General features: G+C 42.0%; 1 protein-coding gene across 5 annotated transcripts; it reads right to left on the bottom strand.

Annotated features, from left to right (window-relative positions):
- Positions 1 to 28673: 28673 nt before the first annotated feature.
- meis2a (Meis homeobox 2a) lies at positions 28674 to 110594 on the bottom strand. 5 transcript variants are annotated; one of them, XM_056392898.1, is made up of 13 exons: positions 109745 to 110594; positions 109015 to 109241; positions 107244 to 107385; positions 106845 to 106895; positions 106299 to 106349; positions 105568 to 105717; positions 96943 to 97057; positions 75767 to 75912; positions 54193 to 54269; positions 36367 to 36425; positions 34400 to 34510; positions 33777 to 33875; positions 30405 to 30544 (listed from the first exon to the last, which is right to left on the bottom strand). In XM_056392898.1, exons 1-12 carry the CDS (start codon positions 109754 to 109756, stop codon positions 33817 to 33819), a joined length of 1200 nt encoding a protein of 399 aa, XP_056248873.1. In that variant the 5' UTR covers positions 109757 to 110594; the 3' UTR covers positions 30405 to 30544; positions 33777 to 33816. The 5 variants fall into 5 exon arrangements, with proteins under 5 accessions (XP_056248876.1, XP_056248877.1, XP_056248873.1 ...); XM_056392899.1 differs by having other exon boundaries at positions 75767 to 75909; positions 109745 to 110589; XM_056392900.1 differs by having other exon boundaries at positions 34400 to 34489; positions 109745 to 110587.
- Between the last annotated feature and the right edge of the window lie 707 nt (positions 110595 to 111301).

Genomic DNA, 111301 nt, shown 5'->3' on the forward strand with positions numbered 1-111301 from the left:
TTTTGTTTCCTAATATTACACAGACTTCATAGCTGACCATCAGCTTTCACCTACTGTCCTGCAGAGAGATGAATCACAGCAGGCTTTAGGTGGAAAATACAGTAAGATATGAATATAGTGATGTTCTCTCCTCATCTTCGCTGCAGTGTAATCACTCCCAAACCCAACCCACTCCTCTTCTATTGCTGAAGAGAAAGAGAAACTCCCCCATACAGAATAAAAATAAGCTTTTCTATGTTTGTTCTGCACAGTCATGCACCGCTCACGCAGTTAGAAAGATATGGTATGCAGGGGTTAAATACCTCTAAAGTGTTGCTTGATTTGTTACCCTTAAAACTCTAACCCTCAGTCGGCTCCCATCTAGGCCTTGATCCCTCCATGAGGAGGCCAGTGGGTCACGACGGGGTCGCCAGGCGGCCATGGCTTCCTCTGTCAGGCCCCCCTGCTCCATGTGGTACAAAACAACTGTCCCCATGTGTCCAGTTAAACTCGGCCCTATTGCCTGGCCATGGAATGCTTAGACATCAGTTTATGGCTCCTGTTGGACACAAAAACAGAGCTATTTTACTCAGGGAGGGAAAATTCTCTGTTGAATAAGAACAGAAAAATGGAAAACAGCAGATTCAGTTCCTCTCAAGTTTCAAGCCTTCCTGCCATTGTTTTCTAAGATGGCTGTCGCACAAAAGAGGAGCCAGGGTCAACTCCTATAAATTAGGTTCTGCACACAATGCAAACTAAATACAGCTTTTTTTAAACCTACTTCAAAGGCGCGGGCCGACATCGCCGTCAGCTGACAAGATTTCCATGATGTGAGTGCAAATATAGAAAAAAAAGCTTCCATCTGATGATTTTTAAGAGCCAGATGTCTTTATTTTGTGTTTTCCTTGCCTTGTCTCCCACCTCTTTTTAGATTAATTGTTCTTGTCACAACAATGGGGCACTCGAGTGCTCTCCAAATAAGGCCTGCTTGGAGAGGCTGCTTCCTGGGGCCAGGAACAACAGGGTTCTGGAGAAATTTGATCCTCGAGAGGCATCCTGGACAAACACGACTCAATATACAGTAGTTTTTCATTGAAGAAATTTTATGACTTGTAGTAATATATTAGAATTATTGATAATCAATTTAATGTGAATGAGAAAAAAATCGAAAGCATATTATTAATGTTTTTTCCTGTGACAATATCGCAGAGAAACAGCATGCAAAACAATTTAGTTACATATTTTATTCTTTATTGTAATATTGGTTACAATCCTTAAATCTGTGACTCCCATGTGTCAGATTTGTTTGATGCAGTTCACAGCATCCACTCTGTCTGGCCTGGGCCCGCAGGCTATTGGAAGTCCACTATCCACTCAGATGTACATCTTGGCCCAATCTCTTCCAGATCCTGCTGTTTTATGTCTCTTCAGCCAAGCTGCTAGATAGACCACTGAGACCCAGAGAATGAGAATGAAGGACAGAACCAGAGTGAGACTGAAGGGTAGGTTCTATCCCTCCAGAAGACCACCAAACGGACTTCCTCCACGCTCCTGTGTTATTTATGTGGAGAGAGCTCTGGCCTGTTTCTGCCCCAGGCAGCTCAGTGCTTTTAGTAGGGATCCTCTCAGCCTCCGTCAGCCAGCAAGATATCACAGGGTGGAAATAAATAAAAGTTCTCCTGGAAGAGTCAGAGCAGCCACTTTTGAAATTAAAACAGGATTTTTTTTTTTTTTTTGTGGGCTTGAATAACAGCACTGGAAAAAGGAAAAAGGCGGCCTCTCTGCACTGAGCTGAAGCAGCTACGAAGAGATTTCATTTTTATTTTTAGGAGGCTGTGCCTGCTAATCAGAGGCTGTTATTTAAAAACAACAATGGATCATGAGAAAAACGGTCTTGGGGATTTTAAAATGGCAAAGCAGTGGATGTTTGATTGACAGGATAGAAGACAGATGGTATGTTTGAGGGAAACTATGACAAGAATCTACTCGGATGGGGGGAGATGTGGGGCTAGTTTAGCTGATGATGATGATGGTATAGTGCTAAATGGAAAGGAAGATGGAAAGGTGTTGACTGGGCTTCTTGCTAATTGAGGTATTCCATTTAGAGCCAAGCTCTCAATTGTAAAAACAGTGGCACTCGCTGTGTAACTAACACCTTCAAATAAATCCAGGAGGCATATTTGGAGTTCCTTCCAGGGAGACTTGATACACCATGTGTCTGTGGCCATCTTTGGGGCCGTTGACGGTCCTGAGTTTGGCCAAGATAACATACATCAGCCATATTTTACAGTGACTATTTTGCTTGTCAGATTCAATTTGTCCCAATTCTTTTAACATGTATTGTCACGGATAGAAAGGAGGTGGGAAATACCACAGAGGAGCATGGGGAGTTTGGTGGGAAAAAAAAGGTCTTTCAGTGAAATGGAGGGAGCGTGCGTCTGTGGTTGGAACCACAGGGGTGACAGCCTGCATGGAGGTTGCCTGCTCTACCATCGGCCACCAGAAAGGTCAGCCCCCCTGAGTGGCATTTGGACTATGACAGAAGTGACCCAGAAACTGTCTCATCTCCTGTTCACAGCGAGGGTCCAGAGGAGGCCTGGTAACATCCATGGTACAGGTACAGGCCAGCATGAAGATGGGCGGGGGTGAGGAGAACTGCAGGGTGGAATAGCGGTAGAGGAGGAAGAGACAGCAGAGACGTATGAGCACCATTGACATTCTAAAAGATTAGAAAAATACAGCTGCAGAGGTAGTCGGGGGGGAAAAAGGTTAGTTGCAAGAGGCTGGAGACAAAATCTGTTTCAGTCAAAACAAACCCTGGCTCACCCTTTCCCTTGTCCTTTATTAGTGAGCACGATGGCCTGATGAGAGCAGTCGCAAGCTTGTTATTATGAAATAAGTGCACTTAGGAGGAGGTGGAGCTACTGTACATGGGTGGCGGTGGCCATGGAGACAAATTTAGCTATTATGGGATGCATGCAAGGGCATAGGTTTGGTCTCAACATCAGTAGAGACGCAACAACTCACCACCCCTCCAAAACAAAGAGATTGGCTTTTTAATGCCGTCAACCAAACAGTTCATTGACATATAAGATCTGAATTTACATTCGGAAATGCCCATATGCAAATGTATATATGTACTTGTGTTGAATTTCTATATATGAAATATATGTACATATGAAGTAAAATCATATATGTATTTGAAGTATAGCCATATATGTATAAAAAAAAAAAAACATGAAACCTGATAGAAATTGGAACAAAATCATATACTGACATATACGTCTAGCTAATAGAATCATGTATTTTACTAATTAACTAATGAAAAGTCATAGTATATATACAGTTGTCATTTCAGCACCGTGAAGAATCTGCGATCCCCCTTCTCCACCTCAACCATGGACGCCAGACAATCTCCAAACAAATCATCCCATCAAAACTTTCATTCATGGAGATGTCCCATCCTCGAGTTCCATTCCTCATCACCACCACCAGTGTCTGGGCTACGGGGGAACTTCGAGGGAACTTCAACGAATGGATCATTTCCATAATGATCCACTTCCTACCGGAATGCCAATCTCTATTCCTTTCATTCACAATAAATTTGACTTTTCTCAAAAATCTCATACTCTCTTGTTGCTTTTATTAGTCTCTCCTGATTGAAATGTCATAGTATAGTAAGGCATCCTATACTAAGGTATAAAAAGTCATACTATAGTAAAGCATGAAAAGTCATACTATGGTAATGTAAGATATGTAAAAGTATAACGCATAAAAAACCATAGTATAGTAAATCATAAAGAAATCACAGTATACTAAGGTAAAACTGTCATAGTATAGTAGATAAATAGGTCTTAGTATTTTAAGGCAAAAAAAGTCATAAAATGTCGTACTGTGAGTGACAGATTGTGAGTCATACTAGTGAGGCATAAAATGTCAAAGTAACAACATAATGAAGCAACACTTAAAAAGTCACAGTATAATAAGACATTAAAAGGCATAAAATTGTCATAATATAGTGAGACATGAAACGTCCTACAAATGTCATAGTATAGTGAAGCATGAAAAGTCTTGAAAACATCTTGGTGTGGTAAGGCATACAAAAGTCATAAAAACATCATAATGTAATAAGGCATAAAACCAACATGGTATAATAGTTGTAAAAGGTCATAAAAATGCTATAGTATAGACAGGCATAAAAATTCATAGTATAATAAGGCATAAGACCATCATAATATGTTAAGGCTAAAAGGGCATAAAAAGGTCATAGTATAGTAGGGCATAAAAAGCAAGAATAATTCTTAGTACACCAAGGCAAAAAAAATCATAAGAATGTTATAGTATGATAAGGCATAAAGACATCATAGTATAGTATGGCGTAAAAACGTCATAGTATAATAAGGCATAAAAAGTCAGAAAAACATGATAGTATAGTGAGATATAAAAATTCATAGTATAGTAAAGCATAAGAACGTCAAAGTTTGGTAAGGAATAAAAATGTCATAGTATAGTCAGGTATAAAAGTGATAAAACGTCATAATATAGTAAGGAATGAAAATTTCATAGTATAATAAGACATAAAACCATCATGGAATAGTGTGTTATAAAATTTCAAAAAAACATCATAGTATAGCAAGGCATAAAAAATCATAAAAAAAACATAGTATAGTAAGGAAAAAAGTAATGAAAACGTCATAGTATAGTAAGGCATAAATAGTGATAAAAATGTCATAGTATAATAAGGCATAAAAAGTCATAGTATAGTAAGGCAAAAGAAATCATAATAAAACATAGTATAGTAAGGAAAAAAGTAATGAAAACGTCATAGTATAGTAAGGCATAAATAGTGATAAAAATGTCATAGTATAATAAGGCATAAAAAGTCATAGTATAGTAAGGCAAAAAAAGTCATGAAAACGTCACAGTATAGTCAGGCATAAATAGTAATAAAAAAATCTCATAGTATAATAAGGCATAAAAAGTTATAAAAATGTCATAGCATAGTGAGGCAAAAAGTCATCAAAATGTCATTGTATAATAAGGTTCAAAAAGTCATAAAAACGTCATAGTACAGTAAGGCATAAAAAGTAAAAAAAAAACGTCATGGTACAGTAAGGCATGAAAAGTCATAAAAATGTCATAGTATATTAAGGCATAGAAAGTCATATTATAGTAAGACATGAAAAGTCATGAAAATGTCATAGTATACTAAAGCATAAAAAGTCTTAAAAACGTTATAGTATAGTAAGGCATAAACAGTCATAAAAACGTAATAGTATAATAAGGCAGGAAAAGTCATAAAAACTTCATAGTATAGTAAGGGATAAAAAGTCATAGTAAATTAAGGCTAAAAAAGTAATGAAAATGTAATAGTATAGTAAGGCATAAATAGTAATAAAAATGTCATAGTATATTAATGCATAGAAAGTCATATTATAGTAAGACATGAAAAGTCATGAAAACGTCAAAGTACATCAAGGCATAAAAAGTTTAAAAAAACCTCATAGTATAGTAAGGCATAAAAAGTCATAAAAATGTCATAGTATAACAAGACATGTATAGTCATGAAAATGTCAGTATAGTATGGCATAAAAAGTCAAAAAAACGTCATAGTATACTAAGGCATAAAAAGTCTTAAAAACGCCATAGTATAGTAAGGAATAAAAAGTTATAGTATATTAAGGATAAAAAAGTAATGAAAACGTCATAGTATAGTAAGGCATTAAAAGTCATAAAAAGTCAATAAAACGTAATAGTATAGTAAGGCATAAAAACGTCATAAAAATGTCATAGTATAGTAAGGCATAGAAAGTCATAGTATAGTAAGGCAAAAATAGTCATGAAAATGTCATAGTATAATAAGGCATAAAAAGTCATAGTAAAGTAAGGCAAATAAGTCACGAAAACATCACAGTAAGGCATTAAAAGTCATAAAAACGTGATAGTATAATAAGGCATAAAACGTAATAAAAACGTCATAGTACAATAAGGCATAAAAAGTAATAAAACTATCATAGTATAGTAAGGGATAAAAAGTCACAAAAATGTCATAGTATAATAAGGCATAGAAAGTCATAGTATAGAAAGGCAAAAAAAGTCATGAAAATGTAAGGCATTAAAAGTCATAAAAAGTCATAAAAACGTAATAGTACAGTAAGGCATTAAAAGTCATAAAAACTTGATAGTATAAAAAGGCATTAAATGTCATAAAAACGTTATAGGACAATAAGGCATAAAAAGTAATAAAAATGTCATAGTATAGTAAGGCTTAAAAAGTAATAAAAAAAGTGATAGTATAATAAGTCATAAAAAGTCATAAAAACGTAATAGTATAGTAAGGCATAAAAAGTCATAAAAATGTCATAGTATAATAAGGCATAGAAAGTCATAGTATAGTAAGGCAAAAATAGTCATGAAAATGTCATAGTATAATAAGGCATAAAAAGTCATAGTAAAGTAAGGCAAATAAGTCACGAAAACGACACAGTATAGTAAGGCATTAAAAGTCATAAAAACGTGATAGTATAATAAGGCATAAAACAAAATAAAAACGTCACAGTACAATAAGGCATAAAAAGTCACAAAAATGTCATAGTATAATAAGGCATAGAAAGTCATAGTATAGAAAGGCAAAAAAAGTCATGAAAATGTAAGGCATTAAAAGTCATGAAAAGTCATAAAAACGTAATAGTACAGTAGGGCATAAAAAGTCACAAAAATGTCATAGTATAATAAGGCATAGAAAGTCATAGTATAATAAGGCATAAAAAGTCATAGTAAAGTAAGGCAAAAAAGTCACGAAAACGTCACAGTATAGTAAGGCATTAAAAGTCATAAAAACTTGATAGTATGAAAAAGGCATTAATTGTCATAAAAACGTTATAATACAATAAGGCATAAAAAGTAATAAAAATGTCATAGTATAGTAAGGCTTAAAAAGTAATAAAAAAAGTGATAGTATAATAAGTCATAAAAAGTCATAAAAACGTAATAGTATAGTAAGGCATAAAAAGTCACAAAAATGTCATAGTATAATAAGGCATAGAAATTCATAGTATAGTAAGGCAAAAAAGTCATGAAAATGTCATAGTATAATAAGGCATGAAAAGTCATAGTAAAGTAAGGCAAAAAAGTCACGAAAACGTCACAGTATAGTAAGGCATTAAAAGTCATAAAAACGTGATAGTATAATAAGGCATAAAACGTCATAAAAACGTCATAGTACAACAAGGCATAAAAAGTAATAGCAATGTCATAGTATAGTAAGGCTTAAAAAGTAATAAAAAAGTGATAGTATAATAAGGCATAAAAAGTCTTAAAAACGTCATAGTATAGTAAGGCATTAAAAGTCATAAAAAGTCAATAAAACGTAATAGTATAGTAAGGCATAAAAACGTCATAAAAATGTCATAGTATAGTAAGGCATAGAAAGTCATAGTATAGTAAGGCAAAAATAGTCATGAAAATGTCATAGTATAATAAGGCATAAAAAGTCATAGTAAAGTAAGGCAAATAAGTCACGAAAACGTCACAGTATAGTAAGGCATTAAAAGTCATAAAAACGTGATAGTATAATAAGGCATAAAACGTAATAAAAACGTCATAGTACAATAAGGCATAAAAAGTAATAAAAATATCATAGTATAGTAAGGCATAAAAAGTCATAGTATAGAAAGGCAAAAAAGTCATGAAAATGTAAGGCATTAAAAGTCATGAAAAGTCATAAAAACGTAATAGTACAGTAGGGCATAAAAAGTCACAAAAATGTCATAGTATAATAAGGCATAGAAAGTCATAGTATAATAAGGCATAAAAAGTCATAGTAAAGTAAGGCAAAAAAGTCACGAAAACGTCACAGTATAGTAAGGCATTAAAAGTCATAAAAACTTGATAGTATGAAAAAGGCATTAATTGTCATAAAAACGTTATAATACAATAAGGCATAAAAAGTAATAAAAATGTCATAGTATAGTAAGGCTTAAAAAGTAATAAAAAAGTGATAGTATAATAAGTCATAAAAAGTCATAAAAACGTAATAGTATAGTAAGGCATAAAAAGTCACAAAAATGTCATAGTATAATAAGGCATAGAAATTCATAGTATAGTAAGGCAAAAAAGTCATGAAAATGTCATAGTATAATAAGGCATGAAAAGTCATAGTAAAGTAAGGCAAAAAAGTCACGAAAACGTCACAGTATAGTAAGGCATTAAAAGTCATAAAAACGTGATAGTATAATAAGGCATAAAACGTCATAAAAACGTCATAGTACAACAAGGCATAAAAAGTAATAGCAATGTCATAGTATAGTAAGGCTTAAAAAGTAATAAAAAAGTGATAGTATAATAAGGCATAAAAAGTCTTAAAAACGTCATAGTATAGTAAGGCATTAAAAGTCATAAAAAGTCAATAAAACGTAATAGTATAGTAAGGCATAAAAACGTCATAAAAATGTCATAGTATAGTAAGGCATAGAAAGTCATAGTATAGTAAGGCAAAAATAGTCATGAAAATGTCATAGTATAATAAGGCATAAAAAGTCATAGTAAAGTAAGGCAAATAAGTCACGAAAACGTCACAGTATAGTAAGGCATTAAAAGTCATAAAAACGTGATAGTATAATAAGGCATAAAACGTAATAAAAACGTCATAGTACAATAAGGCATAAAAAGTAATAAAAATATCATAGTATAGTAAGGCATAAAAAGTCACAAAAATGTCATAGTATAATAAGGCATAGAAAGTCATAGTATAGAAAGGCAAAAAAAGTCATGAAAATGTAAGGCATTAAAAGTCATAAAAAGTCATAAAAACGTGATAGTATAATAAGGCATAAAACGTCATAAAAACGTCATAGTACAACAAGGCATAAAAAGTAATAACAATGTCATAGTATAGTAAGGCTTAAAAAGTAATAAAAAAGTGATAGTATAATAAGGCATAAAAAGTCTTAAAAACGTCATAGTATAGTAAGGCATTAAAAATCATAAAAACGTCATAGTATAGTAAGGCATTAAAAATCATAAAAACGCCATAGTATAGTAAGGAATAAAAAGTTATAGTATATTAAGGATAAAAAAGTAATGAAAACGTCATAGTATAGTAAGGCATTAAAAGTCATAAAAAGTCAATAAAACGTAATAGTATAGTAAGGCATAAAAACGTCATAAAAATGTCATAGTATAGTAAGGCATAGAAAGTCATAGTATAGTAAGGCAAAAATAGTCATGAAAATGTCATAGTATAATAAGGCATAAAAAGTCATAGTAAAGTAAGGCAAATAAGTCACGAAAACGTCACAGTATAGTAAGGCATTAAAAGTCATAAAAACGTGATAGTATAATAAGGCATAAAACGTAATAAAAACGTCATAGTACAATAAGGCATAAAAAGTAATAAAAATATCATAGTATAGTAAGGCATAAAAAGTCACAAAAATGTCATAGTATAATAAGGCATAGAAAGTCATAGTATAGAAAGGCAAAAAAAGTCATGAAAATGTAAGGCATTAAAAGTCATAAAAAGTCATAAAAACGTAATAGTACAGTAAGGCATAAAAAGTCACAAAAATGTCATAGTATAATAAGGCATAGAAAGTCATAGTATAATAAGGCAAAAATAGTCATGAAAATGTCATAGTATAATAAGGCATAAAAAGTCATAGTAAAGTAAGGCAAATAAGTCACGAAAACGACACAGTATAGTAAGGCATTAAAAGTCATAAAAACGTGATAGTATAATAAGGCATAAAACAAAATAAAAACGTCACAGTACAATAAGGCATAAAAAGTCACAAAAATGTCATAGTATAATAAGGCATAGAAAGTCATAGTATAGAAAGGCAAAAAAAGTCATGAAAATGTAAGGCATTAAAAGTCATGAAAAGTCATAAAAACGTAATAGTACAGTAGGGCATAAAAAGTCACAAAAATGTCATTGTATAATAAGGCATAGAAAGTCATAGTATAGAAAGGCAAAAAAAGTCATGAAAATGTAAGGCATTAAAAGTCATAAAAAGTCATAAAAACGTGATAGTATAATAAGGCATAAAACGTCATAAAAACGTCATAGTACAACAAGGCATAAAAAGTAATAACAATGTCATAGTATAATAAGGTATAGAAAGTCATAGTATAGAAAGGCAAAAAAAGTCATGAAAATGTAAGGCATTAAAAGTCATAAAAAGTCATAAAAACGTGATAGTATAATAAGGCATAAAACGTCATAAAAACGTCATAGTACAACAAGGCATAAAAAGTAATAACAATGTCATAGTATAGTAAGGCATAAAAAGTCACAAAAATGTCATAGTATAATAAGGTATAGAAAGTCATAGTATAGAAAGGCAAAAAAAGTCATGAAAATGTAAGGCATTAAAAGTCATAAAAAGTCATAAAAACGTGATAGTATAATAAGGCATAAAACGTCATAAAAACGTCATAGTACAACAAGGCATAAAAAGTAATAACAATGTCATAGTATAGTAAGGCTTAAAAAGTAATAAAAAAGTGATAGTATAATAAGGCATAAAAAGTCTTAAAAACGTCATAGTATAGTAAGGCATTAAAAATCATAAAAACGTCATAGTATAGTAAGGCATTAAAAATCATAAAAACGCCATAGTATAGTAAGGAATAAAAAGTTATAGTATATTAAGGATAAAAAAGTAATGAAAACGTCATAGTATAGTAAGGCATTAAAAGTCATAAAAAGTCAATAAAACGTAATAGTATAGTAAGGCATAAAAACGTCATAAAAATGTCATAGTATAGTAAGGCATAGAAAGTCATAGTATAGTAAGGCAAAAATAGTCATGAAAATGTCATAGTATAATAAGGCATAAAAAGTCATAGTAAAGTAAGGCAAATAAGTCACGAAAACGTCACAGTATAGTAAGGCATTAAAAGTCATAAAAACGTGATAGTATAATAAGGCATAAAACGTAATAAAAACGTCATAGTACAATAAGGCATAAAAAGTAATAAAAATATCATAGTATAGTAAGGCATAAAAAGTCACAAAAATGTCATTGTATAATAAGGCATAGAAAGTCATAGTATAGAAAGGCAAAAAAAGTCATGAAAATGTAAGGTATTAAAAGTCATAAAAAGTCATAAAAACGTGATAGTATAATAAGGCATAAAACGTCATAAAAACGTCATAGTACAACAAGGCATAAAAAGTAATAACAATGTCATAGTATAGTAAGGCTTAAAAAGTAATAAAAAAGTGATAGTATAATAAGGCATAAAAAGTCTTAAAAACGTCATAGTATAGTAAGGCATTAAAAATCATAAAAACGTCATAGTATAGTAAGGCATTAAAAATCATAAAAACGCCATAGTATAGTAAGGAATAAAAAGTTATAGTATATTAAGGATAAAAAAGTAATGAAAACGTCATAGTATAGTAAGGCATTAAAAGTCATAAAAAGTCAATAAAACGTAATAGTATAGTAAGGCAAAAATAGTCATGAAAATGTCATAGTATAATAAGGCATAAAAAGTCATAGTAAAGTAAGGCAAATAAGTCACGAAAACGTCACAGTATAGTAAGGCATTAAAAGTCATAAAAACGTGATAGTATAATAAGGCATAAAACGTAATAAAAACGTCATAGTACAATAAGGCATAAAAAGTAATAAAAATATCATAGTATAGTAAGGCATAAAAAGTCACAAAAATGTCATAGTATAATAAGGCATAAAAAGTCATAAAAAGTCATAGTATAGAAAGGCAAAAAAAGTCATGAAAATGTAAGGCATTAAAAGTCATAAAAAGTCATAAAAACGTAACAGTACAGTAAGGCATAAAAAGTCACAAAAATGTCATAGTATAATAAGGCATAGAAAGTCATAGTATAGTAAGGCAAAAATAGTCATGAAAATGTCATAGTATAATAAGGCATAAAAAGTCATAGTAAAGTAAGGCAAATAAGTCACGAAAACGACACAGTATAGTAAGGCATTAAAAGTCATAAAAACGTGATAGTATAATAAGGCATAAAACAAAATAAAAACGTCACAGTACAATAAGGCATAAAAAGTCACAAAAATGTCATAGTATAATAAGGCATAGAAAGTCATAGTATAGAAAGGCAAAAAAAGTCATGAAAATGTAAGGCATTAAAAGTCATGAAAAGTCATAAAAACGTAATAGTACAGTAGGGCATAAAAAGTCACAAAAATGTCATTGTATAATAAGGCATAGAAAGTCATAGTATAATAAGGCATAAAAAGTCACACTAAAGTAAGGCAAAAAAGTCACGAAAACGTCACAGTATAGTAAGGCATTAAAAGTCATAAAAACTTGATAGTATGAAAAAGGCATTAATTGTCATAAAAACGTTATAATACAATAAGGCATAAAAAGTAATAAAAATGTCATAGTATAGTAAGGCTTAAAAAGTAATAAAAAAGTGATATTATAATAAGTCATAAAAAGTCATAAAAACGTAATAGTATAGTAAGGCATAAAAAGTCACAAAAATGTCATAGTATAATAAGGCATAGAAAAATTCATAGTATAGTAAGGCAAAAAAGTCATGAAAATGTCATAGTATAATAAGGCATGAAAAGTCATAGTAAAGTAAGGCAAAAAAGTCACGAAAACGTCACAGTATAGTAAGGCATTAAAAGTCATAAAAACGTGATAGTATAATAAGGCATAAAACGTCATAAAAACGTCATAGTACAACAAGGCATAAAAAGTAATAAAAATGTCATAGTATAGTAAGGCTTAAAAAGTAATAAAAAAGTGATAGTATAATAAGGCATAAAAAGTCTTAAAAACGTCATAGTATAGTAAGGCATTAAAAATCATAAAAACGTCATAGTACAAAAAGGCATAAAAAGTAATAAAAATGTCATAGTATAATAAGGCATGAAAGTCATAGTATACTATGGCAAAAAAAGTCATAAAAAGTCATATTATAGAAAGTTAAAAAAGTAATAAAAAACCATAGTAAAGAAAAGCAAAAAAAAGTCACGAAAACATCACAGTAGAGTCAGTCATAAAAGTCATAAAAATGTGATAGTATAATAAGGCATAAAACATCATAAAAATGTGATAGTACAATAAGGCATAAAACGTAATAAAAATGTCATACTAGTAAGACATAAAAAGTTATAAAAACGTCATAGTATAATAAGGCATAAATAGTCATAAAAATATCATAGTATAGTAAGGGAAAAATTTAAAGGGCATAGTATAATAAGGCAAAAAAAAGTCATGAAAACATCACAGCATAGTCAGGCATAAATAGTCATAAAAACGTCATAATATTATTATAAGATACAAAAAGTCATCGTATACTAAGGCAAAAAAAGTCAAAAAAACGTCATCGTATAGTAAAGCATGAAAATGTTATAGTATAATAAGGCATAAAATGTCACAAAAAGGTCATAGTATAGTTTAGCAAAAAAAGTCATAAAAAGTCATAGTATAGTAAGGTAAAAAAAAGTAATGAAGGCTTAAAAAGTAATAAAAATGTCATAGTATAGTAAGGCATAGAAAGTCGTAGTATAGTAAGGCATAAAAAGTCATAAAAATGTCATAGTATAATAAGGCAAAAAAAAGTAATGAAAATGTCATAGTATAGTAAGGCTTAAAAAGTCATAAAAATGTCATAGTATATTAAGGCATAGAAAGTCGTAGTATAGTAAGGTATAAAAAGTCATAAAAACGTCATAGTATAATAGGGCAAAAAAAAGTAATGAAAATGTCATAGTATAGTGAGGCTTAAAAAGTCATAAAAATGTCATAGTATATTAAGGCATAGAAAGTCGTAGTATAGTAAGGCATAAAAAGTCATAAAAACGTCATAGTATAATAAGGCAAAAAAAAAGTAATGAAAATGTCATAGTATATTAAGGCTTAAAAAGTCATAAAAATGTCATAGTATATTAAGGCATAGAAAGTTGTAGTATAGTAAGGCATAAAAACGTCATAAAAATGTCATAGTATAATAAGGCAAAAAAAAAGTAATGAAAATGTCATATTATAATAAGGCATTAATAGTCATTAAAATGTCATAGTATAATAAGGCATAAAAAGTTATAAAAACATCATAGTACAATAAGGAACAAAAAGTCATAAAAATGTCATCGTGTTGTATAATATAAAACTGTCATAGTTTAGTAAGGCTTAAAAAGTCATAAAAATGTCGTAGTATATTAAGGCATAGAAAGTCATAGTATAGTAAAGCATAAAAAGTCATAAAAACGTCATGTATAATAAGGCAAAAAAAGTAATGAAAATGTCATAGTATAGTAAGGCTTAAAAAGTCATATAAATGTCATAGTATGTTAAGGCATAGAAAGTCATAGTATAGTAAGGCATAAAAAGTCATAAAAATGTCATAGTATAGTGAGGCATAAAAAGTCATAAAAACGTCATAGTATAATAAGGCAAAAAAAGTAATGAAAATGTCATAGTATAGTAAGGCTTAAAAAGTCATATAAATGTCATAGTATAGTGAGGCATAAAAAGTCATAAAAATGTCATAGTATAATAAGGCAAAAAAAAGTCATGAAAATGTCATAGTATAATAAGGCATTAAAAGTCATGAAAATGTTATAGTATAATAGGGCATAAAATGTCATAAAAAGGTCATAGTATAGTTTAGCAAAAAAAAGTCATAAAAAGTCATAGTATAGTAAGGTAAAAAAAAGTAATGAAGGCTTAAAAAGTAATAAAAATGTCATAGTATAGTAAGGCATAGAAAGTCGTAGTATAGTAAGGCATAAAAAGTCATAAAAACGTCATAGTATAATAAGGCAAAAAAAAGTAATGAAAATGTCATAGTATAGTAAGGCTTAAAAAGTCATAAAATGTCATAGTATATTAAGGCATAGAAAGTTGTAGTACAGTAAGGCATAAAAAGTCATAAAAACGTTATAGTATGATAAGGCAAAAAAAAGTAATGAAAATGACATAGTATATTAAGGCATAGAAAGTCATAGTATAGTAAGGCATAGAAAGTCGTAGTATGGTAAGGCATAAAAAGTCATTAAGACGTCATAGTATAATAAGGCAAAAAAAAGTAATGAAAATGTCATAGCATAGTAAAGCATAAAAAGTCACAAAAATGTCATAGTATAATAAGGCATAGAAATTCATAGTATAGTAAGGCAAAAAAAAGTCATGAAAATGTCATAGTATAATAAGGCATTAAAAGTCATGAAAATGTTATAGTATAATAAGGCATAAAATGTCATAAAAAGGTCATAGTATAGTTTAGCAAAAAAAAGTCATAAAAAGTCATAGTATAGTAAGGTAAAAAAAAGTAATGAAGGCTTAAAAAGTAATAAAAATGTCATAGTATAGTAAGGCATAGAAAGTCGTAGTATAGTAAGGCATAAAAAGTCATAAAAACGTCATAGTATAATAAGGCAAAAAAAAGTAATGAAAATGTCATAGTATAGTAAGGCTTAAAAAGTCATAAAATGTCATAGTATATTAAGGCATAGAAAGTTGTAGTATAGTAAGGCATAAAAAGTCATAAAAACGTTATAGTATGATAAGGCAAAAAAAAGTAATGAAAATGACATAGTATATTAAGGCATAGAAAGTCATAGTATAGTAAGGCATAGAAAGTCGTAGTATAGTAAGGCATAAAAAGTCATAAAAACGTCATAGTATAATAAGGCAAAAAAAGTAATGAAAATGTCATAGTATAGTAAAGCATAAAAAGTCACAAAAATGTCATAGTATAATAAGGCATAGAAATTCATAGTATAGTAAGGCAAAAAAAAGTCATGAAAATGTCATAGTATAATAAGGCATTAAAAGTCATGAAAATGTTATAGTATAATAAGGCATAAAATGTCATAAAAAGGTCATAGTATAGTTTAGCAAAAAAAAGTCATAAAAAGTCATAGTATAGTAAGGTAAAAAAAAGTAATGAAGGCTTAAAAAGTAATAAAAATGTCATAGTATAGTAAGGCATAGAAAGTCGTAGTATAGTAAGGCATAAAAAGTCATAAAAACGTCATAGTATAATAAGGCAAAAAAAAGTAATGAAAATGTCATAGTATAGTAAGGCTTAAAAAGTCATAAAATGTCATAGTATATTAAGGCATAGAAAGTTGTAGTATAGTAAGGCATAAAAAGTCATAAAAACGTTATAGTATGATAAGGCAAAAAAAAGTAATGAAAATGACATAGTATATTAAGGCATAGAAAGTCATAGTATAGTAAGGCATAGAAAGTCGTAGTATAGTAAGGCATAAAAAGTCATAAAAACGTCATAGTATAATAAGGCAAAAAAAGTAATGAAAATGTCATAGTATAGTAAAGCATAAAAAGTCACAAAAATGTCATAGTATAATAAGGCATAGAAATTCATAGTATAGTAAGGCAAAAAAAAGTCATGAAAATGTCATAGTATAATAAGGCATTAAAAGTCATGAAAATGTTATAGTATAATAAGGCATAAAATGTCATAAAAAGGTCATAGTATAGTTTAGGAAAAAAAGTCATAAAAAGTCATAGTATAATAAGGTAAAAAAAAGTAATGAAGGCTTAAAAAGTAATAAAAATGTCATAGTATAGTAAGGCATAGAAAGTTGTAGTATAGCAAGGCATAAAAAGTCATAAAAATGTCATAGTATAATAAGGCAAAAAAAAGTAATGAAAATGTCATAGTATAGTAAGGCTTAAAAAGTCATAAAAATGTCATAGTATATTAAGGCATAGAAATTTGTAGTATAGTGAGGCAAAAAAAAGTAATGAAAATGTCATAGTATATTAAGGCATAGAAAGTCATAGTATAGTAAGGCATAAAAAGTCATAAAAATGTCATAGTATAATAAGGTAAAAAAAAGTAATGAAAATATCATAGTATAATAAGGCATTAATAGTCATTTAAATGTCATAATATAATAAGGCATAAAAAGTTATAAAAACGTCATAGTACAATAAGGTACAAAAAGTCATAAAAATTTCATCGTGTTGTATTATATAAAACTGTCATAGTTTAGTAAGGCTTAAAAAGTCATAAAAATGTCATAGTATATTAAGGCATAGAAAGTCATAGTATAGTAAAGCATAAAAAGTCATAAAAACGTCATAGTATAGTTAGGCATAAAAAGTCACAAAAATGTCATAGATTAATAAGGCATAGAAATTCATAGTATAGTAAGGCAAAAAAAAGTCATGAAAATGTCATAGTATAATAAGGCATAAAAAGTTATAGTAAAGTAAGGCAAAAAAGTCACGAAAACGCCACAATATAGTAAGGCATTAAAAGTCATAAAAACGTGATAGTATAATAAGGCATAAAAAGTAATAAAAATGTCATAGTATATTAAGGCTTAAAAAGTAATAAAAAAGTGATAGTATAATACGGCATAAAAAGTCTTAAAAACATCATAGTATAGTAAGGCATTAAAAATCATAAAAACATCATAGTACAAAAAGGCATAAAAAGTAATAAAAATGTCATAGTATAATAAGGCATAAAATTCATATTATAGAAAGGTAAAAAAAAGTCATGAACATGTCATAGTACAATAAGGCAAAAAAAGTCATAAAAAGTCATAAAAAATCATAGTATAGAAAGGCAAAAAAAAAGTCAGGAAAACATCAAAGTATAGTCAGGCATAAAAGTCATAAAAATATGATAGTATAATAAGGCATAAAACATCATAAAAACGTCACAGTACAATAAGCCATTAAACGTAATAAATATGTCATACTAGTAAGACATAAAAAGTTATAAAAACGTCATAGTATAATAAGGCATAAATAGTCATAAAAATGTCATAGTAAAGTAAGGGAAAAATTTAAAAGGCATAGTATAATAAGGCAAAAAAAGTCATGAAAACATCACAGCATAGTCAGGCATAAATAGTCATAAAAACGTCATAATATTATTATAAGATACAAAAAGTCATCGTATACTAAGGTGAAAAAAATAAAAAAAACCTCATTGTATAGCAAAGTCATGAAAATGTCATAGTATAAGAAGGCATAAAATGTCACAAAAAGGTCATAGTATAGTTTAGCAAAAAAATTCATAAAAAGTCATAGTATAGTAAGGTAAAAAAAAGTAATGAAGGCTTAAAAAGTCATAAAAATGTCATAGTATAGTAAGGCATAGAAAGTTGTAGTATAGTAAGGCAGAAAAAATCATAAAAACCTCATAGTATAATAAGGCAAAAAAAGTAATGAAAATGTCATAGTATAGTAAGGCATTAATAGTCATAAAAATATCATAGTATAATAAGGCATAAAAAGTTATAAAAACGTCATAGTACAATAAGGAACAAAAAGTCATAAAAATGTCATTGTGTTGTATTATATAAAAATGTCATAGTTTAGTAAGGCATAAAAAGTCATAAAAACATCTTAGTATAGTAATGCATAAAAAGTCATAAAAACTTCATAGTATAGTAAGACTTAAAAAGTCATAAAAATGTCATAGTATATTAAGGCATAGAAAGTCATAAAAACGTCATAGTATAATAAGGCAAAAAAAAGTAATGAAAATGTCATAGTATAATAAGGTATAAAAAGTTATAAAAACGTCATAGTACAATAAGGAACAAAAAGTCATAGAAAATGTCATCGTATTGTATTATATAAAAATATCATAGTTTAGTAAGGCATAAAAAATCATAAAAATGTCATAGTATAATTAGGCAAAAAAAAGTAATGAAAATGTCATAGTATAATAAGGCATAAAAAGTTATAAAAACGTCATAGTACAATAAGGAACAAAAAGTCATAAAAATGTCATCGTATTGTATTATATAAAAATGTCATAGTTTAGTAAGGCATAAAAAGTGATAAAAACGTCATAGTATAGTAAGGCATAAAAAGTCATAAAAATGTCATAGTATATTAAGACATAGAAAGTCATAGTATAGTAAGGCACAAAAAGTTATACAAACATCATAGTTTAGTAAGACATAAAAAATCATAAAAACATCAGAGTATACTAAGGCATAAAAAGTCATGAAAACATCATAGTTTTTAAGGGCATAAAACCATCATAGTATAGTAATGCATAAAAACGTCTTAGTATAGTTAGGCATAAAAAGTGATAGTATTGTAAGTCATAAAAACATCATAGTATAGTAAGGCATTAAAAGTCATAATATAGTAAGACATAAAAAAGTCACAGTAATGTAATGCATCAAAACGTTTTTTTCACGATATAAAAGGTCATAGTATAGTAATGTATAAAAGATGTCATAGTATTCATAGTCATATTTTCATATGATTTTTCAACAGAAATAAAACTCATACTTTGATCCACCGTTTTATGTTTACTCCAACTAGCAACCTGACTGCTAGCCTACAGAAAACAGAAGCCAGGGTTAGCTCGCTAGTTAACGCTAGCTAACATAATTATATAACATCAGTTGACATTTTCCTGATGATGTTAGGTACCATTGTGATATTCTCACATGACGTGAGTCTTCAGATCACCTCCACCCTTCCAATCAATCAAATGCTAGCCTGCCTAAATTGTAGCCTCTTGGAAGGCACATTCGAATGATCTGATATGACATTTTCTAACATAATGAGTTCACTTAAATATTGGTAGGGACAACTCTGTCCTCCCAAAATATTGGTAGAGACATGTCCCCACCGTCCATTTGCAAATCTATGCCTTTGGATGCATGGACCACAGGCTTTGATTGGTGCTGAGAGCCAAGCTCAAATCAGGGACATAATCAGAGCCACTAATCCAGCTGATAACAGTGTGTCTGGCCCTGCACACTGTGTCGGCCCCAAGCTCATTCAGAAGTACCCTTGCTTTTGTCAAAACAAGCCCTATGATCATTTATCACACCACAATAAATCCTGGCTTGAAATCCTAAGGCACAGTTGAGCTGACTCCTCCATTATGTACAGACTCAGCTTAATTTTGGAAATCTTTGAAGGAGCAGATGTGATTAGTTATTTTATTGAATTGTTGCCACTGGCAACATAATATTTTTGTGCTGGGAAATTGTGAAGGGCAGGGATGGAAGCAGCCGTTTAGGCGGAGAAGTCAAGAAGGGAAGACGCAGGGAGGGAGAAGAGAGGAAGAGGTTGACTTGACTTAACTACTTAACTTCTTTGTGTGTGTGTGTGTGTGTGTGTGTGTGTGTGTGTGTGTGAGTGTGTGAGTGTGTGTGTGTGTGATGCTTTACGAGTATTTTGTTGGGCCTTCCCTGTGCTGAGCAATTAACTGTTTGGCTGAAAGCATGGTGCCAGCTCCAGTGCTCGTCAGCTAGAGCAATGTGGGCCATTTATCACTTTTACAACTCATTTTCACTCCAAAACACTCCACTCTGGGGCTGGATGCAACCTCGCTGCTGCCATGTCCTTGAGTTCTTGGTGACAGGTAAATATACACTTCCATCCAAACACATGTCCCACATCGTCTTTATTTGACTTATGGGAGGTCAGTCTGCAAGGGATCGATGTTGCAGTTCATTTTTAGAGGCCTGATGATGTCATGTCGCAGTGTACTGTGGGTTATGGGTCCATGAACCTGTTGCTGCACGAAAGCAACAATCACCACAACTGTCTCAATGACGAGTGGAGGAGGCAGCACGTGTGCTGGTGTGATTTTTTACATACACTTTGAGGAAAACTTGAATGAACCGAATCTTGCGCACACTCTCTACTGTAACTTCAGCACATCGCTCCTCTGACAACATCCCAGTCCCGCAGGGATCATCATCAGGTCACACAAGAGAGAAGAATGAATGGAGCGATGTGATGTTGTCATTCAAATGCAATGGATCACTTGAACTCCATTGCCCTGTTGTAATGACCCTGTGTAAGAACCTGTAATGTGGTTTTCCCATTGGGTTTGAGAGAAACCCTATGCCGGGCCATTCAGGTGCGCAATAAAGTGCTTTTCACTTTCTGAGGACTTCCTGTCTCCAGTGGCGTTCTCCATTAACTCCTCACAGGCAGACAAGAGCCTTTCTATTGGCCCAGACGCTCTTTATCGCAGCAGTTATTCCCCCCAGGTACGGCGCTACCTGGCCCACAGATAAGATAGGAAGCCAGCTGCCTGTCATTATTGGCAGATGAAGGCTATCTGAATATTGACAACAGTTTACACTCCTTGTTGAGAAACAAAGTTGGACTTGTGAGACAGTCACACACAGGGCTCTTATTGTTTAGAGGAGATATGAAAAGCCAGGTTCCCTGTGGTCACACACCCGAATAGCCTTATGTCACAGCTTGCACCCTCCTCCTCCTCCTCCTCCTCCTCCTTCCCCTGATCCTCTTCAGTTGGCTACTATTTATTCCCACCAGCTGTAGTGATGTGCTAAAAAAGTTCTTGACACCAGCTATTGCTTTTCATCACTGTAGCTTCCGACTGCTAACAGGGATCATGCTATGCTCTTCCTGACTCTCATATGCTGTGTGCTGCCTGGCGTAAAAATACTCACATGTAAAAGCAGCACACATCAAAGTTTTCACAAATATATCATAAGAGGTTTGTATGCTTCCTATAACATCATCAGCTGTGGAATTATTGGACATAAAACACACAACAATGCAAATGTAAAATGGACAGATTTCTCTTGAAATAACGGCCTGGATATTCTACAGTCTGTGGTAGAGTTTGTTTTGTCTCTTCCAGGTTTCAGTCGTTACTCATCTTGAACGTTTCATCGACACGTATTTTTTCCTTCTGACGTCACCAGGTTGTGTCTGCAAAAGGACACAATATCGATCTCTGCCAAGAAAAAAAACGGATTTAAAAAAATAATTATCGATGATTATCCTTAAAAATAAAAATAAAAATAAAATAGAAGGCGCTTTCTGCTCTCGGGTCAATACGTGTAAATTGATAATTCCCGAAGTTGCTTTGTGTAATGGAGATTATCACAACTTGTCACCCGGAGTTAAAACTGTCGAAAATATTGACCAAGTCGTTTCCACTTTTAGACAAATAGAGGACAGTCATTTTCTGGTTTCTTTTTTTCTTTAAAAAAAAAAAATCGATTTCAAGATGTCAACAGCCTTTTTGTTTGAGCTTGAATGGCAATAAAAACGCGCTGAATTATTTTTTTTAACAAGAAATGAAATTCTTGCCATTCGTTTTTCATTGATATAGAATTATAATAATATAGCACGTAATAAAATTTGGATGATAAATCCAATAACAATAATAACAACATAATACAGTAATAACAAATATAATAAATATCAATGATGCGAAAATATATTATTAAACATTATAATAACAATAATAATCATTATTATTATTATTATTATTATTATTATTATTATTTAAAGCAGTGGTAACTGATTGTTGTTGTTTGTTTTATTGAATTATTAGTCTATTATTGTTATTCTAATCGTTATTAAAGCAGTCTTGTCTATAATGAGGTGGACCACCTCTGTGTCTCCTTGTTATTTCCTTCAGAGGAAACGTTAGTCTGTAACTCCATCCTGGTGACACCAGTCTCCATCTCCTCGTCCTCCCTCCCCTTTTTTTCTGTATAGACCTCTATGCCATTACAGTGTTTTGAAAAATAAGGAGAGGTTTTAACTGCCATCCGAGACGATAATGGTTACCGATTCTGTACTTTCAGTCATAATCTTCAAGTGGGCCGTGATTAATGATGTTAGCCGCCCGGGTCCTTCAGGCCCCTGGTTGGATGATTTCAGCCCTGCTGCCCTGTTCCTCAAACTCTCTCTCTCTCTCTCTCTCTCTCTCTCTCTCTCTCTCTCTCTCTCTCTCTCTCTCTCTCTCTCTCTCTCTCTCATTTAAACATACACTCGGTCGTGCACAGCCCTTGCAGAGATGTTGTGGTCGCATATTATGAATTGCTCATTTCTCTCTCCCTGTCATACACACACACACTCAGGAAGGGGAGCCGGGCAACAAGTCCCCTGGTGCAAAGCATAATATTGACCCTACAATCCATCTTTATTGATTTTACTATCAACGTCGTCGCCTAATACATGCATAAGGAGCTTTCTACCTGTGAGTAAATATGAGATGAGAGTCTTTGGAGGTCACATTTACTGCAGCAGGTCAGGGTCTTATCATCTTAGAGGATGAAATATTGGAGCGCTTTTAGCCTGAGTTTTTGGGTTAAAAAGACGGAGTAGAGGATATGATCGCAGAGCTGATGAGTTCTCTCTATATTTAAAGCAGGAATGTGAATGAAAGCTTCTCCGGAGCTGGTGTCACAACAGAGAGATACACAGGCCGCTTCTTCTTCTTCTCTTTCTATAAACACAATTACTTTGGCCTCCAGAAGGGGTCGCCATCCTGTAATAACAGTGCGCCCAAGGGTGTGGTGGGGAGGGGGCTGCAGCTCTCCCACTCTTTCTCTCTCTCTCTATCTCTCTCTCTCTCTCTCGCTCCCCCCAGAGCCATCGAACATCTATAGTATATCGGAGTTATTAATTAATTGAGTTGAAACGCGCCTATAGAAACACGCACATTGATCAATAACCTGGAGAAATTTTACATTTTAGAAAACACACACACACTCTCTCTCTCCTTGTCTCTCCCTCCCTCCCTCTCTCTGTCTCTCTCTCTCTCTCTCAGTCCTCCTCTGTTATTTACAGTTCTTGTGAAATGTCTCACTTTGCTGCCCTCGGCTACCCGCAAGATATTTCTAACCTTTTTTTAAGCTCTCAAAAATAACCGAAAGGAAATTAAGAATTAAAAAAAAATCAACTTAGGACAGCAGCTCATAAATTAAGACAATCGATGTTTTTGTCCGCTCACTGTGAAGACTTCCGTCTCATAATGGAATAATGCCAGATTTATTTATTTGAGAATCTTATGGCTTCTCAGGCCATAAACCGTGATTATTTCACTAGAAAAAAAAACCGGTCAAATGTTGACAACCTTGGGGCCATTGTAACACAGCGCTACGGAGGGCCTCGGGCTTCCCTAATTAAATCTTAACTGATTGAAATAAAGGTTTCAGTACCTCAAGGCTCGACTAAGCTCCGGCTATTTCCCTTTTTATTGCGCTTTATTTATTCTGCACTCACATGCCCCCGTTTTCTGCCTCCCCAGCAGCTTCACGACTGGACACTGCAATTTTCACTTTCTGCTAATTCCCAAACCCCTGTAGCTATGTTATTTCACTAATTATAATTTTTACATCATTAAGATTTATTTTGGTGGGGGATGAGTGTATGTGTGTGTGTGTGTGTGTGTGTGTGTGTGTGTGTGTGTGTGAGTGAGAGAGAGAGAGAGAGAGAGAGAGAGAGTGTGGAGCAGGAGGAGGGGACTGTCACTCATTTTTAAGAAGACAAGCACCGCTGAAGTGTGAAAACAAATCGCCTCCAATTCAAATATAATCGCAGAAAGTCCTGAATATCATTCAGATTTGTTTTGTTTTTTAATATACATATTTCTACTGAAAGCACACTCTAAAGTGTAAACTAACAATGCACATTTTTCAAGATTATTTTTTTTAAGTCATATTTTAAGAATAAAAATAAACAATATAAATTCGTTGAAGTTAAAGTCTATTTATGCATATTTAGATAATTTTCCAAAATGTCGAGGCTTTATTTCTAAGATGAAACCCATAATTTCCCATTTATCAAAATGCCATCGAATAAATAAGCGCCAGTGTGCGTGTGTGAAAGGGCAGTGAAGAGCCATCGGTGGGACCGTCTGTGGGCGCGCTTCTTGCTCCATTGTCTGAGGAAATCCTATCATAAATGATAAATAGATAATGGAGCTGTCTCCTGCAGACACGTTCATCAGCGGTAAATGGGAGCTGGCGCGGAGCACCACAGAGAATTAAGGCGAAAGAGTTTGCAACATTCCTGCAGGGGATAAGTTGTTGACAATTAAAGAACACACACACACACACACACACAGACGGAGAGAGAGAGCGAGAGCGAGAGAGAGGCGGAGAGAGGGAGGTCAGTAATCCATTTGCTGGCCGTCTTTGTGGACTATTTTGTTTATTTCGGTGACGTTATTTTTGCTACTTGACCAACAACACGAGTCTTTTTTTGTTTACTCTTAATTTGAAATCTTTCTCTTAAAGGCCGAGCTGGTGTTTGGACATCAGGTGTTGCTGCCATTTGAACATGGTTTTTGCCATGAAGATATAGATGTAGACAAATACAAATATCTGAAAGTGGTTGCCAGCCTTTAGTCCCTCTGAGACTTCCTGTTTAACTTTTGATTATTATGAAAAAGATCACACAAGACAAGAGTCTGTGTGACTTGATGTACTTTAAATCTGGGTGGAAAGCTGTAGTCTTTCTAACCCAAGAGGGTGATGAACTATTTCCTCATGCGATAAAAAAAAGTGTATTTGTAGATGGAGAAATGCTTCACTTCAAACAACAAACAGCACAAGAGAAAGAGTAAAGGAAAAAACTGCACAATTCTGGAAAAAAAGCGTTAAAGAGTGAAAATTACAACATGAAATCTGCGACCAGATGAAGTTTTGCCTCTCACTCGATTATCTTTGAGGAGTTTGGTTTGCGCAGATCAGCCCTGGCTTTTATGTAAAAAGAAAAAAAAGCAGCCAGAAAGCCTTTTCGGTGGTGCTATAATAAACCATTTTCCCTGGGCTTTATTGATCAGTCACTCTGAGCTAATGTAATTATCCTCATCAATAGGGGGACTGCAGGGAGAATCATTATGCGGTTGACATTGATAAATGATCAGCCAAATGCGGCCCTTTTCTCCCAGGGACCCCCGCCTCTGACCCGCTCACATAGGCCTACATAACGTAGTCATAGAAACACCTTATGGCAAGAGGAGAGAAAACTGCTGAAATGTTTAAAAAAAAAAAGGAGGGCAGCACACACACATACACACAATCACTCTCTCTCACACACACAGACACACACAGGCCTAAATACACAAAACCTAAAAACTGTCCCCCAGAGCAAGCCATTTTGGGGAGAGCCAGCTGCAAAGCGAAGGACACTCAGCCCCTGCGTGTCCATTTTTATGACCACTATCCAAATCAGCAATGAAGCAAAAACAAAGAGCGAACTAAACTTTTTTTTTTTTTTAAACCGTCTTTCCTCCCTCGCTGCCTGCAGATGCACTCGTGAATCTAAAAATACATATTTGCAGACAGTCCTCTCTCTCAGCCAATAACATAAGCATTATTAACATGTTGCCTCTGTGGCGCGCACGCGCGCGCGTACACACACACACACACACACACACACACACACACACGTTAGTGAGTGTTTCTAGCGGGGTGAACGATGTGTGTGTATGTGTGTGGACTTTTAATATTGTTGCACGGGCGAAGTGGAGTCTCTCTTCCAGAGGAGCGGGCTGCATTGTGCAGCAGTGCAGAGGGAATATATTCCTTATTTTATTCGTGCAGCAGCAGCCCGGACTGGCTTTGACAGGGAGGAGATGAAGGGGAGGAGTTGTTTAGCTCGGCTGGATCATCCATCATCCCTGTCACACCAAATCGGCAAAAGGAAAGCAGCAGAGGCAATCTACCTTCTGTCTCATCGGGGAAGAGGGAGAGGGGGGGGGGGGGGGGGGGGGGGAGGAGCGGGGGAGGGGAAAAGAAAAGAAAAAAAAACTATTAATATTAAAATCCTCTCCATCCACAGTAATCCTCACGTTTTCTCTCTTTTTCATCTGATAATCTCCGCACAAAACGGAGGGCTTCTTCCTTCCGTTTCATCCACAGAATAATGGAGCACCAGAAAAACAACAAGGACTTTTAGGTTTTAAATAGTTAAGAGAAGAAGAGGCATCATTAACTAGACTCCAGTGTAAAACCAATAAAAATATACATTTTTTTCTATCTGTTATGGTCCATACCACCCCCCTGTGTATAAGCAATAAAATGTTACACAAAGATGATCTGTGCAGGTATTATGTCCGGAATTTCAATAAAACAACCTGCGTAACATTCAAAGCAAATAACCGAGGAAGAAATAGTGTTGCAGGCTGACCATCAGAAGGATAAAAATTACCTATTTTGAATAAACATAAAATAAACTGTTTATATTAGTTTTACATTTGGAAAATTGCTTTCTATGCCGGGAAATTGTACCAGAAATATTTGTTGTGTAAACGTGATTCAAATCACAAATAGAAATCAAAGTCATTGTGATTTCCATCACTTTCTGCTTTTTGTTTTTTTTTTTAAAACAAAAACGTGCAAAAGCCAACCGTTAAATAAATGAATCAACAGGCCACAGCTGTACAAAGAACTCTGTGTTTGCAGAAAAATAAATTCTAATAATTAATATTTTACGATAGTTTTGAATAAAAGTTAATAAATAGAAAATAAAGGATCACGTCATATTTAGGCCAAAGTTAGAATAAACAAAATTACAAACAAAAAAAGCCACATAAGAATATTAAGAATACACATCTTATATTATAGCCGAAAATCCTAGCCAGGCCAGTTTGTGGAAGTGCACTAAATACAAATAATAAAATGATTATGATTACTTTTATTATTATATGATTATGCTTATGGTTATTATTATTATTATTATTATTATTATTATTATCATCATCATTACAGTTTGAGATACTTTTTAATTTAAACACAGGATTAAGTCAGTGGTAAGCAGTGTTCCTAATAAAAATGAAAAGCCAAAATAATTGAAGAAAAATAGAAATTCAAGGTCACGAATCCAACAAAGCAGAAGTTTAAACTTCTTGGAGAAGGACAAAAAATATTTCAGCCAAAGTGATGTTGTCATTTCTGCTTTAAGGCCACGAGCTGGATGGCCGCGGGCAAACGCAGGCAAAGAGATGGAGAAAAGAGAGGAGATAGCCTATCAAAGCCCATCTGTGTGCTCCTGCACGGCAGTACCAGGTGGTGCCGACAGGCGGCGCTGCAAAACGGCAGAACAGAGCAGAGAGAGACTCGGAGGGAGAGGGCCAGCTATAGTTCCCACTGTAGGAGCACTGGGGACAAGTCCTTGCTCTATTGTTTGAACGACAGTGATAGAGTGAAGGGTGAATTAATCTAAACTGAGTTAACTTGCTTTATTTGCAAATTAAAGTTATCCTACCTTATTATACAGGCAGAAATCTAAAATATTATTTAGTTTTATTTATTTTATTTGTTTCTGTAAATAGCAAACTGGGTTATTAAAAAAAGAAAATTTATAATAATTTAAAATTTATATATAATAAAACAAATGTTTTTCCGAAAAATTTGATGTATTTTTTCATGTCTCTTCTGTCAATTTCATCCCTGGTGTTTAAGACCTAAAGGCCATAGTTGACCTCCTTTTATTTACCTCCACTTCAGTGCTGATAGTTTATGTTTTGGTCTAAAACTTGGTTGGTGGTAAATTTGCTGTGTAATTTGCACCCTTCATTTGCATTTGACAGTTGTTTATCATTTTGAGGACATGTTTGTGTGTCTAAATAAATTGCCATGGCTTGATATATTTCAAACACAATATGTCATTGTCATTTAAAGAGGTTATTCAATAACCAAATGGGCAGCCTGGTTAAAATAAGCCATTGGTAATAGAGTGCTGGGAAAAATGGGAACCTAATTGGTACATTTTGATGACTATTTGCATAAGTAAAATTAAAAATTACATTGTTGACAGGCAACACCATGCCAAATGCACATTTTATAATAATAATAATAATAATAATAACAATAACAATAATAATAATAATAATACTAATAATGCTGATGAACCAATTACTTGTATTAGTATTAAAATGGGAACATGGATAAGACTGTAACACAGTTAATCACACAAAAATCTAACAAAAATCAAAAATGAAATATTTATTACAGCATTTGTGACTGAACACCTTTTAAACATTACGTCACAGTCCTCATACAAGTATTTAATGTATTTTTGACAAAGCTTAAGGGAGACGGCATCTTATCATCTAGTGAGGAACACGTGCTGAAAAAGGAAGGAATTCATGGACATACAATATCAATGCCACAGCAGATCTGAAACTAGCAAAAACATTCTTTTTCAATTGAGGTAAACACATAGAATATCTAACATGAAACAATTAATAGACTGAACTCTGTACGAAGTTTGTTACAATATTCTCTCAGCTTTTTCCCCCAAAAGCATTGAGTTCATAATTTAAGTTTTTTTTTGTTTTGTTTTGTTTTGTTTTGTTTTTTTTTTTTTTTTTTTTTTTTTTTAGTTTTAGGGTTTTTGGTGCATCAACCATCAAATGCTTCTCCAGTCCCACAGAATCAACGTTTGTGTCAGTATTGTCCTTATGGCAAGAATGTTGATCCGCAGATAAAGAAGCGCCGTAGGATGTTGCTTTTCCACTATTAAGCTTCCTTCAATAGGCTCTTACCAATGAGAGTCCAGGGTACAAAAAATAAAATAATATTAAAATAAAAATGTATAAAACCAACACAATCCAGTGCTTGGGCAATTCAAACAAAGAACTTTTTTTTTCTTTAAAACCTACAGGGCAACATTCATTCATGAACCAAAAAAAAAAAAAAAGAGGGGCATGACAAATGTTCAAACTGAATCTTCTGGAGCGATCCGGTGTCATTTAGCAGCCTTTTCCCATCATGCCCTGTTCTTATGGGGGACAGGACCTGATTGCCCTCTGTGGTTTGGAGCCTTTTTGAGATGTTCCATCTTCTTATTGTTTTTTTTCTTTTTTTCTTTTATAGTGCTGTGCTGCGAGACAGTTTCTCCTCCAGGAAGGAGCACACACAGTGTGAGAGAGAAAAGGTTAACCTTTAATTCTAAAACTAGTTCAGGAAACATAAACCATGTGATCAACAAAAAATGCACAAGTTTTAACTTATTTATCTATACTTTTTATACTACAGTAGTTATAACTCTTGGAGTCTTTCTGTTGTTTCTTTTTTAAATCTTCCAGAGTGATTTTATTTTAGAAGCGTTTGAGCGCGTCACATGAAAGTGTACTGAACATGTTTATGATGGTGTGTAAGTGAGTGTGCGAGAAGTGTGTGTTTTTTCGAATGCGTGCATCTGTCCATTCGTTGCACACGTGTACGTCAGAACATCCTCTGTTGATCTTAACCAAAAGCCCAAGACTTTACAAAGTGTTCTTGTCAGCTTGGTCCTCCGTTTGGATGAAAGTAACAAAATTGACAAGTTTAAAAAAAAAGAAAAAAAAAAAAAAAAAAAAGAATTATCACAGCTCATCTGGAATTCTGTTTCTTTAGTGTCAAATTCTGGTCAAAAGGGTTCGATTTTTATTCTTAAAAATAGTCTCAAAATAGGATTTATTGTGAGCTGCTGCTGCTTTCTTTTTTTTTTTTACTGTTTTCTTGTAGTAGCTGCTGTTGTCGTGGTAGCAAAGTTCCCTTGTACTATTGGGCATGGATGTTCAGGCCTTGTCCTCCAGTACTGGGGTCAATGGGAGTGAGCAAAGGGGGTCTCTGTGCAGACATGGTCATTCCTGGGTGCGACAAGGGTCCTCCGTGCATCAGCATGGCGTGGTGAGGCTGGTGATGAGGGTGGTGGGCGTGGGGGTGATCGGGCAGGTACGCGTGGAGAGGGGGTCCGTGTCGGAGCTGGGAGGGGTGAGAGGTCATCTGATGAGGGTTGGTGTAAGTGGGTGGGGCCATGCTCATGCCCATAGGACCGCTCTGAGGTACGTACTCCCCTGGCATGCCTGGCAGACCTGAGAGGAAGGAGAGGAATGTGTTTACGCAGTCAATAAAATTATTTTCTCAGTGCAGCTTTGACATCCTCCTTCTCCATTAGCAGCCCTTAATTCAATTTCACTTCAACAACAAGGAGCCGAGCAGATTTTATGACACTGCGTCTGTGAATACAGCGCTTTTAGCTTCTGCAAGTTAAGAGAGACATTATTGCACTGGGCTATTTTAAGCTATGGTGAGTGGTTTACAATGCCCAATAGCGTTGTGGTCAGGTCTCAGGTTGGAAAATGATCCTCAGTCATCCACAGACACTGTAGTCCTGGAGGATGTGAGGAAAACCAACCAGCCGTATTGATGTGGAGAAGTGCTAATACTTTTACAAGTGGAACAGTTAATTCCCCAGCTGACTTTAGTGACAAACTGAACAGGCATTCTCTCTCGGGGACGTGCCTCTGTGAACATATTTGATTTGGAATTCCTTAAAGAAGTTATTAAATAATTTAGGACTTGGTTAGCTGCATCGCCAAGGCAGCGAGCATTAAGAGCTTGGTTCCACCCTTCATTGAGAGCATTTTAAGCAAAATGAAGTGCTGCTCTTGATGCACGCAGTGTGGGTTTTAGAGCTAAGGAAGAGTAAAAGAGTAGGAAACAGCAGCAAGACAAAGTAACAAAGATAAAAGAAGAAGAAAGAGAAAAGGAAAGGAAAAGGAGGTGGGGTATGTTGATGTCCCTTAAGATGGATTCCACTTCATATGTGCAGAGGCCTCAGCATGCTGGCATCTCTCACACTGTGACAGGACCCAGGACACAGAGCTGGCTCAGCAGTGCCACTGTTTGACTTTTCACACGACTGTTTGTTGTAATCAGAAAGAAAAAAGTAAGATGTGGGGGGTTGCTCCTGGAGCCTGGGACTGGAGTATGGGAACATGGCTTGTCTAGAGGCCTGGACCTTGGGGAGAGACGAGTAAGAGCAGGGGGTCCCGCTGGAGCCAGGGGGCCTGGGTTCTGGGATTGGGTCTGGGCCGGCCTGCTTTGTAATGTGAACCCCTGGGGGATTAGAAGCTGTAATAGGAGGGGAGAGGTCGCCGCAAGGTCACTAGGCATGCTCACTCTCTGCATTCCTCCACCTTAGTACACTGCAATTAAGAAATTACACTGGAGGGCCCCGGTGAGGGGAAAAGGAAGAGGAGGAGGGCAGAAAGGAGAGAGGAAAGGAGAGACAGCAAAGGCCAAGATTAATGACCAGTCTCATTGGTTGAAAGCTGTGCCATTTTCTAATACTCCCTTTCCATGTCAGTTCATTTGAAATGCACATGTTTGTCAGAGCAGGTCTCTTAAAACCTCACTACTGAGGTCATAAAATAAATAAATCATTCAGGGTGTTGGGGTATGATGGGTGCCCTCACCTCCATATAACCTGGAGCAGCTCCTGTTAAAAGGCCCAGCAGATGTTTTTGACACTGTAAGCTGCTAATCTCCAGTCTTGTAAGCTGCAGTCATTCCGTTAAGTAGATCTGAGACCCCCCCTCCCCTCCCTTTATTAACAAGAGTGGTAAAACCATCTGAAGACAATAAGTGAGGACAGACTGGGCCTCTCTCTCGCTCCATCTCTGCATGCCTGCCTCCCTGGCTGGCTGTGCACTTCTGTTATGGCACAGCAGTCCTGCTCAATGGCTGGCCATAATTAAGTACCAAATATACCATATTGTGTGGCTGTGTAATCAAATCAAGAGAGGATAATATTCCTCTGTATTAAGCTATTAATGTAATTGGTCATGAAGCATAAAGTATGTTACGTAATTAAATAGTCTCAAAATTATATAGCCCTATATTAAGAATTAGCCAACCTGAGCAAATGTTGTCTCTGTGTGGCTGTTTTAGGGAACATTGCTTCCTGATTTTCCTTTTTTTTTTTCCCCTGCTGCCATTAGCAAAGACAGGAGGGGATGAGAGAAAACGAGTGAGAGACAGAGAGAAACAGAGGAAGAGAGAGAGATAAAGCAAGGACTAGAGGGGTGAAATGATCTCTGTCGGCAGAATTGCCGCTGTGACCCTTTGGAAAATCCAGTCTCCATTTACATATAAAGGGTTCTTTTAATCAAGGTAAGTGTTATTATATTGTGCCTCATTGGGCAAGGGAGTTTAGGTGTTAAATAAAATCTCTTCTGCCCTGCCGCCTTTGGGATGTGATATGTCTTGATTTTTCAAATGTCAGCACTGTGGCACTAGCGGGAGGCGGAATGGCCAGCTTAATCAGACTGCCGCCATTTAGCTGTATAGGGATTGTGTGTGTGTGTGTGTGTGTGTGTGTTGTGTGTGTGTGTGTGTGTGTGTGTGTGTGTGTGAGTGAGAGAGAGAGAGAGAGAGAGAGCCAGAGAGACAGTGACACGGAGGGACTGTATCTGTATGTGTGAAACAGTTCCCCTCCTTTTTAGATGCAGCCATGCTTGTGTCTACAACCTTATAAATTTATCTCAATGTCTCCCTGCTCTTGTCTGTGAGTCTCAGGTCAGGCTAGTCACTGGCCCCCGCCCCCCCTTTAAATCGTCTACCTCCAGTAAAAAATAATCAAAAGACCCCCCCCCCCCCCCCCCATCCACCCCCACAAACACGCACACACACACACACACACAAACTCATTCCTCCCTTTACACAGCTCAAACCAAACCCCCAGTGAAGGATCGGCCATGTCACCCATGGCCCGTATATCTCGCTCAGGACCGTAATGTACTGCGGTGTTCCCGTCTTTGCATATAAGATAATTTGGGCATCAATCCTTCCCCAGACAGATTTATGTCACTCGGAGGACAGTTTCACTTCTCCTTCTTTATCGCTTCACTGGAGCCTGCTTAATTTCTCCCCGTCAGCCCCTTCCCCTGGAGATGTTATTTTTTCCCTAAATGTCCAACATTTGCATTGGCTGTCCAGGATGGGGAGAGCGATGGCGCTGTTGTGATAAATAAATTTGTGCATGCCATGCCAGGTTGTTTCGTCCCCTCCTTCTTCTGTTGTTGTTCCTGTTGTCTGGCGCCACAAGTCCGGTCCTCTCTGTCCCAGGACGGTTCCCCCTTTTTCCCAAGTCTTCACCCCCCCCCCCCCCTTAACCGCATAAAGCATCTTGCTCAAACAGTCCTGCATGCTAGCGGGACTGTTTAGTAGTGCTGGAGAAGTGAAAGGGAATTGTGGGTGGAAAATAAAATAAAACCCACAGCCCAAAAGTGTAAAATACAAGCAAAAGAGCCCAGTACTTACTTCCCCCTTTTTCTTTGCGTTTTGCTTTACAAGATGGAGGTTACATGTAGTGCCATTGCCCATCCATGCCCATATTCATCCCCATTCCACTCATAGGCCCTAGAAAGAGGAGATAAACGCCAGGAAAAAGGTCAGCAGGAGTTTGAATCACAGACAGGTCAGAGGATGCCCACTCATAGAGAGGATGAGGTTGGTTAGTGTTAGATGGGAAATGACAAGGGTGGGGGAAGAGGAAGATGTGAAGAAGTGGCATTCGTGTTTTTATTTTGCATTGCATCCCACAAATCCCTTTTTTTTTATTATCATCAATTGTGAAGCATATTCCCAGATGTGTTAGATTATAGGAAAAAAAAAAAAAACAGACAGGCAGCAGACAGTCTGGGGAACGGTGGGTGGGGGGGTGCCTTTAAAGAGAAGTGTTATAGTGTTTGTGTAGCACTTGTTAGCATTAGGTTTATGTGGCTGACTCAGGGACCTGCTCAGTGCCTGTGACTAAATCTCATGCTTCAGACAAGAGGATCAGTGTTGATCAGATCTACGATAACGGAAGGTGAGACTGTTGTCTAGTAAAGCAGGCATGACAAAGGGAAGTGGGACAGGCGGAGAGAGGTGGACGGACTTACCGGCTGGTCGGATCCCCATGTGTTGCTGACCATCCAGCACGAAGCTGCCCATTGGCTGGCCCTCTGGACTGTATGCTGCTCCTTGGCTCACTGAAGGATCAAGAAGAAAACCTGATTGTAGTCAAAACGTGGACATGAAAAAGGGAGGGGGGAAGAAGAAGAGAAAACACACCAGACAATCAGCAATTGTCCCAGCTCCAGCCCAAACATACTGTAAGACATTGTGCTCATGTTTGTGGACCGCATTGACTGACGTGTGGCATGCAAACACGCATACAGTAGGTCCTCATGCAGGCATGCATACATGCAAGCACAATACACACACACACACACACACACACACACACACACACACACACACACACACACACACGCGCGCACACTCAGCCAGTGTCATTCAAAACCACACTCACAGGAGATACATTGTTCTCTAACCGACAGAAGAAAGCATGCAGTTTGACAGGATGAGAAGAATTTCTGCCACGGCAGGCAATTCACCCAGTCAGTTCTCAAATAGATCAGTAGTGATGTACAGTACACAGTTTCAACATGTCTACTCTTAAACATAAGGTAGAATACAATTCCACGTAACATAACATACAATCTAAAGACGTAGATAATCCCAAAGCTGCTTAATCATTCAATATTATGATTTACCTGATTATCAGTCATTTAGAATCAAAAGTAGCTACCAATTAGCTAATTTGTATCTTGTTTTGATTATTATCAGCCCTAATGAACTAATGCTCTTTGGAGACTATAGAAAACTGTGTATTCTGGGGCTATAACAGCATTATCTTGGATAATCTGTAATTCGTAAAGATTAGGGGGAGCTGTTAGTCATGCTATTTTTGTAGAGATTGTTGATTGGCACATATTGGTTGCATATCTGACAAATATGCCACAGAAAAGCGCAGTGACTGCAGAAAGAGTCACCCACATTTGTAAGTGCATCTCATTTTAATCACGGCTCATGTTCGTTTCAACAATCTCCACCCCGGTGTGTAGGGACCTTTTTAAGACGGGGAGCTTGCTAATCAACAAAAACAGCTTTTCCCTCCCTGAGACAAATTACTTGGCTTCTTTTTGGTAATGCCACAGTCAATGAAGCTTAGGGTGACTGAATCATTCCACAGGATCACAGAGTGGGGTGTTTACTACTCACTTTGTGCTTTTTGTAATCTGATCACAATACATATGTGAAATAAATGTGCTACAAATTAACAAAATGTAGCTTTCCATAATCTGTTTTAAAGAAATGGTAATCTTTCCCTGTATAGACGTTAAATCAAAACATCAGATCTGATTTCATCAAAGCATCACAGAAAACTAAATTCTCCCTCCTAAGGCCAGTTTTCATGACTGAAAATACTCTAACCGATGCTATTAACTGAAAATCTGACTGACTAGCTATGCAGTGGTCTTGAAATTTCAAATTTGAAATTTCAAGACCCGCAACCCCCCACCCCTCCCTCTCTTAACCCTGGACTGGAATAAAAAAAAAAAAAAATTAAAAACAAAACAGCTTAAAAAAGGAGATAACTCATAAATTGCTGCTAGCGTTTCTGGCACTCCTCTTGTGTCCAATTAGCAATTCACAGAGAGAGTGCTAATACACCTCTCTCTCCACTTAGACTGGGAAATCTCCAATTAGAGTCAATCAGTAAACGGCCCGCACCACTGCTGAACACATCTCATTGAGAAAATGGAAAAGGGGGATGAAGGGAGGGAGAGTAGGAGGAGGGAGTAGAAGGGATTTTTTTTTTTCGGGGTGGGGTGGGGTGGGGTGGGGGGGATGTAGGGTACCCCTTAAAAAAAAATCTGGGCTCCAGGCATGATGTGCATGCCAGTAAAGGATTTGGAAAGGGTGTCTTCATGCTGAGGAGAGAAAGGGAGAGAAGCAGTACTCTACTGTACGTTGGGTTGGGTTGTACTTTTATTGTAATTTTTTTTTTTTTTTTTTTTACCTGCTCGATTTGACTGGTCAATCATAGGCTGTACTATTCTTCTCCTGGCGTTAATGAACCTGGCAAAGAGAAAAAAAGAGAGAGAGAAGAGAAAAACAAACGTTAAATCACCCTGCATTCACACCGAGGAAGATTCATCACAAGCCACCACAAAGACAAAACAGTTTTGCATGACTTAATGGCAACATTAGCCACCGAGTCCTTGAGAGAGGCGCGCACAACAAAACAGCAACAAACAAAAGGGCAATTGTGTGCTGACTTGGGAACCCAGTGAGGGATACCTTTAATGTTCCTTATGATCTATTCCCCCCTCTTTTAATAAAGCTTTTGATTACGTTTGGTTGCTATGGGCACCAGGGAGACATTCCTCAAGTATTAAGTGTAGCTTGGGCACAGAAGAACCCTCATCGTGGCACATCCCCTCTTCCCTCCGTCTTTTTCAGTCGCTCCTGCTGCCGGTTGCACACATCACACACCGACTTTAAACGCAGTGTACAGTATCCTGTCTACGGTTCCTCCTCCAAAACAATGTTATTCCTCCAGGGTTATCACCCATTGGAATATCAAAGTAAGCTTCAAGTTAGCAAAGTGCAGGATACAAATGGTTCCTTTCATTACTCCCCATCACTCCACCCCCACCTCCACCATTCCCCTCTGTGGGACCCCCACTCTGGCTGCATTGTAGGGGGCTCTGCTCCCCTTCCAGCTGTCTAGAAATGAGGACCAGGCATGGGCCACTCCGTGCTTTCACAAGGTATTGTTATGTCAGCGAGCCCATCAATTAGGCTGTCTGAAGTTTTATCACCACCACAGCAGCGAATAAGTGCAGCTCCACAAAGCCTCCCCAGCCGGCCTTGCTCCTGTGGTTTTTCCAGCGTAGAGCCAGAGGTCATTTGGAGGTGACTACCAGCCAGGGGCAACCTTTTTAACTTGGAATGGGATGCCACGGGCTGTGTCAAACGCAAGCTGGCCACTCAGGTCAAGCAAGCTCTCCACCTTTCTCTCTTTCTTCCTCTATTCTGTCTTTCTTTGACGTTGTGTGGACTTAGCACTACAGGTACCACCATGTGGTTGATATTAAAGAGGGGTTTCAAATCACGTTGGAGCTGTCCGGGATGGAGTCCTTTGCTGGTTCCAAAAAAGCAGAAGAGAGAGAGAGAGAGAGAAAAAAATAAAACGCCCCCATCCGCCCTTTCTGACGTACGAGCCACGGCACCATCAGTACGGCTAAAGAACTGGTCATTAGAAGGAAGGGAGAGCTGGAACCAATTTGGGCTCCTAATCCCCCATGAAGCCCTGATACCTGCCCTTACTTTCTCCAATGAACTTAAACGCCTGTAATCTGCCCGGCTCAAAGTGACATGGTTAAACGTACAAAATGCACGGTTGGGAAAAGAGAGACGCGGTGCTCATTTGCCAGGGGGCATCCAGAGTGCAGCTACGCAGGGGTGCCGCGGGCCCCTGAGAGAAAAAGATGAAACACATCCATATGAACATAAGGGAGAAGGAAAAGAGGAGGATGGGAGGGGAGGTGTGCGAGTGAGAGAGTTGGATGAGACATTATATGATTCTAATGCCCGATTTTTGATTTAAAGGAGGAATAACGATCAAGTTTTACTAAGTGTGAAAGTATTTTAGTAGAACAAAAGGGACAAAGTTTTCTTAGATATCTTTGCTGTCAGAAATGCCTGCAGTACTTATGAGAGAAAGACGCTTCAAGCATCAAAACCAGCTGAGCAAGTAAACAGTAAGACATTCCAGGTATCACACTCCCTCTTTATGCTCGGAGTGCAAGGCCTGCCAAAATATATGTCCTGCTTTCTCCCTTCCTAGACACACAGAGGGGCTCAAAATCACAACCATGTGCATTCTTACCTATTCTGGGACATAACCATAAACACATAATGTTAGGAATGTTCTTCCCAGGTGCCAAATTTGCCCTTATGGTTTCCAGTGACTGCAGAGGAAATACTCTATGTACTGGAGAGTATACTGAATCAAAGTGCCATTTTCACGTTTCTTTTTTTTTTTCTTTCCGAAATGTTCCTTTGAAAAAAAAAAGAAAAAGAAAAAAAAAAGTGTTCTTCCTCTTGTGTTTTTCACACAAACACATGCACACACAAAGGCTCTGTTTTTGTACGCTAAACAAGTTGCCACAGTAACCAGGAGGCAAAGCGGTGCACTGGAGGGAGTGGGGGGTGACCAAGGGCCCCTCTCGTGGTGGCCTCAGAGCACCTTTTATCAGTCTGAGTAAAGCCAATTGAGATTATCAGAGCCAGGCCTGATAACACTGTTTTCCCTCGACCCGTGAGCTGCTAATGGTGTGTGCTTAGAACAACACAACCAGGAATCCTCCGGAGATGAAGGCCAGTCAACTTGGATGGACAGCTAGATGGATGGATCTGAGGACCCAAGGCCCTGAGAGAGACACGGAGGTTGACCACAGGGACTCAGAATTCCCAAGCACTCGCTAAAACATACATGCGCGTTGTAAATCTACACATCGACACCGTGGACATGACCACAACCACAGCCAGTGTGTCCGTAGGCTAACCAGAACACAGGAGGCTCACAGGGGACACTAGCTTAAAAAACCCGTGTTTTATTATCTACATCTGGTGGTCTTGCTTATTATGGCCTGCCTCTGCTGAATGTTAGAGCACAACCAACTCGCACACATGCACACGCAGTACACAGAGTACCTCTCAGCATGGGAACTCCATGCTGTCTTCAAACAAATAATTAAAGGCAAGGTTAGGGGGTCGTGCAGAGGTCATTCCTTGGGATACAGCTCAGAATGTGTGTGTATTACCCCGGCAGAAAGAGGGCTGGTGGGGGCAGTGATCCTCTGCTATTTAATGTGGACGACTGTTTCTCCCAGCCAATAAGTCTGCAAAAACTGCACTTGCGGCGCTAAGCATGCTTTGGAGTGTGCATGTGAACATTTATGCACGTGTCAGTCAATATGTGTGTATGTATATGTCAGCGCATTCTTCACGCGCTACTGCCAATTGGCCTACAGTAGCCCTTCCTGCTGAAATGCCTGCTGAATTGGCGTAAGCAACACGTGTACAAACATGTGTTACGCGCAGATACAATATAGTCTGGAGGACTAAGAAAGCAGTTCCATGATTATATAGAGCGGCAAGTTTACTAGTGTGCGAGTGTTGAGGCTGTGCATGTCGCAGAGCAAAATAACAGGCAGATATGAATGATGGAGCCAGAGCAGCAGGAGTCCACTTGACACAGGGTCTCCGCTAGGCTGGATCAACACGGCATCCCTGGTTACTAATATCTGCTCACACATGGGGGGGCTTCAGAGAGTTCCTGCTTAGGTGTTAAATACCCTGGCTAGCATACAATGTTATGCTATACCCTGTGTGAGTGTGAGTGTGGGGGGACTGAGGGTAAGGGGATGTTAGAAACAGAAGAGGAGCTCTCGGGCTAAGAGTAAACTTACGTAATTCCGAAACAGAACATGTGCCTCTATTTAAAATCCTTCAACTTTATGAAACCTCCCTTTAATACAACAAACTGATTGCATCATCACCGTGAGACAAACAGATGTTGACAAATACTATGGATGTCTACTGGAAGTTTGAAGATGAAATCCCAGCAAACCACTGTGTCTCACTCAGTGCTTCCATTTATTCTGTTTTTTTGGGTTTTTTTTTCTTGCTTCCTCATCTCGATCTGTCATAAAAGACTTGTTTCTGGTTAACTGACTTGCAGCCACACCTGGTAACTCGCTCCTGTTGTCAGCATTCCTTCCCTGAGAAATCGTCATGCCAAACCACCCTACCCTGGAGCACAGCCAAGAGACAGAGAGAGAGAGAGAGAGAGCGAGAGAGCGAGAGAGAGAGCGAGAGAGAGAGAGAGAGAGAGAGAGAGAGAGAGAGAGAGAGAGAGAGCGAGAGAGAGAGAGAGAGAGAGAGCTTCGCTGCTTGGCTGGCCAATTGCTGTGGAGATCGGAGGGAACCCAACCAATCAGGAGTGGGGTCACTCGTTTGACGAGTTTGTGATGAAAGAAAGAAACCGACCCAGAGTCGGAGCGAGACAAGAGAGAGAATCAGAGAAATATTAAACACGTTTTCTGCACGAAACGAGCGCCCGGACTGCTCCAAATGTAGTCCTCTAGAGCGTTCACAGAGAAGCAGGCGGCTTTGATATTGTGACACAGAAATCGTTGGCAGTTTATTGCCTTCATGGCTGACCTGCACATGCCCATTTCGATAACTCGTATGCCAGGGACAGGGGCGGTCAGTTTCCGTTTTGTCAGTCAAATTCTTGGGCCCCTGTCTGTCTTTACAGGAAGATTAGATGCAACACAATCCGAACAAGAACGTGCTGAACTCAATCCCCGATCACTGCTTGCAAACATGACTGTCCTCTGGTTCCTATTAAAGCTCATTGCTTCCATACTTCCGCTTCAGACAGAAATAAAGATTCCAAACCCCCAGCGATTGAGTCACAACTCACTGGTATCAAAGGAGGAAGGCTTTAGTTTGATCCTCTCCCCCCAAAAAGGAAAGACAGGCAGAGGGGAGTAAAAACACTCAATGTCCTTTGACCAGGAAGTGCATGCAAATTAACCCCATGAAGAGGGTGTGTTTAGTATAAGCAAACATTAATTATAGTCCGGTCAGACAGTGGGGCAGTCTGGGACTACTGAACCTCCAACACTGATCTACTGTAGTGTCAACAACACTGATTGAATCAGCTCACATGGTCCTAACAGGCCCCCTGTAACAGTTTATACATAGCTTGCCACCAGACTGAACCTACAGTATCTGTGGATTTATCATAAACTATCACAAAGGGGCTTTTCACGGGTTGCACTCTTCCAGGATGACGATAAAGGACAAAGAGATAGGGTAGGAACAAGGAAGCTTCCTCAAGCTCATCCTATCAGAGACAGAGTTTCCCTTTTTCTATCCCTTCTTCCCTTCTTTAAGTTAAAACAGGAGTCAAGAGACATAAGCCGGGGCGAACATTACCTCACTCCCGTGTTTGATTTAGTGCAGATGTGAAGCGGAGCGAGGCAAGATCGTTTTTTAGGAACGTCAGAGAGGGCCCACGTTTAGGGCAGCCACTGTGTTTACATAGTTTTACCTCTGTCTCTCTCTCCCTCGCTCCCTCTTTCTCTCATCCACCGAGCCTCCATACCCCCCTCCACACGCTTTTGTCTCCCTCTCAAAGGGGGACTGTTTCACCTCTCCTCCATGGACTTTCACTGACCTGTTTTTCTTTCCCTTTTTATTACTCCACTCATTGCCCTTTTGTGGCACCCCCCCACCCCCGCCCCCCTCTCAGCCCTATATGAGTAACATTTGCATTGCTCTGTCAGTCTAGCTGCAGAAGTCATTCCTCTCTGAAACCCGGGGAGTACGAGTCATTAAGACTGGAGTGGAAAATCAGACAAAGAATTATATATTTGTGTTGCAAACTGACACGATTTAACGAGCAGCTAATTAAAATAAATCAATAGCACTGCGGCATGCTCGCTCTCTGTCTGTCTCTCTTCCCTCCATCTGATTTTCTGTCAGCACCAAAGAGGTGGAACACTGCAGTGTGGAGCGCTGTGCTATTCTACTGATGTTTTTACCCTTAAAATCAGGCGTCAACTCCTGGCCATGCATTACGATGAATAAGTGAGAACTCAATGGCTCGTATACAATAGAGGGAGGGATAAAAATATGTAGCAATAATCTCAGGAATAACTCTATGAACTACAACAGCAAGACAAACAACAAAAGAAACAAACATAGACATCTCTCCCTCTATTTACCCTCCCATGTAACACCTTCTCCCCTCTTCCCCCTGTCCAGTCAGGGCATGTCACCCCTGGGCCTTGCAGTCCAGCAGCCTGACCCCTACATGGCGGGCTGTGCGGCCCCAGCTGCTGACTGTCCGTCAAACACCTCCAGAGCAGCGTTGGGCCAGGAAGACCACGCTTGTTGCCCCTTTGATCCGGCAAGCAGCAGCTGCTGCTCCACACAGCAGCACTTTGTTCCTCTGTCTCCTTACCACACTCTGTCCTACGGCACAAAAACACTGACTCCAGTGCAGAAAGTGGAGGGAGAGAAAGGAGAAGAGGAAAAATGTGGAGGGGGGGGGCGTATTAAGAAAAAAAAAAAAAAAAAAAAAAACTCACCCGTTTTCTCTTCCCTACAACATCAACAAGCTCTGACAACGGCAGTGGGGGTTTTTCTTGGCCCCGACACAGCTTTCAGGCATCTCCTCCTTAACGCTTCACCCTCCCTTCTCTTTTAAGAGATATGATAGTTATTGTTCAAATCAGCCAGGGTGAATGGAATGGACCGAGGCCAAGCCTGCCCCAGGCGTCAACACACCTGTATGAAAGAGACCTTATTGTAGCAACCCAGCATGGCTAACCTGCCCTAGCTCTACCAGTTTTGTGAAGTTAGGAGGGAGGGTGGAATCATCTCCTCTTTCTTTTTCTCCCAGACAGTTCCCTAATATTTCCCTTCATTAACCTTCATTTCCTTAGAGACCGGCACCTCTGACCTGGAAAGTTTTTACTAACACTGTTTTTTTTGAATATCACCACTAGACACGGGGATTAAGGAAAGAGTTGATCCACATCTCCCTTGTTCTCTTACTCTTGCACCCCCTCCCCCTTAAGATAACACCTTATTAATGTGCATAGGTGCACAAAAGGTATTCTCTGCCTGCCCAGGAGCTGAGGGACCAACAGCTGTGTTCTCCGCTGTTTGAAGAGCGTCTGAAAACATCCAGCACATGTCAATATGAGCCGCCGTCAAAGGTTCCAGTACATAGCACATGACAGAGGTCGTCAGCGCTGGAAGGTAACGTTCATTCCTCATAAGCCAGCTTCTCACCTTTTGGGTGGGTGAGGACTTCCTGCTTTCATGCAGGGCCAGCAAGAAATAGAACAGAGACATACTGGCAGGCTGGCGCACACACACACACACACACACACACACACACACACACAACACACACACACACACACACACACACACACACACTCAAATGCTCAATGGGGGGGTAGAATAAAATAAAAGAAAGAATGAATCCAGCACTATCAGTACCCAAGCCTACCCATCAGCCCTCCTGAGAGGAGTGGGTGTGCTCACAAAATCACCCCATTTAATCAGTGATGAGTGCCACCCCTGTCGCCCAGATTTCCCGTTTTTCCCACAATGCCAGGCCCATTGGGCTCCTTTGTATGTCTCTGTGGGGAGGGCAGGTATAATCTCCGTTTCCATCCACATCTCACTCCAATCATACAAATGTGTGACTTTTTTAGCCTCTCTGTCTCTTTCCTGCACTATCTCTCCATCTCTATTTCTCTCACCCGCTCTCTTTTTTTTTGTCTCTTGCTCTATCGTCTTCTGCTCCCTTTCATTCTCAACCCTTTTTTCCCTCTCTGCCTGGTAATCGAGTGAGAGATTCCGCGACTCTGTGACTCCCCCTTATTGTCAGATATCAAACAGGGCGGCTTTGTGGATTACCAGGGGAAGCTGATAATGACATGATAGAGGCGTGATATTTCAAACAAAATTGAGTGTCAATTGCCTGCATCGTCTAGGCAACACAAGTGTCTGCGTTGCAGCAGCCAGGCAGGAAATAAGGCCAATCTATTTCCTTTGCTTCATATCAAACGTCTTTCTTCTCCCTACTTTATAAGACTATAATGGGTTCAGCTCAAAGAGAAGAAGAGGGGGCCTGTCAAGAGGGGCTTCAACAGTTACATCCTTACGCAACACACATACATGCTTGGGTACACTCTGAGCATGCAGGTGCTGCACATGTACACACACACACACACACACACACACACACACAACTGCAGATATGAACTTATGCTCCTGAATCTCAAATGCATTAGCAGAAGTCAAAAAGCAGAGCCAATGGGAGGTTGTAGAGGGAGGGTGCCCCCATTTTACCACCCCGCCCCCAAACATATATACCCATGCACATGCTCTCTTTGCTCTTGCCGCTTATTTCCCCCCTCCTCCTCACACTGCTGTACTATTACCCATGAATTTAGGGCAGTGAACTGCACAGCAGTTTGAGCAATTAAAGAGTGACACCTAAACCTGGTGGGTAGACTGTCAAGATTCTCTAATGCCTGAGTTTAGGAGCCGCTGCACTTGGAGCCCGACAAGTGTGGAGTACAGTATTCCATGTATGTGTGTGTCTCTCTGCGTGTGTGTGTGTTTGTGTGTGTGTGTGTTTTTGGAAAGGGATTCTCCCTCCCACTGGGATGTCATCATCTTCTCATCACTGTGTCTCTGGCGTGCGAGTGAGTGTTTCCACCAAACACGTTTCCATGATGTGTCTGAGTGAGTGAGTGTGCTCACATCAATCTACATATTACTGACCACGAGCCATCAGTCGAATGCTATGAGCTTGCCTCTGACTTCCCCTATTGAATAATTAATCTTAAGTTTCAATTGCACATAATTGCTTTGACATACATAAGTCTCGAACGCACAGGCTAACAAACAACCATGTGGTGGCACGGTCAAAAGCAGAGTTTAGGGCTAAAAAGCCCAGCAGCAGGCTGGTGATATAAATAGCTGTTGTTTGTGGAGGGCACTGCTGGCAGATGCAGCAGTGACACTGTGGAGCAGACCACAGGGACTCTGATGTGCCTGGTGGCCTGAAGCGAGCCCTCAGCCTCTCAGATCAGCTCTACCACTGACTGTCTACAGCTTTGACTGGCCTCCTTCATATGTCACAGCCCGAAACAAGTAAAACAATCTCTGTGTCTCACCAAAGCCAAATTCAATTTAGCCGGCACTGCACAATATGCTCCTTGAAATTGAGTCTGTGAACTGTCATGAGTGATTCTTCCCAAGAAGGGTTCAGCAATTACCCCAACATACAGATGACCCCATTCTCGAAAATGTTTTATTTGTATAGGTTAAGATATAAAAGAAAAAAGAACCTAACCAGAAATGAGTTATACATTAATATCTGCGATTATTTCAGTGTAACTTTTTGGCAAATGGCAGATACATTCTGTATGTTTGGAGACTTGCTTTTTCCTTCACCTCATACCTTAGGAGGAAGCTGAAGAAAGTCATGGTAACAAGGAGATGATAAAGCAGATATGTCTTCGGGGGGTTACAGGCAGACACCCTCTACCCCCCACCAGGGGAAAGGCATTCCCACCGCCCTCCCTCGCCACCGCACATGCTCACGCAGACTCCCAATTGAAACATCATCATCAGTAATGGGAGGAATAAATATTCATAAGGCCGGGAAGAGAGAAACCCTAGATTAGGGTAATATACTCCTCATTGTTCTCCCCCTTCCTTTCTCCAGCTTTTCCTCTGTATCTCTGCAGCTTGTTATGCATGTAATAGCGATGCCTAATAGTGGTTAATTCCTCTGATAACTTCATCAAAGTGCGTGCACATGTGTGCTTCTGTGTGCATGGTGAGAATGTGGCAGCAAGCCGCACCGTTTATTTCTCACCTCTCCCAAATTGCAAATTACCGGGTTTGATATCTGCAAGATTTTGGGCAACGTTCCAGTTAAGATTGGATTGTTTTCGTGGAGAGGTCCTGTGACTCCCTTCCTCCGTCCCTCCCACAGTCCCTCCCCTTTTCTGCTTGGCAACGACTCTACTGATATCTCATCCATAACAGGCCTGAACTGGGCCAGAGCATGGCTTAAACAAACAAAGGGCTATATTGATTTATAGGGTCTTCCATGATGGGCTTATTGGCCTGCACCTCAAAGCCACAGAGGGCACCAGGCCATGAATCACAGCTTCACCAAATACACACATACATACACACACACACACACACACACACACACACACACACACACAGGTAAGAATCAAGAAGCATTGTTAAGGATGTGATTACAACTCTTTTCGCCCATTCATATCCAGAAACACTCGCTTTCATTGTGTCTTAAAGGAAGGGGGTCGGGGTGGGGGGGTGGTTGAGTTTGATACCACACAAACAAAAGCAAAGAGAGAAGAGCATGTTTATTTACATGCTGTTACTATATATCCACAGACACACAGGGATAGAGGGAGTGCAAAGTGTGAAAAAAGGGGGGAGGTAAAGAAAAACAGAGAGCAGGAGAGAGAGAGAGTGAGAGAAAGAGCATGCCTGGACAGAGAGAAAATACCTTGTAGAGGTTCACAGAGTTTAAAGAGCTCAGCCAGAGAAGGAGCTCCTGTCCTCTCTTGTTCTTACACACACACACACACACACACACACACACACACACACACACACACACACACACACACACACACACACACACACACACACCCTCGAGGCCATTCTGTTACACCTGGTCACCTTTATCCCTTTTAGTCTAACCATACTTCTCTGACCCACCCACCCCATACTCTCACCCCCTCCCTCCAAAAACATACACCATGCACACAAACATGTACACAACATTCAGTCGTCCTAAACACATCACCACCAAGACACACATAGCAGCAGCCTGTGGCTAACACACAGCTCCTTTGGCTATCTCCCTCAGCAGATAAAAGTAATTATTCCAAATCTACTCTGTCAGGTTGTCTGATCCTCTGGGGCCTCAGTTTAAATCTCTCTCTCTCTCTCTCTGTCTGTCTCATTGCCTCTTTCTGTCTCTCGGTCATAAGCCACAAAAAGAATCCGTGCCAACTGACCTCCAGAGTAAAAACATAAACAGAGCGCCTAGCCATAAAAACACATATAGCACCATAGCAGCTGAAGCACATGGCTTTCTTTGTGAAAACAGACCATTCCAAACAACTACCAGACCTTAAGTTAGATTTCTCTTTAAATGCATGACTTCAACACTAATCAAATCCACTAAAAAAAAAAAAAAAAAAAAGCAGTGATCAAACCTGGTGCTCTAAACAACTTTGAAAAATCACAAAAAATGCATTACATCATCTAGCATACAATCCAAAGGACTTATGCACCTATTCAGACGCCTAGTCCCTCTGTTGGCACTTGCCGTTGGCACCCATGTTAGGCTTTAGAGCTAAATAGCAGGCCAATATCCCAGGCTTTCCAGCTGCACGCCCTGAAAGCCCATGGAGAAACCATTCGTCCCAATGAGCTCTAAAGGCAAATGGAAGCTCATAAACAGAGACTTGACTGTATAGACTTTGCATTTTATCTTTCAGCAGTTTCCCCTTTTATGAGCCAGGGACCCCTATAACAAGGGGGAGGAAGGGAGGGATGAGCAAGATGGGAGGATGGCAGGGAGAGAGCAAGGATGACAGTAAGGATGTTAAGAAAGAAGACGATGGCAGAAAAGAGCAGAAGAATAAGAATGAGGTACAGGTTGGGAGAATGAGACGGAGGAGAACTGGGGTCACAAATCTTGCTGCTATTCTAGAACGTGACATCTTCGCTCGTTTGCGGCTGCTCATTAACAAACAATACTGCTGTGAAATTGGTTTAATGACAAAGTAATAAAATTGCTATTCTGCTCACAGATGGCCTCAGGCACAGGGAGATTCTGGCAGACTTACTGTGGCTGCCCGTATGCATTAAGCTGCTTGTTCATGAAAACAGCATCCTACTACTATCTTTCTCACTATCACCAACCTTTTTTTTTTTTTCCTTCTTTTTAACTTCTTTCTCTTCCTGCAAATGAAATAAATTAACCTACTTTCCTCCCTTCTATTCTCCTTGAATTCTCCCTCTCCCACATTCTCACCCTCTTGCTCTCCCTCTGAGTCTCTCTCTCTCCTCTCTCTCTAGTGTATTCTCTTTCTCGTTCTTCCTCTTTCTCTCTCTCTCTCTCCCTCTCTCTCCAGTTCTCACCCCGAGTACAGAAATTACCATCTTAAAATAAAAAAAAAAGGAGGCTCGCCCACGCAAACGCAGCTCGACTTCATTTCAAACGCAGAGCCCTTGTTATTAAACGACCCACCAATAAAACCAAGCCGTTGAGGAATAAAAGAGCCAAAAGGAGCAGAGAAGTACAAAGACCCCCCTCCTCCCATCTCTCTCTAATGCTTTCTCTGTAATGCCTCTTTCAGCTCTTTGCCTCTCTATCTTGCCTCGTCTGGCTTCGTTCTCCTTGCATGCCGTCTTTGCTGGGAGAATTCCACAGCCTTGGAGAGTCTTGAGCTTGTAATAGGAAAACAAGTAAAAAAAAAAACATTCATTTTGGTGCATGATCGCCCGGCAGTGCCAGTTTTATTAAAGCACCACCTGTTTTTCATAACTCCACACTCACACAGAGGTGGGCACTGGGCTGCTCAATGGCCACGGTGGGTGTCCATGCCATGCTATGACCCAATGTGCCCCCAGTGCCTGGTAAAGTGGGAGTGGGCCCTGTTAATCACTCTGAGCGTTTCCACAGGGCTCATGTACTCACACACTACGCATACACCGTGAGCGCACACATAAACACAGTAGCGCACATTAGCATCAGCTGTTTAAGACTCCCATGGCTTAGCCTGTGAGTACGGCATGTGTGCACCGTGAACGGGGATCTGGATCGGTAACAACTGCTGAACAAAATGAAAAACAAAATCAAACCTGTTACAACAGGGAGTCGTTTACTCTGCCAGTAATGAAAATATGTTTTTCCAAATGTGTTTCTCCCTCCAAAACTGATAAAATTGGATTATTATTACAGCATCAAGAAAGCAGCCAGATCAAATGAACTTAGCGGGCAGGGGGTGTTGGTAGGGGGGCTGGCACTTGGGATCTGACAACAGAGTCAATTCTGCTAATTAACTGCCAATTAGCGGTCCCTAAATGAGAGGGATCATGATGCCTGTGTTGGCAGCGCCCCGATAGTCTCGCTCTCTCATTCAGATGCACATATACACTCACGCTCGCGCACACAGACACACCAGAGAGATACACACACCCACACACACACACATACACAAACACAAACACAAACACACACACACACAGCCGCAACCCTGTCCACACTCCAGCTGTATATTTAGAAAGCCAGGGGCATAAGATGGCCACTGCCGGGAGTCCCTGGTTGCAGCCAAAAAAAGGCCTGACATTTCCATCTGGGTCAAAGTTAGACAGATAATCAGCAACTTCAGTCAACTAGCCCACCAATGTGGCAGAAAGGAAGGGACAGACAAGCAATAGGCAATAGGCAGTGATATGGAGGAGAGCAGGGAGCGGGGGAAAGGACCTCAAAAGCCTCTGTGTGAGATTCATAAGACTTAAATACTTATAAAGAGTGTGGAAAAAACAGGGGCAGCTGGGCCGGTTTCATAGCTTTATGTTACATTTGGAAAATATTGGTTATTATTTTGCATTTCATAATGGGCTCGCCCGCCAAACCAGAGGATCATAAAAAATCATAAAAAATCATAAAAGCCAGTATTTCTAAGTGTCTCATTGGACTGAGAGAGAGGGGTGGAAAACGCTTTGCTAAGTGGAGGAACAAATTTGGCTTTGGCTATGGCTTTTCTTCTTTTTTTTTTTTTTGTTCTCAGACACTACAAACAAATGTGCTTTACTGTTAATAACATTTTGCATGTGAACCTGCTGTACCGCCTCTCTGTACCTCTGCTGGATGGTTTAAACTCTGAGAAGTCTGGAGGGAACCATGGAGGGAGTGAGAGGGGAAAAAAAAAAAAAAAAGAGGATATGAATGGAAATGGGGAACATGCTGTGAAGAAAGCCACAGAGCAGTCAGTTCAGAGTATATGCTGGCTAAACTCAGTTTATCTGTATGCTGTGCTAGAGCGGGATCAGAATGTGGATTCTAAATAGATAGGCAGAACTTGTAAAGGCATGTGAGCGTAATGACTGATGAAGAGTATGTCTTTTTTAACTGTAGAATCTGTTCTCTGCAGCTCAGGTATTATCTATGTTTATTTCACACCTTTCTTATTCATCTTTCTGGGACACCTTGGCACTAACACATTGTTTACATGTACTGTTATTTTGTAAGTCTAGACTCATGAGCTTCTTATGAGCTTCTAGCGTTGCTAAGTCTCTAAATAATAGGATTAAATATCTAAAACCTAAATGGATGTAAATAGAGATGTATATGGTGTGATATGACGACTGTCTATTATTAGTGGAGTTTGTCCTCCTGGTGAGAGGGATTCTCAAAAAGAGAGATAAAACAAACACAATCAGTGCACCATGCCCTGCCCTGCGTGGCTGGAGAGATTGAGCCTATTTCAGCTCCTCTGTGGGCACAGGCCACTTGGCGCCGTTGTCTGGCGGATATCCTTCCCTTATCATGTGACCTGTGATCCGACAGGGGGCAAAGGTTGGCTGCGATCCGCCCGTGTGTCTTAATAACTCACTCATTGTATTCCTTTCTGCCGCTAATTAAAGCTTCTCTCCTGTGTGTGTGTGTGTGTGTGTGTGTGTGTGTGTGTGTGTGTGACTGTGTGTGTACGTGTCTATGCATGTATTCCCCCTGGGCTGTAGAGAGGAGGCAGAGAAGTAAAAATAGAGTGTGGCTTAGTGCCCTCTTTATTGTTATTAGTGCTCCAGTGGCACAGCAGTCAGTCATCAGAGATGCCAAGAACTGACATATTCGCTCTCCGACTTGCTCTGCCTCTCTCCTCTCTCTCTGTCTGCCATGGAAATGACCAACTGGCTGCCTGTGAGATGAGGGAATAATGAGCGGACGATTTCCTTCCTTTTTTTAGATGCTGCTTCTCTCAGTCATCTGTCATTGGCGTCATCCCTCGGTCCCATGTAACAGCCCTGCAAGCGTACGGTTATATGCGCGTACGTGCGTGCGTTGCTGCAGTGGTAAATAACGGCATGATAGTTGGTGTGTGTGTTTATGGCAGTGAGTGAGGGCACATCGTGCTGGGTCTGACGCTGAGACATGAAATGATTCGGTCAGGCCTCATTTAGCCCAGACTGATAGCAGGACACCAGGAGCTGCTGAGGCAGGCAAATACAACCGCTAGATACTGTAAACTGTAAACGCTTTTCCAGCGTACAGACACCTGAGTCTGCCGTTTCACCTACTTCACTATCCCAGAATGCCGTGTGTGACATGGCCCTCACCTTTTCTCACAATCTTAAACAAATGCAATTACTTGCCAGACCACTCCCCGATTCTGTTAACATGACGCCAGTTGTCTCAAATGTAAGCAGAGCAAACGCACTACCTAATGGTCAACTAATGGTGTCCTGACACACTGTACACACATAACATCTCTGTACATACAGAGAGAGCAGTGTCCCATTAGTATTTATGTGAATAGCGTGCACATACACACACTTATGCACACAGAGCATACTATTAACAGGATAATCAAGCCCTTCTCCTCATCTGCTCAACACCAGTGCGGTGAGATTGTGGACTTTAACCTTTTCCTTTGTTCCTTATTAACATCAGCAGTTAATGGGGTGTGGGCTACAAACAGGTGAGGCTGCAAGCTAATGGTATACACTAGATATAGAACCAGATGGAGTGCTTCCTATTATTCATAGGCAAAAGGTTCCAAAGCAGCTGGAGGTGGTCTACTATAGGTTTTGTTTTCTGTGTGTACAGCTGAGCTGCAGGTAAACGTAAAGGGAGGTGTCAGTTGGAGGGTATGGTGTGGGGAGTTGTGATGGGGCAAGAGGGGAGAGAGCGAGATGCACTGTCTATTGACTATCACACAGAGCACCCTTGTGCCCTCGCTGGGCTGCGATTGTGCCGGCGGACAAAGCCCTGATTCAGCACATCCTTTCCCCGAGGGAGAGCTCTGGAAACCGAAGACGGCGGCCATCCCCTCCCTTTCCCCCCACTCATCCTCTGCTTCTGTCTCTCCCTCCCTCTGTCTCTATCTCTCTCTCTCTCCCTCTCTCCGGCCAGTAACGTGGCAGCAGCCATGCATCAAAGAGAACTACAGAACAATGCAAGGGGCCAGCCAGGAATTTGAAGAGCTTTTTTTTTTCTTAAACAGGAATTTCATATGGCAGAGTTCTGTCATATCCTGGGTGGACCATCTCAGCGGTCAGAGGAACGAGAAACCAAAGAGCGGAACAAAGACACATTTAGTTGTAACTCACTGTCCCGCCTGGGTAAGAATATACAGGGTGGAAAGAAAACTTCAGCATCCTCTCTATTTCTCATCTGTGTGCCCCACCGTAAAATAGCCAATAACGTGGCAGCATCCGTCAGGCGTGATGACAACACCCAGAATGTACCAGAGATAGACCAGCCGAGTCTAAGCCCCTCTAATGACTTTATTTGCGAAAATTGATTCCCGGTGTGTTTTTGTTAACACAGCTGGTGTAACATTAATACGCAACCCCGTGTCCACCTATGTGTATGTGTACGTGCATGTGCGTGTGGAAACAGGGTTCATGAGGATGTTACCCAGTGCGAGACCTCTTTATAAATGGATCCGAGGGCATTTCAGTGCCCGGGCTTGGATTTCACGGCCTTTGGGAAGGCAGGGACTCTTCCTATATCTATCTCTGTCTATGTCTCTGTCTATTTCTCTCACTCTCTCTCTCTCTCCTCCCAGGTTAGCAGACTATTTCTGCATTAATCACCATGACACAGGCAAGGCAACTCAATTTTCTGCTCCTGTAGGTAAGGTGCGTGGCGTCCCGAAACGGTGGCACGAGGCATGAAACAGGCAAGCGGGGGCTAATCTTTGGTTACTGGTGTAATTGAAATGCTATCCACACTGTAGGGTGCATTAAAGTCTGATAACAGCGGTTCCTGTGGCCAATTTAAGTAGCTTGACTTCCCTTGGCTAGAAGGGAAGAAAGCAAAGGGTGAGAGAGAGAGAGAGAGAGAGAGAGAGAGAGAGAGTATGTCAGGATGGAGGGGAGGGAGACGAGGGGTGGGGGGCTGATAGATAAGGCCGACAAACCAGGCTAATTCTCCAGGCATGTTTCTCATTGTGATCCAGGAAAAATGAGAAAAAAATGAATCACGGAACCAAAAAATCAATTGACCCTCGGGTGGCTTGTCAGGCTGTGAGTCTGATAAACCTAAAAGCTTCGTTAATGTCGGCCTGCCTGTACCCAACAGATAGAGCACTTTGTAAATGAACCCGCTTTGATAAATATATTAAGGAAAGCTGTGAATAAAAGGCACAGACTTGTCATTTGTAAATAGAACCCCCGCTACATGGAATTAGAATGATAAAATGGGGTTCCATATAATTAAGTTTGTGTAAGACCTGAAATCCGTGCAAATACCTTCCTGGAATTTTGAAAGGAAGCTGTCAGTTCAATTAATCTGAACATCACCCTGAGAATGTACAGAACAAAATTAAGCTGCAGATAAAACCTGGGCTAGTATTTTGATAAGTAATTCCTGTATCATTTCTTTGCTTCTGTGATCATTTTATTTAATCCACCACCCCCAGTTATGTGCTAAGCCATCTACAAAGGCCCTGCTGGCCAGGCCACCAAAACCTTAATCCACCATATAGCTGGTGTAAAAACGGGGAGGGGGTGGAAGGCAGTTTTGCCTTTTGTGCGGGCACCAGTGGCGGTGCTAGGTATGGTTTTGGATGAAGGGGTGGGGTGGGTGTGGGGGCTGTAGGGGTAGCTTATGATCTCTGCCTTTCTCCCTTAAATATATCCCACTGAATACATGTGCATCAAACCACAAAGACCAGTGACTTAGCCGCAGAACACTTTGCCGATAACACCGGAACATCCTGGTAGCTTAAACATAATAATGTCACAAAGGTTGTCCGTGTGTACCTCTACGTGCGCACCTCTGTGTGTGTCTATATGCGATGGGGAGGGCTGTACATAAACGGTTTTCACACTTTAGTAGTATTAGCCGTCTTGGCTGGTGGGGAGAGGGAGGCGAAGGCTTTTGAAAATGAAAGGCAGAGCGATGCTGGTGGTGGAGATAGGACGAGCGGAAATCTTGACTCACCAGTTGTTTACTTGTAAGATGGTGAGGCCTGTGTCTTGGGCTAGCTGCTTCTTCTGCTCTTCAGAAGGGTATGGGTGCTGCAGGAGCAAAGAGAGAGAGAAACACACACACACACATGAGCCTCTGTCTGACATACAGATTACTGTAAATATTCACGCATGTAAGCACTCGTAAAGAGAAGCCCTGGAAAGGGAACACATGCTCCGAGTCAGGTTCCTAGCCGTTGCCTGTTATTGTATGTATTCAATATGTTCACGTGTTTGTTGTATTGTGTAACCCAAGACTGCACCTTCTTGTGACCTCCACCCAACCCTGCCCCTCCTTTGCACAGTATAGACATTCACAGCATACACGTGTACACCCACTCACACAAACACACACACACACACACACACACATACACACACACACACACACACACATACACACACACACATACACACAATTCAGTGCAAAACCTGTCAGAGCTGGCCAAACAAGTTTGTCAAAACTGTCAACTGTGATATCCCCCTTCCCTATCCCCACCGCGCCCACACACAAACAACATATATTGCACACACCGAACATATGCACCTCGCACGGAACAAAAAAACCAAAAAATAAATAAATTAAAAAAACACTTACGAGAACACACACACGCATACACTGACAAACAAGACTTTGCAGCAGGCCTAACACAGATACTGTGGTGTCTGAGAATCCCTTTATAATACCAGGCAACAGAATGAGTGGGTGCAGATTTGCAGTGAATACATTTATCTTTCCTTGAATGTCTGGCATGTATCCTGGTGGTGGCTCTTTCATAGAGAGCAGCTGAATACAGACTAATGCTAAAAGAACAGAATGCTGTGAAATCTCCGACCACAGCCTCGCCAAAATTTTTTACCTGAAAATGTAATTCTGCGACCAGTGCTGCAATGATACTATTTGTGTCAAGTCCAATCTAGACAACACGAGCTGATATAAATGGCAGACCTTGGGCTGCCTTGCTCCCCCTGGGCCTGCTATGAAGCATGACAAAACAACAGTGATCGCTGGTGACAGATGTCTTTAAGGGCCAGATTAGGAGTCGGGGCGCACGCAAACAAAACAAATGAGACCCTATGTGTTTCATTCAGCCGCTGTAGACAGAGAGCACGCATGCACACCGAGTTATAACATAGACACAAGCATGTGCAAACAGAAATGCACGCACACACATACAAACATTCGTACATCTGACACCTGCAAATCACAGCACGAACATTCCTTTTAAAAAGCGACACTTGAATCCTCCTATTTTCAGGTGCTTTCAAGCTCCATTAACGCACATTCTTCACCTTTAAGGAAAATACCTTTGGCCTCAAGACTTATTCCCTTTTTTTTTTCCTTGCCACCTTTCCTCCTCCGTACTAATTGGGAAAGCAAATTTCATAGAGTTGGTAATGTCTGCCTGGCTTCTGTTAATTGAATTCAATTTTAACTTGAAATGATAACAGTTGCTCAAGAACTATTTTCTCATTTACTGCTGAAATAATTGATGTAAGTGAGGTTTCATATCAGCAGAGAGGAGGATTCCTCCTTTCAGGTAGTACTGCTGTCTAAATGTAGTCTATTTTAATTAAAGGAGAGATGAAAAAATGGTTTGAGGAATGTGCTCAATTAATAACAAACAAGGCTGAGATTGGACAAATAATGAGTCCCGGCTGCAGAGAGGGATTAATCTGATTTGTACTTGTGTACGCAGTCCCTTTTAATATGCTAAAATCGTTAACAAAGGAAAGATGATAATGCTTGTATAGAAATACATTTTTTGATTGCCAGGTGCTGACATTTCCTTGGCTAGCAGAGCCAGAGCAATTTCTATGAGTTACTGTGTATGTGTCTGTGTGTGTGCACATATGAAAGTGTGTGTAAACATGCACAAGAAAATGCACAATGTGCACAAGGTCCTAAGAACAAACATACATACACTTGTGTGCTTGTATATGTCGGCTCTGGACAACAACATGTAAGAGAAGTGCAACCTCTTTTTCCCTCCCCCTTCCACTCCTTGGGGTTTTCACATCAGCTATGACCTCGATCATGATCAAAACATGCTGCAAATATCACAGTACACAAACTCCCTCCCACTCTTTGTTTATGGACACACACCACACAAACATACACACACTTTCACAGGCACATACGCAAACAGATGTAGCCAAAGATGATGTGGTATGGAGGTGTGGGGAGAGGTGCAGTCTAGATTGGAAATGAGAGTGGGTCATTTACATTGTATTAAGGCTTCCTCAGCGTCTCAGGCCCAGACCCGGTCATCAATCGCCTGCTGTCAGCCAGAGCGCGCTCTAGCCCGGTGATAAATACACCGGCCAGCGGCGTAGCTCGTCCAGCAGCCACCACGTAATGAATGGTTTGAACAAACAAGAAAGATGTCTCATCAAGGAGAGTAGGGACGTTAAAGCCCCTCTCGCACACAAAACCACTGAGTAAGGAGATTTACTCCGACCACATAGACACGACACTAAAAAAAAAAAAAAATCCTATTTAGTTCTGCCTATACCCTTCTCAGCCCTCACTCATTCCCCCCACTCTTTGCCTCATTGTGTCAGACTAGATCACCCCCCTCTCCTGCAACCCTTTACTTGCATGCGTTTGCACATAAGCCAAGCACGCACACAGAGAGGCAAACTTATAAATATACACATACTGTATGATTGTATATAACATTTCGTCATCCTCTCTTCATCCGTCCTCAACTCTTTCGCTTGCCTTTCTTGCTGATCCCCCTCCCCAGCACACACACACGCACACATGTAACCTTTATGGCTGCAACTGCAGGCCACCCACACTTTACGTTGTGGCAGCTTTCCTTAAAGCATGGCGCTCTGAAATCTCAGCTACAGAAAATGGTGTGTGGTGGCGATGGCGACACACATACACACAAACACACACACACACACACACACACACACACACACATACACACAAACACACATTGACATGAGAAGTAGGTGGGCCTAGTGGTTACAAGGCTGCAGGAGCCGTGAAATTGGAGAACGGCTCTTTAGACCTCTGAGTAACCTCTTAATGTTAATTGCCTCAGTAAAAAAATATGTTAGTAAATCACCCAATGAGCAGAAATAAATCTGATATGAAATGAGTTAACGTGAGATGAATCTGTGAATAAATATAAAATAAATGAAAAAAACCCCCACAGAAACTCAGACTTCTAAATCTGTTCTAATGTGTTTCTTCCTGGAGATGTCCTTCTCTGCCCTCAGGAGACAGTACGACATGGTTATTTAATTGATGAAACACAAACACAGAGCAAGATCAAAGATGGTATTGATAATCTCCCCACTAGCTTTGGATCCGCTCAATATGTTCAGTTACAAACACCAAGGCCAATATCATTAAAAGAGGATTGACCGCAAAACGTAAAACAGCCTAGTCTATAAATAATCAGAGCCAGAAATGAGCAGCTTCAGGTTGTTGTCTGGGCAGCGCCAGTCACCAATCGAAACAGGCCTGTTAATTACGCTATAGCCTGTTAATGGCACGAGCGTGCACTATCCTGACGCACACATGTTGCCCAACTCCCAACCCTGAAACAGCACAGCCAAACATCAACACAAACACATAAACACAAACACAGGCGCATGTGCAGGTGGATCACATTCTGCCAGTCATTGAGAACTGAGCTGTGCGCGCGTGTGTGTGCGCGTGTGTGTAACCCACTGCTGGCTAAATTACAGGGTGTGATGTGCTCTGTGCTCTCTGATAGTGCTGGATGTAATGGCCCCTGTGGTTGCTGAACATTACAAGCTGAGGTAGCTTCATCATCTGCTGTGTATGGTCCTTAAACCCCCCCTGAGCCCAGCTTGGCATTTCACCATACACAATAACCACATCTACTGCTGGACGACTCTTACTCCACACCACACCTTTCGCCCACACCGACTCCTGTCTAGTCCTTCAACATCCAGCCCGCTATATATCAGTTTCATACTCTCCCGACACCTATTTGCTGCCGTCGTCAAATCCCACAGCCCGATCATTATCCTGGCTGTTCCATTCAACCCCCACCGCTTTCCCCACTCTGCCCCTTCCCCTTGCCCCTCCACCCACCAACGAACCTGCAGCCCCTTGCCTGGGCCGCTGGTGGACCCCATTGATGAATGACATCATCAGTGTGTGACATGAGTTATGGAGCCAGGTCACAAGGTTGCAGTGGCTTGCAAACCCATTCCATGCTAATGACTCCCAGGAAATCACAGGCCATTGGCTGTTTACCCCCAGTGCCATGGCAACACAGAGGATTTGCTGATGATGATTGGTGTGATGTTGACCCAGCTATTTTGTGTCTTGGATAAGATTTTTAGATATAATTTTAAAGTAAAAGTGTTTGTTTATTCATTTTAAGTATTGCGCTTAATGAAAGTGTCAATAGCTAAGCACATAATTCTATATAATTATTTTGCTTCCATGTGCTGACAGCATTTGATGGGCTTTATTGTGAGTTTGTGTCTAGTTTTACAGCAATATTGTATCCCAGTGTTTCCTTTCATATATGCCTTCCTCACATTGATTGGAATCTTATTTGTTTTTAATCAAAGTGACTGGAGGGTGATGATAATATTCACTGTCAGAAATAAATGCAATCAAATATAGGAATGACATTTTAATATGGATTCTGCATTGAGCTGGGGGTAAGATTGGCACATTTTAAATATCAAGTTGCCGTCGTTATTAACGTTACAATTGGCTTCTTTGACAAATGACAATGAGATTGAATGCATATCGGCATAACTGGGAGATCAAACAGATATGACAAATAAATCCAGTTGGAGTTTTTGAATCCGTCATGAGTGTTTACTATGCACGGAGCAATATTGGGCTTTTTAGCTGAAGTTTTCTGACAGATTTTGTGATTTAAATGGATACAGTTAATCACTTCTCTCTGCCAACATCAAATAGATTGACAATTGACAATTTAAAAAAAAAAAAAAAAAAAAAAAAGCTTCATATTTCTATGACAATGGAAGAATCAAATTCATCACTATTAACTGCAAAGAATTATTTGTTACGATAATGATTTTGAAAAGTGTGTGTAAACTAATGTTACATAAAAACAATGTTGCTCTCTTTCATTTACTATCTTCATATCAATCTCCATTTCAATGCTGAACTTAATCTCTATCTTTAGTGCTCTCTCTTTCTTTCCATCCTTCTCTCTCTCCTCCCTCTCTTTGTGTGTTTTTGGGCGGGTGGAGGTGGGACACAGTGGAGAGCTTTTTGGGTGTTTGTTTTATTTTACTGGGAACTACACTGCTTCCTGAGAACAGGCTGAAAACAGGCAGGAATGCCACATGACTCAATGACTCAACCCTGCTGCTCTGCCTTTCTCACTCTCTCTCTCCCTCTCGCTCTCTCTCTCTCTCTCTCAAAAGCACACACACACACACACACACACAGATGTAGCCAACTTATAAACAGAACTCACATGATGCCAACCTACAAACCGCACGCACTGCATGCCAACCTCTGATAACAGCAAATGAAAGTACATCCATATCTACACCTCACACGATCTGCATTCAGAACATACCACTACTCTCTCACTCCAGACTCCAGAGCTTCAATAAGGGCTCTCAGCGGATTGCCCTCTGACAGTAAAACAGTGATGATTGCAAATACAAGGCGGACTGGCGAGGCCTGCGGCATCTATTATAGAGCAAAAGGGCCCCCAGTCTGTCTGTCTGCCTCTCTGACTGACTGGCTGGCTAGCTGGCTGGCTGGTTGGTTGGCAGTGCATCAGTACTACTACTGCTGTTGCTGCCACGGCCCCCCCACAACAATCGTTGGCTGGGCTCCTGAAGTCAGCTCCTGGACGCCAGCCAGCAGCCTGTTTGCTCTACACCATTAATTTATGTTCATTGGAGATGGTGCAAGGTTGTAGAGAAGCTCTACAGCATAACTGCCCTGCTCGCCTGCCAAGCTACAGTAACAGTAAAGTGGGTGAGGGGGAGTCAGAAGGAGGGAGGAACGAACGGAGGGTGAGGGTGAGGAAGGAGCCCTGGAGGATATGCGAGATATAGGGATCTGATTGTACCAAGCTCCATGAGGCTAAATAGCAATCACTCCCACACAATCCCAATGCACCTCTGGACTTGAGGATCGACCAACGAAAAAGGGAGAGATGTTTTAGGGGAAATGTATCCAAATGATATCATGCATAATGAAATGACGATGAAAAGATATCCCTTTCGTCCAAAAAAAGAAAAGAAAACTGGGAAAGCTGTTCATTATCTACTTAGAAATCTGCACAAGACTCCCAAACAAGGATCAACTGGGCTCAACCCATAGATCTATTCATGTTTGCCAACAGTTACATACACAAGATGCGTATGTGTGTGTGCTGTGTTATGGACCTGGTCTTATTTGTGGCCTGCAGCCATAGAGATGTGCCTATTTAATCGTCAGATCAAGTTCATGGCTTCTTTTTCCACCACACGGCAACCCCTCCGCTTTCAAGAGGAGGAATACGATCCCTCCATCCTTACAGCGAGGGGCCTGGTCTCCTCTCAGCCTCTCCCTCTCCCTCTCTCACGTTTCTGTCGATCTCTCCTTCTCCCGCCATACTCCACAGGCCCCAGCAGCTATCCCTTCCTCGCTACACGCTAACCCGTCTGGCCTCGTCTCATATCCTCTCCACTCCACCTCTTCTCGTCTCCTCTCTTCTCATCTCATCGCGTCCCCCTCTTTCAAAGTTTCCGCTCAAGCTTTAAGCCAGGTCCTGCAGGGCAGGAATTTGGCCTGGTTTTTCAGACCAGTCTTTTGGCTTTGTTGTGGTAACTGCCTGCTCAGGGGCACCCAGCTCTGTTCTGCTCTGCTCTCCAGCTCGCCTGATGTCAACACACAGCCACGCTCACTACTTGCTCTCAAGAAATCTTTAAAACATCTTGTAGCAATGACTACAGCTGAGCCAAAGGATCATCGTCCTACAAAGGCTTTTGTTCCTATTAAATTTAAATAAGTATAAATTTTCAAGTCTTTGGTAGATTTTTTTTTTTTTAATATATATAATTCTCTAGAAATGAATCTACTGCTCTTTTATCCTCTATGATGTTGCTGGCTGGCAGTGTGAGGTAATTGGTGTCTTGCCTTTGCGAGGGACTTTTAGGGCCTATAAGCAGATCATTAGAGGCCTGGTGGGCTTGTCAAAGCGCAAGACCCACCCACTTTGCCTATAGGAACAACCTCATATCAACACCAGTTATCACTGTTGCCAGCCATAATGTCATCGAGAGCGTGAGCTAAAGGTAAAGTGTAGTGAATGAACTAAGCCTCTGAATAAACACCAGCACTGGTTTAATGATGTATGTACACACTGTTAAAAAGCAGTGACTTTCTCAACTGAGTAACTGAGACACCTGGCCTAAGAAAACCTCTAGCAAGGCTTTTGAGGGTGGAATATAACAGACTCCACCAAAACATTTTACACAGACACATAAATTCTTTATATATTTTTCAGTTCCAATTATTTCCAATAGAAGAAAAAACCTAATTTCTGTTTCTGTAATTCCAAGATTATTTGGCAAAAACAAACTGGACAATTCAATGTGGCTTCATATATGCTGAAATAATTCTACATGTTCTACATCAAATACTGTAGCTCTAAGTTATTAGACACCACTGAGGTATAGTGAAGCTTACAAGCCACTCTGAAGAAATGCTGGGAAAGCACAGGGGACCAATGAGAGGACAGTAAAGCACTCACAGCCTAGAGCCTGTTGATAAAGTCTGTTGGGAAAAGGACTTAATATTAACATACAGGGTCTCTTTAAGTTTATCCTCTTTCTCTATTGTGTTATTTAGACTTTGTTTAACTTCCAGAGTCAAAGTAAAGTGGGGCTGATCTTCAATTGAAATAGTAACAGATTAATTTGTGGAGAGATGGACAGACTGAGCCGGAGAAAAAGGGGGTTTGTTCCCTCTTCAAATAGAAGCTTCTGAGAGTTTCCACTTGACGGTCCTCCCTTTCATTGTGCATTAACTTAATGAGCATAAGTATTCAAATACACAACCAAGACCTCTTTTAGCACTCTCCCTCTCTCTTTCTAGTCTCTCCCTCTGTCTCTTTAAGACTCCACATTCTGGAGAGAAAGGCCAGTGCGTTGTAATAGCGGGCCTCGGGACACAACAGCAAGAGCACAACCACTTACAGAGGACAAACAAGAAACCCCTGGGGCCAGCTATGGAATGTCAAGCCAATTTGGAAGATATCATAGGACATTTGTAATGTCAATTTTTGTTTTCAGGTCAAAAATCAAAGGCAAACATGGTTGGTAACATTTGTCCATTACAGTGGAGGCAGGAAGACACCCCCCCCATCCCCTCCCCCGGCCAAAAAAACAGCTGCAGGGGACACTTCCTGTTTGCTAATGATGCTAAATGTGTTTAAGTCAACCATGTCAAATTTTCTCTCCCTCTGAATGGACAGCTGGGGTGGAAAGAAAGATTTTCTCTCCTCTCCTGCACTGTCTCTCCTTTTTCTCTACCCTCTGCCAGCGAGAGACGCTCTTAGGCCCATGACAGACAGACACTTCAGATCATGTCCCTGTCAGTGAGATAGAGGAGCATAGCTGATGGTAACCATAGGTGCATTCATCTGAGATCACAAGCACTTCCATGGAACAAAGCCAGCCAAGCCCCGATCAGTCTCCACCCCGTCCCTACCTGTTGTGTCTGTTCTCTTTTTGCGAGTACCGTTTTTTGCCTCTCAGAAATGCACATCTTCTGAGCTCGCCTTTCATCTAGGGGTGTATGAGTCAAGGAGATATCTCCTGTCATTGCTCAACACCCAGGGGCGGCTGGCTGCATGGGACTGTGTGGACTGACAAATGCCCTCAGGATCTTTCACTTTCTTAATGTTCCTCAAAGGAGAGACGACATATGACGGGAGTTAAAATGCCTTTATGAAGTGCCGCCGAAGAAGAGAAGAGAAGAGAAGAGAAGAGAAGAGAAGGGAAGAGAAGAGAAGAGGCATATAGCTTTCAGACCTGGTTAATAGCAGCCAATCTTTAAGTGCATTCTTCCATCCTCTCCCTCTCTCTCCTTGTAGTGCTCTTAGGCTCAATCCTGCCCGGGGGCCGAGGTGACCTTTGACCTGGCTGGCCTGCCTAGCTACAGCCCTCTCGTTTGTTAGGGGCTTTATCCACTGACAAAGCAGGCAGGAAGTTGGCAGCCACCCAGCAGCCCCATGGGAGGATGACCATCAGCTAGCTCAGCTTACCGCTTATTACAGGATGGTGGGGAGCATGTGTGTGTGTGTGTGTGTGTGTGTGTGTGTGTGTGTGTGTGTGTGTGTGTCTGTCTGCGCACTGGTGCGTGTGTGTTTGTCCTTGTGCTTGCATATACTGTATGTGTGCATGCATGCCTGTTTATAAACATACTTGTGCATGTGCAACTGCGGGCATGTTTGTCTGTAGCTGCATACTTGTGTTTGCCTGTGTAGAAGAGCGACAAAATCAGAAATGTTGCTGACCTTTCCTTCTTTTTTTTTTTTTCTTTTTTTTGTGCCGACAATTTTTACTATGCTAGTTAATGACACGCAAAGAATAAGCCTGGAAGCTACAAACGTCCCTGTCTCCAAGCTAACCCGATCAGCTACGCATGTTAGCAACAATCAGGCAACCTTCCAGCCGCTGGACTCAGGGGACCCCAGCACACTTCAGTCTCTCTCTCTCTCTCTCTCTCCACTTTTTTTTTTCTCCACCTCCTCTCTGCAGCCTGCTCATCAGAGCGCTCAGAACAGCTCACTAAAACATTATATCATAAGACACTCCAGTTTCACTCTCGCCACTCCATAAAAGTCAGGTAATTCATACTTCATTTATATACCTTCCCATTAATAAAGCTGATGAACTTTTACTCCTTAAATCTAATGGGCCATTTTGCCGTGACTGCCAGCTCTTGCCGTTTTCTCTGTGTCTCTCCGTCTGCCTCTCCTCTTCCCTCTATTCTACCGGTGCTTTGGAGGAAGCTAATCCACACTCGCCCAGCCACTGCTCACGTACAGCGTTTTATGGGTGAAGAGAGAAAAAGAAGGATTTGGAGATTTTTGAGGCTTTTGACTGACCTCTGCCACCGACATGCAGTGACATGTACCGTATGGCGGAATTGTTGCAGCTTTTGGTGGTTCTCTCTCCCTCTCTCTCTCTTTCTGTCTTTCGCTGTTTCCCTCTACCTCTCTCTATCTGGGTGCAACGCAAGGTCATTGACCTCCGGGCCTAAAGCAAGGCATGATGGCTCCCCGGCTCGGAGGCTGTTGACAAGCATCTGTGTTCTTTTCAACAACTCGTTGAACCACCCCCCCACCCCTTCCCTTCTCAGGAATGTAACACAACCGCTCACTGAGGTAACCCAAGCCCCTCCCCTCTCCCATCCTTCATTTACAGAAAGAGAAAGAGACAGAGAGAAAGAGAGCGAGAGCAAGACCAACTGGGGGTGTTAGACAGCTGTCCCCCGTCTCCCCATCTAACTCTTGCTCCCTCTCCATTTCTCTTCCGCTCTTTTTTTTATATTTGCTTCTAGCCCACTGCCTTCGGAATAATTAATGATGCAATTGAGCCGAGGAGAGGACTCTGACCAGCAGGGGCCGTTCCTGAATGCCTGGGTAGCCGTTTTATTGAGGACAGGAAAATAGAAAGAGAGAAAGACACGGAGAGACAGATAGGCAGAGGGAGAGAAAGAAATAAAACAGTCAGAGAGTGAGAGAAAGATTGTTAAGAGTCTGTTCTCCAAGACGCCTTAACCCAGTCTTCCTCTGTGTTTTCGTCCCCTCCAGTCTAATCCTCCATCCCCATCCCCCTCTCCTCTCCTCCATCCTGATGGCGGGATTGGGGGGCCTGACCTGTCTGGTGATTGATGGTAATGTCTCAGGAAGTCATTTTCCCTGACAGCACCCCGCCGCCTTTCACCAAGCCTGGTGCAGAGGTGAGCCCATCACATGGACGCTTTTAACTCTTTGCTCACTCGCTGCCCAGGTCTCGCCGACCCATCTATCTCGCGCACCCTCATCCCCACGCCACCTTCTCATTCCACACAGCAGAGCACCCTACTTTTTTCTAACACTATGGCAGAAGTGAGAAAGCTGACCACACCGCAGAACAATTCTGTCAGAAAAAGCTAAATTAAAAAGTTTGCAGAGCGGTATCTTGCCGAAAAAAAAAAAAAAAAAAGGAAAACACAGGCCATCTTGAAGTGGATCTGCCAAGTGGCCCCTAATTCAGGTTGCTGGGGATGGATCCCCACGACTCCATTACTGTCAGCGCTTACCACCTCCATTATGGCAATTAGGACGTGGTTCCAACACTAGGAATGCTTTGCTATGCTGTGGAATTGCTAACATCTGCCGTGTCTCCGCTCCATGTGTCAGAGTAGAGTTGTCTTTTCTTAAACACACATCTTTTTTACAGTCCCACTCTCTCCTCTCTTTTTTTTTCTTCCTCCTGTTTCTTTAACACTGCTCTCAACATTTATTTTCTTAATTCGACTCAAACTGTGCCTTAAAGAGATCCCTCTCTGTTTGAGTCCAAATAACCTAAAATGATCCGTGAAGAGCCTCGCGGTTCCCGTTTTCAATAGGCTTCATTAGTTTTTAATATCTAGCCAAGGAAAGGAGGAGAAAATGGCATGGATATAATCAATGGAAAGGGGCTGGTAGCCTATTAATCTCCCCCAAAGGATTGTGGGTTAATACACGCTCTTGCATAGGCAAACATGGCTGTGTGGTGAACACATCTGTCTGCCTGGATGGGCTACTTAATGAAACAGCCAGCGTTTGGCTGCTGAGATGGATGTCGTTCCCCCAGTGAAAAATGAGTTCTCTCTCCCACTACGCTGAGGCAGAGCCACACATGATAGGGCTCCACTCAATTCACTGGGGACCTGACTGTGTCCCCGTGTGAGAGCAACTTAAACAATGAGGGTGCCGGGCAGGACAGGCAACGCATGGCCACTAGAGCAAGTCTTCATGGAGATCATATCAGGGAATCCTAATGTGAACAAGAGTCTGACTGATCTGGGAACGAGAGAAGGCAGAGAAAGACTAGAAGAGGAGTAGTACAGTAGACAGATAAAGAAGAACAAGGGAGGAGAGAGATGAAGGCTGAGCCACCTGGGATAGATAAGCAGGCTCAATGTGTTTGAGTGACAGTGTTTGTGTGTGAAAACATTAGTGTGTGTGTACCAGATTGTATGTATGTGTGTGTGTGTGTGCATGCATGTGCAGGCATTCTTGCCTATCTGCTAGGACATGTGTGCATGTTTAAGTATGTGTGCATACACGTGTGTGTGTGTGTGTGTGTGTGTGTGTGTGTGTGTGTGTGTGTGTGTATTCTGACAGTGTCGGAGGTGACCCCTGGTCAGGGAGTCCTGTAACAGGAGCTCACCTCCGGTTCAGCGAGCTCTCCTCTCAGTGTGCTAAACAGCCACCTGAAGACAGGATTAGCCATTGTGACCCGGCCCCAGAGGTAACCGAGATACACCTCCGGGGGCAGACGTGAAACACACACTGTCACATGTTGCAGAGACACAGCCAGGTGGGGAGAGACAGGCACAGAGGAAGATAGAGGTAAAAAAGAAAAAAAAAAAAAAAGCTGTAATATGGAGACAGGACGGGACAGGTGGTGGTGGGGATTGTAAGTGCAAACAGGACACCTATAAGAGGATGAATGCGAGTAGGATACAGTATAATGTCGAGCCAGCCAAGGTGAAGGTATTTGGTGTTGTCTAGTGAAAACAAGGCATCAGAGCATAAGAGGATTGGGCGACCTAACCCGGCGCCTTGGGGTAGCTGAGATTTGTGCCTGTATGGAAATTGATGCCTGTCAGCCTGTCTATGACTCAACTCTGACAGCATGCATGCATGTCTGTTTCTGTGTGCACGTACAAGTATGCGTGCTGTGCTGTGACAAATGAGCGGTGCTTAATTTGTGACTGATTATGCGGGCTGCGGGTGCCCTAAACCCCTTTGAACTAGTAATTGCCCCTGGTTTCAGTAATGAACATTAAGGAGGATTCAGAAACGTGTGGCTAATTACACATTTGCCCCCCTTTTTCATTTCTTCATCTTCATGCTGGATGAAAAAGAGAAAAAGGAGGAGCAGGAGTAGTAGGAGGAGGATGAGAGCCAAGGAGGAGGTTCTGGGTTGGGAGGCATACACTGCTGTTGTCGCCCTCTTTATCTCAATAATTGTACAAGCTGGTTTATGGGCTTTAGAGAGGTGCTTTGTGTGTCAGCCGCTGCAGCCCTGGGGATATGGGGGACTGGCTTTCCCCACGATCAATATTCAGAGAGATTCACATCTGGAGCCAAGGCCTGCTCTGCTTAGATTTGGATTTATATATTTATTTTTATTTTTTTATTTAATTTTTTTTTTCTTTGGTTCTCTTCTTCCTCTATCCATGTGCTTTTTCTTATCAGTGTGTGGTACAGCTATTTTTTGATACAGTGGTCGATATCTATCACACACGCTCATATGTATAGCCTTGATCTTTTCTTTTTTGGGAGGGGGGTTGTGCCTGCAGAGAAATTCAGTGAGTCTGAAGTGAACTAAGTCTGCTCTATGTGGAGAACAGCCCCTAACAACACATGGCTCAATATATATGCTAGGCAGAAGTGCTTGAGCAATGGAGCATTCTGGGTAAATGGCTGCGGTGCAGGGAGGGTCCACTGAGGCTAGTGGAGGGGGAAGAGTCGGGGAAAGCAGTAACAAATTGACCCGCTCAGCCTCAGTCTTTGATGTGGACTGGGCTCTCTCTTAAAAACCAGTCCATATGTTCAGAGAGGGAAAGAGAGGGTATCAATGGGGGGAAAAAAATGAAAAGGTGGGGGGGGAGGCGGAGAGAGAGGTGAGAACAAGAGACATGTCTCCCAGTTATAAGGACCCCACTGTGCAGGAATCCCACTGCCTGCGCCTGGACTGAGCGCTGGGCAAAACAAAAGCATGCATTTGAGAAGAGTAGGAAGGGAGGGGAGAAAAATCACACAAAATGGCAGGAGTGGGATTTGGTGCAGCTAAGGTCCCATGACAAACCAAACAGTGAAACACAAGGTCTGTTTTTGATTTCTACTCAATGCCTCCATCCCTCAACCTTTCCTCTTTCCTCGCCTCCCTCCCTTCTTTAGCTTGGTTTGCCGTTTCCACGCTCGTGCTGCTCCTTTTCCCCTTTTGCATTTTCTTCTCTTGGTGTGATATGAATATCAAAGCAATGTTGGGGCAGCTTGGAGGCCTGCAGCAGAATCTCATTGGCCTCCATGGTCCCCCAGCATGCAGCAGCCACCGTTCTAGCAGCTCTTGCCACAACCCCGCAATCAACTGTGGGGGGATGAGGCTAGCCTGCAGGGCGGTACCCGTGGAAGGGTAAGGGGTAATTTAAGGAAACTAGCTCTAAGATGTGAAACCAAAATCCTCTTATACATTTTGTTATGAGTAAGATAACCCCAAAAGTGTAGGAAAGGGAAAGCGGCACAAAATCAGCTGCCACCATCTTAATAACCCTGGTTTTCCACCAGGGGCATATACGCTATCACAGACTACCTTGCCGGGTCCCTTATTACACATGACGTCATTCAGGCCTCTTTCCCATAGAGTCAGCTCAGCCAGGTCCTAGCCAACGGATCGGTGTTATGACTACAGCGGTGGATTGCGCTGCTGTGCTGAAGGCAGGGAAATGTTCCCCGAGCTGGGGCCTATTCTCAGCGGAGCAAAGAAGTCTCCTCGGCTTTGTGCATGTGTGTTCTTGGAAGAGTCTCTCGCTGTTCAGAGCGGTGAGTTTATAAATCCAACTGCCGTCCACAGGACCGGCGCTGTTTGTATTCTGCCGCTGCGGTCGGTGTATGTGCAGTCACCTCTGCAGGGGCCAGTGAAACTCATGCTGCGCTCCAGGTCTTCCATGAGGACACCCCCCCCCCCTCGTAGTAAAACCTCATTTCTAAAGAAATGCACATTGCATCACATTTGAGGGAACACTCTCCTCCTTTCTTTTTTTTTTTTTCTTTCTTTGTTGTTGTCTTACTGGAGGATATGTTGCGGGTTGCTCCTTCTTTTTCTTTGGCAAACAGTGTGGAGTTTCACACAGCTTAATCACCTCCATGCAGTGGGAACATGTCGTAAACAGTCCCTTGAAAGCACTCATTTCTGCTACTTCATTAAACAACCTGCATTAAGATGCAAACAGCAGGGATGAAAATTAACAGGGAGGGAGGGAAAAGGAAGGAAGCGTGAGGTAGAGGGGGGGTGACAGAGGTATACCTGTATTTGCACACGCGCAGTGCATAGTGTATGCAAGGTTAATGTGCCATGATTTATATGTTGGCTTAGAACTTGGCTTTGAAGTGGAACTATTACAGATCTGGATTAGGGGGCAAAGTGTAAAGGTCTGATGTCGGAGCATGAAACGAATTAGGGCTTATTACAATCTAATGCAGCACTAAACCTCTGGAACAGCTACCAACTATGCCAAAGCACAATGTAAACAAGAGCTTGTGTCAGTCATAGAGCTGTGACACCCTAACACTTGGAAATTATCGCAACACCGCTCTGCAACGAGATGGCAAAGTTGATGCAGCCCGTCATATAATTATACAGCCTGTGAAAATGGGAAGTCACCGGATCCCCCTTCTAAACTTTCAGTCAGTTTTCTGCACTCTCCTTCTATATATATATATATATATATATATTTAAAAAACCATCTTGTTGACATGTAGGGGCACTTTGTTCATGAGTACTGACAAGGAAGGTGCAATCCTTGTGTAAAATAAAGAATTTTTTGAGTATCATATCACAGTAATGTCTGCGAGTTTGCATTTGAGTGCCTTTCCCTGTGGGGTCTGTCCATGCTGTGGCAGCCCCTCTGTGGAGGAACAGATGGCAGACTGAGGTGGCTTGTGTCTGTTTACCAGGGTGGCTGAGCAGCCAGCATAAGAAGACAGTGACTAGACAATAGCTAGGCACCAAACCTCAATGCCCCCCCCCCCCCCCCTCCAACTGCCCCCCCAACCAAAGATCTCCTCCACAGTCATTATCAGTGACTTTCAATGACTCCTGTGCTTAACATCACCAAACTACCCTGTCATATTGTCTCTAACGTCTGTTTCGCAAACACACACACACACACACACACAAAGCAGTGGGTATTGTCACAAAAGTAATGTGATGACTCTTTTTCCTGCGTCTCCCACTGATAGTCACACATTTGGGCAGTGGCTGTGAACCAAACTGTCGCCTGGGTTGCTACGGGTGACTGGAGAGCTGACTTTTGGGCTCCGAGGCAAACGAGCACATGACAGATTAGTGTGTGGGCCTCCTCCAGGCTTCCACCTCTGTGACCCTTAGGAGCCCCCTCTTTACCCCCTCCTCACCCTTGCTCTTGCCCCTAAACCCCCCCTCCCAGCTTCTCCTTTGTCTCCACCGTCTCTTCATCCAAACTCACACAACAACCTAAGGAGGTGGAAAGCAAACAGATTTTGAATGTGCATGACTGAAACACTGACTAAAGTAACTTTTTTACAACATTTCTGACTTTTAAAAGAGTTTCTTCTTTTTTGTTTGTTATATGCAGCCCTATTAACCAAACACAAATACATGTAAAATCCAAACGAATCAACAACGTAGTTACTTACACTACATGACAAGTGAGTGAACTAAGCATGAATACAGTTTTTTAAAGTGTTGTGCCATGTAAACTGGAATATGGAATAAACAGCTCTCAGCAGTTCAATGTAAAAGGAGGAAGGGCTTGGTATTTCAAACTGTTTGCAGATGTGTGTCTCCACCAGTTAAATGCTGCTTGTACTGGAACAACACACAAGGATTAGAAGGACTAGAGGAGCTTAAACAAAACTGGGGATACTACAGGGCTGACTGTTTAGTCTACACAAACAACATGCCCTCTCTTTTCGAGGGACGGACTTGGACACTTGTTTATCGTACGGGACAAACATCCGTTGTCAGGGTTCGGCCTTGCTTGCGCCCATGTCTTGTGAATGACCCTAGCTGGCTCTTTTATGTGCGTCTATAAAGGGCGGCCGAGAGAGCAGCTCCCATAGGAGGGCTCGACCTGACGATGACACCCTGTTGCCATGGAGACTAATGCTATGTTAGGCTTGGATTGGGAGTGGAGGTGGAGGTGGCGGCGGCGGGGGTAGCCACCGTCACTAGTGTATCTAATGATGTTTGCAGCACAATGCACTCATCTCTGCACAAAGTGTGATGTGCCCTCACTCTGGTTAACGCTTGTACCAACAGGGTCCATGTTGCCGTCATGGTGTCTTTTGAGCTCGGCTATGAGTGTAAGAACACATGAACAGAGCATGATAATTTTCCTATTATCAGTTCAGTCAAAAAGCTGTTTATGAGTCAGTACATTGGTGTTACACTGAGAAGGACGTATTGTATTAATAACTATATTTGAATACCATCAATTATACGGAAACATTTCTCATCTGAACACACATTTCAACTGCTCACAGTCCAAGGACTTTCCAAATGACTGAGGGATATATCACTTCCCTTTCAAGGAGCCCAGGGGACCAATACACCTGGCTTAGCAGCTTAACAGCATTTCCCCAAACACCCAAGCCGAAGGGTGGCCCAGAACAAAACCTGAGACGCTTGATGCTTGAGAGGGCTACCTACTTACTCATCTGACTGACCACTCTCCACTCTCCCTCTCTCACTCGATCCCTCCCTCCCTCCCTCCCTCCTTTTTGGCTCACACATAACACACGTGTGCAAACTCCTCAACTGGCGCGGTTTGCTCCTGAGGTCCCCTATTTATTTTCATAGGTGTTTGAGGGTTTACACTAGTCAAAAGACAAGGCCAGAGCCCAGAGTGGTATCTTTGTATCTGAGTGCTTCCTGTTTTCATTGCGAGGCCGACCCTTGTCTTTACAGGGGTGAGCAAGGGCTAGCAGGGGGCTAGCAGGGGGTGAGAGGGAAGGAAGGCCAGGGGCGCCAAGGGGCTAATTGCAGATTTTAGAGTTTGCTTTTGCCAAACAAAAGGGCATCACCTTTTGCAACAATAAGAAAAAACTCCCATCGCTGCCTCTCTATTACTCTGCAACCCCCCCCCCTCCTCTCTCATCCTTTCTTTTATGCTTTCTTACCTCACCTCTGTCTACCTCTCCAACTCCGACTCCCTCTCCTGAATTCTGTAGTCCATGCTTTTGAAGTGCAGGAGAACATTTTACCCCTAACAGTGAAGTTTACCTTTCTGATAACATAATCTCCCTGTAGTATTGAAAAGCTTATACCAACACTCTGGGATTTCCCTTCCACTAATGTGGCTGGAAGACATCCAGAAACTCATGGAGAGGGAGGGGCGGGGGTATTAGAGAAAGAGAAGGAGTGGGTGGGAGGATAGAAGGAGGGAGCGGAGAGACAGTTTGACCCTCTTCTGCCAGCTAACACCAGCTGATCTGCCCAGCCGTTTGCCAATTACATATGGGGCATTTAAAGCTGCCAGATCACATGCTCTCTAGCGCATGTGCATATGGCCTCAACATAAAAGAGGTCAGGGTTATCGCAACTTCTCCACAGCGTAACTGTGGAGTCTTTGCATATTTTTTGTGAGATGTTCATGGCACCGAAAACCGTATCTCGCCCTCAGGTGGACTGTGGAGTTTATGGTAAATACGAAGTGAAATTATTTTCTATATGTGATGGTCCCGAAGAAAACCATCCCTGTGATCTCTGTCAAGAGAGTGTGAGGTCAGAGTAAGGCGAGGGAGGTTGGGAGGGGAGAGGGAGAGGGCAATTTTGTTATACTGAATCCAAAAGCCAACAGTTGTTACTATTGGCCTGTGTTGTTTTTCTGTGTCTGAAGGGGGGTCCTATCCTTTTGAGCTTTTCAGAGGATGTGACAAAGGCTGGATGTTGAGAACATATGTAGAGAGACCCCTGCGGCTCATGGAAGAGGAGCTCCATGCTGGCCCCGCGGTTTGAGAAAATACAAGGCCGCTCCTTTCACTCCTCACCTCTCAGTTAATGAATGCGTGAATGGCAGAATGCCGCTATAGGCCATTCAGGGGCCAAAGTCCCCAAGAATTCACCCTTGCACAAACGCATCCAGCAATGGCAAATACATTTGCTTAACAAATTAAAAGAAAGGAGAATGGCTAATGGGCGTGTGTGTGTGTTTGTGTGTGTGTGTGTGTGTGTGTGTGTGGTTGTGAGAGAGATGGCGACAGAGAGAGAGTGAGAGAGTTTATGGGTGGGAGAATTGGATGGTGAGAAGAGAAGGGGGATAATTCAATTAGTCCTCTTCCTCAGTAGAGAAATGAAGGCAGGTTAAAAGGGAGGGATTATTATTAGTACAAGACTGGCCAGGGCTATACACAAAAGAAACAAATAAAGATTGGAGAGAACATCTACAAGCAGGGGATGTGATAAAGGAGAGGGTCGCAGAAAAAGAGGGCCTTGAAAGCTCCTCTCTCTCTGAATTAACCAGCTCCCTGAAAAATGCGCCTGTGCCCATCAGCGGGCTTCCCCTCCTCCTTTCTTTTCCACTCTTTCAATTCAATTTTAAAACAATTCTAAAGAAAATTGTTGGCAACTCTTCCAAACGCTCTGTATGCGTCACTCTGTCTTTCTCTCTGCAGCTTTTGCAGAGTGGTGGAGGGTGGGGGTCGGCGGGGGTGCTGAAGCAGTGTGTGGCTTTCACCAGGAAAGATGCCAAATCATGAGAAAATTTCTAGTCTAAACTCACATAAGGTGTGTTTATGTGCATGTGAATATGAACATACAGTATGTTCTGCTTAAATAAAACATTTAGCCTTTTTTGTTTGTCCCCTTCATACACAAAGTATTCTACTCCCAGCTCAGGGGAGGAAAAAGACCTGAAGCAAAAAAAAAAAAAAAAGAAAGAAAGAAAAAAGAATTGCTCTCAAATAATAATAATAATAATAAAAAAAAAAAAAGTTCTGCCTTCCTCCCGCCCTCAGCCTCTGAATGAAGCTTGGTGTGTACGTTTTGGTGAGAGGTCTCCAGTCAGGGAGCAATGGAGCTGTGAACAGCTGTGAAGTCATTTTGATAATGATGAGAATAATAAGCATGCAGACTGGCGTGGTGGAGCCGCTAAGGCCTGCGAGGCTCGGGGCTTTGCTGTTGCAGCTTCACTGCTCCTGAATAGATAAAAGTGATTAAAGCACTCCTGATTATCCCTGACCAATATGTAATGGATTTACAGCCCTTTCAATTAGGCCGTATTTGCTGGCCACTCATTACTTGGGCTTTTGGTTAGATAATCAGGGTACAGGGGCTTTGGGCAGGGAGTGGGCACTGTTAGTTGGGTGTGGGGTGGGGAGGGGGTACAGGGTGCACAGGGGGCACCTGACCCTCTTAAAATGTGCGGATGATCCGTAAGGCTGAAGCTCTAAACTAAGTCACCTCTACTTTCTCTCTCTCTTCTTTTACTTCTCCCTTCCCCCCACATTGTCCCTCCATCTCTGGGACAGGGAGCCACGTGCTCAGAGAGCAGCTTATGTGTCCTGGCGTGGCCACCTCCTCCTGAAATCTGACCTGCATTGCAAAATCAATACAGCCTGATGTTCTGATAATGTCCTGACATTAGGGGAAGGTTGGGGGGGGGGGGGGGGGGGGGGGCATGTGGTCCATCCCCTAATACTTGACACAAACAGACAGACAGAAAACAGCTGAGCAGCGAGGATTTCATTATTTTGCCAGGTAAATTTGAATTACTGCGGCATCTGAGTATTTAATCTGAGCCGTGTAGCATCACTGTGGTCTGACTGAACTTTTTGGCAAACAAACCATTTCCTTTCACCTATGCAGCAGAAATACATGAGCAGTCACCATCTCCGTCTCAAATATAAACTATAGTGTGTCACCAAATCAGCAGGATTAGACCTGAGTAGATTACAGTTTCACTCATTCCAATGAAAACACTGCAAGTTTCAAGGTATGCCGTATCTGTATGTTTACAGTTGTGTGCCCATAACCATCTATAGATCTTCAAAAGCATTACTGTAAAAAAACAAAATAAAATAAAAAAATTCAAGTGATCAGGTATAGAAGTGTAAGAAATCAGCGTACTCAGTCTAAGTCTTAACACGTCTTTACACACACAGTCATTCTCCGGTAACTACCACTGTTAATCTGTCTTAATCTGCCCCAGAAAATCTTCAAGCCAAGCAAACAGCACATCTCATATTGGAGTAAATGTCATGGATTGTTGGGCCAGCTCCCTCTTACTGCGCTGAGCAGAGTAAACAGTCCAAACTGATTAGATTGACCTGGTCACTGTGTCCCTCTGACAGGTGGCAGACAGGTGAGCATCACAACGCTGCCGTCACTCACTCCCTCGCTCAGTAACGACGGTGTGACAGCTGTGTGTGTGTCTGTGTGTGTGTGTGTGTGTGTGTGTGTGTGTCTGTGTGCCTTTGCATGTTTTTTGTTTTTTTTTAGTCTGTGCGTGTCTGTGTCTGTGTTTTGTTTCTACCTGGGTTGTTTATATACACGTGTATCTCCAAAAAAAAAAAAGACAAAGTAACGAATGTGCTTACCGTGAGATGCTGGAACAGCCACGCCCTCATGATGTTAGTGGCCACCTTGGGGAAAATGCCACGCTTTTTCTGCCTCTTCTTATCCTTGTCTGGATCATCGTCATCCCCTGTGCCAGGCGATGCAACGCTGTTGTCTAAGCCATCTCCTGGACGGAAACCAAACCCAGGGTTAAATAACATCCCAGACCACATCACTGACTCAGAATACAATACAAAAAGAAAAATCCAGATCTAAAAACTCTCAAAGCTGAAACACAAGCACAGACGGTCAAAGCTGAGTTTAAGGCTTATGAAAGATGGATAAACGGACAAATACCACGGATACCTACGAAGGAATTCAAAAGCACTGCACTGAGGCTGAGAGAATTACCGCAGCGAAGCCAGTGTTATGTGGTGAAGATATGGAGGTAGGGGGATTTAAATGGCCTTAGATGAAGGCCTGTACAGAGAGTGAGGGGTTTTGCTCAGAGGCCTAGCAGAGTCGTTCTATACCCCAGAGCACTGGAGAGGGGAATAGGGGTTAATGACTCCAATGTTATGGTTGGACACTGAAACACTAAGTTCCTCATTCCAGTTCTACAGTAGGAGGAGGAGGAGGAGGAGGAGGAGGAGGAGAGAGCAAAAGAAAGGACAAGGAGGCTTCAAGTACAGTAGAGGCTCGGACTCATGTCATTAATTCAATTAAATTTGCATGCTTGACATAATGTAGAGCATTTTTTTTTTTTTTCATCTTTTGAAGAGAGCCGAAGGGGACAGCAAGGAGTTATGCAGACATGTACAGTAATACACTGTCATGAATTCACATTGCGTGCACAGACACACACACACACTCGCATACAAACAAAACTCAAAGGAGCTGATAATTTGTGGCATACAGTTGAGACGCACGAGTATTAAAGTAGGGATGTGATTTGGGGTGGTTCATTGTTGCACTTCAATGCACATAATGGACTCGTCTGCTTCTCCCCCTACCCCCCCCCCCCCCCCCCCCCCCCCCCTCGCTCCATCCCAAACCCTGACTCTCTTAGTCCTCCTCTCCGACTCCCTTCCCTTGCAGCAACCCCTCCCCATTCCGCCACAAGATTAGCATGACAGGCCAGCGGCGGCTTCGTCTGCATTAATGTCCGTCAGTGTTTGATTTCAAGAGGAAAACATGCATATATACCCCGGCACGATTTCTCCTTTAAATCGAAGTTTCCATCTTTGTCCCTTGCCTTTTTCTTCTTCCCCGGCATTAATTGTGCATTAGCAAAAATGATTTACTTTTAACAGTCATAGTTATTTTTTCTTGCCCCCGGGCACAAATGCCTTGAAAGCCTTCCTTGAGGGCATCTAAATTATGTATCTGAAAAACTCCTCCACTAAGGCAGAGAAGGACCCTGACGTTCTCAAAATTCAGACTCGCATGTCCTCCTGTTTTTGGGGAGGCATCAATCACAACCACCTATACAAGCCTTAATCTTGCATAAATATTTGAACTAATAACATTAAAAAAGGGGAAAGAAAAAGGATCCGACTGGTGGCGTAATCAAATGCAAAATAAATGAAGAATACAAGGACAGCAGGGGCCCTCACTTGGAACTACTTTACCCACTTTCTTTTTCTTTTTCCTCCCCCTTGTTTGTCCCTCTCTTTTTTCCTCTCCCTCTGTCTTTCTTTTCTGTCTGTGCACAGTGTTTTCCTTCCACATCATTAGTGCGGAGCCACACGAAAGAGGAAAACAGAGAAGTGCCGACTTTGCGCTCCCTGTGTGAAGTTAAAGAAGCAACAGCCCTTCTGAAGGACATATGGGAATGGGGACACAAACTAGGGGGTGTTGTAATTGTAGAATGGGCATTCATTAGTGGCAAATGCCGTAAATCCCAGGCTAAGTACGAATCCTTGTTCAGGAAAGCCTAAAACAATAAACTTTGGTCTGGCCGTAGCCTTCCCTGACTGTGAGGGGGCTTCCTGAGAAATGCGACCCAGACGGAAGTCAATGTCAAACTCCCCCAGTTTGCTTCCAAACTTCAGTAACAACACAACTAGTGAGCTGTGAATCTTAACCACCCTCCCCTTGTTCCGCTGCTTTTGAGCCTCACTGAATAATGTTGATACACAGTTTGGTTGTTTGTTTGTGTGCCGCTAGGTTTTGTGTTGATTTTCGAGCTACTCTCCAAATCCCTCTCCCGCTGTGAGCAGTCAGGCTCATCCAATGGAACCACACAGTGGCCAAAAGGCTGGCAGATTAATTTTATTGACGTTTCCATTTTCACTGCAATGCGATAGCCTCCCCCCTGGCCAGGGCCAGAGCGACCCGTGCGTATTTACAGACTGACCTGTCACTTCATTACCCAGCATGCTCGCTGCCTCCTGCCCTAGCCCGCGAGGGTGAAACCAGACTCCAAGGCTTTCAGCTCCTCTCTCCCTCTGTCTTTCTCTCACATGTACATGGATACTGTCATGTGTGCACAGATCAGACATGTGGCATTCAAGCCTTCATGCTGAGCACAGTATTAATAGTTGTTTTTGACTTACTATACACATGGAGAAATATGTGTTATCTAAATAGAGAATGAATGAAAATCAAGTGTGGACAGAAGTTGAAAAAGAAAGACAGAAACAAAGAAAGAAAGAAGAGGAACAAAAAGAAGCAGGAGGAAGAAAGGACGGAGTAGAAAAAGAATAAAGAAGACCCAACTTGCACAACCTCATTACATCTAAAGGAGAGCTGGTGCTTTGCATCCACCCCCACTCCTTTCTTATGAGCGAGAGAAGGAACGCTGCAGGGCAAATTGTCCCAAACGCTAATGGCTTCTGACTGTTCCCTGGCAACTCTGCCATTCTAACCTGTGTGGATGTGCACTCTGAAAAAAATGGGGAAAGGAAAAAAAAAAGTGCAGGGCAGAGCAGGGGGAAGCGTCCCATCATCTGGCCATGTGACACAGATGGGGGTTGGCTATTAGGAGGCAGCCGAAAGGCCTAGGGGAGCCGAGGTGCTGGAGTGTAGCCCCAGGCACTTTTGGAAAAGCAGCGCCCTTGGAGACGGAAAAAAAAGACAGCCTCCCTCTCTCCCCACTCTCTTTCTGTCTTCCCTCACTTTCTTCCTCTCTCCTACCCCCCCCTTACCCACTCTATCAATATCTTGACTTAAAGTGCTTGCAATGAAAGTTTGTGCACATTTTCATATCCACAGAAACCGAGAAGATGTAATCAGGCAAGATGGAAGACAATGACCGGACGCAATGAGGGTGAGGGAGCGAATGAGCGCGCTAGCAAACAAACAAGCACAAGTCCAAGAGCGCATTACACTCACATACATTCTCCCTCTCTCATCACCAGTGGGTGGTTATTAAAAATGCATTCAGATATATCTCCCTGTGAGTAAATTGGTCTCAGGGCTGAGCTCATTAACGGGTTGGGAAAGGACTGTAAACACACTGCAACTCTGCTTATCTAATGTTGGCACATTCAGGGTTGCTTCAGGTTTTCTTGCACAAAAAAAAAAATTGGTTTAGCACAAAGTGTCCTACAGTCTCTGCTGAGAGTAAGGGGGACTTCAGGGGAGTCCTAATGACTCGAGAGATCATGCTTTATGTCTAGGAGGCACGCTGCCCCGGAGGGAGCCACTAAGGTCTAGTCAGCCCTGGAAGCATTATGGATATAACCGTGAGTAACACACACTGCAGCTCTATCAGTACACCAAGAATGCGCTCCCTCTGCTGCTCTATCATTCCGATATACCCCATGCATGAATGAATAATGACTTGTCAATAGCTGGAATACACATTCAAACCCAGTCTTGGTTAGTTATCAAATAACACTCCAGACTTATTGGTCCCTATACTATTAATACACCTACTGAAGAGCCTCAAGACAAGCTTTAGATGTTGTGTGTGTATTATTCTAAAGGCCGTGCAGTGATTTTGAACTGGGAGGCCCCGGCGTTTGTTTCAGGGTAATGAAGCAGGAGTGTAGAGGCAGTGGCTTATGGAAGCTGTGGTTAAAGTGACTAATTACAACAGACCCCCCACGCCCCCGTCAACCCAAACTAGTGAGATTGTTCACCCAAGCTCGCCCCAAATCAGGAGAAGAGAGAAACTCATGAGGACAACTCGGAATAGTAGATGGAGAACAGAAGCTGAGAAGTTTGCTATAGCAGGAGCTCTCTCGGGCCTCCTCTACCTTAGCACACCATAGTGACCAGGCCCTCCAACCCTCCCTCCGACACCCTCCTATTACACCACCTCTAGCCCTGCAGGCTTGGCCGCAGAGAATGAAGAGAAAAGAAGAGGGGGATTTAGAGCCTCCCTTTTCCCTCTTTTTCTCCTCAACTTTTCAGCCAACATAAGCGGCGTTTAGCACATTCAGTCCCCCCAAATGGCAGCGAATGAGAGAAGCAGTGGGGGCTCCTCTTTTGTCCGTCTGGTTACCCCTTTTATTTACTCTGGATTTACGAAGGGGTCTTTGCTGGCTCCAGGAGCACATGCTCTTGACGCACACACAGTCTCTCTCACATACACACATACACAAACACGTCGAGGCTCTATTCACACTAGTGGAATGGCCGGCCCTCTGTTGCTCTGTGCCGACTGGGGATTACAGGTCTTCTGGCTATAACCACATGCTAGCAATATGCTTCGTACTCACATAACATACAACACAGATGAGCGTTAACGAGTAGAACATAATCCCTTTAATGATAAAACACACACTCCAGCGTCCAATTTCTAACATTAAGTAACCCATCAGTGTGTTTTGTGTGTCTTTGTGTGACCGCACACCATATGGTTTACTGCGCTCATTCAGATCCATACAGTAGATGAGGGCCCTAAACGGAACTGTTTTAGTGTGCACCACTGCAGCCAGTGTTTTACGCTGATTATTTCCTGATCTGTGCTTAAACAAGCAGCAGCCCCTTGCACTCGACCATAAAACAACAGCTTAGTAAACAGCAAGCATGCTGACAAATTGGTAGCGCTCAGGCCGGAGTCATTAACAGCCCTAAAACCTGTCAGAGCAATTACAACAAACTCTCTCCTTCAGCAAGTCTCCCTGCCAAACTCAGATGTCACTACCCGCCTTCCCCTTTACCGCCCCCCTCTTACCACCAGGACACTGGCTAAAGGTGACGGAGAAAAAGACTACCACTTTTGCCTCTCTTCTTCCAATAGCCATGACACCCCAGAGAAATGAGGACAAACCTCCATCTCAAACACAGCTGTATCTGCATCCTGGGTGCTACGACTGAGTGGTTCCTTTTGCATGAGAAGTAATGTGTAGTTGTCTCCCCCCAAAAACACATCATTAAGTGTTCCCTTAAATGAAGTGGAATAAGAGCTTCTAATTAGATGGGTTTTTTCTACGTGTGGGGAAGCGAGGCAGTCAGGCAGTAAGAAAGGCAGGGAGGGAAGGAAGGAGGGAGGTGGGGGGGGGGGGTAGTTGCTCAACAACTCCTATACCTCTCCTCCTCTCTCCCTTCTCCGCCCCTTCTCTAAGCCCCCTAACCCTGCCATCAGGCAGATATCTCTCTGTCATCCCTGGAATGCTGGAGATAACTATCGCCTCTCCACTGATACAAGGCCTCTCTCCTCTCACAGGCACAGTGCTGACCCCACTGTGCACATCCCTACCATAGAGGGCAAGGTTGAAGTGGAGGCAGCAGAGACAAAGAGAGGGGAGGGGTGAGGGTGTAGGATTGGAGGTAAAACTTGTTTTTAACAGCCAGTTAGGCTATTTTACCTTTTAACCTAAAATATGGGCTGGAGCAAAGCCACCCTCCCCTTTCAGCTTCTCCCCTGGAGCCAAAGAAGAGTAGTTCATCCAGAAAGCAGAGGGAGGAAGGGGGGGCAGGCTGCCTGGTTACTGCCTTTTCTCCAGAGTCACTGCCTAGAACTCTATTGGTCTTTTCACAAGATTATCATCTGCCAAGAACTTAAAAATTTAGCACTGGGTGCACAAAGTGTGCACATTATCAAAGGCTTTGGACTGAGCTAATTACTGGTACGCTTAACCTGCCACCTGTGACAACAATTATCTTATTATATCATAAATTGGGACTTTGAGGCTAACACAGTGATTTGTTTGCACCCCCTGGGATCTTGATTGTTCTAATACTTTCGTCCGGTTTTGCACATTTTCACGTGCATATGGACACACAGGAAAGTGCTACTTTTACACACACATGTATGTATAAAGGAAGGTATGTCAGCTGAGGCAGGACTCTGCTGTCCAAAGGGGGGCTTTATTTGAGGAGGAAAAAAGATCCAAAGAAAAGAGATGGAATAAAGATGTATAAAAGAAAGGAGGCAGGCTCTTGCAGATGTCAGGACCCAATTTGCATGAATGGCAAAGGGCTAAATTGCAGGGGATGGGGGGAGCTACCCTCCACCCCCACACCCCAGCTCTTTTTGGGGGGAACTAAAAGGGAGTTGTGATGCCCATGACTGCCCCTCACTCAGCAGACAGAGATCGGTGGCTAATGAAGGGCTTTGGGTCTCCACCAGACATTTCACACTCTCTGCCTCCGTGATAACTCCGCCCCGCTCTGCCTGCACTCCAGCCCTGCCGGAGAAACTGCCGCTGCTCTTCCCTTAGATTCCAAATCGAATGGGGCTAATTGGTCTCACAGGTAATCTCGCTTCATCCCTTGTTTCTTAATAAACAAATTTACAAACCTGCCAAAGTAAAAGTCCAAACCTTTCTTCTGTCTACCTAGACGGTGTCCTTCTGTCTTCCCTTACCAAACAAGGCACAATGGAGCTATTCTTAGTGGTTAAAACTAAATATATTGATACTACTCCCTCTATAATTTATCATTGTTAAGATAGAGCACAGGGCTGGGTGCGCACAGTGAAGCACACCTAAATCCTAAGGTTTGATGCTGCATTAAATATTAAAGAATAGGTATTTCCCAAAAGCAAGTGGGGCTACGCCGAATTAAAACAAGCATGATCATTAGTAAAACAAGCTGCTTCCACACTATTTTGCTTCCTAAAAATTGCTTTGTTGCTCTATGGAATGATAATGTAGTGAAAGCAAGAAATAAAGAGACGGAGCAAAAGAAAACAAAGAGTTGGAGAGCGTACAGATGCATCATATGGATCCATCTGCTAGAGAAGAAATGGCTTTATAATCCCCGTTAGGAGCTATTGTATATCAAAGTCTTCCACCTAAACCACCAGAAAGAGCAGCTGCGCGCAGGTTGCCAGGTACAACAGAGCGTGGCTTCGTGATTCGGAACAGCTTACACTGTTTGAGGCAATGTATTATAACAGCATCAGCAGTGATTCTCTACCCTCAATTACAATTTAAAACCAAACAAACAAACTCACTGTTTTTCATACTGAGGGAGGAGGAAGCCTTGGATTTATTACAGACATCTTTGCCGCACCTGATGGACAGTGGCATCAAAGAGTTTACCAGAGATGGCGGTTTCTACAAGGAGCTGAAGGGGTGGGGGTGGTGGTGGAGGGGTTGGTAGAGTAAATGGATTAAAAGGTTTATAAATCAACAAGTCAACCATCAGATTGTAGCCTCTGCTCAGCAGCCCTCTCATCAGACAAATGCCATGAAGTTTTTTTTTTTTTTTTTTTTTCTCCTCGCTCTCTCTCTCTCTCTTTTTTTTTTCACACAAATGTCCTGGAGGCAGGGAACAAAGCGAGCAGAACTGATTACTGCACTGTTGCCCCGCTCCGCCAGTCTAAACTCTGTTTGGCTTCCTAATGAGCTCACTAAAAACCCAATTCATCACCCATAACCCCTTCTCAACCTGCCTTGAAATCCCCCATTATGGGGAGTCAAGGACAGTCCGTTTACAGGCTTTGGGCTAGGGTCAAGGGCTGTGAAGGGTGGATGGCAGGGGCCGAGGCAACAGTGCGGCCAAGGTTATTTTGGCACAAGGGATACTTCCTATGTGGCTAGTCTGTCCACGAGTATCTAAACGTGCTCACCATACGACATTGATTTCCTTCAAACCAATCTTTCCCTTTGATTGCAACGCTCCATTGGTTTTATACATTAAAAAAATATATTTGTTTTTACAATTTGAGCATGCATGGGTTGTTTTTTGGGGTTTTTTTTTTTACGCCCAACACGACCTCCCCCTTCCCTTATGCCCCTCCCCCTCTTTCGCAACACCAGCGGTGTCCCAGACTGAGCGGAGGAATGTCCGGCTTGATGGCTGCAGCAGCGGGAATGTCCCGTTCCAGTCAGCTTTCGCACCAGAGATTTCAAGTTTAATACCCCTTCGTCCCATCCCCGCAAAGACAGGAATTTGGTGGGAAGGGAATGTAGCAGCATGGGGGGGTGGGGGGAGTCAGAGAGTGGAGTACAGTTGGTCTATTAAGGATGGAGTGAGGGGCAACGGAAGTGGGCAAGAGTAAAAACGAGAGAATATTGTAGGTAGATGACAACCTGAGAAGGTAGGAAATGGGATGAAAAAGAAAGGAAGGAAAATATCTTGATGAGGAGGAGGAGGTGTAGGATAGGAGATGTGTGTCGGTTGGAAGAGGAGGGGGGGTACAGAAACGGTGGAGGAGGAGGACAGAAAAAGGGTTGGGGGAAACTCCCACAGTTCCTCATTACATAGAGTTGAAATGAGCCTCCTGACACCTGAGCTGTAACCAAGAGATTACAGAATTGATGAATCCTTGGTTTAAAATGCAGCTGTTTTATTCTGCTTTAGTAATTAATTCTTTTTCCGATAGTATATTGATTAAGCGTAGACCCTGATAAAGTTCAAACTGAGAGAGATCCCTCCAGGGCTTTGCCTTGGCCTGCTCTGGAGAGTCAATGAAAACTTCCTCCCTCCACCTGCATCTCTCTCTCTCTCTGTCAGCGCAGTTTACCCTCATAAATTAGTCAGATCTGTGAGGAGTGTGGATCTTGCTCAGTTGATACTTGCTTTGTCTGCCCTCTTGCTGATACACTTCCCTGTTATTTTTATACTACCACACCTACACAAACGTAGATGCCCTTACTGAGGAGCCCATGTTACACAAGTCACCAAAACATCAATTTGCAACGGTTTTTCTTCTTTTTTTTTTTTCTGGCATACTGAGATGATACATGCACTCATGGATACAGCTCTTTCACCTAGCTGCTGATCCCTCCGCTTCCTTCTCCCTCCTCCCTCCGCTCTCATTCGCACCCTAACAGGGAATCATAGCATACAGAACGAGAGCATCTCCTTTCACAAAACTACTCTTTCATTCTTTTTATCGCTGCATTTTTTTTCCATACAGCTGTGAGTGAAAAGTCTGATCAACAGAGGGTAGAGGAGGTCTCTCCGGGGAGCCAACTAGCAGAGAAATCAGATACAGCTTTACAAGAGAGTCAGCCGCTCATGTCTTGTCAAGACCCCTCACCTACCGGCTCCTTTACAAGTCAATAACCAGGGCCCAGTGTCCTCCACTGGGCCTTGGCACACATTCACCTCTTTCTATAGGAAGCAGAGGCGGGGGAGAGCCCACAGTTCTGGATTCCATAGTGTAATGCTTAATGCTTCATTATTCTGTATGATATCATGGAAATAATGTTGCATTTCTACTACGAAAATGCTCCTGGTATACATTTCCACAGTCCTAGCTGTGATGAGGCACTACATCACCACATTTATGCCCAGTGCACAACATGGAGTCCTCTGACATTGCTGTAATGCATAGTGACAAATAATTGGTGATGCCATGAAGACAGAAGAGCCAGTTGAAAGCCTTTTTCAATATTAAAAACTAATGAAAGAGTGAATGAATTATGAAGGAAGAAGGGAAAAAATATAATTAGAAGTGGAAGTAGTGCTTAATACATTTACTCGAGACTATTTCCTTTCATTAATGGGACTGCAGCATGCAGAGAGGGGGTTTTGACGAGGCTAGTATTGACTGTCCGCCCTGCTCCTTAAGGTAAATCCAGCAGGTCATTTCATTAAGGCCCAATTCCATGGCGCTAATTTTGATTTTAGGGGCTTGACAGCTGTTGGCAGTGGAAATTGCTATGGCAAGAACAGTGAGAGAGGAGCCTATTACTGCTGTGAAAAATACAAATTGCAAAGCCTTGGTTCAAATTACTGCCACTCTGCCTCGCTGACCCACCAAAACTCGTATTTCATCACACTGCTGGACCTTACCTTTTGATTAGCAGCATGAAAAGGGGGAGTAAGAACACACAGCAATCTATTTTGGAATAAAGGTGCAATTTGACAAAACAAATGTACGAAAAAACACACATGCCTGTTGACAATGATGTTCAGTAATTCCAAAAATAAGAGCACCTTTATAATGTAATGATATGCAAAAGCCTTGCAGTAACTTAATTCAAAAGTTAGGTCAAGCTTTATATGTGGTGCATTGAGGCTGTACACTGTGTTGTTGTTGTATTGGACTTTATTGCATTCAAATATGTTCCTATAGTTTTTTATATCCATCTCATTTACAAATGGATATATGGACACCACAAACAATAACACCACAAATTACAGCCTTGAAAACTAGAAAAGACTAGAATCTGTCTTCTGTTTTCGCCACTCAATGCAATATTGTTTTTGTTTTTAATTTTCTAAAAGACATTTTCAATCTTCCCTCATAATAAAAGCTGCTGTTGGTTGGTCTAGCAGTGTGATGGACCTGACTCACAATGTGAGCTCTTAATCGCCTCGCCTTGCAAGTTAATATGCAGCATTAAAGTTCCAGAAGGAAGAAAAAAAGGCTCTTCCTCTGATGCTATTAATTAGCAGTGCTCTATAGCTCTATAGCTCTCAGCTTTTTGAAGCTCTCCATCTCCTTTTGTTTCACCCTCTCTTTCTTTTTTTTCTTTTTTTTGTGCGGCCTTCGTTATTGACTTTTCAATTTTCCCCTCACATCCACCCCCTGCACCAGCAGTAGCACCAGTGCTTCTGCGGCAGTGCCCAGCCCAACAATACCCCCAAGCCCACTCTCCGAGACGCTGGCTGGGGAGCCCTGAAAGCTGGGCCAGCCCTACAGCTCCCACCAGCCCACCACTCACTCCCCGCGAGACCAAAATCAAAGAGAGAGGCCCTTAAAATATAACCATGGGTATAATGAGGGTGCTCCAAAGAACAATAAGCATATACACCAAAGCAGAGAGGAGAGTAGGAGTACAAAAGAAAGAGAGAGGAAACTATAGGAATGCTGGCCTGAAAGTGTTCTTGAGAAGTGAACAACAGAGAGTGGATGAGAAACAAAACCGTATGATACTGTGCTGCGGGAGAGAGGCCAAAGGGCCACAGCCAGTGGTGATGGTAGCCGGGGCCACGCATCTATCCAACCACGTATCTGAACCCAAAACAACAAGGGGGTCTGCCGCATGCCTCTGGAGCCGAAGGAAGCCGAAGGGAGCCAAAGGGAGCACGACTAATTTCTGCACAACAATAGGCCTGGATGGGCGCCCACACAATGGCAGGTGCTTTGAATAGCAGCAGGGCCCTTGCAGCAGGGATCTTCTCCTCTCTCACTCCGAGGGGCTTGGGCTCTGGCTTGTGTAACCTCTCATTTTCAACCGGGCTTCCTTTTGACTCATAAAGGATGAAAATGATCTCATGGGGGGCCAAAGGAGTAAGAGACAGCCAGGCCTGTGAGGCACAATTCACACCAAGTCCATCTGTGTTTTCTGTAGTTATTATCCACCTCCTATTTCCTTCTCGCCGTCTTTTTCTCCGTCTCTCTTGCTTTTTCTTATCACTCTTTTCTCTCCTTCCAATTCTCTCCATGTTTTTTTTTTTTTTTTCCACCTCATTCTCATTTTTCTTTCATCGACTGTTTGTGTGTTGTGTTGTTGTTTTCTGTAGAGGTTGTGTTTGTTGTGCTGCTGCTGGGCTGTCCTGTAGGCCATGATGCAGTGGTAAAGGCAGTTTTCCCCCCACCTTAAGAGCATTCTTTCCGGGGTCACAAGGTCAGGCTTCACAGATGTCTCCTGCAGACACTCAGTTGTCTAAGGACTGCATCCCTGGGAGTAAGCATTTGTACTAAACAATGCAGCTTTTCCCCCCTCACTTTGGAAAATGTTAAATGTTTTTTCTTTTTTTGTCTCACTTTTTTCTACACTCTCTGTTTTCATTGTTTTGTTTTTCAATGAAGCTATAGAGTGAGAGCAATTTTTCCAAGGTGGAGGTTTTTGTGTTTACATAATGAAAGAAAGCGCTGGTTATCACAAGATAGTACTGCTTTCTGGCTGCTTTCATTCTTTTAAACACTCCCCGTCTCCCTAAGTTTCCTCCAATTGTTCTAATGGGGCCTTAGTCATCCCTGCCTGATGGCAGAGGGAAAGATGCTTTTAAAGGTCTTTTTCTTTGCTCAGTTTGTGTTGCCAGGAGAGAAAAATGAAAACATGTAGTAGGCTAACTGTCCTGAAATACACACTGAGAGACAGATACAAGAAGCCCTTGAGTAAGCAGGGCAGAAGCCAAACAAAGAGCGACCCTAAATGAACAGAAAGGCAATATTTGAACTAGAACATCTCTGTGTAGCCTCAATCTCAACAAAAATTGTAGAGAACAGAATTCCTGAGCCAAACGGCTTTCATTAAAGGGAAATCAGCTTCTGCTTTTTTAGGGGGCGGAGGGTAACACTGGTAAAAAGAGAAGAGATTGCAGCATTTAACATGCAAGTTCTGCCTCAGAACATGGAAAAGTGTGTAATTGGAACAACATTTTCAAAATCCAGGCACTGAGCTACGCTTGTATATCTCACTCCTTTTCATCTCGCTTTCCCTTGTTCCTTTTTCTCTTCCTTCGTTTGATATGGTGCTCTCGCTTCCCCCTCCAAACATCTCCTCTGTATTCTGCAAATTGATAACCCTCTAAATGAATTATGGTAAATGCATAATGAAGGTTTTCTCAGCTTCAGCCCTGCAGCCAGCCAGGATGGAGCATCTCGTTTGGCATGTTTGATTCGTTTTGTTGCGCATTTAGCCCCAGTGTTCCTTCAGAGTGTTCACTGCTTGGGGCATGTAAATAAGAAATTATCCTTGCTGACTAACATGGCTAATACCTCCTCTGGGGTAATCAAAAATTATTAGACGCTCTCTACCAATAAACATTAGGGCTCATGGCACTAACCACTGTCAAATCGCTCACCTCCGCCTGCTCCCCAATAGCCATAAAATGGGTGAACAAAAGTGATCAGGTGTGGAAAAAGCACTCTGGATACATGGAAACCGAGAGACCGCGGGACTGCTATTATGCCTAAAAAAGCAGCCCTTAGCTTTAAGAGTCATTAAAGCATGTACTAGAGTGGGAATCAGACTAGAAAATGAGCTTATCTTGCATAATGCCCTCAAAAGCTTTGCATAAACGTGAAAGATGTGCGCGTGAAAATCAGCAGCAGAGAGGAAGAACTCGGATTGTAACACACTTCCTTTATCATCCTCCCACTCTCTTGGACGGTGGCAGCATGGTTAAAGCACTACCTGTAGGGTATAGCTGCTCTGCTCAGTTCCAAATATGCTTCAGTGTGTAAGCCCTGGTTTACACAAATGGAAAACCACACAGCAAGTGAACGCGCCACGGCTGCCCATGCTAAGCCATTCTACCCAACCGCGTGCTGTCTTTTGGGAGGGACCGTCGCTGGGATGTGGGGTTCGGACATTAGGGGGAGGAGAATTGGGAGGGTGGGGGTGGTGGAAGAGATTAAAGAGCCAAGGGAGGCAGAAGAAAGGAAAGAAAGTAAAAGAGCACAAGGCCCATTGGTCAAACACAAAGGGGCAGAGAGGGAAAGGACATTTGAAGTCAGGGTTAAACTCCAAATAAGCACACCTTAAACGGGTCTGTGTAAGCTGGCAGTCAGGGTTTTTGGAGTTTCCCTGCAGGTGTGCCTTTGACAGACTTGGCCTCCGTAACCCCTCTCTGATCTAGAGTGGGGCCCGGGGTTGGACACAGAAGAAACCGGTGGCATCTTGCTGCCTCTGCTTTCCCATTCTATGTCTATTACATTCACACACGCATGCTTAAACTCTCTGTAAACACACACACACACACACACACACACACACACACACACAAACACACTGCCAGACAAGGGGAAAACAAATCTGGTGCGGACTAGAGCAATTGGATTATCACCTCTTAAGGGTGACTTCTAGGCTGACCCCCTTCAGGCTAGCTTGCTGAAACAAGACAGAAAATTTCCTGGGAAAACACTCTCCCTTTAAAGAACCGACGCACTGTCGTCCTTGTGAAAATACAGCGGCGGCAGCATTAATGGACGTGGAAATGCCCTATGGGGCACATGCTCAAATCCCTTTTAGTCATATTACATCAGACCCCAGTGCACTCCTCATCATCACTACATACACTAGAGTAATCAGCAGTGGAACATGGGTGTGTAAACCCACAGTATAATGAACTGAAACAACAGCACTGCACTCTGTCTTTGTTTTTGGCCCATGCCTTTGGGTAGAAGAAAGAGAAAGTCACTCCCCTCCTTTTACTGTAGTTCAATCATGATTACTTCCCTGCAACAGTTTCCTTTTCTGCTTTTTAATTATGCTCAGCTCACTTCCAGATAAGCTGGTCTTCATCTACTTCTCAGAGAAAGACAGAAAGAGAAAAAAAAAAAAAGAAAGAAAGAAAGAAAAAAACATTTCCCCCAAGCTTTCCCTTAATGGCGCAAAACAGACATTCTCCTCAGCTGCTGTCAGAATAATCTGGGTAATTTTTTCCCTATGTTCTCCAAACATTAGTTTGCACATTAGGCTGACCCAGTTAATGCGCCTTTCCTGCTGTGTAGGACCCAGTTCCTGGCCAAGCTGGGCCAGGCTGGGTTGGGCCGGGTCGCGCCATGGGCCTGTTCATGATTATGGACCAGAGGGACCAGGCCCCAGTCAGAGCCGAGGGAGAAAGAGAGGAGGGGAAAGGAGACGATAAGAGGAAGAGTGGGAAAGCTTGAGCCGCATTGTGGATGGAGGGGCAGAGTGGTGGTGATGTTGTGGGTATAGGACTGTTACTGGAAGAGGAGCTGACTCTACTGGCAGCCCTCATCCTTTTACAGTTCCTTTTCTTTCGCTGTTTTCACTTTTTTTTTTTTGCCTCTCTCTCTCTCTCTCTCTCTCTCTCTCATGATCTATAGACACGTAAGAACGCAACACAGGGTCAGAAGAAAGACAGAGACAGAAAAAAGGAAGAGAGAGCGAGCGGAAGGGAGGAAGGAAGGAGGGAGCTGAGGGAGCTGATCATTCTCTTTAATCACATTTTGGATGAGGGCCAGGTAGTCTGCGGTACTGAGAGCGAGAAAGAGAGGGGTGAGTGAGGAGAGGAGTGTGAGGGAGGCAGCGAGAGAGGAAGGGGGTGGGAGAGAGACAGAAAGAAATGGAGAGATAAATGGAAAGAGAGAGAGAGAGAGAGAGAAAGAGAGAGAGAGAGAAAGGATGAGAAAGGGACTTATGGAGAGTGGGGATGAGTCTGAGAGCAGAGCCCCTTGAAACAGCCTGAAGTGCAGCAGCGCTCAGGCAAGGGTGCGCATATGCCCACACATACTATGTCTATGCGTGTGTATGCAAGGGGAGAGAGTGACAGCCGTTCCCGTAAATGCCCGCGAATGCTGAATCCAGCAAGAATCTGGTGTTAGAGCAGAGGCAGGGAGAGATCCATTTTAAAACTATGTGCATTAACTATACTTTTCCCTATAGATTAAGCACTCCGCATGAATAATTTAGCCTCTCTTATGCTAATGGGATCATGAAAGTATCCCCTCCGTACCGTGTTTTCTCCTCCTCCACAGCAACTCTTCTCAGCTTTCAACAATGGCCCTACCCCTTCCCAACAAACCATCAGACAGACATACTGCGCTGTTTTCACAACAGGCACCTGACTAACATGGGGCTGACATGTAGTGACAAGGCTAAAAACTGCACACAGTAGCTCATTGAGAAACACTGTAGCATTGTTATCCTCAATTAACAGTTGTATCTTTCGCTTGTTTTCCATTGGAGTGCAGCTTGCTTCCACTTGTTGTCACTGATAGCGAGGTACTACAAAGTACAGGTTTGATTGCGCATTATGGCCGCACTTGGTTTAATGTTTATGTGAACACTGTTGCCATCGAGCTGGTTTTGTTAAAGGCGGACTGTACTCCTCTTACACTTTCTGATTGCTTCTCTGCGGTTCCCTGTGTTTTCTTTCGAGAGGGGAAGTGGACATATCCTGTGTGTTTATGTGTTTCTTTGGCCTTTTTTTCTTTTGTTTCGACCTCTGCCATCACACACTAAAATATACCCATGCCCACATTTACAACACATACACACCCTTGTTGCTTCAGCATTGTGTTGCGGTGAGGTGGGGGCACTGTGTAAAAATTATCAGTGCTCCAACAGCTGGGAGTGAGAGCCATGAAACAGCAGGGCTTGGGTCTGCTTTATTGTTTATCTGTTGTTTATAGGCCAGTGTTCAGCTTTAATTACTACACTAAATTAAACTCTAACAGGCACTTAGAGGGAACCAGCTAACACATGCACATGCATGCCCACACACACACACACACAACACACGCAACACACACACACACGGCATATTTTATGTGCACAGACACACCTCGCTGATCACTCCAGAGCTTGGATATAAGCTACTAAAATGCAACAAGACTTCCATCTTGCGTTTAGCAGAGATTGTGGAGTTCTCTCTGTTGTGGTTTCATGTTTTTTGTTCTTTCTCTTTCTTCTTTTTTGGGTCGTTTTGAGCCCTAATTGTAGCTGTAAAAAAAAAAAGGTGTGGAAAATGGCAGATTCAACAGGCCTCGTTCATGCTGGGGGGGACTCTCTGGGCGGACGCAGGGTGTCGTGTCCCCGCCAGGAATGACCCCACTCTAGTGAGCTCAACCACAAAGACCTTGCTGAGTGGGGCCCCCAGCCGAGGCCAAGGGAGCTCACCACACTCCCCACGCATACACACACACACACACACACACACACACACACACACACACACACACACACACACACACACACACACACACACACACACACACACACACACACACACACACACACACACACACACACACACACACACACACACACACACACACAAATGTACCACAACTCCATCAAGCGCAGCATGCTCCCTTGGAGCCGAACACTCAAGCTCTCCCTCTCTTCCTCCCTTTCTCTCCATCTCTGCCTCTCTCGGTCTCTCTGGGGAGTCTGTCTATCCGCAGAGCGTGGGGATTGTTCAATTGCTGAGAAAATGTACAAAATGCTTTCTCCTCTCTTCTGTTCAGCCCTTTCCATCTACAGTAGAATCAGGGAATTGTACAGAAAGCCCCTTTGCTCACCCACTCAACATGTCAATGTGGATTTGGTCTTCATGCATAGCTAATAATTACAAGTGTGGACTGGAGCTGAAGCATGCGTACACACGCACGCACGCACACACATGCACACACACACACACATGCATACACACACATATATGAACGCACAGCAAGGAGGGGCAAAGCGTTACCTACCGTGCTGAATCAGTGTTGGGGATTTACCGTTCATGACTGCGTGCAGTGTGTTTGGTGTGGGCAAACGTGCAGAGGATTTCATCATGCTGCTCCATCGCACTTTGGGTGTTTAACATATTACGGACACCTGCTTGGAAACGAGTGCTATCTTAAGGCACGCACATTCATCAAGTTTAACTCCCTGCAACTGATGTTTTTGATGTTTCTAGATAAGCTTGGAGGAGCTCCAAAGGACTGTTAATCAAAATGATGTGCAAGCAGAGCCAATGGGAGTTATTGTGCGTTACCTTCTGAACCATCTCCCTTTAACCGCTGATATTTGTTTATCTAGCCAGAACATAGGGAGTCACTCTCTCGGAGTCAGTAGGTGAGAGTGCAGAATTTGCCCTGAGGGTGATAATTCATATTTTCTTTTTTTGGAGGGAAATTCTGAGAAAAAGGAAAAAAAAAAAATGTCTGTTAAGTACGGCAGGAGGGGAGAGGTTGCAGATCTGAGTATTGTACCGAAACCTTTTTCATATGTGTCTGAACCTTAACTGGCAATCTTTACTGACAGCTATGAGCATGCTTCACCTTGGTTTACTGCTTGACAATAAATTATTCCACAAGAGGGGCAATACATATTTGCGCACTTGTTAAATTGTTTTTTGGCACCGGTTCAGAACAATGCTCGGTGCTGAGATACAAGCTGGAGATTGTGGAAGTGAATTCTGTCCACAGAGAGTGCCGTATGACCGCACATACAGTACTTTTTATAAAATGCGTGTTATTGAACTTTATTCTATCGTACAACCCCTAACATCAGCCAAAGGCAAAGAGAAAGGAAGAAACAAGTTAAAACTTTTTACTCCTTGAGACAGTTTGACTTGGCCACTGTCAGAAACGCTTCACCATTTCTGGGAGAAATGGACTGGAGTCACATATTCAACACATAGATGCTTCTGGATCAATTTTCGAGGTAAATGTTTTTCAAGCCACAGGCACACATACAACACACCTTTCAAGATGGAAAAATGGGGGAAGAAAGTTGATGTTTTTCTTGGCAGCTGGGGCCAAAAAGCACTGTTGGTCCCACGCACTCTTTTCTCTCTCTCTCCTCCTCGCCCTCAATCTCTCCCATCTATTCTGCCGTCCTCAACTGATCCACATCGTCACCCCTTTTAACAGGGGCCAAGCTGTTAAAGACCCCATTACTGAAGTGAAGCACACATTTCACATTTTCTCTGTGGACTTGAGAGTGTGGACTACAAATTTTATGTGGAAATGTATTGAGATAGGAGGCGAGTTCATGCGTGGAGTGGAGTGGAGTGGAGGAGAGGAGGGAAAGGTGGAGAGGTTGGGGAGGGAAGGCTCTGTCAGAATGGAAGGGCGGCCAGAGTCGGGGAGTCAGCGAGCGCTTCAAGCGTTAACGTAATTGCAAGAATGTGAAAAATGAGGCGGCAGGGCTCCCGAGCGGAGCGAAAGGTCAGAGCATGCCTCACACAAAACAACTGGCTGGAGGACGGCCTCATTAGACCATTAAATCAGCTGCCCTCTCTCTCTCTCTCTCTCTTTCTCTGCCTCTCTCTCCTTTTTCTCGCTCTGTCTACTCTTTCACCTTCTCCACTCTTGCACCTCTGTACTTCAGTAGCTCTTCTTGTAAATCTCTGATTCTGTTCTATGCTGCTTACTCCGCCTTCACTGTGAGCTGGCGGATCTGGCGTTTAGCACTCTCCAGCGAGGGTCGGGTTCTGGCCCTGATCTAGACCCGAGTCTGTATTGGCCCAGTGCGAGGTGCTGTACCGTAACTGTCTTTGGCCCGTATTGATCCGCTGTTACTGGATACGGTGGGGAGAGGAGTCGATAAGTGCTCTGTGGATTACAGGTCACTTGTACTTATGTGTGTAAGATAATCAATAGGCAGTGCATTTCTTTCTCTCATCCACCCCCCCCTCCTCTCTCTCTCTCTGTTGTTCCTGCAGTCTTCATCTCCCATGCTGCTTGCAATTGCAAAAAGGAGTGAAATAACTCTACCTATGCTTTGTCTTCTGACCTCCGATCATACAGTGTTTTATCTAATATTATTACTTCCATATCAGAAAATCCATCCCCTGATTTACTGCAATTGATCAGATTTTTCTTTCCTTTTTTTTAAGTTTATAATGTCCTATATACAGACTGAGTGAGAGTAAGCCCAGTGTCATCTGAACGGCTGAAGTGTCCCCGGGCAAGAGACTGTTCTGTATCTGTCACTGCACTCTGGAGAATTACTGTATCACTACCAGGATCAATTAAGTGTCACATTTTTGTAAGCCATTCCTTCATTCTGCTTGGACAGACACATCCTGTTGCTCAGCCAAGGCCGAGCTATCATCGTCTTCCCCCTCTCCAACTGGCCTGACAACAGCCTGTGATCCAACTAGTCCTGACACGGCCAACCACAGAGGTCTGCTGCGGCCCTCGCTCTGTGGTCAGTAATGCCTTGAGAAGCTGCAACTGCCGCTTTTTCTGTCTGAAGAGGAGAAGATGATTTAAACAGCCCCACCACAGACAACGGTATCCCATCGATGCATTTGATCGCTTATCGGCAAAACGATAGCCTCGATCGGGCAACAGCGAGCGGCTCCGCTCTGCGAGAGAGCCGTGTGTAAAGTGTGTATGAGAGTGTCTGAGTGTGTTTGTGTGTGGAGACGGCGTGATGAAATTTCATGCAAAACCCTGGACACTGCCAGAGGGCACGCACAGATACAGAAAGAGACCTACAAAAACACACACACACACACACACACACACACACACACACACACACACACACACACACACACACACACACACACACACACACACACTCTTGCCGCCAGTGAAAGGAGATCTTGGTGCATTCAAAACAAGACAGGAAAGGCCAAGAGCTCATCATCTGTTCTCTTAGTTCAGGCAGCAGTTCCATTTAATAAACAATTTGAACCTCACGACATATTGATGTTTGGCCTCACCTCTAAATTCCTCTAACAGCATATGCTTTTTGAACATTTACATGTCAAAATTGAGACAGACCGTGACAAAAACACAAGGCAGATAGCTGTGACTTACACACACTATCTGTAACAAATTCAAATGCATTTGTTTTGAAATGCATTATTACAGCTTGGCAGGTCGCGTACTAGATAACACAAGGCTCTCTGAGACATAATTAGGGGCTGTTGTGCAAGAGCAAAGTTAATATGGTTTAAATGCAAGCAAGAACTGGCAGAAATATACTATTAATCACCAGCTTTTGTTCAGCTCTCTAAATAGCAACGTTTTGGAAAGCCCTTTACTAGGTTGGTGCATTACAGTGGCTGCTGCTCGTATTTGCACGTGAGTGTAACAGTGGATAAGCGTGTTCATTTTTAGGTGTGACTATGTGTTTACATGGACGCCAGTCAAAAAATGGGATAATCCAATGTGGAAGAGGCAGGACTGGTGTGTTTGTGTGTAGAGAGATGTGCCATCTATTCACTGTAGGTCTCACATTAGACAGGGTTAAAGTGAAGTGTTGGCAACTCTTCTCATGCATGAAGATTAATATGTCCTGCATGGATCTGTGGCTTTATCTATGTATGTTTATGTGTTAGTGCTTGAGTGCACAAGGGCATGCGTGTATGTATATGTATGTGTATGTGTGTGTATGTGTGTGTGTGTGTGTGTGTGTGTGTGTGTGTGTGTGTGGTGTGTGTGTGTGAGAGAGAGAGAGTGTGCGTGTCCACCACGTCTGTGCTGGCTCACCTTGTTCGCTGCTGTTGTCACCGCTCTGTGAAGCGTGTCCCCCGCTGGAGGGCCCCGGTGTGCCGGCTGAGTGTGTGGAGGTGGCGTCATCGTGGTCTCTCCAGGAAGCTGGGTTCTGAGGTTTGAAAAGAGAGAAAGCGAGCGTGGGATCCATCCATCCATCCGTGCATCCATCCACATTCCCCGTCCAAACCGCAAACCAGGAGCAGAGAGAGCAGGAAAGGGGGGAGTAATGGGGGGGGGAGAGAGGGAGAGAGAGAGAGAAAGAGAACATATGACTATGCTGGAAACGTGAGAGTGACATCTGTAAGAGTCTACAGGCACTGTGAGGGTCCTTGGCCTGCTTACATTCTCCTGGCAAGGCGAAGAGCCCCGCTGCCTATTTTCCCAGCTAGCAGACAATCAGCGATGCCACTATAATAATAGATGAACAGAAAGAAGCGAATGCACTAAAGCAGCTGGCAATAAGTCAAAACACTGTAATCAAAGTGTTTCATTAATGCATGAGAGCAAAACGCAGCACTGTTAATGTGGCGTTTGATTTTGAACGTTGCAAGTAGAGCACTTGTGAGTGATTTTCTAAACACATATGGCAGAGCCCAGTGGAGTTCGTTTATACGATACCAATTGAGACTTCCGTGTCAAGTGAGAAATATAGAGGTAAAAAGTCCAAACACACCACAACCACCATTAATCATTACCACTGTCAGAAATGAAAATAAGATATGACAGTGATTCTCCTGCTAATCTGCCAAAAATGCGTACACGCCCACACTGTCATACACACACACGCCCACAGAGGCTCGCAGACATACACTTACGCACACATGCTAATGACATAATAGAGCAAAAAGTATAAACACATATGCACACACACTCACTTTTATATATACAAACACATGCTGAAAAGAGTGTTAAATCTCAGTTGGCTAACTTCAAAGAAATGTCCATAAACAAATTCATAGCTTTTAAGGCGCCCTTCTTTTCTCCTTCCCTCCTTCTAACAGCTCATTTTCTCTCATCCTCCCCTCTTTCCTGGTCATTCCCACTGCCCTGTCGGTGCACACAGGGAAACAGGATTTTCTACTGTACAGGAAAGGCTTTATCAGTGCCACATGAAGTCAGGCTGGAGGTGGAATTTCCTCTGCCATTCAGGCAATAGAGGGACAGACCGATCACGTCATTTACTACACTCGCGGCCGCAAATGCACAGGCTCAATCGAATCAACACTCCAAACAGCCTCTCACACAGAGTTGATACAGCTTCATATCGCACACAACCCCGAGCTAGTCTTTCCCAATTTAACATGTCACCTGAGCACGATGACAAAATGTTGGCAAACGTGAGCCCAACGTTGTCCAGGGCCCGAGAGAGAGGCAGCCCCTTGTGCAGGGCCCAAGCCAAACAAACACAGGCCTGCACCAAGGCTTCCCACAAACCTCAACCCACTTCTCAGTTCCCGCTAGGGTTTTTTTTTTTTTTTTTTTCCCTTCCTCAAACACACACAAACACACATATATACATGCGAAAGCAGAGGGAAAATGTACACGCCACAGAATATTCCAAGAAAGAGACCGTTTTTACCATTTTGTCTAACTTCAGTAGTGTTCCTGATGAACTTCTTTTCCCTCAGCTGCCGCCAGAGAGGAGCCTGCCTGCCTGCTTTGTAGCTCCAGTCAGAGTGAGTTGTACTGGAGGAGGACAGACAGGATAGGGCCTGGAGACTAGTGGAGGTTTGCAGGGATACAGAGGCTATAAGACAAGCGGCTGCTGAAGCTCCCCTGGGTGCGCAGTCCTGATGTGCTGCTGCTTGTTCTGCTGTGGAGGCGAGGCTGCTGCTATGCCTGTGAGCGAGGCCCTTTTATCTGCTAAGTTTTTTGGGGAAGGAGGGCTGTTTTCTTAAACAGCTTGGAGCTGAAAACAGCAGACAGAAACACACAAGGCCCTTCAGACCCTCCGCTCCACTCAAGGCCCTCTCAGCGTCAGCTGTTCACCGAATGGCAATCAGATAAAGAGCTTGGAGAATTACTCAGAAGAGGGGTAAGAAGACAGGGCGAACAATAGCCCATGCGTGGGCTTTAGCCCTCCAGAGTGAGCGAAGGTAAAAGTGTCCCTGTTCTGAGAGGGATGGGTGATTGTGATGTGTTCACTCTCTGGGCCGCTGATCAACACATGGTATACTTTACCAGAACAAGGTCTGATGTTATAGTCATTTTCTGTTATTCTCAGCACAGCCTGAGTAAAATCAATAATGTGGGAAAAGCCCATCAAACCTCTCACACACTCTAATTTTGTCTTTGTCATATGGAACATGGAGGGAAGGAAGAAAGAGGTAAAAATTCCCAGACTCCCTGAGTGCATAATGTATTTAAGCAGAGCTGGGCTCTGTGCACTCGGAACGGGCTGTTGTTGTTCCAAGAGAAGAAAATGACTGGGTTCTACTTCCTCACAATGAGACACCAACTGCCGACAAGACGCGAGACAGACCTGAAAAACTATGCTTGCTGCTCTCACACACTCTCGCTCTCTCCCTCTCTCTCTCTCTCTCTCTCTAACACTTGCCAGCTATGGCCACAGCATGGTTTTAATGCAACAGCTGAATCGATAGGACTTAATTTAGCTATCATTGCAGAGTAATGTGTCATTTTTAATGGTGCTGGCACTAAATTAAATTCAAAGACACCTCAGCTAATGGTGTTAAAGGGAATGATATTTTGCTGTGATTTGCTACCCTGTGGGTTTAATGGGCCTGTATGCAGGGATATAGATAAAGCTTTGTTAGGTCGGTTCTTATAGGGGCAAAAAGCAAACCGCAGCACTTTACATGACCGAACAATAATGAAGCAGTGGATGGTGGGACCACTGGATATGCAGTGGATATTTTTTAATGAAGCACACACTCCTCTTGTAATACCTGTAAGTCAGCTCTCATTCATAACCCCGTCTGCAAAACAAGACAACAAATATCAAAACAACAGCGTTAACTTTCCACGCTCAACGAGGCGACAAAAGCAACAGCCTTTCCTCCCCATGAATAATTTAGTGGGCCTCTCTGAGGTACGGCGTGTGCATCATCAGACACCGCGCTGCACAACACAAACACACACAACCATTTTGTCACAACCCCCGTGGGTCTGTTAAAGTTCAAACAAGTTGTAAAAAAAAAAATCATGTCACCCAAACAGTCTTCTTCAACCTACACAAGAAGTCCTCGAAAAAACATAGAGGAAGAAGCAAAAGAGGAAAAAAAAAAAAAAAAAGGCCTCTAGCCCATGTGACTATTCCCTAAAGCTGGGCATAATTAGGAGTCAAACATGGTTCACTCCATGCTCTTCACTAATTGTGTTAAAGAGCAGTGTTACCAGGAGGAGGAGGAGAACGCCAGCAAGCAAACACACATACATGTGCAGGCGGGAACGCATGCACACACACATACAGACACACACACACACACACACACACACACACACACACACACACACACACACACACACACACAAACACAATAGGACTAGATAGAGAATAAGATACAAAAGAAGCGTGGTCTCTAGGGGCAGCCTTTTCTGTTTGCTGGGGTTAGCAACTGGCGGCTGATAATACAAGTTGTAATTAATATAAAAGCAGGAGACAATATGGGGAGGAAGGCTTGTAGTGCAGCCAGGCCACAGGAGAGCAGGAGAATGCTGCTGTCTCCTCTGCTCCTGTCCCCTGTTTCTCATTTACAAACACCTGCCTAGCACAATCTCACTTCCCTCGCTGCACTCTGCCTACATCCCTAGGAATTTCAAATAAAATTGATTTAGCGGCATCATTGAATTTCCCTCAAATTCCCCAGGAACCTGGAGGGAAGAGAAGATGTAGTAGCAGTGTAAGGTAGGCTCGGAATGACTAGCCTTGTGTATGTGTGTGTGTGTGTGTGTGTGTGTGTGTGTGTGTGTGTGTGTGTGTGTGTGCGTGTGTATATGTTGTACTGTATGTTGTAGTGCGAACTGCAAAGAGCAACTACAGGGATCCTGTGCTGAACATGAACAGAATCGCTGACACAACAGAAACACACGGGGCCGTAAATCATAAAAGCCAGCTGACATTTCAAGACACATCTTGCCACATGGCATAAACAGAGAAAAACTCCTCACACATTTTTGTTGGGTTGAGAGCCTAATTATATACAGCCGCTTCGGAAAAGTGTAGGTGCAACTCTATTGAGAAGCTGAGTATTTACAACACCCTCAATTATCCTGAATATAAAGAGTCTTTAATTCAGCAGCTAATAATTCACTTGAACATGTTTTAACAGACATGAGGGATTTAGTGATTGTATAGATGCTTGAAAACTTTCTCTGCGGCAAAAACAAACCACCTTTTTATTTATTTTTTTTTTTTTTACAATCGTGAATGGCACATTACATGTAAAAATATGTCTCCAAAAAGAAGAGATTAAATTTAAGGAAAAAAAATAATAAATGTGACAACTATTGTGATTCATTGGTTTGGCACACGTCAAAATGACACATCCAAAATATGAAATGGCATAAATATAAAACAGACAAGTCATTACAGATAATTCTACTTTCATTTATTCCCTATAACAAATAACTATAAAATACGGGCTTTCAAATGAGTCTGTAAATATATATCTGTACTATAATTAACTGTATATGTTTTATTTCAATGGGAGCCAACATACGTGTATGTCATGGTCTTAAAATGAATGCTGAGTGACTATTTTTCATTGCAGGCATTTACAGCAATGCATGCCGTTGAAGGAAGGGGATTGTGAGAGACGCAACAAGTGAGCCTCGCCTCTCTCCAGCCACGGCAGCGATGATTAGATATGCCTGCCAACGGGGCCCTGCCTCTGAACACTAATCAAATAGGAAATGTAAGGCCAGACATCCCACCATCACAAAAAAATTGTGTGGATCAGACAGAGCGGTCCAAGTCAACGATGCACTGTTTTCACGAGAAAGGGCGGGGGGGAGAGATCCAAACAGAGTTGGTCCCCGAGGAGGAGAACAAAGCTAGTTGAATTAGAACACCTCCAGAACAGAGAAATTCCACGGTTCAGCACGCCGGCTCGGCCCGAGGGCTCGCTGTCCACAGGCAGAGAGCGGAGGCAGGGGGCTGCGTGCGCGCTGCACCATGCACGGTGACATACAGAAACAGGACATTTCTGAGCACCCCATCCCCACTGATACACACAGTAAATCACTGCATGGGCACAGGACAAACTATTGCATTACTTGACAGAACCTGTGACATCACCATATCTAACCAATGGTCTACTGTGCCCTGAGCCTGTACCAGAGGATCAAATGTAAACAGAAAGGTCCCCCCCCCCCTTTCTTTTTCCCTTTCCAGCCATGCAGAGTCAAGATAAGCGACACCATAACCTCTATGGGAACTACTATCACTCCCTGAGGAAAGCTCTCCAAAACAAAGCGCCGAGTCCTGCAAATGCTCCAGAAATTCTGTATAACAAATCTAGAACTATGCAGAAATCCAAAGACAGTTTCAGAGGCATATAATGCATATGCATAGAGGAAATGAAAAGCCTTCTGTTAATATGTAAGCTTGACTGAAGAAGCGGCACAATAGCACGAGAAGACACAAAGGCTAATTCATTAGAACAGATAATATTCAGACTCCGTTAATTCTATTTGCCTCCCTAATTGGATGTAGCACAGAAAAGACAGAAATTTTATTCATTAATTAAAAGACAAGAGAGCAAACCATTGACAAGCACACACACACTGTACCAACCGTTTACAAATCTACACCGCTCCGTGTTTTTTTTTTTTCCTCACTCCCCCCCATCACCCTTCATGTGTAATACAACATCTTTTTTTTTTTTCTTCTTTCTTTTAAATGGGATGGGGTTGATCTGAGGAGGGGCGATGAGTTAGGAAGCCTTGGGTGGGCTACATGGTTGAGATAGTCACCGAAAGCGAAGACGGGAAATCAACAGTGTCAGCAAGACCTCATCTCGCTCTCACTATACCATAATCCAATCATCTCTAAGACAATGCTGCATTCAAGTGTAAATAAAACTGCGCTTATTATGCTCGACTGTCAGGTATGCGGAGGGGAGAGGAGGGGAAACAGAAAGAGGTACAGAGAGGGGACACACACACACACACACACACTCTCTCATACACACATAAAAACAAGCTCAATGGGCCGCCTCCTTCACAGTGAAGAGCCTCATCATCTCCAGAAAAACCAACTTTCACCAAATGAGATGTAGCCCAGGGCTATATATTAAAAATGCATATCAAAGCAAAGAAAAATGGACGTGAGAGAATCTAACTAAATAAATTAGCATATCTAACTATTAAACCGCCTTCCTCTCCGCATTGAGAGGCAAGGACAGAAATGAATAATAAAACAGAGCCAAATACAAATGAATAAATAAAATAAATAAATCAAGACAAGTAGGACAGAAATTGCTTTCCAACCAGCGGTACACTTCTGCAGCCAAATGCATTTTTGTGCATTGTTTCCAATATTCAAAACACATTGTAGGCATGCGAGGCTGGATTCTTTTTAATTGGACACGGAAATTACAGCTGAAGAAGTTAACTATTTACTACAAGGCTTCCAGATCCTGACTGCTCTGTATACATTTCAACCTCCATAGTTTTGCTTTCCGCAAATATTATTTCTATCAAACACACACACTGTACAAAAATAAGACATTGTGTTCTTATTTATTAAAAAAAATAACTATAAGCTGGAGTGTGTATGTTTCCATAATTGTGCTGTACTCCTCCACTACTAAACTCATTTCTCAGCTCAGACACAGCTCTAAAAGCAAACAAGGAAAAAAAGAAAGAAAAAAATCCTCTTCTGCTTTTGTCAAACCCAGGCCAGCAGTTAGGTAGGCTATAATAAAAAGTTCATTGGTGCCACAAAAGTGAAATAAATCCCTCAAAACTTAAACACCTAATGAGGTGGTCAGTCCAAATGACTCCAAGATAAATGGCTTGTCATGCAGCCTTCTTTGTTTATTGCTGCTCCTGATTTGCTTTATTGGCATATCTAATTTTCTAATTATCAAAAATATTTCTCACAAGTGGACTGATGACAACGCTGGTGTCTGAGCACTGGAGGCACCATTGGAAATTGGCTTGAGTATCAACCATCTGCCATGAAACTAAACAGGCTAGTTTATCTAATCTCTACAATATAAACAGCAGCATGCCTCATTTCTACACTTGTGTTGGAGGACCACAATATTGCCGTTCTGACCGTTCCTCAAACCAACATCGGCATCTAAGGTCTAATTAGGTTTTAATTCACCTTGTGCAAGCGCGCTGCGTGGCCCTGTGAACGCGACGGGCTTTCAAAGGGAATCCACTGCTATTAGGCCTATAGCCAGACCCAACAGATGTAGCGCAGTGACTCTGCATAACACTTAAATCTGCTTTAATTCCTAATAGGCTTGGCCCTTGTGCTGCACAGATATTAACTAGTCACTTTGTTGCAATAGCCGCCGCCCCCCCCCCCCTTTTTTTTTTTTCCTCCACCCAAACATTAGCTTTATCACATGCATGCAAGACGCAATAATTCACAGATATCAACTCAATAACACACTGTCAGCTCAATCCATATAGCGAGGAGAGCCTGTGTTTATTGCACCGAAAATGCACGATTTAAACCAAGGCATCGATCTTCAAATTTAAAGCTTCTGTACTTCAGGTGCATATAATTGAATTCAGCATTATGGAGCCTCCAGCCATAAAATGGGGAGCAGAGGAGAAAGCCACTGCAGAGCAAACCACACGGCAATCAATACGAAACAATTAAACACATTAACATCAACAGCAATGGAGGGCCCTCCAGACGAACCATCATATGCCTTGTGAACTTGACATTGATGGTAAGCCTTTAGCTCTGAGATCTATTTCAACAGGCTACCACTTTCTCCACCTCTGCAGCAAAATCCACAGCTTTATACGCGCGGGCCATATCCAGCTCCCACAGCCCCAAATAATAAAGCCCCTTTCTTTTTAAATATTGGCCTAAAGCTCAAGCTTACCGCTGATACCCTGCTTTAACGTTAAACCTGCGTAACAGATAATTGCCTCACGTTTTTTTTTTTTTTTTGCCTCTTTTCAGCGTGCAACTCTCCATTATGCACGACAGCGATTTGCACACGCGCACGCGCACCCCCTAATACACACAAACACACACACACTAACTCAAACCTCGAGCACACACAAGCACAAGTAGGGACGCATTATGCACACATGACTGCCCCTAATCAAAAGACTAAAACAATAACTCAGTCTATTGTATCACATCTAGCTTTTGACCTTAGAACATCGATCGACAGATTTTCCTTGCAGAACAGAGCATGCTCTATTTACTGATGGCACAGCGGGGTCACACGCTGAGCAGAAGCTAAGTAGCCCAAAAGTTGGCATTAAAACAAAACTGATTATTTTTTAAAAGTCGATTATTCACATGCATTGTCCATGAAAATTCCTGTATGCTCCGGTTTGCTCTCTCACCAGCAGAGACTCGTGCAGACACGGACAAGAAAAGAAAAAAAAAGAAAAAGAAAAAGAAAAGCAGCACATCACATATGAGGAATATAACAGAGAGCCTGTGTTACTTACGTGATCTGCAAGGTTGGTCGATGATCCCGAGAGTTCTTCGTGATCTGATTTTGAGCTGCCATCCCGTTCGTCGATTACTAGATCTATTGGCATTTTTCCTTTCAAACAACTGATGTACCGGTGGCAAAAATTGTCGCAGAGCTCATGCACCTACAGAGGGAGGAAAAAAAAAAGGAAGAAAACACCTTTTTTCAGGATGGGGAAACGCTTCAGCCAGTCCAAGAATAACTCCAATTAAGGGGCATTATCGGCGGCGAGGAAACAATAGTGAAATTGTTGCAGTGCTTATTATTCTCAGGAGACTGGAGCAACAAGTTGAACGACACACACACACACACTCACACACACACACACACACAAACACACTCACAAAAATATAATAATAAAGAGCATGCCGTAAGCTGGAGAAATAATGAGAAGCTGAAACTAAATCTGCGGATCAATAACAACGTGCAACGTGAGCAAATAAGCTCCAGCATATTCTATCAATATTCACTGCAGCTGCACAAAGAGTTAGCGAAATAAAAAATAAAATTAAAAAAGCATATTTTATGAAAATGAGAAAAATCTGAAAGTTTTTTTCCCAATTTATATATTTTTTCAAATAGTCCATCTGCTAATACACAACCCTGCACCGGATACTAATAATATCAGTTACATTAAAATACAGGCTGTTAGTGCAGGCGGCGTCATGCGTTTGCCACAAGGACATAAAGGTGTGTAATATTTACCTTTTCTAATTCCAAGAGGTGAAACCGTAATACTTGTATGGCTTGTATCATCTGGAAGTGAAGAAAATAAACACAAATTCATATCAGAACATTTTTTTACAAGGTTAATTTTTTTTTTTTTTTTTTACACACATATGATGTGATAATCCGCCTTGTCATATGACACTATGGAGTGCACCACAGCCAGAAATATTTTTAAACTGTAGAAGAAATCTCTCAGTCTAATAAGTCACTACACACACTGGTCACAGCTGGGTCAGTTTAGATGGGAAGACTGAACAATGACAGCGACAAATGTGCTCACACAGCTTCCCTTCAAAACTGATCTGACATCTGTGCGGAAGTTTGAATCATATGTTCACTTTATTTCACTGTGTGATGCTGCGGACACTCCAGAGTCCACCACTACCACCACCACCACCACTACCACCACCACCACCCCCTCCCCAAAAAAAGCAACGCCAGAGTAAGATAGCAGCCTACACCTACAACCGCAACCGAGGCGGCGACTACTGGGAGACAGAGAGGGTCAAAGTGTGCGCTTACCAAATTGTCCAACTCTGGATTTGATGAAAATAAAGGTTTTTCTGCTCGGACCTAAAATAATACACCAAATGTCAAAGTTAGTTTGGCATGAAATGTGAGGGATGAGTGTGTGTCTATGTGTGTGTGTGTTAGTGTGTGTGTGTGTGTGTGTATGTATGTGTGTGTGTTTTCACACTTGAATGTAACCTGATAATGCAACTTCAACAGTTTCACTAAGGATGAATTTTGCAGAGAACACACACTATTATTATTTCATTTTATCAAAAGAAGAAAAAAAAGGTTTTTGTTGCAAAACTCATGAAGCAGGCAGAAAACTATATGTGCCATGACGCAGCCACAACATCCAAAATATATTATTGTGATTATTATTAATCTTTTTTTTAATATTGCAAAATTGACCTGTTTGGCAAAGACAGCAATGTCCTCATTGAAGGAGTCTGAGGAGCAGACATCGCCGCCTGCTACGCCGGGCTCCCTCGGAGTACACGTCGCCAACTCGCACTTCTCAAAAACCAGTGCGAGCAGTGGGAATAAAGGGTGACTGCAAGAAGGGAAACACAGCCTGAGCACAAGCAGCACACCGGCTCCACAAAGCCCACTGCAAAAAATGTCCATGTCAACCTGCAGATCTGTCGCCTCTGTGCTACTAAATAAATCTGACTTTTCCTAAAGCAAATCCAAAATATCAGACAGTTGGATGAGATTATTCTACTTATTTCCCCGCTGTGTAGTTTTTTTTTTTTTTTTTTTTTTTTTTTTTTTTTTACACATTTCTCTTACTGGAAGTGAACGCAAAAATGAAGCAGACAGCAAATAAAACAATATATCTGGATTGAATAGGAATATTTTAGAAGCCGTTTTGAGTTGAAGACGAGGTTAACAGACGCATCTGGAATATTTCAAGTCCTCGGTTTTTTTTTTTTTTTAAAGAAAGATTTTAGACTCAGTGAGACATTAATCGACTGACATTTCTTGCAGTGCAAACTAAAAACGGCACAGAAGTCAACAAAACTCCACAAAAAAACATAGACTGACACACACAACAGAGGTCACTTGGATTTTAGAGAAATTATACAGTGAGCAAAAAAACTGGAAATGAAGAAATTATTTTGCAGAGTTACACAACAGACGCTCTGAGCCACCGAGGACTTTAATGTTTCTTCTCTCACAGGCCTATAACTATGACAGTGAAGCAGAGGGGAATAAAAAAATGCGTAAACTCTAACTTCCACTCTTCTATCAACACGAGACAAACAGTCACCTAAATAATTTTCAAAAGATAAATTCTAATCTTAAGAAAATGAAACATTATTTCTACAGGTTAACTTCGTAAAACTGACATAAGTTTCTTAATTTATGTCCTTTAGGTTTGTGCCGGTTCAAAAATGAAAGTAAACTCTGTTCCACTTGTGACAATGCGAGTAAAAGAGTTGGAGTGGATTTACTCTGCTACACCCAAGATTAAAATGATACACTGAGGATTATAGCACTTTCTATGTGGGTGTGTTTGCGAGCGATATGTGAAAACATTTTCAAGGTGTTTGCAGTCGTCAGTTATAACGTGTAGATGCGCGTTCTTTCATTTTTAGAGAATAATCTCACAACAGGAGAATTACAAAGACTCATGGTGCGTTGTGACGCGCTCTGTGTGTGTGTGTGTGTGTTACTGCAAATATTAGGGGGAAAAAATGACAAGTTTCTGCTTGTATCACTGAGAACAGTTAAATGAGTGGAGACTGTTTAAGGTTAGACAAATAATCCTGCTCTGTAATATTAAAGCAAACTTTATAAGGTGGAACATTTGTCATGACGGTGTAAATAGTTTTTGTTACACTTCCCTGCAGCCTGTGACTTCCAAGCTTAAGACTGTGCACGGAGCGCTTGCACATTATTTTATAGCTTGTATTTCAAACTCGAGGCTTAGACTCTTACTTAGTGCAGGCTCGACGCTGCCTTCTACAATGCGTATAAAATTACACATCAACAAAACTCCCCTGACCAACAATAGAGCTCCAAAATTGCGGTCAATGCTGCACAAAGCACCATTTAAATTTAGTGGTGGGAGAGAAACTCCCAACTAAACTAACTTATAGAAAAGCTGAAAACTTAGGGGGAATATATATATATAGGCTACAGAATGCAGGCGTATTTGGTTCATGCAAAACCTTACCCATAAATTTGATCTTTATCCCTCTTTAAAACGTCGTTGACAGCAGAGCCCATGCTGGTGGGCATAACGTTTGGGTGAGGAGCGTGGGCTCCGTAGTGCTGGCTGGCGTGCAGCGGCGGTCCGTGGTTCAGGTGGTGGACCTGGGGAAGCGGCCGGGGAGCATGCGGGTCCCCGTACATCGACGCCGGGACTCCGTCCATCCCACCGTAATGGGCCAGCTCATCGTACTGGGGACAAAATCAGAGCAAAAAAAAAAAGTCAGCGCGGACTGCCCGGTTACCTTTTTTTCTTTCTTTCTTTTTTAAACAAATGTGAAAAGTAGAAAAAAGAATGCCGTCTCATTTTGAATACAGGCAAAGGAGAAACTAAGAAGCTGTAGGAAATGCGCTGCAGCCACGGCAGAAAAGTGTCATATATTATCTGAGTTAAACGGTTTGTCATTACCAAAAACATTATAACTTAGATGCTCCCCGAAAGAGAGTTTGGCGAGTGAAGAGAGCGAATTAGTTTGGAGTCTCCTGTGAAACTGCTCCACGACTGTCGTGGAGGCTGTCGGTAAAAGCAGAGGCTGTCACTTTGCTTGAAGAGTAAGGGCGCTGCAAAAATGTCAAATATCGCGGCTTTGATATGAATACTTTGCGAATTTGCCACCAGCCGACAAGAGGTTAGCGATACGAGGGCCTCCCTACAGTGGATTTGAACAGGTAAGTGTAGGAGATTTAAAACCTACCCTTTGCGCCATCAGGCTGCGCTCCAATAAACTCCTGAATCTGTCGTATATTTAATATCCCAGTCCCGGTTAGAAAGTGATTTAGTGGCAGGATTCCTTTTTCAACCAACTTTGCGAATTCTCCTATTCGCCAGTGTGGTTCAGTTGAAATCGTAGCATCAGGGAGTTTTGCAATTTTTCTTGTTTTCCCTCTTTCTCCGGAAAAAAAAGAAAAAATGCGCCAAAGTGAAGGTTACAATCGGCCCATCAACAACCTGCATGTAACTAAACTGTCGTGTCTCATGGCTTTTTGCCACTCCAGCTGTCAATCAAAGCCAGAGGTTGTCAAGGTAATGAATGAATGACGGTTGGTGATGATGTTCAAGAGAAGGACGAATCTTTTTAGTCCGTTTTCATCCCGCAAGTCCGCGTCTCCTTTAATGCCTCCAGATCGCTATCTTGTTTTATTATCACTGTAAAAAAAAAAAAAAAAGGGAAAAAAAAAGCAGGAGAAATTAAGAGATTGCGACTCGGATCTTTCCTTTCTTTTCCCCCGTAGGTATTTCGTCTATCTGGCGAGACTGAGATGAGTGAGTGTCAGCGAGTGTTGGCAGGTTGGCTGCTAGCTTGCTTATAGAAACAGAGTCAGTTCGCAGCGCCGAGCGGTGGGCGAATGAAATGACGGATCCCGGAAGTAGTGGTGGCCATAGCCAGTCCTACAGCAGCTCCAGAAAAGAGAGAGGAGAGACCAAATCTTGTGATATGCAGAGTATATGCGAGGCACAGGGACGGCTTCAACTCCACATTGGGGGTAAAAGCCAAACCAACACAGCTCCAACTCCCACCCAATTCCTTTTCGCCGAGGAGAGTCCTAAAGAAAAGCAAGAGAGAGGCTGAGTGAGGAAGGTTTACCAGCGCGGACACTTAGGCTGCAACTGCTCTGAGTGAAATGAACATAACACTGAGTGAACTAAACTGCATGAAGTATGATTTAGAATTTAAAAGCAGATTTACGCATGGCTCATCCAAACTTTTACGCACGGTAAAACTGAACATTAACAGACATAAACATTAATGACGATTTGAACTATTTCCCGTCCTTACAGTTAGTGACAGAAGTAAAACAAAAGATTATAAGGCATCTTCAGGTAAAATTACCAGGAGGATCTTATGAATGCTGAGTTTAATAGATGCGCATGACGCTTACTTGTTATCTGTTCTGTGGTTATAAGCCGGTGTGCCTACGTGGGCTAATATCTCAGTAATACCTCCTAATCTTACAGCTAATTATTGCTCTGGTCTTTTTAGCAAATTAAACGACACGCAGCACCCCTCTAAGTCCTGAATGAACTTTTCCAAGAGGGGGGAGGGAGAAAAAAAAAAGTGGAGAAAGTAATTTTGTATGTTTCTTTCGTCCAATCCCCTCTCTTGATAGAAATCCGTGCCTTACCTCAGAGTAGTCAATTATCAAAGCTCCCCTAGATCATCAATCATGTGAGGAGATTGAAGTTTAGAGGAGGAGCAACGCTCCGGCCATCGATTGCAGTGGAGCTCTTTTTGGAGCCTGAGCACTTTCAC

This window comes from Seriola aureovittata, chromosome 13, assembly GCF_021018895.1.
Source record: "Seriola aureovittata isolate HTS-2021-v1 ecotype China chromosome 13, ASM2101889v1, whole genome shotgun sequence".
Classification (NCBI taxonomy): domain Eukaryota; kingdom Metazoa; phylum Chordata; class Actinopteri; order Carangiformes; family Carangidae; genus Seriola; species Seriola aureovittata.

Excerpts from the sequence above, each read along its gene's own strand:
- meis2a (XM_056392901.1), bottom strand. Across the intron at positions 107,386-109,014 it reads GATAAAGATCAAATTTATGG|TCACCCTTTATTCCCACTGC; the intron begins GTAAGGTTTTGC and ends CCCTTCTTGCAG. Across the intron at positions 105,718-106,298 it reads ACCTCTTGGAATTAGAAAAG|GTGCATGAGCTCTGCGACAA; the intron begins GTAAATATTACA and ends CTCCCTCTGTAG.